This window comes from Corvus moneduloides, chromosome 8, assembly GCF_009650955.1.
Source record: "Corvus moneduloides isolate bCorMon1 chromosome 8, bCorMon1.pri, whole genome shotgun sequence".
Lineage (NCBI taxonomy): Eukaryota > Metazoa > Chordata > Aves > Passeriformes > Corvidae > Corvus > Corvus moneduloides.
The window spans coordinates 15,160,160-15,304,338 of NC_045483.1; the positions used below are offsets into that span (position 1 = coordinate 15,160,160).

General features: G+C 36.4%; 2 protein-coding genes and 4 long non-coding RNA genes across 8 annotated transcripts; 2 read left to right on the forward strand and 4 right to left on the reverse strand.

The window, feature by feature from the left end:
- Positions 1 to 152: 152 nt before the first annotated feature.
- Positions 153 to 1,891, reverse strand: LOC116447632. The gene is made up of 2 exons (XR_004241617.1): positions 1,499 to 1,891; positions 153 to 1,283 (listed from the first exon to the last, which is right to left on the reverse strand). It is a non-coding gene; the product is annotated as an uncharacterized LOC116447632 (long non-coding RNA).
- A 9,733-nt stretch (positions 1,892 to 11,624) lies between these two features.
- Positions 11,625 to 15,944, reverse strand: LOC116447440. Its single transcript, XR_004241572.1, has 2 exons — positions 15,738 to 15,944; positions 11,625 to 12,173 (listed from the first exon to the last, which is right to left on the reverse strand). It is a non-coding gene; the product is annotated as an uncharacterized LOC116447440 (long non-coding RNA).
- On the forward strand, positions 14,629 to 25,279 carry LOC116447439. Its single transcript, XR_004241571.1, has 4 exons — positions 14,629 to 14,936; positions 20,287 to 20,428; positions 23,743 to 23,815; positions 25,094 to 25,279. It is a non-coding gene; the product is annotated as an uncharacterized LOC116447439 (long non-coding RNA).
- Positions 25,280 to 30,569: 5,290 nt separating this feature from the next.
- On the forward strand, positions 30,570 to 42,841 carry LOC116447468 (endogenous retrovirus group K member 10 Gag polyprotein-like). Its single transcript, XM_032116662.1, has 3 exons — positions 30,570 to 31,020; positions 35,322 to 35,420; positions 37,288 to 42,841. The coding sequence occupies exon 3, from the start codon at positions 37,462 to 37,464 to the stop codon at positions 39,199 to 39,201; it is 1,740 nt and encodes a 579-aa protein (XP_031972553.1). The 5' UTR covers positions 30,570 to 31,020; positions 35,322 to 35,420; positions 37,288 to 37,461; the 3' UTR covers positions 39,202 to 42,841.
- A 5,919-nt stretch (positions 42,842 to 48,760) lies between these two features.
- LOC116447540 (heparan sulfate glucosamine 3-O-sulfotransferase 1-like) lies at positions 48,761 to 97,545 on the reverse strand. 3 transcript variants are annotated; one of them, XM_032116820.1, is made up of 3 exons: positions 73,698 to 73,709; positions 67,938 to 67,942; positions 48,761 to 54,152 (listed from the first exon to the last, which is right to left on the reverse strand). In XM_032116820.1, exon 3 carries the CDS (start codon positions 54,031 to 54,033, stop codon positions 53,104 to 53,106), a length of 930 nt encoding a protein of 309 aa, XP_031972711.1. In that variant the 5' UTR covers positions 54,034 to 54,152; positions 67,938 to 67,942; positions 73,698 to 73,709; the 3' UTR covers positions 48,761 to 53,103. The 3 variants fall into 3 exon arrangements, with proteins under 3 accessions (XP_031972711.1, XP_031972709.1, XP_031972708.1); XM_032116818.1 differs by lacking the exons at positions 67,938 to 67,942; positions 73,698 to 73,709 and adding an exon at positions 97,057 to 97,545; XM_032116817.1 differs by lacking the exons at positions 67,938 to 67,942; positions 73,698 to 73,709 and adding an exon at positions 96,440 to 97,043.
- A 29,600-nt stretch (positions 97,546 to 127,145) lies between these two features.
- LOC116447725 lies at positions 127,146 to 139,590 on the reverse strand. Its single transcript, XR_004241672.1, has 3 exons — positions 139,442 to 139,590; positions 132,831 to 132,939; positions 127,146 to 127,615 (listed from the first exon to the last, which is right to left on the reverse strand). It is a non-coding gene; the product is annotated as an uncharacterized LOC116447725 (long non-coding RNA).
- Between the last annotated feature and the right edge of the window lie 4,589 nt (positions 139,591 to 144,179).

Genomic DNA, 144,179 nt, shown 5'->3' on the forward strand with positions numbered 1-144,179 from the left:
TAAAAATAATCCCTGACAAACTCTCTTTACCACAAGCTTTGATATGAAATTAGTGAATAAAGATATAGTTGTGGATGTAATTTTTAAATTGACTTTTAATTTAAGAAAAAAAGTGATATGTAAAAAGAATAGTCCTCCGACACTATTAGAGATAAATTAAAAGTAACTTCTAAAATATTCATTTAATATTGAATGGTAGCATAACAATAACCACCGAGTAAAATGACTTGTAATGCACCTTGTTTTGCTCTTTCTGAGCCCACAGCTTTACAACAATTGTTAAAAACTGAGATGCAGTGTAACACAAACTTTTGATCTGTGACTGAATCACTAGATATTTATTTGACACGCATTATGTACAGTTACATTATTTCATAACAGCAGTATTTTCCCCCCAGAATTGATGTGACACATTGTTATTTAGAGTAAATGAAAGTAATTGAACAGAAACATAAAAATTGTGTTTAATGACTGTTTTTCTACTAAATGAAATGAGCAAAGAGAGCTTGTACTTCCACTTCCAAGATACCTGTGGGTGAAAGAAAGAAAAAGATATTAGTATGTTTTTAATTTGTTTTACTATTAACTGGGTTTTATAAGAGAAGACTTTGCAATTCTACACATGCAGGCATCATGTAAAAGGTACCTAGGATCTTAAAGGATAAAATCCTAAGAATAAGTGATACAGACAACCCACTTAGGTGGCATTTTCATGACTGGGCTTTACACACGTGAGCCAGCATTACCTGGATTCAGTGACAGCTGATTCCCAGCACCTGTGAGACAGGGAGAAAGAGTGGCATTTTTGGCAGTGTGTGTGACTGCATTTCTGTTATTTTCAGTTGGAGGCTTATGGGAATAAGGACTATAGAAGCAACTTATTAGCGATGCATGTGTTTTACATTAGACCAAGGGGGATATGTTTAATAATGTAGTTGGAGAAATGCTTAAAATATTGCTCTTTTAATAAATGGGATTTTAAGAGGAAACCAACATTTAGCTGTTAGATCAGAGTAAATAGTGCTGGTATCTTTTAGTGCAGGTTTTGAGGGTTAATTGGGAGTTTCATAAATTTACCTTTCATTTCTTCACACATCTGTTTTCTCTAAACATTTCTACTGTTGCTTTTGCAATGCTGCTTGAGATGAGTAATGAAGTATCTCAGTTGCCCCATTTTCCCATGCCCTATACCTCTTTAGAAGCAATTCTCAAAGAAGTATATGCATAGGAAAAAGGAACAACGAGCCAGATCGTGATCCACTCCACTTGCGGCAAGAGTAAGCCTGGAATATAAATGTGTATATTAGGGAGAATAAAAATGGTTTCTATTCCTTACACAGTACCATTTCTTTTTAACTATAAGGCTGTTAAAGATTACTGCAGACTAAAACAGAGGTTGAAGTATGAGATAACCAACATTAATGCAAAGGATTCAGCAGAGACTCAACAGTAATTAGTATGTTAAAAATTCATCAGTGAATGTTTTTGAAATACGTACAAGAAAGTGTAGAGTTCTTAGGAAAAATGAAGTGCAGCTCTGTAGACTTGACCTGAAAATTAATTACAAGTTAGTAGCAATATCCCCTTTTACCATATATTGCACTACTGCACAATATTTGAGGCTTTTACATTTAAGACCTGAGAAAATACTTACTTGAATTACTGAACAAATGCAGGAGAGAAGGAAAGAAAAAAGTCTATAAATTACAAAATGTGGCGAAATCATCACTACAAGCAGCAGTAAGTCTTACCTGCTTCGCTGTCTGATTCTTGAAGTGCAATAACTTCGTTTCCATGAGAATTTATGCTTTGCTCAAGACCTTGAAGGAATATGAACTATACAGTGTTACTGTTTTCTTAAGTGATAATCACTTTGCCCCTTGCCAAGGTATTTGCTGCACCTGCACATTGGGTACACAAAAAGTGCTGCTGAAAACATGGGAAGTATCGCTCATGTGTTGGAGGAGTGCAATAGACAACAGAACTGATAGGAATAATTAAAGTGATGTCTTGAAATCTGCGCTGAGAATGAGAATTTATTGTCTGTGTTTTCTTTCACATACGTCAGTGGTGTTTGGAAAGTATAAATCTGTGAGAGGACCTTTTGTTCTCAAAGCCTGTGCTGTGTTTTCAGTCTAACCCACCCCCCTTTTCCCCAGCTCACTATTTTGAGAATCTCTATCAATGTCCTTCACTTGCAAATACGACTTTACTGGGGAGATAGCAAGGTCTGTGTACAAGGCTTTCCTCTGCTTATCCAGGCACCAGTGAGGCTCCGTGCTGGATGCCAAGGCTGGGAAACATCTTTCACCATATTTAGTCCTATTTGCTAACAAATTCATTAACCATTTGCTTTCAAGTTGCTGTCTTTCCTTTAGGACATTAATTATATTATAAAACTGCATCTCCTATGTAAAGATGCTCTGGTTTATATGTTAGAAGTCTGAAGTGATCAGCTAAAATTTTTTTAAGTGGTTCAAAGTAATTCAGAGAACTACAGTGTCACAAGCAGCCACAATACTAATTGTTACATGCTGTTGTTTATTCATAACATTGCACACCCCTGAAACTCATTGTGTGTTCTTTCAGTGTCAGAAGATTTCAGAGTTTCTTTAATTTCCTAATTTCCCTTTTTTAACCTCAGGTTCAGTTTGTTCCTTTCTGTCATTGCATTCTGATATGTATATAGTACCTTGAACTAAAAAACAAAATCTGTTTTTCAGCTTAGGATGAAGGTTTCCCTAGATTTTTACAAAAGTACAATTGATTCTTTCAGTTTTTCTTCAGGTTCTATGTTTGTGAAGCCATCCCAGTTGTGACCTGAAGCAAGTGCTTTGTTTTGTTATTTTTAATATGCAATGCTTGCTTCAACTCTGCTGGGCTTTCTGCCTTCAATCAGACAGCTGTATCACCTGGAAAGAGAAAAATTGCACAAAACCAGAAAGTGTTCAGAGCTGTGAACATTTTCTGTGAACATATTTTAACAGTTTTTCATATAAGAGGTGTGCTAGAGAAATTGTCAGTTTTGGTTTTGCTGTGCGGTGTTCAGAGGGAGAGAGAGAGAAGGTTGTTTGTTTTCTGCTTGTTTGTTTTCCTGGGGAGTTGAACACTAAATTGCTGGATTGGCAGCTGGAATGTAGATGCTGTTTAAGCTCTAGTCCTGAGTTCTAGGTAGGCCATCTAATGCCATTTAGATGGTGTGTGAAGCTCTCGTTAAGGGCTGTATCGACAGAAAACCATAATGAACTCTGGTGTGGGCTCTGAGGGTTCTGATAAGGGTCCTCACTGAGAGTAAGATTGTTCTCTTGTGTGTGAAAGAGCAGTCTCTTGATTTTTCTGGTTTATATTTGTTATTATTTATTTGTGGATTTGGAAAGAACCTGCTACAGGTGATTTGTAATGTATCAATCTTTCTTTAGAACACAGTTAAAGCTGGTTTTCATTTGGATTGCAGAATCAAACCTTTATTAAACTGTGTTTTATTCAGATATACAAATAGAGATGGCAACTTCAAAATGTTAGAAAAAAAATTTAAAAGAACACACTGGTCAACCTTCTGGCTTTGATGTTGAATACAAAGTGGTGACCTAATCCTTTTTAACCTCGAGGCATGTTTTCTGAAATGTACTCCATTCAGGCACTCCTCTGAAAGCCACATAAAGTTGGTAGCTAGTGTAAAACAAATAGCCTGAAATTTTAATGCATTCAAGACTTGATGCTTCCAATATTTTTTGTGTTGTATGTGTAATTTGATATCATAAATATTTAACAACTGCTTCGTATAAAAAGACTCATACAAGCTTCGTGAAGCTAATTTTGAACCATGACCAGAGAGGATAAAACCAAGTTTCTTGAAAAAAATGCAAAACCAACAACTCAGGCCACCCCCCATCCTTCATTATCCCAGTGCACTTGTTATTAATTTACTGATCACTGCCTTGGGGAAGAGAGAGAGTTTGGCATTTTTAAAGGGATATTTAAAATCTAATGGTCTTAGAACATTCTCAATTGCATGTAGCTGCCAACTTTTGAGCACTCTGAACATCCCCTTTCGAATATTAAAAGCTATTCTAGACTACTCCTCTAAAACACTTGTAACCTGTCCTTCCATGAATGATTGCTGCAGAGTAGATACAGCCAGAAGGGAAAGCCAATTGGGCTGTAAGCTCTAGATTTATCTTCCATCAGCTGCATGATTTATAATATTTGAATTGTAGCTTTGAAAGACAATAGTTTGGAATGCAATTCATTGGACCTGTGTGGCAGCATGGAAAAGTATGATTAGGCTGGAGGCATAGTTTGCAGGAAGTTGTAGCAGCAGTTTGAGAGATCACTATTACAAGATGCTACTTACAATGAAACTAAGCTCAAATTTGTAGAATAGTATTTCTCAAAATACTTAGGATATGAAAAAGTCAGGCCTTTTCTATTGAATTTCTCACACATTTAAAATATGTAGAAATGGTGTTTGTTAGCCCTTCTACCATAGCATCTGAATTAAAACTGGAAGACTCATTCATAATTGCACATTCTGTGTAATGACCAAAAAGAGGAAGAGCAGAAATGGAGTTACTGTTTGTGTATTATGAATACACACTGAGGAAAACTGTTAACTGGAAGGGGATCTACCAGCCTACAGTGCTGGCGTTCAAATGGGACATACACATGCACACTCCCGTATAAATGGTTTCTTCTTACCTTTAAGATTCATATTTTCTTTAGAGTTAGTTTCTTGGACCAATGGACCTTTTCTAATCAACAACATTATGACAATCATAGGTGCAATTGCAGACAGTTGACGTGTAAGGATGCTTGGTGTCCACAATGAATCCGACTTTCTTGAAGAGTATATGGTTGGTGTATGTACATTTTTGCAGATATAAGTGTGAGCTCAGTAAGTTTCTGTCTTTTGATTATATTCCTTCATAGTTCTTATCATAGTTAAATGCATATTCTGAAAACAGCTTTAAAAACCTTCTGAAGAATGGATGTTGCTATATTCTAAAAGTGCTTTTGGTTGTAGTGGCCTGAGTTGGGATTTGTCTCAGATCTAAGGCATAAGCACATCGTGGTGTAGGGATGTTTTTTTTGCTTTCAAGGCCTTCCATACATGATCAGTACCTGTATCAATCTCCTTTTAGTCACTACTGAAAAGTTGATTTGTGCCTCTGCTTAACCAAGGATGACAGCATTTGTTGTTACTTTTTCAAACAAGGATCTTTTTCTTTCCACTCTACAACAAGGCTTTGTTCTACATCTACAAAGATTTCTTTATTTGCTTTCTAGAAATCTTTTGTTAAAAATCACCTTTTGCCAGAGTACCTACAAGAACCATCTTGATAGGTTGCATGGGACTGATCATATTGCTCATCATGCTGACTAATTTGTCACTAATTAGTGAGGTTAATTGTCTTGTTGTTTTAACCTCCTCCCATCTTCTGTTTAGTACTTCACTGTGTGGAGCAAGGATTATATTTTTTTCGTTCTGTGATGTATTTTACAGAACCCTTTCAGGGTCCTTCTCTCTAATGAAGAACTGCTCCTAATGAAACTACAGCCCTACATTGCCCTGCGTCATTCACTAAACAAAAATCAACACACAACCTCTTGATAGGTGACCGGGGAAGCTGAAGGGCTTTGCAGACAAAACTGCCGAATTTAAATTAGGTTCTAAGTTTTTAGTTTATTCTGTAATACAACATACTTACCTGGACAAACATATAATTAAATTACTGTTATTTGTAGCATTTGTGGTAAACTCTATAATGGAAAGCATGACTAAAAGATACTGAATACATAATATTTATATATAATGCTTTGGAAGTTTGATATAATAATGTTCTGCTGAGGTTCAGTTTATTTTGGGAATGTAAAGTACTTTACTGTTTGGTGCCTAAAGTCTTCGATGTTTAGCTTAAAAGTATGACCACTGCAAATTCATTTCAGGAAAATGTAGTGCATGAATAAAACCATCAGTGAATGATCCTTGCAAAAAATGTTTATTTGCACAAAATCTGTTTATAGAACATTATATAAGCAGAAGAGAATAAGCATTCTTGTTTGCAAATGCCAAATTATAATTTTGTAACAAGATGCATTATTATATTTTCTTTTTTTTCAATTAAATTGCCTTGAAATGAAGATGCATGAAATGTGAGCAGATAGTTGAAGCATAAATTATAAAAACTATGCTTCTGTCAGGAATGGTAATGGTCAAAGCTGTTGGAAAGCAAGCATGCATATTTTGTCTGGAAGAATGAAGCTGGCAAATAACTGCTAAAAGAACACAAGATATAGTAGTTGGCCTTCAAAAGTGTTTTTTCTAAGTCATGTGAACAAAGTTGTTTGTATGCAAACTGCAGGAAGCAGCTTATGAAAATCAACTGGAATAAACTCATATTCAGAGATCTGATTCAGTGTCCACTGAAGTCAGCAAAAGATTCCCAGCAAAAACACTGGAACCCCAAAATCTTTGGGGTGTTTTTTCTCCTTTTGTTCTGAGGGATATATGAAGTGCCAGTATTTTACACATCAAAGCTGAAACCTTGCTTGACTGTACAGATGCACCAGAATTCCAACACAACTAGTAGAATTATTTGGCTTTTAAATGAAGATGTTTGATCTGATTATATTTAAGTTCAACTTGATAGACATTAACCAATACAAGCATATCTTGAAACTACCCTAAAAAGATTTTCCTATCCTTCAATTGCCTCTTGATCTATTAAAAGAGGAAAGGCTCCTGTTCTTCCCAATATTTGATTTGGGATAAATTTTCTTCTTCCCTACAAGTGTGGCTTTTACTCTCTTTTCTTCATTCAAAGCACTGTTTAGCTATGTGTTTGGAGGGTGATCTACTGGTGGAACTTGAACATACACAGTTATACTTTTCACTTACATGGTACAGAGTTGTCTTAAACCACAGATTGCTCTGGGCTACCAAAAATAATTGGTTTCAATTTTGCACATTAGGGTAGGCTAAATTTGAACCATTTCTGGTGTGCTGATGCTGTCACTCTCTCCCTTGCAAGCGATGCTTCTGAACTAAAATGTGATGCTCCATTATGCATCTATTAAGTGATCCATCTCCAGTATGTGATAAAGGATGCAAGATGCTTTTGCACGGAGGTGTCTTCCCCAGGGTACCAGTGAGGAAACAAGCTGAACAAACGAGTAGCTGACAATTCCCTCCTGTCCTCAGTAGGACAAACAACTTGTTTCACAGTTCCCTGGAAAGGATTGTTGAGCTTATAGTAATGTTATGACTGGGGATAAGCTGCCCCAAGCCTTTTAATCTCTGCCAGATACGTGGAGTATAATGAACACTCCACAAAATGGCTTTGCATTTCTAGCCTCTCATATCTGAACTGTGTATTCCTATATGACCTGAGTGGATCGCTGCAATTAGTTCAGCAGTGTAGTATACTCTAAAATAATTTGCATTTTAAGTCCCTGAAGACTGACTGACTTTAAGGAAAAAAGCTGTGTTTAAAGATGAGCATTGGTAGAAGTATTTGAACCATTGTCACCTTGTTTTTCACTAGAAAGGAGCATGTAGAGCAGTTTCTAAAATTCTTCTCAATTTGTTTTTGCTTGCAGGTGACTGTGCTCTTTTCATTCATTGTGCTTCATTAGTACATTAATTGAAGTACTAATGCATTCAGTATGATACTGGGAATCCAGCATGCTCAAAGATAAACCTCTTGTTCATCTTTGTGGAAGTATAGAGGAGGATGTTGACAGAAGGTAGGGTAATTAAGGTAAATCCTTAATTGAGTCAGTTCTGAATCTCTCTAAAGGTTCTGTTTCTTGACATCAGCAGAGAAAATCTTAATAGAGCACTGCTACCTCTTTGCTTTTCCACCGAGTCCCAGCCACGTGCCTTTGTTGCTTATTCTGTGCTGATTCTGGCTTTTGGTGCTCCTCTTCACAGGCCAGTTCAACTCACCAGTTAGTTTTCAATAGGGGATTAATTAAAAAAAGAAGAAGTGGAAATAGATTCCCCATTTTCATAAAAGCAAGAAAGCAAGATTTGCTGGCCTGACTGCAGCACCATACCTTCAAAGCATAAAAAGCCCGAATTGCAGGAATTTTTCTGTGCCCTGTCTCAGAATGCTGTTACTGCTGTGTGCCATTTCCACAGACCAGGTTTTGTCTCCAATCCAGTTTAAAATCGATACAGTTTTGTAAAAAGAATGCATTTCAGATGTGGAAAAATACCTATGTGTTAATAAAATGTGAGGATTTATTTAACCTGTAAATATATGTATTGGCTCATAAGACTTCAACTACTTGAAGCATTTTCCTGACTGATTAGTAAATGGCTGTAGCACTTCTGAACAATCTGTTAGCCTCAAGTGTAAAATATCTCCTGTAGACAGATTCTCCAGCTGATATGAATGAGTAAAGATTAGTGGGGTGAAATTATGTTGATTCACAGCAGCAGGCCTTAAAGATTTTCTGCTGTTGAACAAAAGTTCATATGTTTATATTTAGGAACTTGTTCTATAGCTTAAATTTGAATCTATTAATTTCGTAAGCAACTAAGCTGACTGTATCCAAAAGCTTCACAGACCCCAAATTAAACAACTCTACATGTTTACACTTAGAAGGATAGTCTTATTTCAGCAGAATTAATAATGTGAGTAATACAAGGAATGGAACACATTTTGAAGGACATGATCTGTAAAGTAAAACTTTAACATTTATACAGCTAATTTAAATCTTCATGTTTGACATTGTGACCAAGAGATTTATATTTTTACCCAATCGATTATACAGCCACAGGAGGAAATACTTTTGACCAGGTTCAAGCAAATCCTCTTCAATTTTAATTACTCTGAAATAGAAATGGAGACAATACAGCAGCTTGCCCTACAATGTTGTCACTGAAGGTATACAACATTCTCAGCAATCTCACTAACAAGAAGCAGACAATGTTTCTTCTACATCCTTTGAAGTATCGGTATTGCCTTTAGAAATATAACAGAGAGACAAATTCAAACAGCGGCCTTGGCAAAATATGAAAACTTCATTTAGCATGAGTACCAGTTACTGATATCAAAGAAGCTGGGAAAAAAATTAGTCAGGAGACAGAATTATCTGCTTACCGTGCCAGAGGGAGTAACAGCAAACTTAACCTTGAAAACTGTTTGGAGAGCATTCTTGTGAAAACAGCATGACACAATGTTGAAGTTATGGACATGAAGAGGTCAACGGTTCTTAACTGATTGTGGGCAGTTACATTTTACTTACTGTGCTTCTGAAACAATGTTCCAGCAGTCCTGTCTGTTCTAAAATTTCTGAGTACAAATACAGTTTGCTCATATTTTCTGTAGTCTGACAGAAAGATTTGTTCAATTACTATATTGTTCACCCATGTTCTAAAAACAAAGTTCCATTCAGGTATTTAATTTGAACGTGACAAAAATACAGCATCCTGATCTTAATCAGGCTTAAAATTCTTGCCTCAGGCTCAGTTTCAGATAGTCAGCAAAATAAAATAATTAAGTGGAGTAAGAATAAAATTCATACTTTTTCCATATATTTGAAGAATTTTTTTCTACTTGTAGCTGAAACCTGCTGCAAAACTGTCAAACACACTTTCCGTTTATGATGATTAGAATTTATATTTCAGGACATGAGATTTTGTTAATATTATATTTAGTTCATTAGGGCATACTAACTTGGACATATTTGCTGTAGACTCCTTGCTAATATTTGGTGGTTATGATAAACAGTCTTCTAGCCTGCTTTTTAAGAACACTATTTTTTTTAATGTCTGTTCTTTCAGAAAGAGTGTGCTCTAGGGCATAATTTTGGTGCCAACATTATATGTTTTCAGATCTTAGTTTAAATATGGTTATGCAATAATTTATATATGCAGTATCATGGGATAATGGTTATACTAAAACTAATAATGATTATACTAAAACAGGCCAGGAAGCATTGCATTTCTGCTTTCAAAACAGAGAATTTTAGCAAGTACTAGCTAAATTGCATCCCAGAATTTCCTCAGTCATCAGTGACAACCTCTCTTCCCACATCTGTGGAGTTGATGGACAGCAGGATGGGGACTGTGGGAGAAAAGTATTCCCCACTGCAAGTAAAGATCAAGGTCTTGATCACCTGAAGAATGAGATGCATCCTGGAGTCCTGAGGGAATCAGTTGGTGTAGTTGTCCATCCCCTTTCCATGATATTTGAAAGGTCATGGCAGTCAAGTGAAATCCCAGGTGACTGGAAAAGGGGAAACATTGTACTCCTATTTAAAAAGGGTAGAAAAGAAGATCCTGGGACCTATTTCTGTGTTAGCATCGCCTCTGTGCCTGGGAAGATCATGGAACAGATCCTCCTAGAAGCTCTGCTAAGGCACATAGAGGACAGGGAGCTGATCTGGGACAGCCAGCACAGCTTCACCAAGGACAACTCCTGCATGACCAACCCAGGGGCCTTCCATGATGGAGAGATACATCAGTGGGCAAAGGAAGGGCTTTGTCTGGACTTCTGTAAAGCCTTTGACACAGTCTCCCACAACATCCTTCTCTCTAAACTGGAGAGAGATGGATTTGATTGTTGGACGGTTCAGTGGATGATGAATTGGCTGGACAGTCACATCCAGAGCGTTGTGGTCAGTCTCAGCCTGCCAGCGGACATCAGTGACAAATGGTGTTCCTCTGGGGTCTGTACTGGGACCAGTGCTATTTAATATCTTCATTAACAACATAGATGAAGGGATCAAGTGCACCCCCAGCAAATTTGCAGCAGACACCAAGCTGAGTGGTGAGGTTGACACTCCTGAAGCATGGGAGGACATCCAGAGGGATCTGAACAAGCTTGAGAAGTGGGCTATGGGAATCTCATGGGGTTTAGTAAGACCAGCTGCAAGGTGCTACACCTGTGTTGGAACAACCCCCTGTATCAATCCAGGCTGGGGGATGAGCAGAATGAGAGCAGCCCTGCCTAGAAGGACTTGGGGGTGCTGGTGGGTGAGAGGCTGAACATGACCCAGCAATGAGCACTGGCAGCCCAGAAAGCCAAATGTGTCCTGGGCTGCATCCAAAGCACCATGGGCAGCAGGTGAGGGAGATTCTGTCCCTCTGCTCTGGTGAGACTCCACCTGCAGTGCTGCATCCAGCTCTGGGGTCCTCAGCACAGGAACGACCTTTTGGATCAAGTCCAGAGGAGGCCACAAAGATTATGAGAGGAATATCTCTCTGGAACAGCTCTCCTGTGAGGAATGACTGAGAAAATTGGAATTGTTCAGCCTGGAGAAGGGAAGGCTCCAGAGAAATCTTGCAGTCTTTTAGTACTTGAAGTGGTGCCCACAAGAAAGATGGGGACAAACTTCTTAGCAGGACCTGTTGTGACAGGACAAGGGGTGGTGGTTTTAAACTGAAGGGGTGTCATTTTAGACGAGATATAAGAAATAAGTATTTAACAATGAAGATGTAAAAACACTGGCCCAGGTTGCTCAGACAGGTGGCAGATGGCCCTGCTCCCTTGCAAGCTCCCTTCCAGTTCAAACTGTTCTATGATTCTATGATTTAAATAGCCTTTACTAGGAAAGAGTCATAGTAAAGAGTGTGCAAGTAGAAAGAGAAAAAAGGGCAACACAAAGCAAAGTGGAAATGTCTGGATCTCATATTTAACCAGGGCAGTATTAGATAAACTAGAAGGTACTTCATGTTGTCATGAAGGGGATTGAGATGTGAAGTTAAAGAAGGGGAATTGTTATTAATAACTGCATGAGAATAAATGCATTTTATACAGATGCTTTGAGACATATATTCTGTCCCTTTTTATCAGCATGACCCCTACAGTGGCATGAGGTCAGATGGAAATGGATGGGCATCAGGAAAAGGTTATGGCTCTCTTGAAGGAAAACATATATATTTCTAGTAGATCTAAAGAGGTCAAGATTTTGCTACAGTCCTCCAAATTCTGATTTTACTGTACTTCATGCACCTGAACCCAGGGCTCTCCTGACCCTTCTGTAGCTATGCACACAGACAAGTTTCAGTTTTGCTTTGAGTGACTCCCCTAAGTACTACTGGCTAATGGCTCATGTGTCCCAAAAGATTCATCCAGTGCAGGATTGCACAATGGTCGATTCTTCTGTCAGAAGATGGATTGTGACAGACTTCTACATCTTTGTAGCAGAATCGTGAGCTCCTAAAAGAAAGAAAACAAGTAATCTATTTCAGATTATGAACTAATGTGATGCATGTCTAGCAGTATCTCTAGCTGAGACTATGTCAAAGCAGCCTCTGTACCATCTGCAGCAACTTTGTTTTGAGAGAGACTGATAAACAACAAAAAGAAAAATATTTTCCTTTTGTGCAGTAAGCATTCACTCTTTAAAAGTGGTTTCAAATCTTAACTCTTTATGCCAAGTTCTGAAGTACGTTGGGTGATGCAAGTGTGTCATAAACATCAGAAAAATATTGAATATTATTTTGGCTAGTGAAAATAAGACAGAGTAACTATTAAAATGGTTTATGGAGGGTTTAAAGGCCTTTCAATATTTTATATTTCCCCCCTTTTTTTTTAAATTTACGTGTATGTTTTCACCAAACTTTGAAAATAGTTTTTTCACAGAAAATTAAATTCTCTTTTTAGTGTGGGTGTGTGTGTAGATATATATATTTTTTCAAATATTCCAATAAAATCAAGAATTTGAAGCTTGTCAGAATGTATATAAAGTGGAACTTTGATAACCCTGACTTTTTCTTTGTGGTGAAAAGTTTTCCTTTTTTTCAGAAAGGATTTATTACATGGAAAGTAATTTCATTCACCTAGGGAATATCAAAAGCTATTTATTTTATGCCCTTCCTTCCCAGCAACTGTAAAACACTTATCAAATCGGGCTCTGAAATCAGGTGAAATACACAAAAATGACCAAAATTACTGTTAAAAAATTGCTCATTTAAATTGGAATATCAACATTTTTCATTTTCAAATCTATAGCCAGAAAATGCATCTTACCAGAAAATGTAGGGAGTAGATTTGTATCTTCTTGTTCAAATGAATTTTCTGTGCAGATGTTAAGCCTTAGAAAAAAATCCCTCTTGGGATTAATTCGCTTTTCTCCCTCAGTTAAGATCTGGCTTAATACAGATTCCTCTCCCCTCTTATGAATACAGTACAAAGTGTTCTGAAACTTATAAAGTATGATTTTTGAAGCAAAATATTGTAAATGAGAAGGAATTCATGGAACTCGAGGCAACAAGAAGCTTTGGAAGGTTTCATAGCAGGTGATCACTTAGCAGGCTCTTACGTTTTACCTCGTTACCTCTGCTGTTGATCCTACTAATTTTGTTTTACTGTAGTTTTTCTTGCAAAAGATTACCTCATTTTGATTTAAAAGTCAAAAGATGGGACCCTTATTTTTCTTGGTAATCCCTGGCCCCTCTCCTCCACTGTGATTAATCACCCTGCATTTCTTTTTCTACTTCTGGTGTTGGTTGTTAGGTTGTTCCTTAGGAATGAGATAATTCGCTGTTATCTAGTATTTTCTCCCCATAAAGATGCTTTGTATCACTCTGTGAGACCGAAGCCCAAACAGCTCCTCTGCAGCTGAGTTACTGCAAAACCATGTGAAACCCTGTTGATCTCTGGTAGCTGCAAAGTTGAAATGCAAACCACTAACAGTATTTACTTTCAAACTTTTCAGTATAAGACTTGTTTTTTCCTTTCACAGTCGATTGCTTTTCATTGAAAACACAAGGATTTCAGTATTTTATCCTATTTCAATAATCAGAAGTTCAATTGTCTACTTCTGACATTGTCCATGTAATGTATTTTTTAATAGAAATGAAATTATGAATTCAGAAATGATGAAGGTATTAATTCTGAATATTAATTTCTTTTAACTATTGCCCAGGAGGGTAGAATGGACACTTATGGAAGGTGATAATGTATAGCTCTTTCTAAGCAGTTATTTAGATAGGAAATTAAATATAGATAGAATATTCTCAAAGTGCTTTGATCTTGATTTTAATTTGGGCCTTAGCCTTGTTTCCAGTGTTGAGGAGTGTTTGTGTGTAACTAATTACAAAGGTAGTGATTTCATCATTCAAGTGAGTGTTCTAAGATTTCAATCCAGCCAGTTCATTTTATATTTTTTTCAGATTCAGTTTGCCAGGTGACCTTGCTCAGAGAAATAATTGCAACCTGCTGTTTTCAGCCTTGTTTCATTTAAATGTACAGCCACCTGAATTTTAAGAGAAAACTGCCTTTATGGATGTTAGCTGAATTACCAGCTGTTCAGAATTTCTCAATGTCTTAGTTCACCTCTCATGAAGAAGTAGTAGATCAGAGAAAAAAAAAAGTAGGCAAGAAAAAATGCCTGGGTTTTGGGTGATTTTGCTCTGAGGAATATAGGCAGAGAAGTGATCAGTATTTCAAAGAGCATTTATAGGTGGTGCTCCTCTTGTATCCCTTATGGCCCTTGTAAGAGAGGAGGAGGCTGCTCTGCTGAATATTTATCCACTGTTTAATTTATTTCACTTTTGCTTTTGCCAGAAGTCAGACTTCAGAATCTTTTTTACACCAAAATTCTTCACAGTCCTTTAGTGGTTTTTGCTGCCCAGTAGTGTCTGACCGTACAAAGGAAATAGAGCACTCATCCTGTTCCAGGACAGGTTTGCATTAACATTGGAGCAGGCTGCACAGAGAACTTGAACAGTCTGTCCTTGGACTTTTTTCAATAACTAAAGGGATAAAACTCCAGGTAATTTCATTTAAGCTCAAAGCTGACCCTGCTTTGAGCAGAAAGACCTGGTTACATCTGTTCCACTGGAAGCTGCATTTTCTGGATCCGGCCGTAACACTGAGCTGTAGCTGGAGGAGTAAAAGGGCCCGTCTCAAGATTGTTCCACCACAGTGATCCCAGCCGAGTTAGCCAAATCCTTTTCAACAGTGCAGTGAGAACTGGTAAGTGTTTGGAGGAGAGTGAGTTATGGACTGACCCAGAGATGGTCACTGCAGAGCTGATGTGTTTGGCCTGGTTCAATATCCGACTGCTGCATGTCCTCAGCTTTGTCAAACTGCAGCTCTAATGTTGCAAGTTCAAAACTTTCTCCTAAGTATAAAATTTAATAAAATGGAAAAAAGAAAACATGACTGTTCCTGTCTTTTAATTTTGAGCATTTTACTTCCAAACTGGAACATAACTCACAACATTTAATCCCTTTTCCTTCTGCAATTGCTATGTAGGTGTTTGCTTAAAAAAATCATATTTATAATAACCAGAAAAAAATTTCCATATACCTTGTGTTACTACTTTTTCAATATATGAAGATACATAGCCCACTGTCATAAGGCAAAATATTTACTGTGTTTTTAATTCATTTTTATGAGATATTATAAAGACTATGATTATAGTGGGTATGTTATTGCTGAATTTTATAATTTCATATGCTGTTATTTTATAATTTCTGGCCTATTGTCTTTATAGGGGCATAGTTATAATAGATATGCCTTTATTACAGCAAATAATGAATCAGTTTAATGAGATTATACTATTTTTAGACTTGACATTTAGCTCAGTCTTGGTTTTTCAATTAATCACAATACGGTAATCTTTTTCAGCTAAGTTTCTTCAATTATCATTACAATGAAATAATTTTACATACTGCTGATACCTACTATTGAAACTTTCAAGCTGTTGGCCTCAGATAATTTCCCGGTTGCAGGAAAGGTTAGGAATAGGGTGGGCTAATATTCTCCACTTACCTTCTAGTTGTCCTTCTGACAAATGATGGCCCAATTCTATCTTCTAGCTGCTCTGTTCTGCTATTCTGCCCATAAATGAAGAAAGAAATAGAATGAAAAGTGAGAATACTGAGAGGAAAACAGGTTTTTCTGATTCTGAGGGAGGCTGCAATTTAGTGTCAAGCTAAACCAGTATGATCGACTAGCCTGGCTTCTTGAAGTGCCTTGGTCAAGCATCTCTGCCACTTCACTAGGTCAGGTTCAGCATGGCTTGTTTGACTTTTTTTTTTAAAGCAATGTAACCCAGTAAAGTATGTCAGTGACAATGGAAAAAATAATGTCTTTTATTCATGACAGTACTCGGGTTGAAGAAGCACCAGAACTGAGACATAGCAGGGTGCAACACTGTATTGATGACATGGAGATGGAGGATTTGGAAGCACAGTTTGAAGATAAAGTTGCACTGTGGAGTGATGAGATGTAAAGGCTCATTCTTGTGAGAATGGGTTAATCACTCCTCAGCTGGGCCCAGCTGCATGATCTCACCTTCTCCCTCACACCAGCTCCAGCACTCCACTGGATAAATTGTTTCAAGTATTTAAATCATAGACAAACTATTCACTTTTCTTTCTTTGTTAAGCTAATTTTCTTCTCTTTCAACAACTTGAATTGACTCAACTCAGGGCATGATGTGTGGGAGAGCCAGAACGGGAAAGAAGGAGAAAGGGCAGTATTTATAGTCTGAAGGAGGAGGAAGGAGGAAGATCTCCCCCTTTTGGTCATGATGAATTTGTAGATTCTTTTCAAGGCCTAATGTCAAACCATCCCATGCTGCTATTTTTTGCAACAGCCTAACAGTTGTTTTCAGAAAAGAAGAATTGTTATTTATTATCTTTATTTCATTTCAAAGTTAAATACTGAGTGTCTGTATTTCCTGGGCTAGTTCTGGGTAACACCCTGATTTAGAAGCAGCTCTTTGATCCATTTCACCGGCTCTGGCAAGTTACAGAATTTTCTGTATGAGCATGGTTTCTGCTTTCCATCCCAACTTGCATTTCTGACAATGGCAGATGACTTCTTAAAAAGATAACTTGGAATGCATACTTTTCCATCACTTGAAGTCATCTCTTGCACTGGATACATTATGACTCATAAAATAGTGTAAGTTAGAATTGTTAGTAGTCCATCAGTTTAGTTAATTTGACAATGATCCCTGAATGCAAGAAGTCATAAATTTTCTAAACAGTATAATCTGTGTATTTAATTGATGATGCTAAGACACATCTGATTACAGAAGAAGCATTTTCTTTCAGTTTACTAAAGTGGCTAGAAATACGTGTTTTGAATATCTGACTGTAATATGGCAGAGTGTATATTTATTAATAGTATTTAAATCTGAAGAGATTCCAGGAAGAATGAAAATCCACTGTACAGAATACATTATCTTGCATTTTCTCCTTTATAATTTGCCTGTTTGTATTGTTACAGTGAGATTTATCCAGGTATCAAAAGCTGAAAATCTAAGAATTAAGCTTTCTGGGATTTTGGAAATGATTTTAATTAAGTTGTCTAGAACTGAGGTTGCTGTAACGTGTGACAATAGGATTACCTTTTTGCTAGATTATCAGTTTTATTTTGTACAGAGAGTTAAGTCTGAAATCAGACTTAAACATACATATTTGTTTCAACACTGAGAATTGAAAAATACAGGAAGACATCTGGTATTTGGAAATATTAAAACAAAATATTCACCAGCTCACTCTGATGATGATAGACAAAGTGTTTTTTATACAATTTTCTGCTAGAATAAAGGACTCAAGGATTACTTAATTTAAAGAATGTCAACATTCTTTAGAGTGTCAAATCTAGGGAAGATACCAAGGAAAGACATCTAAAGGAGTATAAAAACATGCCCTAGAGGCCTGTGGAAGTACTTGGAGGAACATCAAGCTGAGAAGAAGAAGCTAGAAGAGGTCACTGTGACTAAATCCTCAGTGGTCGGTCTGTGAGCCAGACACCTCTGGCAAGCTTGGAAAGTATGAACTGTCCCAGGGTAGAATTGTGTGGGAAGACTTTCTATGTGCAGTTCAATTAACAATCAAAACCAAATCTGAATGTGGCTGATGTGATAATATCAAGCATCAGATTTTGTTGTTAGTATCTTTTTCTTCTATGTGTAACTTGATTTAAACTCAGAAACACTATTAATTGGCTGACCATGCAGGTAAGTGAGATAATCTGACTAAAAAAAAATTAAATGCACATAGCTACAGAAAATCACTAGGTAAAACCAGATGGTAAAAACCCCCATCTTTTCATAGGACTTAAGCTGCCAATTTGAGCCCCAGTGAATTCTTTAGAAAGATTAACCTCGATTTAAAGACCTCAAATAGCAGACAAATAAGAAGTGTTTAAAATAGGCAATTTACCTTCGTGATTAAGATTGTGTGCCTTATTTGCATTTGATCTTCAGCCTCTGGTACTATCCGAGGAGTCAGCTAGGTAGGCAGGAGATTTGGGAAGTGATTACTTTTCAAATAAGATGGGACACTTTCTGGTTTTTGAAAAGAGGGAGAGATTCGCTCTCTTTACTTGATCTGAATTATTTTCAAAACTTATATTGATATAAATAATTATGAATCATTTATTAACAACTACAATTACAGCAATAATAAATTATATGGCCATTTCTAGGGAAATTTGCCAGAAGAGAAGCTGAATACATTATAAACTCCTATGGCTCTGAAAAGTTTTCTGCTTGGGCAAGTATCTGGCTCTTCAAGTACATTCTTATAAAGAAGGCAGAAAAAACATCAACCTTCAAAACTGAATATGTATAAAATTGCATGCCAGCATGGGCCATTACATAACTAAGTAAATGAAGCATAGATTTTTAGAATATATCCTGCACATTTCCAAATATTTTTGATGCAATATAATTTCTAAATGGAAAGTTTTGAATATTGTAAATTATATCACTAGATGGCAGTAATAGCCAAGTGAAATGAAACAACTATGTGAAGAATCTCAGGGTTTTGTTTTGAATTCAATTTCTTAATATCAACTCAAGATATAAATGCTTAGCATAGTCCTGCGTCCAAACCCAGGCCAGACATAAGTTATTATAATTTGTAGATCTGTTAACAGGATACAAGATACTACGAAAAACCATTTTCAATGCTTTCTAGAGCTTTGGGGGTCCTAATAGAGTCTTCAAACTGTTCTATTTTGTTGGTGGTTAAGAAACTACAACAATAAAAATATCCAGGTACCGAATGGCCAGAGTGGCTGTTTCTGAGGCATTAGCACTCAGAGCCTAAAAGACAGAAAATTAACAAGTGAATATAAATTGTTATAAGCAGGAGGTAGATGGAGTTCCAGAATCTTACTGGGAGATATGCTTATCAAAACATCTAAAACAGTGTCCATTTGTAGGCTTTTGAAATTATTTTAGCTGTTCTCAGACAGCCAAGAAGACACTGAATCTAAACCAACCTCCTGATTTGGAACGAATTTTGAGCCTACAGGCTGGAGAGTTTATAAAGCAAATGCTTAATTTCTAGGCTCCCATAGAACAGATCCTCTGTGTGCTTGGTCACACACAACATCTCAGTTTTTGTATTATTCACAATGACTCAGCACTGACACAGCACCCTTTCTTCCCAGGTTCTATGCACACTATCTCTGTGTGTGAGAGATGAAATAATATTACCACTATCCTTTTCATATGTACTTTAATAGCAGTGAAGATTAGATAAGACTTAGCTTTGGCCTTTCTTGCTTGTATCTGAATAGTGCATTCTTCCACAAGCAGCAGCTTGGAAGGAACCAATGAGCCTGAGTATAGATGGTAAGATCAGCCCTTGGATTTCGGAGAACAGCTGTTTTACTGCCTCCAGTGACTGCCCCAGGAGCAGATAAGCAAGAGCTCTTAGAGCAGCCTAGAAGGACAGGGCTGAGACTCAGTCCCAAGTAAACTTGGAGCCAACAAAAACAAATTCTGGGCTTCCCCCTGGGTTTTTTGTTAACAGCATACAGAGCTGAGAGATATTTTTTTTTCCTTCTCCTCCACACCCCCTTAAAAAAGTCAGATATATACACACTAGCTGGTTCTGCAGGAAAGTGTCATACTGACATTAAACTATATTTCAGATTGTTCTACTATTTCTCTTCATTTGAATAAATGTGGTGGGAGGATGCAATTACTGTTTATAATTACATTCATCAGTTTAATTGTTCTCATTCTCCGAATTTTGTAATCAAACCAAGATAGGTCTTTTGTATTTAGTGTCCATATTTAAAGATAATTATAGACATTAAAGTCAAAGAGCATATGCTTCCTGGCATATAGAAGATTCAGTTTATTTAGACCATCTGACTAGCTGTCTTATTCAAATATTGCTATCTTTATTACTCAAAAGGCAGTTTAATTGGATTTTGCTCCAAAGCATATTGTACATTAATGTTATAGTATACAAAGTTTTTCTGCTTATTGTAGGATATTTGGAACGTTAGGCTAATGTTTTAAAATACTCGTATTGTTAGATCTCTGCTTTATGTACATTCCCAGATCCAAGATGAGCTTCTTGAGAAGAGCTGAACTCAACCAAGGGGCCTGCTTTCATAATGACCTTAACAAAACTGAAAATGCAGCACAATAAACTATTGTTGAGTGGACTTTTAATAGCAGGAAGGCATTCTGCCAAGTTGAGGTAAGAAGGCTCTACACAGATATTTCTCCCCTCCCTCTACAAAACCCTGTATGTAATTACCAGCCCTGAATCTAGCAGCAGCAAGTCACATTTCAGTTTCAAACTGCAACTTGATCAGACTTTCAGTGTCAAAATTACAGCTGTGACAGCCCAGGAAGATTTGCCAGCTCAGCAAACTCCTGGTTTGTTTGCTTGAAATAGGGTCTTTGCTACTCCTTTTGCTGTCATTATGCTGAACTTAATTAAACAGTGGAAAAATAAAACAAGTTTAGGTTATCTTGAGGTCCCGATAAATTAAAACAGCAAGAGATAAGCGAGAATAAAAAAGAGACAAGAGAGAGAGGATTGTTTGCTTTTGATATTTAAAATGTATAAATAAAACCCTTTTTACACAAGAAGCTGGATGTTTGAGCCCCAGAACCTGAACTGCAATTATGTTTTGTTTTGACATTGCAATTCACTTTGAAGAAAGGATAATTTTGTCCACATTTAAGTATTACAAATTTAAAATAATATAAACTTGCCGTGCATCTGTTACCATAGGCCCTTAATTTAACTTTTACCATGACCTTTGTTGTAAATTTTGAGGTTTTTACTTAAAGATGAATAGACTGTTTAATGTCTACCCTAATTTGAGTTATATATTGCACTATCTGATGCTTTCCTGTAACAAGAATATGAAGAGTTTAGCATTATTTATTCAATTGTTGAATTCTCCACTCATAGAACTCATACTGCAAACAATAATTACTAAGATGAAGCCAGTTTTGCATTACCTCTTATGTGGAAGTTATTAGTCTGGATGTGTGTTAGTTCCAGAGAAGCTGTTGAAGAGATTATGTAATGGCATATTTTCATGAATATTTTCACCATATTTTCACCATCAACTCTGCATGAGTGATCCTAGTCCCTGACCTTTTCCTATGATTAATTTGGAGCCACCTGAAATGGACAGTGTATGCACTCTCAGTGTATTTTGTCCAGAGAGGAAGAAGTATCTTTTGCAATAACTTTTGTTATCTTTATGCTAGAGGCTACTTATATACCTTATTAATTAGAAAAACTGAAAGGTGTTATTTTTCTCTAAGCACTGACTCTTTAAACTAAAGTAATGGGCAAAACCAGTATCTAGAATATAGTCAAAATAAGTGTTGAGACTTTACTCTTTACAGTCATTGATTACAGAGGGGGTTTTTTTTGCATTACTCAAAGATCAAAAATCTCAAAGGAATGAGCTTCAGGGTTCAAAAGACATGGACTGTTTAAGATTGGCTGCATGCTGAACTTTAGAGCTATTTCCTCCAGAGGAGTTTTCTGGATAGAGTCTTATAAAAGACATACTAAAAATAAAAATAAAGAGAAATGGCCATTCAAAATACGTTTCATTTGCTGTAAATTTAGGCTGTATAATATTTCTCGCTTGGTCCTGTCACAGGCTGTGCATTTTGTGACAAATTATGGGGAAGTAGCAGAGAGTCTAAAATGTCCCCATCCATTGTCACTTAGCTGCAACAATTCACAGGCACACTTACAAACATAACCAAGAAATTAATTGTTGTAATCTTTGCATTTAAATTCCCTTTTTCTCCTCAGTCATTTCTGGTACGTGTTCAATCAATTCTTGCTTATATTTTGGTCCAAACCAGAGAAGTCAGCCTAGAAGACTGATCTCCCCACTTTCACATAAATCCAGCTGTTGCTGGCAAGTGTTGACACAGCACAAGGCAGTGCCATGAACTTGCTCAGATCTCAGAAGCAGAAGAGCTTTGGAAGATCAGTGCTCTTAGTTTGGCTGCTTTGCTGACAAAGCAGGGTAAGTTGCTCAAGGCAGAACAATGCAGTAACTCATCACTATCACATTTGGCACCTGATTTAGCACAGGTATATCAGGACAATCTTGCATTCTTCCACATAAGATGATTCTCCTGATGTGGAAACAACTGACATTTTGCAGGTTATTGTGCCATGAATGAGTGAAATCCTGGCAACAAAGAAACCAATACCAAAAATCCTGGAGCTAATTTCTATCAGGGCGTTGCCACTAGATGCCAATATCATTTTGTTAGTGAGAAAGAACAAAGTGATGTTGAGTGGATGCCTTTTGAACTAGAGATAGCATCAAAGGCAGGGGAGCACAAAGGAGATTAATGCTTGGGTGTTACAGTCCTGGAAACTTCTGTGTTTCTGCATTGAAACTTCTGAGTTTAGGCACGCAAATTAGGTGCTTCATACAATAACTCCTGTTAGTGTGGACACTGAAAATTAGTTTTAAGTCTGTTTAACTTTTCCCTGGCCTGATAGTTACACACACCAGCTATTTGTTATCTATTCTGTTTCTTTACACTGTCTTCTAGACTATGTAAAATGTTCTTTCCCTTTGTGGAAAGACCTTCACTTTTTTCTGAGGCTGAAATGTTTTTAAATCAATCTTGCTGAAGGTCAGCCTCTTAGCTCTGGTTCAGCCTCCTACAGGCTCTTCCTTCCAGCTTTTAAGTTTGCTGTCAAGTCCTTTATCACGCTGTTACCTTGGAATCTGCCTGCTGGGGATTGTACTGTTCCTGCAGCAAATTTGCATGACGACTCTTTTTCCCAGGGACTTTATAATTTCTTCTGGTTCTTTAAGTAAGGCAAAAAATATTGAGAAGCCTTGTGCCAATTTAATCTTCCCACGAGAAATCTTCCTTATTCCCTTCAAATACTGGTGACTCCTGCAACTCAAACCTCTTTTTGATGTTATCTTCATTTATTGGTGGTGTAGCTCATTTTCCTGGCCCAGATTGCAGAAAGAAGCCATTACACACTTGATGCCAAATTTTTGCATTGTCTATCACCTCACTGAGGAAATTAGGATGAACAGAACAGAAGCCGTGGGAGAAATAAAGAAAGTTGAAACTTGCAAGTGGGAGAGGGTATGAGTTTGGCCTGAGCTGAGCCTGAGCAAGGGGGAAGAAAGATATTTCCATAAGTGTTTGTTTAATTACCTATGTTTCCTTTTCCCCAATACTTGAATCAGTCATTGTAAGTTTGTATTAATTGGCAATGAATTAAATTAAGTTAAAATAAATTCCCTGATTGTTAAGACTTGTTTGCCTGTGACAATATTTAATTTCTTCACATCTTGGGTCAAATTCCACAAGGAAGTGTGGGCTCACAAGTTCTGCTATCCTTTGGTTTTGCTGCCTAGTTTGCCTAGGACATCCCAGTAGTACAGAGCTGGAGACAGCTGGGAACAGCTATTTCTGGATGCTCATCTGTGAATAACTCCTCTCTCATTTACATCCTCGGGCTAACTCAAACCTCTGTTCTCTTGCCAGGTTACAGAACTTCAAATAACTTTGTGTGTACTTAGTTGTACTCTAGGAATTGTCTCAGATGACCTTCCATTCTGTAAGTGCATTATGAAATTCTAATCACCAGGAAATAATTTTCTGCCTTGAATCCTAATTCTCCACTGGTTTGCACCTCAGGTATTAATTTGCACATATGCAGAGTTAAATTAGGTGTTAAATGAAACCAGACCAGTTTGGTAACAGATTGCATACCTTCTGAACAGATGTAAATTATTGTGATGAAATTTAAAGAAGTAGGAAATTGAACCCTTTGTGGCAAAATAAAGTGATTTTGTCTGATTGTTTTCACATGATGTGGAAATTATGAAACATTTTTTTACCTGTCTTCAATAAAACATCTATGTATACTATCAGATGAGAGCAGCCAGTAATTTAGGACCTGAAATTGTTGTCTTTCTTAAGATATTAACAACCAGCACAGTATTAGTTCTTCAAAGAAAATACTTGTATTTAAATAATGACAGTTCAGTACAAGCACCAAGGATTTTGTGAAAATAGCTTTTTTTTTTCTTTCTGAGATAATGACCATTGATTACTAAATGGGAGCAGTATTCTGTGGCTCCCAAAATTAATATTGACTGTGTTCTGATGAGTAAATTGCACTAAAAGCTAAATTTTATATGTACTGTTATTGATACAGTGTTTAATATTGCTTTAGAAATCGATAAAAGTGAAAAAAAAGCATTCAGAGAATCATGGACATATTGGTTGGAAAAGATCTTTGAGGGCTAACTACTCCAGCCTCCTGCTACCAGACTATTGTCAACACGAAATAGTCAGCAATGGCTTCTTAATGCAAAAAGAGGGCATATAAGAAGCAAGAATAGGTGTCAAAGGTGCTATAAAAGCATTGCTTAGGGATGACATCTCTAAAGCCAGGCTTAGCTGGAGCTAACACCAGGTAAGGACATAAGGAGAAGCCATAATTGATTCTACCAGTACAGTAGGAACAAAAGGAAACTGTAGCTGTGTTGATGGAAGGGTGCAGTCCTGCATTATGTTATTTCTAAAGCTTTCATTTGCCTGCAGTTGACTAAGCAACAGCATAAGCATTCTTTATGGCTAGATTTACAGTCCATGATTGCATTAATGAATCAAAGAGATCTACATTATCTAATTGTTTTACAGTCTTCTTCTAATTTGCAGTATTGTGTTCTGTCTATGACAGTAGGACTGGAAATGGATTTATAGTTTTCCTTTTCCCTAGTCCTTTTTTGTGACTAATTATACTTCAGGTCATAATAGCACTCTACATCAGAGAGAAAAAAAAATTTGTTTTCTGTTATAAATGCTGCATGTTTTCTGTTGGTTCTAGGCTGTAGATCATGAAACTTCATCTGATTACAGCCAGCTTGAGACTATGTGCATTTCCATCAGGTAAGGATCCGACCCTGAAGAAAACAAACCTGAAACAAGCCTCAAGCTGCTAAGTGATAATGCATTAACAGATTTTTATTAGACTTTCAGATATTTTATCATTAAACAATTAAATCAAAACTAAGTAGTTCTACAAAATACTCAGCATTCATTATGAATCTCTTATCTACTATTGTAGATACTTCCTCTTCCTTAAGAAGGAAGCTATGCAAACATCCTGTTTAGTACTCAGACCACATTGTCCTTCTCAGTGTTTTTTGTGCCAAAAGAAGGTGAAGAGGCAAATTCTCTTGGAGTTTGGAAAGAAAGCCTTTCTCTTTGGCTTTATGCATGCTGCATTACAATTTCTTTGTTCCTTTGCCCCTGTACTTGGAAATACTTGAATTTTCCAGTGGTGGAAACATATTGGCAAGTATGTTGAATTATTGTTAAAACAGAACCCCAGTAGATATTTTTTTTAAACAGCTACAGTTTTCTATTGTGACATTGTTTCCATCGTTAGAGCTCAAGCCTGTGAGAAATGACTTTCGCAGTTTTTGTGTGCACATTTGCTGTCTCTCTGTCCTTGTGCTTGCTCGTGCTCTCTCTCTCTGACACACACACTATTAGCCTTAATTTAGAGAAAAAAAGCCTGAAAGCTTTGAAAAAGAAGTTATGGAAACTGGAACGTGTATAGGACAACAATAAGAACAGGCTTCTTAATTGATGATCAGGGGGCTGGAGCACCTCTCCTATGATGGCTGAGATAATTGGGGCTGTTCACCCTGGAAAACACCAGCACCGGATTTTGCACACTCCACTGCCTAAAGGGGGTCTACAAGAAAGCTGGAGGGGGACTTTTGACAAGAGTGTGTAGTGATAGGACAAGGGGGAGCAGCTTCAAACTGAAAGAAAGTAGGTTTAGATTAGATATTAGGAAGAAATTCTTTGCTGTGAGGTTGGTGAGATGTTGTTACAGGTTTCCCAGAGAAGTTGTGGCTGCCCCATCCCTGGGACCATTCAAGGGCAGATTGGATGGGGCTCTGAGCAACCTGGTTCAGTGGAAGGTGTCCCTGGCCATGGCAGGGGGGTTGGAACTAGACAGTCTTTAGGTTACTTCCAACCTAAACAAGTCTGGTTATATCTGTCCTTTATTAATAGATAAGATGTCCTGTCTACCTTTTAGGTTTTGTGATGTGATTATTGAATGTTTATGGTTATTTATCAAATAACTTGGAATAATGTGCATAAAGTGCTCTAGATGAGTGTCCCATGTTTCCATTCTCTGACAATGTTCTACAGGCAATGACTGAATTATCTAATTGGTTAGCACTTAATTCTGTATTCTTTATTTCAGTTTGTGACTGAAATATGAGCATAATTTCTTATCTGTGCATCATGGTAATCACAGTTCACTTCTAATTTATCCTAAAAATGGAAGGCCAAAACTATTTGGAACAAGGAAAATCGAAGATGTAATGAATTAATGTCCTTTTGATCTTGCAGGGAGGAAAGAAAATTAATTGGTAGAGCTACCAAAGGTGGACATTACAAGGAAACACCACTAGAAAAAGCCATCTGAACTACTTCAGCTAAATATGCAGCTCATTATTTGTAAGACTAAGCTGCTAGCAATAGTTTAAAGTCTTCAAAAGGATAATAGCCCAAATTTAACAGATGCTTGAACTTTCAGGGTGCTACTAAAGGAAAAACTTTAAAAATTCAAAGTATTAAAAATTTTAGGACCACAAGTGTATTTCTGTTAAAATTCATGAATTTTGCTGTGACTTTCAGTGAAAACAGAATCAAGCACTTTTGTTTCTTCTAGTGATTACTAAGTTGCTGGTACTATAACACTGGTTAAAGCAACCCTGATAATGCAACCCTTATGCTTATATTGTTCTAAAACTATTTTCAATATGAATAAATGATTGGAGGAAAAAAATACACAGGTATTTAGAGGGCAAATACTTTTGAAGAAGTGTGTTATACCCAATACCACAAAATCATGGATTCAGTGCAGCAAGTTTTGTCTGTCACCTAAAAGAAGTTTGTTAGTTCCAGAGTCTGCCATGACTAAGAGCTGTCAGTTCTTATCAACTCCAGCTCTGAAACCCAAAGCTCAGAAAAGACAAGGTGACTGTCTTGTTAGAAAAGTCCCTGAGGGCATTTGGGTGAATCAGACTCTGAAGGGCAGCTTAGTTCTTCTAGATGAGTACTTGTTTCAGGCCTGCTTTTCTAGGGGTTAGCATAGATCTGCTTACTGTGGGCTTCATAGCAGATAAAAACATCCTTCCAAGAGTCAATCAGAGATTTTTAAATAAAAACATGACAGCATAACTTAGAGGAACTCTTGGCAGAACTTGGCAGCTTGGTGTCATTTGAGTATTTGAATGAAGATGTCAGTTGATGTGCAAGCAGAGCAGAAACTGCTGCCAAGACAAGGTTTGGACAAATCTTCTGTAGGTATATTCTGCAAGACATCTTCAGAGTGGGTGATCTTTTAAAGTGCATTTAGACTTGGTGAAAATGAAAGAACAAAAGGAATGTGGAAGACTCTTAGCCTACATTAAATTCATATAGGACATTGGGAGAGCAAGAGAAACAATGGAAACAGACACCTTAAAAATTGATATCTGTTCAGGGCAATAGTAGGGGGTTTGAGATTTGTTTTGTTTTGTGGTGGTTGTGGGCTTTTTTGTGTATGTTTTTTGTTTTTACTACCTCCTTGAGGAGACAGGGCTTACTTGGCAATGATGTCTCTCTTTGCTTCTCTCCATCTGGTCACTGCACCCATAATAACTGTTGAAATGACAGCTATTTTCAAACAAATTTGAAATATACTTCAATTCCTATGAGATCTGTGGCATTTACATGCAGCAGATTTATTCAAAATAATGTTGCACTAAATGAAAAGCAGGCAGAATACACCTGGTTCTTTGGAATAAGGGTGAGGTTCTTGAGGTGAGTAAAGCTTGGTAGGGGGAGCGAGTGATACAAATTCATAGGAAGGTTTCATTACTTCTGCTATTGAAAAATTAGTTTCTTTTTCTTTGGAGATTTTCTTAAATTCTGCGCAGCATCTGGGAAGGATACATGTAAACTTGTAAGATCACATCCATTATGTTGTAAAAAGATTGTCAAATACTTGGAAATATTTGATTTTTGGCAAACTCAATTTTGGATTATAATCCTTGCTGCCATGTTTGAAGAAGGACATGGACATTTCTTGAAATAAGTTTTGAGAAATACAAACTGTAGTGAACCATATTATTATTAAAGTCAAAAGGTGCTTGAAATTTTTATCCATTAACTAGTTCTAAACTGGTTATGATATTTTTACGGCCTTAATACAAGTTTGTAGAAGCCACAGCTGGTTTTTTGTCTAAAATATAGAATCACAGAGTAGCCTATGCAAGAAAGAACCTTGAAAGATCATCTGGTCCAGCCTTTCACAGCAAAGGGAAGCATAGATGAGATTATTTCCAACCTGTCCCACCACATCTTGAAAACCTCCTGTGATGGAAGCTCTCCCATGTCTCTGGAGAGGTGGATCAGTGACTGATGGTTCTCACTGGCTTAAAATGTGAGACTAGTTTCAATTATTAATCATGTGTTTTACATACCAAGAAGATCTTTCAAGGATTAATTTCTTCCCTCTAGCTAAAGAATGATTGGCTAAGTCTAATTATTCCAGTTACTGTTTAATAGATCTGTTAAATCCACAGAAGCCTGCATTTATGATTCCCTGAATTCAAAAGTATTAGGTGAAAAGTTATTTATTTAATGAATTGGAAGGTTTATTATTTCTTTAAAAAGGTTTGAGGAAAGCACAGAGGATTTGAAATAAAAACATGTAAAATTTGAATTTAAAATAGAGGCAGTTGTTGGTAATACAATTATGTTTACACAATAGGAATAGCTTATTAAAGAGATGTCATAATGACTGTTTCCAGCAAGTGTAGAGTAATTAGCTTGAGTAGCCACTTGATGTCATCCTGGTGCAACAGAATTTGTCTAAAAACCATTTAAAAACCTTTGATTCAAAGAGAATGATTGTTTTGGTGAACAGTTTTCTTTTGGGGTAACAGATGTTGGAGTAAGGAAAGAGTTAAACAGAAAGCAGCAGCATCTCCCTGGTCAGCGTGTACCTGAGACAGAACTGGATGAACGAATTTCCATGTCAACACAGAGCATTTGTTGTAACCAAAAAAAAAGCTTTAAGGAGTAGAGATGTATATACTGATGCTTCCAAATAAAACCTTAGATTCACCTGCATCTCTGCTGGTGGGTCTTGTCCCTTTGGGTATCACAGTTCTCCGCTAACCGTAGCTTTTCTTCTCTTAAAAATTTATTTATTTTTATTTTTATTTTTCTTGTGGCCATGCAGAATCTGTTTAAGAAGCTTTTTGACAAAATGCTTAGTAACTTCTTTTTTCTTAGGTTTTATATAGCTGTAAATTTTTCAAGAAAATGTGACTTCACTTGTCCCTCGTGTAATTAGGTTGATATCAACAGTCAGGTTAATTTGGCCCAAATACTCTATCAATGTTATGTACACTGAAATGCGTAGGAAATCGTTCAAGATTTTCAGTGATGGTTTTACTTCCAAGATCATTAAGCTGGGTTATGCCACCTCTGTCCTTTTTTTATGAACATCAATAAACTTTACAAATGCAGTTATAATTTTGTCCAGGAAACGTTGCTCTTTAATGCTTCATTCTTGGCATCCAATTTAATTTAAAGGAGCAAAATGTCTCACTTGATCATTATGTATTTTTTTGGTGAGGAGGGAAGAGGGCAGAAGATATAAACTTCAGATAAACTTCATAGGATTCAGAACAAAATTTTATAAGGACTTTGTCAGAATTAATTTCCTCTGATACTTTTACCAGAATAAAATATCCCTGATCTCTCAGTGTCTTTCTCCTACCACTATTTCTCCTTCCACCTAGGCAGGTACCCTAGATCATCTAATTTTCTACTCTTTTTAAAATTTCCTATGACTTCCTTGATGCCTTAGGTTTTTAACTTTCATATTTTTCAAATCCTGTACTGCCTAGTGTGTAACTCTGAAGTTTCTTGTAGCCCGTTAACTTCTGCTCTCTCATGCCAGGTAGACATAACAAAGCCTCTCCAGGCCTGCTCTCCGAGGACACTCAGACTGTCCTAGGCCCAAAACGTGTAAACCAAAAGCCTCTAAAGAGGGGGAAGCTTGGGGAAACGACATCATTAACTGAAGCTTTAATTGGATAATTAACCCTGATATGCAAATGAACCAAACTTATAAAACTGGGAAGAACTGGTGACCTGTGGTCCATCTTGGGGTCCATTTTGGCAGTAGCCTCTAGACTTCCCAGGGTGGACCTTTGAAGGCCCTTCAAATAAATACTTACATTTGTTCCCTTACTCTTGTCTAGTTTCTGGTTTTAGGTGCCCTCTTCAGGCATCACTCAGCTCTTCATGTTCTTTATACTTTCTCTCAGTCCTGTGACTGCTTGGCCTGCATTTTCTATCATACAATTCACAGTATTTTCCCACACTACTCCCCTGGAGTTGTAAAATATTTACTTTGAAAGACTGCCTCTTTGTTCTCGTGACTATATTTTATTTACAAAAGTTTGCAAGTTTGTGTTGTCATTAGAAACTTTCACAGATTCTACAGCCTATTGTGTAATCTAGAAGATTATTTACAGTCCACAAACTGGCACAAGAACAACTCGTTTTTCAAGTCGGAGGAATGAACAATTGCGTGCACGAGCTCATTGGGAATCTGGGAAACTCTACGTAAGAAACTGTTTCTGCAGTTTCTGTACCTGTTTGTGATCCCAGAGCCTTCTCTGGCAGCTGCCTCAGGAAGATAAAGCTGAGACTGAAAGCATCCAGGTAGGTGTAAAGAAGGTGATTAAGGGTATGGTAGAACTTCTATAGGAACAAAGAGTGATTGAAAAGAGCAAGGCTAATTCAGTCTGAATAAGGTGAATAATAGGGATTTGATTGAAGTGAGGAGATTAGTAAGAAATGACTACTGTCTTCCTTTTACCTCTATCTCAATGTATGAAGTAAGGAGATAAAGTGAAATTAAGGACCAAAGCAATTTTTTTTCTTGGAGTATAACCATTCATTAGCATTTGCTGTTTCAGGAGGTCATTGAGGCAAGTCAAGAGCTGATCGTAGCAGCTTTTAAGGGTTCATTAACAGCAGTTAGTAATTTTTTTTTCCTTTGAGTAGTTTGCAGAATGGATAAAAGAGATGCAGGTTTAAAAGCAAGGACCTTGAGCACAATGGCAAATAAAAATAGGCAGTATGTGAATTAAAGAGAATACATTCTACTTGAACTCCCACAATTATTTATGGCCACAACAATGTTTTTGGTTGCCAGAGTGAGACAATATGGTTGTTTTCATCCAAGTTTACATATAAACAATTTTCATTTGCTCTTCTCATTGATAACAATTTGGGTAAGATTCATCTGCTTGAACTTAAACACTTTCAGTGCATATATTTGCAAATGTTAACTCTTATGTATATTTCAGTGAATGGCAGCAGATATCTTTAGGGCATTATTTGTATTCTTTTGCATAGATGTTTAAAATAGGTCAGATGAACTGTGTTCTATAAGTGAATATTTCTTCCCCTTCTGCATATTACTTCTAATTGAATAAAAAAAATCAGGCAATACTTATATGCAGGTAGCTACAATGTAAGCATGAAAATTTAGGTGGAATTAATGTTATAGTGATCATTGCTCACAGTTTCTCACAACTGTATTTCATAGTTGCAGTCTTGCAAAATGTTGAGAGATTATCTACAGCTTCTTCTGCTTTAACTTCATGTCTCCATTCCATAAATTCTTTTCTATTCCCTCCTGAGAAGGTGCTATTACAAAATCATATACTTTTTATTATCCTTGCTGATGGGTTTTATCAGATGTGTATGGAATCATTCCTTTGTTTATATTACAAAGTTTTAAAATGGGACTGGTTTTGGCCTGCTAAGATTGTTAAGACTTGCCTTTTTTGTGTTTTTCAGAATTAGGCAATAGTATGTTTAAATGATGTAAAGTCTCTGTGACTTTCCAGTTTCTGCTAATCCACAAGGAGTTCTTATCTAATGATAGTCTGCATACTCTAAATGAATTCTATAAAATATACTTCTGCTCCCTCAGATAGTATTTGGTATCTTAAGACTTTCATCTATCAAGCACAAAAGTTTAAAAAGTTGGCATATGTAAACTTAGTTAACTTAAACATTTAGATGACTTTAAATAGTCAAAATTTATATGTCCTGGATGAATAGAAATTTCAAATTAGATAAGATTTCTTAGCCATAAAAGAGAATAAAAGCAGAGAATGACAAATGGATGTATGAGAAGCAGTATATGAGATGTGGTTGATAAATTATCTTCTGATCTGTTAATGAATTCCAGATAGAGAAGTTCACAATATGATGATTTATTGAGATTTTAATAAAGTAAATTAAAAATTGAAAGGTGATCTGAATGAAAGAATCTCCATGAATCTTTAAAAAAATAATTAGGAATTTGAGCTTTTAAAAAGGCTTTTTATAGACATAGACCTTTACCCTCACATATGCACATCTTTGCATTTTAAATAGATAGATCTGAAAAATCTACTGATGCTACACTTCTCCTTATACTTACATGGAAATAACAAATTCTAAAATACTTATATAGAAATACGCTCTGCACACTTGCATACACTAAAAAAATCCGTATTTAGTGCCAGATTCTTTATGACCACCTAGAAAATCCTGCAGGTCTGTCTTACAATGATGAGTAAAGATAATACACAGATGCAAAAAATATTTGAACAAATAACATATTTGTAATTAAGACTTAGTTTTAGTAAAAACAAAACAGGCAGGGTTTCTTCAATGAAAACCAATTTTGCAGTGCTCTTTTTTCTGTTTTGCTTTCACAAAAGAAACACAAGCAACTATGTAGAAAAAAAAATAAACTGTTGCTGTGGCAGGAAAAAGTAATTGTATCTGTCAGTTCAGCCTGCTAGTCATTCTAATCAGCTGGGTGAAACTTGTACAGCCAAGATGTATCTTTAAAATCCAAGAACAGCCACCGTGGCTTTATTTTTTCTGGAAAATGTTCTTAATGTCTCAGCATCTGATTCAACATGTTTGGTTGTTAAAGTTCATATTATCATTTTCTATCATTAAAAACATATTTGATAAAAAAAATTCCTTTGAGAGATAATTCCTATAATACAGAATATTTCTGAACCTGTCAGTATTCCAATTAGATTACAGTGAGTATTTAAACACTGATTAATCTTGAGAGGTAAAAATCATCTGCTATACCTACAAACAACAATATAATGAATGAGATTGAACACATTCAAATAATGTATTTACATAAAATACATGAGAAACTGTCCCCCACTAAATTTAATCTAGTAAATGTTCTCATTATGTGATACGTAATTTTTTTCTTTACTGTTTAACTCATTATTTCTTTTCTCTTTTAAAATTAAGATCTATTTAACATTTGTTGATTCAACCCCCAGCATCAAAGTAAATCTGGATAATTTTAACCTTTTCAACATGAAATCTAGGGACCATTTTATATTCCCCATGTATGACAGGAATGCTTTAAATGTTGACTTTTACTGTGGGGATTTGAAATTTCTCCTGGTACAGAAGTTTAGTTGAATGTCTGCTTTTGGAGTAAATAAATGCATGACTTTTTCTCTCTCCTTTCTCAGACCTTCCCAGTAGTGTGATATTCTAGCCCCTGCCCCACAGTATTGAAGGATATGGATCAATTTTGTTTGAGAAATTTGGAAGAGACTTTATTTCCTCTTCTGCTTTTCTTTGTTGTGTGCTAGCAGAAAATCAGATTGATAAACCACCACTGATACACCACTATAGAGAAGAAGCTCCCTGTCCCTGGGGAGGTTTTGCCCACAGCAGAGGTGTTGGCACAGTGTGGCTGTTCTGCCTGCACAGTCCAGGAAGCTGCCTAGGGAATAAGGCTCCTGGTGTCTGCAGCGGTTGGTGCAGAATTCCGTACATAAAGGATGCTAATGGTCATTCACATCAGTAGAGGCATTGCCTGCAAGAGGAGAGTGGCTTTTTAATTTTTTATTTAAAATTCTGTAACATCATGTAAAGAAATTGTTCCAGCAGTACTTGCCTTTGCTTTTTGCAACCTTTTCCCTGGTTAAACGTGCATCCAATTTAAGATCTGCAGAAGGAAGTCACAGTAAATTAACAGGTGGCTGGTAAGCCTAGAGATTTACAGAGAAAACTGCTCCTTCCTCTTTACAAAAAGCTTGGGAAAAAAAATGTAGTTTATTTGGTTGCAGTGATTGAGGTAAGGGTAAACTGAAATAGATGAGAATTGGATGGAGGAGAGATTAGTATCTACAAGCAAACACTACTGGCTTCCAAAGACTGGAAGGAAATTTCACACTGTGATGTTTTACAAAGTGTCAGAGTACAGGTTTTTAGTTGAGGATAAACTAAAGAATTCATGAATTCTTGCTTCTCAGCTCTTTAAAATAATTGATCTCTGATTTGTTGATGGGCTTATAAATACAAGGTCAGTGTCATTTCCATCCATAAGAAAACTGCTAACATCTACATATTATTCATCAAGAAAACACACTCATGATGGCTATCAAATTAAACATTTATTAATTTATGCAATTTATATTTCACTCCTGTATGCAGAATGCCTGACAGTATTGGAGCAATAATACAGCCCTCATCTAGTTTAACTCCTTTATTGCATAAGCATACAACAAAGCTTCATGACTGAGTAATAGCAAAATCCACATGAAATGTGCATAATCTAAAGAGCTCTATAGGGCAGAGTTTGAAAATTTGGAGTTTCTTTTAAATGTGTTTGACATATCTTTTTAAAGAATAACCTGTCTCATTAGAAGGAAAAAAAAAAAGAATGTAAGGAATATGCATCACTGATGATTGTCAACAAAAGAGTATCTTTTCTAGATAATAAAAAATTTTCTGTTCAGAGTTTGATTTCAGTGTTGTAAATTCCTACCATGACCCAAATTCAGATTAAATTATTAGAATTATGGCATATAGCATAAAATAAAATGAGTATCTGATGAGTAGATGATGGCCCCTGTGATTTATAGCTGTGTACCTGACCACCTTTTGCATTCTCTCTCTCTCTGGTGCTGCAGATCCAGATAGCTCTCCAGCTGATAAACTAGAAATAGGAAGAGTGTGATCAATCTCTCTCCCACTTTGCCAGCTTCTACATTTGAAGTTCAAGTGTCAAGGTAATTGCTCTTTTTTCCAGCTATTGAAAAATTTGGAATATACTAGTGTATGTATCTTGCCTTATTCCTTTTTAATTAAAGCATGCATTTATGTTTTCTGGTTATAGAGAGAAAAGCATGGAAATACGACACTAGAACACCCTGAAGGCTTAAACAATAGAGCGTTGTTTCAAACTGATGAGCATAAAGAAACCTATGATTTTTCTTTCAGTCTTGCATTTCTTTGGGATTGGTTTATTTTCCTGAGCTACCTGGGGTGGCAAGTGGTGCCAGAATATTTCCGAACCTAGTTATTTTCTTGCCTGTTTTTGCATTGTGTGTCACAGGGGTCTGGTTTGGTTCCTGCACTTATTTGAAAGCACAATCTGACTTACTGAGAGTTTGAGAGGAAGATGGCCTGAGTTAGTATTAGTGTAATTTATATCCGGTTGCAACTAAACAAGAGTTTTATATGACTGAAGTATGTGATCAAAAGGCAAAATTAGCTGAGCCAAACCCCTGCAGATTTATCTTAATGGTGGATTTGGGCAGGAGCTCTGAAGAAGGTGCTGTTCCCCTGCATGGTGGTGAGGTGCTGTCCCTGAGGGCCAGCAGGTTGTGCAGGCTCTGTGCAGTTACTGACTAGAGGCTGCAGCACACAGACCTGAAGCCAGCTGGTAACTTCACAGCAATGAAAATGAGACCATGCTGCGTTTGAATTCCCTGATCAGAATCACCATGCATATCTTTGTGAAACGGCAGACAGATTAATGGAATACATGTAGCACGTTGGGCACCTTGCATACATGATCTGTTGCCTGCAGCTGGTTCACTGTAATTTTGTGTTGTTGCAAGGAGAGATCGACAGAAGGGGGCGTGACTCCTCACAATGTTTTGCTGTCTGTCTCGGCTGCCTGGTAGCCGAAGGTTTAAGATTCTTCGTATTAATATTTAAAGTCCCAAGAGGATTGCATCCCAAGTGCATTTTTGAGCTTCTGATGCCCTGTATTCCATTTCAATCTTGATGGCTAGGAGGGAGAGATTTGGGGCCTGAGGGCTTTCTGAAATGAGCCTGCTGAGAGTATACAGTATCTTTTCCTCTGGAGTACTGGCTGTGTGGAATTTTTCCCTCCAGAGCTCAGATGTGTGATAAATTTAGTATATTTAAAAATATATTTTCCACCTAAGCTTTGCATGACAATACTATCAGTTGTAATTATTTAACTGTTAGCAGTTATGATTTAAAGTAGCAGACTAAGGAAGAAAGACTGTGGGAATATCCTTGTCTTATTAGAGACATCACTCTTTGCCTTGGACATTGGTTATGAAATATTCCAGTACTTTTAAGAATCTTTAAGAGGCTTTTATGATTGCTTTTTTAAAATCATAAGATATTAAGTACTTCAGACAAATAAGATTTTTATGGTCTTCACTTGTAAAGTGCACAAAGATCAGCTACTAAATACGCTGAGACTCTTTTGCTAGAGGTATCTTTATTACTCCATCTGTATTTCATCTGCCTGTCATAACTACAAGAAGAGTAGGTCCAAATTCATCCCCAGATGTGGGGCAAGAAAACAAAGAATGCTTAGCAATAAGAGAACAAAGACCTCTTGGTTAAGAACACCGACTATTCAGTCAAGGCAGGAGAGATGTAACAAAGTTTCTGAAATGTAACAGGTAGCAGAACCACAGTAGTTTGCAGAAAGAATTGTTATACAAGCACTTGTTTTAAGGAGAAAAAAGCTGATGCGAATATTAGGAACATGATCACTTATATTAGCAGTTAGCAGACACATGAACTGTTACAGTATTGGCTATCCAGGAGCGTGTTATTCTAATCTGCTAGTGAAAATATTAATAAATGTTTTTAATAAATGTTTTCTAGTTGTTCACAGCTGGGGACCATGCATCATTCCTACGCTGGAAACGGCTCCCTGAACAGGGATTTACAATCTCCTAGGTGATCCTGGACCTGCGGCGTATCCCCACTGTACCAACAGTGGCCTTCAGGGATCGCCGAGGACTCCTTTCATCGCTGGCTAAGGAACAGGTTAGCCTTATGAGCGGCCAGGAAAATTTCCCCATAAAAATGGGCAATAATATAAGTAAACTGGAAACTCTCCATAAAGACTGTTTATTGCATATTACAAAGGAACAAGGCTATAATATACAAAAAAGCAAGCTTATACAACTCCTTCTATGGGTGAAAACTTACTGCCCTTTGTATCCCCCTGATGGCTCCTATGACCTCTATCACTGGAAGCAAGTGGGGGAGTCTCTACAGACTCATCAATTAGACAGTCATGAGGCTAACTGCAATGAATTTATTACACGGGGAGTTGTATATTCTGCACTACAAGCTTCTCGCGATTCAGAAGAAATATTACACCCAGCCATAAACTCATCAGCAGACGCTTCCCCTGAACACACAGCACCACTTTCACATCCTGATTTGGTTGTTTTGCGAGTGGAGGAAGGAATGAATGGGGAGGAACTGGAGGGCAATCTCGTAAATCTAAGAGCTATTGATCTAAGACAGGAATGTGATTTATATCCTGCCATAAAGCCACAGCCACTGAAAATTATGGCTGCATCACCATCTACTGATGCAAAGGTGCTAAAACAGCACTTGCATACCCCACCCTCTGAGCCCTTAAGACATATGACTGACAATGAACTTTTGCTGTCCCCTGAGCCAAAACACTTCCTAGACACCTGTCAAAGACAAGCATTAGATCTTGGGGATGTTGAATTTCTCCGTGCTATGCCCACGGTATATCAAGGCAATCAGCCTCGTCATGAGCAAATTTCTTATGAAATGGTTAAGGTATTAAGAAAGTCTGTCAAAGAAAATGGTCTGCAGTCTTCCTATACAATGGGAGTTGTAGAAGTTATAGCAAAAAACTATGTTATGTTACCTGCTAACTGGAAAGCTTTATTTGAATTGATTATGACAGCAAGACAATATTTGATATGGTGGGCAGAGTATGAAGAGCTATGTGAAAATCAAGCATGGGCTAACATGAACACTGGTAATGCTGGAATAACAAAGGATCATTTGGCAGGGACTGGAGCTCAGACAAGCATAAGAGATCAGTTAAGAATGCCCCCAGAGACATATAACCAAGTGAGGGGGCTGGCTATAAGAGCTCTGAAAAGAGTGCCGGACATTAACAAAACTGAACCTGGCTTCTCCGCCATAAGGCAAGGACCCCAAGAACCCTACATTACTTTTATCGATTGCTTGCAAACAGCTGTGAACAGGCAAAGTGATTTACCAGCTGCAGCAGAAATATTACTGAAATCCTTAGCCTATGAAAATGCTAATACTGACTGTCATAAAGCACTTGATCAAATCAAAACCAATCCTAATATTTCCTTAATTGACTTTATCAAAACTTGTGTACATGTTGGTACAGAACAATACAAAGCAGATTTACTAGCAACTGCCTTAGCTCAACAGCTAAAAGTGGCTCTGACAGCAATTAAATGCTTTGACTGTGGAGAGGAAGGTCATGTGAAAAAGCAGTGCTCAAAGAAAAAGCAAGGGAATAGAAATCCTAGTAAACAGTGCCCCAGATGCAAGAAAGGTTACCACTGGAGTAATGAATGCCATTCCAAGTACGACAAAGACGGCAAACCTCTGCCACAATGGGGAAAGTCAAAGCAGGGAGCAGGATCTGGTGCCCCACAACAAAACAGGATCCAGCCACAGCAAACCAACACAGCTCAAGTTACAGCAGGAGAAGCCCAGGCAGTGCCGGCTTGGACTTGGCAGTTTCCACCACAACCACAATAAATAACACATTGGTTCACCTTATACCTACAGGTTTAAATGGACCCCTTCCTTTTACATGCTATGCATTGCTACTTGGGAAGTCTTCATCATCTGAAAGTGGACTTTTTACTTTACCAGGAATCATCGACTCTCCTTCTAGGGGCGAAATAAAAATCATAGCTTGGACTCCTAACCCACCTTGTACTATGCCAGCAGGGTCACGCATTGCTCAACTGATACCACTCCCTATATTGCCAGATATGCAATCAATACCATCTGTCAATGCTGACAGGGGCACTGGAGGTTTTGGAAGTGCAGGCATTCCTAACATTTACTGGTCTAAACTTATTTCAGTACAACAACCTTTTCTAACCTGTGTTATAGATGGCAAGTCTTTTACAGGATTAATAGATACTGGAGCAGACATAACCATCATCAATAGACGTGAATGGGCACCCACATGGCCTTTAACAACTCCAGCAGCGATCGTTGCAGGCATCAGAGGTCAGCGGATGCCACAGGAGTCAGCGAAAGAACTCATGGTACATGAGCCAGAAGGGAAACAAGCACAGCTCAAACCATATGTACTTTCTACTCCATGTACACTGTGGGGAAGAGATCTGTTGTCACAGTGGGGACTGACATTGACAACAAATTTCTAAGAGGGGTCACTGATGTGCAGCTGAGACTTAAACTGACATGGAGCACTAAAACTCCTGTGCGGATTGATCAGTGGCCCCTCAGAGGGGAATGGCTTCAACAAGCACAAAAGCTGGTCAAGGAACAATTGGATCTGGGAAATAGAGCTCCTTCCACTACCCCATTGGACACCCCTATATTTTTGATTCCAAAAAAGACTGGCAAATGGAGACTCTTACAAAATCTGAGAGCTATCAATGCAGTAACAGCCCCAATTGGTGCACAGCAACCTGGAATTCCTAATCTAGCAATGATCCCTGAAACTTGGGAATTGTTAATTATTGACTTAAAAGATTGTTTTTTCACAATTGCATTGCATCCTGATGATGCACCTCGTTTTGCTTATTTATTACCATCCTTGAACAACAGTGAACCCGTGCAAAGGTATCACTGGGTTGTGTTACCACAAGGGATGAAAAACAGTCCTACAGTATGCTAATTTGTGTTAGCATGTGCTTTACAACCGCTGCAGCAACAATTTTCAACAGTTCTATTGTATCATTATATGGGTGATATACTGCTAGTAGCAGATGACTCTTGTTGTATTGCAAAGCCATTTTGCCTTTTTGCATCATTTTCTTGACAAATTTGATCTTTGTATTGCAGCAAAGTTCAAACCGTCCCACCTTGGTAATACCTATGATTCCTATTATTTGAACAGAAAATTGTTCCTCAGCCCATTGTGCTGTGGGCCTCTATTAAAACACTACATGATTTGTAAAAATTATTTGAAACAATTAATTGGCTCAGACCTACCCTTGGTGTCTCCACTGAAGAATTGTCACCCTTATTTAATTTACTTAAGGGACACAGATTTAACATCTCCTCGTGAACTCAATCCAGATGCCTGTGAAGAACTGCAAATTGTGACAGATAAAATTCAGACATCTTTTGTAACCAAACAACAAGCAGGAGTAACTACTGAGACTTTTTGTTATCATAGCTGAATCCCAACCATATGCATTTGCACAGTGGTATGATGATAAACAACAATTGCGGAGGCTAGAGTGGGTATTTTTACCTCACACATTTTCAAAAACAGTAACCACATTATTTGACATGATTGTTAGACTTGTTTCCACAGGATGAAAACAATGCCAAACTCTAACTGGGGAAGATCCTTCTCATATCCACATTCTTTTGCCTGCAGATGCTTCTCAGGATATATTCCAGGAATCATAGTCTTTACAGGCTGCCCTGACAGACTTTTTGGGAAACATTGCTAATTCTTTGCCGAAAAGTAAACTTTTCCAATGTTTAAAAGACCTTTCTCTACAGCCGCGTTTTCTAACATCGTCACAGCCCCTGCCTGGAGCAAAGACAGTCTTCATTGATGGCTCTGGGAAAACTTAGAAAGCTGTTGTTGCCTGGAAAAATTCCACAGGGGATTGGGAAAACTGATTTTTCACCCAGGGTTGACTAGCTAGCAGAATTAGCAGCCACTGTAGAGGCTTTTCGATTGTTTCAAAATGAGGCTTTCAACTTAATATCAGATTCCTTGTATGTAGTTGGCATTTTAAACCATATTGAACATTCCTTTCTAAAGCAAGCGCACAACAAGAATTTGTTTATACTGTTATCTGCTCTGTATGATTATGTTCGATGCCGATCTCATTGTTTTTATGTTATGCATCTTCGGTCTCACTCATCTTTGCCTGGACCTCTGGTGGAAGGCAATGCAGTTGCAGACCCCTAACTATGATGGCAACAGTTCCAAATCAAATTACACAAGCAAAGTTGTCACGAATTCTATCATCAGAATGCAAAAGCTTTGAGTAAACAATTTAATCTTACTTTTTCTCAAGCTAGACAAATTTTCATTCTTGGCCTGATTGTGCATGCTTAACACCTTTAGCTACTGCAGTAGGTCCAAATCCAAGAGGATTCGGTGTCAATGAATTCTGGCAGATGGATGTTACCCACGTTTCTTCTTTTGGCACCTTAAAATATGTGTGTGTATCAGTTGACACATATTCCAAAATTTTTGCTGCCTCTGCTCATAAAGGGGAAAAGGCAAGAGATGTCTTTAAGCACATGCTGTGAGCTCAGGAGTTCCTAAGGCAGTGAAAACTGATAAAGGTTCAGCATATGTCTCACAATCAATGAAAACGCTTTTTTCACTTTTGGGGTATACGTCACTTAACTGGCATACCTCATTCCTCAACAGGTCAAGCTACTGTGGAACACACACATGCCCTTTTAAAGAATATGCTTCTTAAACAAAAGAGCAGCAATAGACTTTTTATTGTTAGCCCAGGGACACGGATGTGAAGTCTTTGATGGAATGTGCTGTATGAACCTGAGTGACCACTATGAATCCATTCACAAAAGCATCCAGGAATTGAAGGAACTGCCTGGAGAGCTGCAGCAAAACCAGGGATGGGATCCTTTCAGTTTATTCTCCTGGTTGGGGAGTTTCAATTTTGGACCTTGGGTTAAACATAGTTGGTTTAGCTATAATAGGACTTAGAGCACTTTTGATGATTATGTTATGTTCACCATGCATCTTTTCTTGTATTCAATGGCTTTTCAATCAAAACATAAAGCAGGTAATGCTTATGCAGACACACACTGTACTCACTTTGCAATGCTTTGTAAATAAAAAAAGGGGAGATGTGGGGCAAGAAAACAAAGAATGCTTAGCAATAAGAGAACAAAGACCTCTTGGTTAAGAAAAACAAGGGCTATTCAGTCAAGGCAGGAGAGATGTAACAAAGTTTCTGAAATGTAACAGGTAGCAGAACCACAGCAGCTTGCAGAAAAAAATTGTTATACAAAACCACTTGTTTTAAGGAAGAATAGCTGATGTGAATATTAGGAACGTGATCACTTATATTACTGGTTAGCAGATGCACGAACAGTTATACTATTGGCTATTCAGGTGTGTGTTATTCTAATCTGATAGTGAACATATTATAAAAGCGATGTACACTTTTAATAAATGTTTCTAGTTATACCGCAACTGGCGACTGTGCATCATTCATACACTGCACCCACATTCACTGAAATTCTGACAGGTTTACTTAACTTGAGCAGAATATAACTGTACCTGAGCTCCTACTGAAGATGCAGGTAGTGTGAATAAAATATCAGAATAGAGGCGCATCCAAATCAGGGGTCCAGATCTGCAACTTCTGCTCAGGTGTTGTGTCTGTAACAGGTAGGATTTTTTTCTGGTCAAAGGCACAGAATCAGGCTCCCATTTGTTTTGTTTATTTTGATCTTCCTATAAATAAGGTAGTGGAAATGCTAAAACATTTATTCGGATTTTTCTGTTGCTCTTACTTTTGGCATTGTATTATACTATATTTAACATAGGTATAGTCTTATAAAATGTTCCAAGCAGTACTTCACTTAAGGCAATTATGTGAAGTTTGGCAGTTGTCCTTGCCCAGCTTATTACCACTAAAAGAACACTGCTGAACTATATTTCCTTGATATTCAAAGATACCTAAATGACCATCAGCGAAGACCAAAGAAATAGTAACTGAACACAACTTTGAATCAAAAGCAATAAAAAAAATCATTTAGTAATTCAGATAAAACATTTTCTAAAGTAAAACAAGACTGTTAAAATAATTTCATTCTGTTATTGTTAGCATTGAAAATACTACATTTATTTTAAGAACTGGTGGTTTAATCAGCACTGAAGGCATGTTGGGAAGTGTTAGAATATATTCTGTCATTTGGCTCAGCTTTAGGCAATTATACATGTAAATATAATTACTATGGTATTCTTTTTTTAAACATTTTGGTCTCAAGTTTGTGGTGAATGAATCTGCAACTTGTTTTCTTGACGCCTTTTTGAAGTGAATTAATCCAATATTAATTTATTTTAGATGTGCCAGAAGCATCATCCTATTACTAATAAGTTGAAATAGACAGCAGGAAATGCAGGTCCCTTCCTAACATTGCCAGAATGCATCTCTGTGTGTTTCCAGCAATCTGGGTGATATGTTGACAGAATGAGGCCAGCGATGCAAATAAAGGAATTCTCCCCCCCTCTTCTCCTTGCAGTTTATTGCTTGTCATTGACTAACTCACTGACTAGAATTTCTGCAGAAAAAATCAAACTAGGAGAGAAACAGCTTCTATATTAGTATTATTACCAAATGTTTAATTTGTGTGTTAGGTGATGAGAGTATGTATGTTTCCAAAAGTACAGCTATTTAATTTAGTTTATCAGCTGCCTAAGACTGAAGTAGTATTCTCCAGGTATATAAATTTCAGGCTGGTTTCTTAACAAAATTAAAGTAGTTTTACTGCAGTTGCTGTAGCGGACTGTCATCAGTGTCACTTTACATTAGTGAAACACATGAATCCAAATGCTTCTGTTAAATAAATACTTTTTTTTTTAAATTGAAGGTGGTCTTTTTTAACCTATCCCCCCAAAGTATCGTTAATTATGCTTGCTGTGTGTGTTAGGATTTGTTATTTTGTCTTAATCGCTTGCAAGTGTGTAATCTGATTCCCTGATGTACTAACACAGCGCAGAGATAAAATGTATTTATTTTTGCAAACCACAGTGTATGTTTCAGCTTTTACCATTCTCAGATCAGGAAAGCTCAATTTAAGATCAAAATTATTTATTCCATAAAAGAGAAAAGCCAGAATTAATTAATAAATGAAAAAAAACCAAACCCAACAACAACAAAATCAAACACAGGGAGAATTTATAGCTAGAGAAAATCAAAGATAGTGGGTGACTGGCAGGAAAGTTGTATTTACGTGAAATAAACATCCTGGGGTTTACTATTAAAGTGAGGTAACATAATCTTGTTCCCTTTGATCACAATACACAGATAATCAGGATAGGGGGTCATACAAGCATATACAACTGTACCCAATTCTTATTTGATTAAAAGGAGTCATGGACAAAGGACTCTAAGACGACAGATAACAAGGTTATGCATTTTCTGGCTCATTGTATCCAGTAGGTACAGAGCCAGATTAGTATATTTTATTCATACTTGAGTAGCTTTATTTATCTAGCATAGTTGCCATCTGTGAAAACCAGTGCTTTGGACAAAAATAATGGAGGATCTAGAATCTAGTAAAAAAAATTAAATGGGTCTTCCAAATTTAGTTTGCTGTTACCAGCGAAATACATACAGCAATTTGGCGAAAATCTGTCTTGTGGGTGACTTGAGGGGTAAAAAGGCACACAAGCACCCTACCAACCAGAAAAAGATTTTTCTCAGATTGAAGCCTGAACCTCTGTTTGATGGAAGGGGAAAACCACTCTTCCCAAGTACTCAAAAACTGTTTCAAGACATTTGACTGCTGAAGGAGCCGTGCTCTCTCTAATCTGGAGCTCGCAGCTCAGTATGATTCTGCAGGTGGCCATTTTAAGTGACCACTGTTACATTTCTTAGGCCATTTTCCCCACTCATCTGGAGTGTAAGACTTGGCCATCTCCATGCCTAATATTTGTAATTTTAATGCAAGTGATGCATATTGTGAACTGTACCCATATAACATTGAAATCAGCTGGCAAAAAAGGTATTTCCTACGAAAATATATTTTCAAGGGAGAGATGAGAGTGAGCAGTGCAAGGCATAAAGGAACTAAATGGGAAGTAAACGGTGTTCTAATGCTGCTAAAGATGTAGTAACTTTTGAATGGTAATACCTTATTTAGGACACTGAAACCAAAGTATTTTTAAATTCTTGGATGCATTTGAATTTTAAAATTCCACAAAATGAAGAGGAGGGTTTTACACTCTCACACACAGACACACACACAATTAAAGTGTCATACATGAAATCCCTATTTGTGCTTGGTCTTTGCATATTAAGTGCTTTAAGTAATTAATTTTGAGTTAATTATTTTTAAATTGAATGTTACAATTAACCCATCAGCCCAGGTACAAAAATCCAGTTCCATTATCAGTGTTTCCATTTGTTTAAAGTTTATTAATAGAGTTGCACCCTTCCCAGTTAAAATTTTCCCAGTTAAAAATCACAAACTTGCCCCTTTTCAAGCTTCAAACCACTGGTACACCATAAGAGTTACCTTTCCTGTGTTTATTGTATACTTTTACAAGTGTTTTCAGGTGTGTTGGATGTATTTTAATACTTTTTGTAGGTGTTTCACTTGCATTTGGATTCCAAGGCCAACACCCCCACCCAGTCTTAATAGCCAGCAGCTATTTTTAGCTACAGAGCCATTACTCTGCAGGCAAGTTCCATGGCAACCTGAACACCTGAATTTTAATGAAGGTATTGTATTCCCCTTATCTCTAACTGATACCACCCCCCTTGACAACGATGAGCCATTGGTGGACGGAGATGATCCATCAAAGGGAAAGCACCAATCGCTTTGGACCGAAGGGGCGGGCTGTGGGCGGGCTGTGGGCGGACTGGGGGCGGAGCAAAAACTATAAAGAGGATGAAGCCGAGAGGCGGGCTCTCTTCTCTCTTCCCCTCTTGCTCTCTGCAGACTAGCTGTGGGAGACATCGGTTCTGGGCATTCAAAGCCTTACCCCTTTTAAGGGGCTTTTAGTAATTTTTTAAGTCAGCCCAGCACTGCAAGTTCTTTTTCTTTACCTGAGGGCTAGTGCTGCCTCAGCCAGAAGATCTCGTATCCCTGCGCTCCTGGGGCATACCATCTACCGAGCCATAGGATCCCAAATTTTTATATTTTTCTGATTTCTGTAATTTTTCAATTTTTCTGTTTTCAATAAATTAATCTTTTTAAGAGTTGTCTCATTTCTCACATAAAGGAAACTAAAACACAGAGAAAGTTTATTTTTTAAAAGTATGAAAGGCAGTTTACTCGAACCCTGTTCTGGTGTGCTTTCTGTGCATAAATAGGCCCTAAGTATATGATCCACTGGCTGGTTTTTCCCCAATCTGTGCATCTGTTTTATTCAGTTGTCCTATGTACACCTGACAGAGAACTTCAGTCACGTAAACACTGGTAGTCTGGCAAACACATAATAAATACGACAAATAATAAGTTACAGATAGCTCATATATAACTGTTACCTCTGGTTTGGTATGCCTTCAACAGCAACACTTTAGTGCACAGCTGTAGATTCTGCCTTTGTTTTAGACTCAGTGTATTTTGTAAGCTGTGTATGATGGACCCGTGTAACTACAGCATATGTTCTTTATGAGCCCTTAATCTTCCTTCACTTGAGGCAGCACTGCTACCCCACAGTTTGCAGTGTTCAATCTGCATCACTTGTCTTGAATCGTAGATTTATATCATGGCAGAGTATAGCAAAGGTATCTTCAATCTTTTCATGACAGCTGCACAGCATTTTTCTAGACTGACAGTCCTTGTCAAATCAACAACAACCCTGCTGCATCTAGTGCTGCTGATTTTCCATAAGGCATTTTAAAATGCCCAACGTTTAGTGAGGACAGTTGTTACTTCCCATCCAATTTACTAGGGTATCACTGCAGAATTTCCCCAAGGATAGGCATAATATACTCAACCTGTCCTACAGCACTGTAGTACTCTCTAATAAGGTGAAATAGAGTATTTTGAAAATGTATATTCATGTATATTTCTAATAGCCTAATGATCATAAAATTCATTCAGATATGGAATACCTAGCTAAATCCCTGAAGTAGCATTTTACTTACTCCTGTGCATTGTCTTGGCAGGCCAATCATAATTTTGATTGTAACTGTGCCATATTGGGTTAACAAATATTTAGCAGAAAAGGGCCTTCAGCTCAGGTTTTATTGTGTTCTAGTTGCCCTTATTTCTTCCTATTGCAAGTTTGGCTGGTACGTCCCTAACAGAAAGTTTATGATGGATCAAAAAGAAAACCTTGTCCAGTCCAAGTAGCAGAGGGAATGGATCCTTAATTACCTGTGCTTCCCTTTAATTACTGCCATTGATTTAAATCTTTAAGGCAGTGGTTTAAAGTGACAATGTGTTTGTGTAACATTTGTCAGAACAAGAAAAATTGGAACATGGTTGTGTTATCTAAAGAAGAGAGAGAAAATACCGAGATTGTTAAACTATTATATGTCCCTGTATAGAAATGTTTTTCACTGAGAACTGTAATAAATTGAGGTAATATTCTTAATTCTGGCATAATAACTTTCATTATTCACATTATTCACAACGCTACTTTCATTGCAGCGTGACTCAAAACACTTTTTTATCTCAGAGGAAACAGTATAAAACTAGGGAAATGGCCTTTGAGAGAAAAACTGTACCCCTGGTTAAGAGTTTACATGAAGGTTATTTTTTTTAAACATTTCCTAAGAGGTTTTTGTAACAGCACTGAAAGAATATACAATGTAAAAGTGTAAAACTATATTGCATCAGAAATAGACCTTGCAGTACTTGTTACATGGGCTAATACAGGAGAGTGTGCATTTTGCATCACATCTATTTTCACAGAAAACTATTATTTTCATTAGTCTGTTTTAACCTGCTGTATTTTCCCTAAGTAGCAGATTCACCTTCAAGGACTAATTTATACAGTTCTGTTAGTGTCTTGGCTTCCAAAATGTTTTCAGGAATTGTGGTAAGCTCTTGTCACTGTTAATTAACCTTAAAGGCAAGACAATACAATTCCTCTGTAATTACAGAATGATACTACAGTCTTTCTAGCACTGCTGGTTGTAACTTTTAAATTAGTTTTAGAAAATAGCAAAACAATTTAGTAAGTCACCATGAAACTTGAAATAATCAAAAAGGAAACTATTTGGCCAATAACTAAATACTGCTCATTAACTATTGCTAATTACTGATTTTATTTCTAATGTGTCTGTTCATAGCTATGAGAAAATTCAAGCTTATGAAGGAAATGAAGATCAAATACACTAGAAAATAATAATCTACAATGGTATATTACTTTAATAATTTAAATACGTCTTTCTCTGCAAGGAAATGTTGTGCAATTCTTACTATGAATCAAAGTATTGAGGGGTAAGTCTCTTTTTTTTTTTTCAGTTAAACTATGTAAGTAAACTGATAAATCATGTTTTTGGTTTTGACCACATAGATTAAACAAGAAATTATAGGGATTATAAAAATATTAAAATTTTTGTCCAATTCATGAAAACATCTGAATTGACAGAGGCAATAAGCAGTCAAATTTGATAGAAAAAACTATTTTTTAAATTTTTTTTCGATGTGCTGGAGACAGAAAACTCCTTATGCAGATATGCTTCCCTACAGTAGTCAATCTGATCAGCTTTCAATAGATAATCTTCATAGGATTATTAACTTTGTATCAAGAGGACAGTGAAGGAGCTGATGTGGAGCAGCATGTAAAGATGTGTGTGCCCTCTGTAAAGTCCTCTACAACAAGAAAATGTCTCTGCTTTAATAGGTATCCTTTAAGAGGACCTCTAAATTTAGCTTTCAAGGCTAAATTGTGAAAGACCAGAGGCCAAAGTCCGAGGCCTTTGAGCATTTGCATACAGGGGATACAATGAAAAAATCCAACCCTTTTCCTGGTAAAATAATGGTTTAGAGTGCAATGCAGGAACTTCTTTGCTTCTTTCCCATTAGTTTAGTACTAGGAGTTTTGGGGGTAAAATCCTAGCTTTTAAGTTTCCCAATACTTTCCTTTATGTACTATAGTAGTATATATAGTACAAATTAAAAAAAAAAAAAAAGAAGAGGTGATATTAGACTCATCTGGATATTAAGTGTGTGCTGCTTATCATGGCTGAACTGATCCAGTTACAGCTGCTTGATATGGTTAATTCTCTGCAACATTAAATCAAAGCAACTATAACTGTGGCATTTTTACTAGAAAAGGAAAGGAACAGTATTTAAAGTTTAGTATTTGTGGAACATCAAAGAGCTGGTCAAATCATCATAAATTCTGCAGTAGTCTTGCACACATAATTGTATCATCTGTTTCAGATGCTCCCAAAAACCTTTGAAACAACTGCATGATTTCTTCAAGTGACCTTCCCACATGAAATTTACTTCTGCAAGCAACTCTTGAGTATCAGAGAATGAGATGAAAATTCTCTGATAAACAATTTAGAGAAAAGTAATTTCTGGTTTACTATCAGTTGTGTAAATTCATGACATGTATGTAATTGCTTAAACTGAGAACTGTCTTGTTAGTAACATCTTTATACTGACTGCAAGCCGACAGGTCTTCCCAAAAAACTGACTACTTTTGAATTCCAAGTGTCAAAAAGTGAGTACTTTTTATTTCAGTATTACCCAAGTATGGCTCAGTGGATTTTCTGTTAAGGTTATCTGATTCCTTTCCTGAGCATGAGGGAAGGAGGGTTTTCTTAAAGACTTTAAGAATGGAAAAGGTCAGGATGGCATGAAAGAGTATTTTTCAGACCAAAAAACGAGAAACTGATTGGAAGCCTGCAATGTAAAATTACAGTCTAACCTCTGTTATACAGAGGTTAAATTGTATGATTTTTGATCATTTATCAAAATAAAATTTCTGATGAGAATCTGATTTACATAAAACCAATTCAAACCAACCACCCCTTCACCCAGATTATATTATGGTTAATATATTTCTCATTATATTAGTAAACTCTAAAATAATCATTAAATTCATTCCATCAATTCTGTTCTTCCCCAAAATGCTGAACAGGAATGAGGAGTGATAACAAATCAAATAGATATAAGCATCACTAATCCATACAGCTCAGCTCTCCTTGAAATGTAAATTCCAGAAAGGGACTTGCATTTTCAAAGATGCATATAGCTTCTGCTAGCTGGTGCTCCTGCATTCAGCTCATTTAAAGATTAGCTGTAAACTTCAGAGAACAAAGAGAAAAGAGAAGAGAAGAGAAGAGAAGAGAAGAGAAGAGAAGAGAAGAGAAGAGAAGAGAAGAGAAGAGAAGAGAAGAGAAGAGAAAGACTTGATGCCTGCAAGCATAAATATAGAAAGACATTAGAATTTTCTCCCTTCCTTTTTCTTGGAAGGCTGTGAAATTTAATGTGGCATATAGACATCTGAATTCTTCAATTACCAGCATCTACCTGAAACTTTTATTAAAGTATACATTGTTTTCAAATTTGCTTCTTGTAAGGAAAAAAAATGAGAAAAGAGGAAAAAGACAAAGAGAGTTTTGGAATGTATAAGAAACAGAAAGTTATATATTTCTGTCTGATACAAGATGCACTTATGTTTCTCCCTTCAATAATGTATTTCTGAAATGAGTGGACTGGAAGGAGTTTTGTTTATCACTGAGATTGGATTGGTCAGAAAGAACCAGCCATGCTAGACAATACTGGGAATCTGGATTTGGGTGTTCTGTTATCAGACAAAAGTGCTGTGCCCACAAAATAGAAAAAGTTATTCTGATATAGAATCACACTATTAATTCAGAGTTCAGAAATATTCTGGTTGAGGTTTTTACTTGACAAAAGACAAAGAAGATACAGTTAGACTGTACAACTGTAATTATTAAAGTTTGCCTATCCAATGTCCTTGTAGAGATGGTAGAAGACCAGCATAAATATCCTGTTCTTTGATTAATTTGAAACAAATACATTTGTATTTCCACAGATTCTTATTGACATTGTACTTTGTAGTGCCTATATTGGATCAATATTAATAATTAAGAAGCCACAATCTCAGAAAAAGTGGCAGAAGTAAAAGAAAATTTGAGCCATTTATAGCAATCAGAGTTGTAGTAAACAAACCTACTTCAGAAAGGTAATTTCAGAGATTAATATATGCTAATGAAAATAATTTTCTCTCATATATACAGTATATTTTCTTTCATACATACATAAGCAAGTCATGGAACAGATAAAGAATAAGAATTATTATATTATTTTTAACATTTTACATTTATTGAGAGAATATTTGATGAAGGCTATTTCCACATAATCTGAGTCCAATTCTATCCAGCTTCAGAGGAATACTGCTATCTGCCTAAGTAGCCCACTCACAAAGTATTAAAAGCCTAAAAGTCAGCCCAGCAATACATACCTTTTAGCCTGGAAGTGGAAGAATCCCATGGTAGGAACATACACTCCTTTAGGATGAGCAGTGACTTAGACAGAAGGACACAGATGCCTGACCCTTGTCAGGGTTCAGTGGGGTTTGATGCTCAGATTTTCTTCTTTGGTATTGATATATAATAAAATGTTTACATGAAAAAGCAGAAAAGATCAGCACAATACTGTTAAAAAAAATTGAAAATAAAATCCTGATGCAAGGCTATAAATGGTTGTGGTTCTTACAGACAACCTGAGTATGTCATACTGAGTGTACTGAACATTGTGTCTGAGTAATGAAATGAGGTTATTTTAATGTTGAGACTATCCCATGGTCTGCATTGGAAATGGCAAAATAAAACTACATCATGCTTCAGGGGGCAAGCAAATAATTTTTTTTTAAACAAGAATCATTGTGCCAATGGAGATATATAAACCAAAGCCAGGAGAACAGAATAACTAGTCACAGAGTACAAACATAATTCATGTGGTAGTACTAAGAGCTTTTCCATTCAAGAGCAAAGTGACATAATTTATATAATCAAATATTTGTACAATTGCTCATATTAGTAATTTTTTGTATTGATTTTTTTTAGTGTATAGAATATCGGTGTTCCTGGGATATTTTAATTTCTTTACATTCAGAACTCTAATTTTAACATTCTTCAAAAAGTTCATATTCTTACTTTGGAGATTTTTTTTGCAAACCCATGATAGTAAGTGTGGTTTAATATTAATGTCATACAGGCAGGTAACTTCTAGTTCACCTATTCAAAATTACAGGTGAAATAGATTCCTTCTATTTTTAATTAATTACTTCAACATATTAAAGAGGATGATTTATTTATTGGAGCTACTATGTATGCCCCTATTTTAACATACAATTTAAACTTATTTTATGCAAAAATCTATAAATCAACACCACTATCGTGGGATATAAAAAATACTAACAACAAAAAATACAGAACATTAGAATAATACCATTTCCAATATTTACATTTTTTACAGTTAAATGCATTTTTCCAAAGCAGCATAAATCTTGTAGAGATATGTCTTTGCTAAGTCTGCTGAAGTTAATGTACTTGCATGATGAGAGAAAGAAGATCAGAATATGACTCCCAGTAATCATACAAATACATAAAACTTATTATTCCCAACATAGAGAGTACCATTTCAATGAGTCAACAGATGTGTTGTTCCAATGAAGCATGTAACCAGGATGTCAATTCTCACAATACAAGTCATTACAGTTTAGAAAGATGAGTCTGAAAGTTTGCCTCAGGCCCTTTTTAAGAAACATTGACTCCAAATACGTTAATGCCAGTCAAAGGAATGATTAACCATCCTGTAAAATTTTGCATTGTGCTCTCTGAAGTAAGAATATAGTTGCTCCAAAACAGTGCTGTTAACAAGAGGGTGGGGACGCCCTTTGGATTCATGTAAACATCTCTCCCTCCCATCACTTCTGATGCAGTAGAATCCCTTGGTCTGGTTAAAATAAAAATTAGAAGACATAATTCGGGAAGGAAGATTTAGAAATCTTTCAACTTTTTGTAATTCAGGAAGAGGGTCCTTGATTAAAGTATTGCCATCCACTATGTGAATCTGATCCAAACTGAAATGCTTAAGCCACTTTTCCATATGAACATCATATAGACTTCTCTGAATAGCTTTGTATTTGGTATTAAGCACTCCATTCTTAATAACAATATCTTCAAAGAGCTGAACAGGCTTGTGGCTTTCTACTCTGTTGTAATATACTTGGGTATAGTCAGATATAACTCTCTCAGTGGGATCTCTTAGAATGAGCAGCAGTTTAATGGAACTATTCATGTCATGAATTCTTCCTGGAGCCTGTGGTGATGTAAAATAGCCTGGTGTTTTCTCAATTGTAATTTGATTTCCATAAGAAAATGGCATCAGATTTCTATACCAGTCTATTCCTTTCACGTAATTTTCATCCCAGTCAAAGAAGTGGACTTCTGTAGCTGCTACCACAATATTAGGATGAATATCCAACATTTCCAGCAAAGCCCTCGTTCCTCCTTTACGAACTCCTATGATGATTGTCTGAGGTATTTGCCGGCTCGTGCCAGGAGGTCTCACCTGTGCTGAATAGTGCTCACTTTTATTGCTGAATAATCCCACTTGTGACTTCAGTGTATCCAACAGTGCCCCATTCTCAACAGGAGCACCCTGAGCATGAGTCAGCAGAAGATAAGCTGACACGAGTACGAAGGCCATGTGGAGAGGAATAATTATTTCAAGATAATGTTTTGCTCGACTAAAGAAAGAATAGGTGAGTCCCCTCTTGAGGTGGTTGGCAGAACCCGTGGTAAGCACACAGCAAGCTTCTGAAGCATCTACGAAATAAAATAAGACAAGTCAGTTTTTCTAAACTCATCATCAGTTGAAAATTCAACTCACAATTCAGTTCGCATATCTGTGATCCCAGTAGAAAATGTATAGGGAAGTTATTTCTTTTTTCCTGACTTTATTTCAGAAGGACAAAAGAGTCCCATGTGTTGGGGTTTTTTCTCCTTACCCTGAGTGACCAGTGATGGATACAGATTTCTTTCAACAGATTTTATTTCCTCTAAGCAAACTAGAATTGTTTACCTGATTTTAAATTCCTGACCATTTGTTGCTTGCTTTGGTTTTTCTAATTATCTTCCATACATACCACATACTTCTCTTGTTATAAATACCGTACCCAGTATGATGACAATAACTCGAAAGAATATTTGAATGTCAACACCTTTCCTCAAATTCCCTGCCAGAATAGTATATTCTTATATAAATAACAGACATGGATGATGGTGCCACCATTTGGGTTCTAGTGAGCTATGAATCATACCAAAAAATTCTGTTTGGTTTGACACAGAAAACAAAACACAGATATAGGCAAAGTTTTGGAATCTGAGACTTTTAGAGCAGAAAACTAACTGTGTCAAAGCAAGAGTAAAGTGGCTAAGTTGGATAGTGGGGGAAAAAAATAAATGATTCAGGGTGGATGGATTCTCTACAACTATCCAAGTGTTGTGATACATAGTCATATAAGTGTTGGAAAAAATCTTGGCAAAATCAGATCTTCAGATAGTATTCTGAAGTTCCTCCAAAGCTCTGTATAAGAGATACCCAGATGTCTTCTGGTCACTCAGAGATTTCTGCAGGAAAGCAAGTCTGCTTGAAGCCAAATAGCTTCTTTTATTTAATCCACATCGCATATGGTTATTTTAAGACGTGGCAAACAATAAATATCTTCAAAATTTGTGAAAACTTTAGGCTCACAGGTATGTGCATGTGCACATGTAAGCGAAAGAAAACGTCTCTGTAAGTGTAATTGTGTTACTAACATTTGAAATCTCTTGGATAACTCTTGTATATAATATTTGAAACAGATTGCTTACAGATCTGCCATCACGACAGCAGTGATAAATTCAGATCAAGGCAACATCTGCTCTAGAACCACTGTGCTTGGGTTTCCTATTGCTGTCTGAAAATCCTACAGGACAAATTCCCATTGAGAGGATTCTTGAGTTTCACTCGATTTCTGAGCAATTATAGAATTTTAAGATTTGTGGGACAGATCTACATTCTTAACTTATTTTGTTTTCAATGTAGCATGCAGAAACAAGCTATTTCATACAGTGAAGCAGCAGTCATTTAAAAAACAATAACCATTTTTGGAATAGATTTAAGTATGGCTAGTATTTTAAAGTAGTCTCAGAAATGTTACTTAGCTCTTTCTTCAGTGTTCACTGTTCCTTTCTTTTTCTGAATATATTGGTCACAGTAATTCATCTCTTAGAAAACACAGCCAATTCCCATTTGTCATGGCCCTGAGGAGCATTCAATATTTCTATTTGAAAATTGTTTACTTTGAGTCTTACTTTACAGGCTTAAAGATTTTAAATTTTTGGTAACAGTCTGGGCAATGCAGCAGACTCATTAGATCTGTTTTCTAAATCTTATTGAAACCTTCTCTATGATACATGAAGGAATGAGACTCACCACCAGCAGAGGTGCAGGTGAATCTAAGGTTTATGCAGAAGCATCAGTATATGTATATATCCATACTTCTAAGAGCTTTTTTGGTTACAGTTTACAGATGTGATCACAGTCCTACAATAAATCTGTCTTCCTGACATTTTCCATTGTTCTCTCCAAGGCCATGGTAAAGGAGCATGAAGAGTGTGTGTAGAGTGTGTGTGTCTTATATTGACATAGAAGTAGGAACTCGTTCCTTCATTTCTATATCAGGTGAACGCTGTGTCAGGGAGACCTTCCGCTGCTTCTGCCAGCACTGCTGCTGTCATTCTCTGTTTAACTCTTACACCAACACCTGTTAACCCAACACTTCTCCAACTTCTTGGATATCTGGGGAATGACTCTTGTCAGCTTCAATGAGCACTAAACTCACAGATAGATAGCAAATATTAACAGGAGGACAGAACAGGTATGTTTATACCAAAACCATTTATAGTTACTATTCCTTTGGATGGCAAGTTTGGTGCTGCTGAGGAATTAAAATGCATTCTGCTATAATGGCAGCTAATGCTGGTTTTGGAAAGCTCTGTAGGGGACAGAGCATGAAATCTGAAGCGTCACAGCCCAGATGATTCCTGGAATGCCAGCTTTCAAAGAAGGGACTCTGCTTTAATAATTTCAAGCCAAATTTTTCATGATTCACAAGGTTCCTGAACAGTTCAGTTTGAGGAAAGGCACAGCTATGCCTAAGATTGTTTCGGAAGTAGCAACGTATGACACTATGGCAGCTTTCCAGACCTGTGATGCCAGCAGGCTGGGATTTGGGAGAGGGGGCCAAGGGAGCAGTTAATCTTCCCTTTAACCTGTTCTGAAATCCCAGTGTTTGTTTACATTCTATTCATCTTCATTGTTAAATTAAAATTCTTTCAGGAAGGCTGAGGAATTGTTTTTGTAAAAATCTTACAATTTTTCTCAACTTACTTCTTTTGTGCTAATACAGCACATTATACATTATAAATACACTTACACATCTATGCATTAGGTTACAAGTACTTTGAACTGAGGCAAGACCAGCATGAATATCTGCCAAGCAAGGGATTACTTATAAATACCAACATGGAGACATACAGTTCATTATTTGATTTAAATTCTGTAACTATCCCATTTTGAAACAGTTTCATTAAATGATTTTTGACATTTCAGGCAACTTTATTTAACCAGAAAGAAAACTATTTTTAGATTTTTTGATAGTAAGTGTTCTTGAGACTAACTAGGTTAGTAGCTTAAATTGAAAAAATAGAAAGGAAGAGGGAAAAAGTAGGAATTTCTCTGAAATAAACTAAAACCAGAGTAAAAAAGAAACAGAAGTAATTGATACTGGGACTCTGCAGTAGTATAGACAGAGATGTGCTCTTCCTAGATCTGGTGACAGGTAAAAAAATTCTCAAATTCACTTTTTAATTTTGTTTAAAAAATTCAAACACACCAACATTATTTCATCCCTAACTAACTGAGTTTTCTAGTTTCATGCACCTAAGAATCAGGTGCAAATACTGAAACCCAAAGAAGACTGTAAGCTGAATGAGAAAGTCATACTTATCACTGAGGAAAGATTGGTCTTCCAAAATATTCTCAGGTTCACTTCTGATGTGAGTGAGAGTCTGCTTAATTTTACCATCTCAGACACACTCAGACACCAAGTAGCAGAAGGGATTCTACATTTTCTATGGACTGAAGTATTGTTTGAAAAAGAATTAAACATAGTTATTAACTAGTTTAACCAGCTTTCAAATTAATTAGTTGTTTTACAAATTTCTTAGAATCATTGCTAGAAAAAAGCCTTACCCAGGAAAAACTACAGATAAAATCAAATTCAGAGTGTGCTGTAAAACTGGTGCCTAAATAGATCAAATATGCCTTTGGGAGCAGTTCTGTCAGAACAACATTCCTGCTTTGGCCTAAGATATTTGATTGATTCCAGCCAAGCTCTAAGATGTTACATCCTGTGGTTAGGTTATAATTGCTAGATAAATGTAAAGGTTTTAAAGAAGATTTATCATATATAATTGGAATGTTATTTGAATAATTTTGTGTTGTTGCTTTTATGCCTTTATGCAATTAAATGTACATTTTTAGAAGATATTAACTGCTTTTTATAATGAAAACAATATATTTTACATTGGTGCACTGCACCAATGAAGAATCTGAAATTATTCTTATGAAATTAACCCCATGACACATGATCAGAATTACAGTGCCTTATTACTGTTTTTCACCATTATTTGGTAGTGTTGGTGCTGTTCAGTAACACAAGGAACATCAACAGATAGGATACTTATTAAGCAGAAATGAACTTCAGAAATAAATTCATGCTGCAGAAAGGACTAATTAAGTAAATAATACCTTGGGCTGTTGTTTGTTTTACTTTCTTAAAACCTTGGACTAGACTGGAGAAGCTTCTATGCTGGCTGAAAAATCATTTTAATATTACAGAAATGTACTAAAGACCCTTAACTGCTGCACTCTACTCTAAAAATCTTCTAAGCAGCTTATGATTTATCTTGCTTTGGGGTAAAGTACAAAATCATAGCGTAAACCTAAATATATTATTATTAATAATTTATAACATTATTAGTTCCTAATAATACTTCCCACTGCCTGTGATGCTTTTAACTGGAGAATTCTGCAGCACTCTGTGTTAATGAATTGCCTCCACCTTATTAAGGCACCATTCTCACCTTACAGGAAATTGCAACTGATCAACCTATAGAGCCAGTTCAGGAGTGCAAATGCTTTGGAAAGTCAGGTTAATCTGATCTGCTCAAGGTCATACAGCAGGTTTATAGTCCAACCAAGAATAAAAACCCCGGGGCTTCTAATTCTCCATCCAATTCCCCTTCCAATTCTAACTTCATGCCATTCCACAGCAGCCTCTCACAACCCTTATGATAACTTATAGCTGGATTATACACTGAACTGAAAAACAAAGAGGTTCCTCAATGTTTCAGCATAACGTACAAGTGTTTTTTGGAGTAAAGCTATTTCTTCCCACTTGCTCCTTGGAAAAAAAAGAAAAGAAAAGGAATCAAGTACAAACTCAGGATTTTGTTGTTTCAAGGTATTTGTGCAGAAATACTTCTGTTGGTGACTGAAAACTGCAACAAGGGGAGGTGGTCAGGGTAAGTATAACAAAACACCAATTTTTGAATTGATTTTTAAGTCTTGATTTTTAAAAATATATTGGGATTCAAAAAAGGGTACCACTTTTCCTGTTAATTCCTATTAGATATGAACTGATCCCAACACAAAGATCAATCACTGTGAAGAGTACAGTTCAAACATGTTAGGGCTTACTGCCACACAAACTTGTAACAGCTCAATTATACCTCTATATTTAAGAACATCTCTAATGCTGACAATACAGAAAAACTATTGCAGCCTAACTGTATTCACAACCAAAGGTCATATAAGGTGAACTGTTTCAGAAATTTTTTGAAGGACAATCATACTGTGATGACAATCAGACCAGTGTAAGGTATCCCTATAAAGACTGGCTTATGTAATAAATAATTCTAAACAACAATATAATTCTTAAAGTTTTGGAATATCTGCAATTAGGCTGGTGATTTTCCTTCAGTAAAACTAGAGTTAGCTGCATAGCATAATAAATGCAAATCTGCACTCAGTATGGGCTATATATTTCTTAAAAACAGGCAAATGAACTATCCAGTGCATATAGGACACATTACTAATAGAATCTAGTATCTATGTATTCAAATCCAATTAAGCAATGACTAATTCTATTAATTCTAAGCGTTGAATATTAGAAGTAATACTATCATCAAAAGTCCTCTTCATAATACCTTAATTCTGATTTATAGTATAATTCATAAAATAATGGACATTTTAAAGTGCTTGGCACATGTCCAATGGTTGAACAGAAAAGTATCCTCTTTAATATTAAATGAAAGCAAATACAGTTCAGCTACTTCTTTCCACACATGTGAGATATGCCTAGGCAGAGCTCAGGAGACAATGAGAGCACATTTCTGAGTGTGAATAATGCTTAAAATTTTGGAAAAGTTTTCCGCATAAAACCAATTGTAAGTCTTAGTTTTATTGCAATTTTATTAAAGCAATTACTTCAGGTTTATGTTAGGCTGAGATCAATCAGGTGCAATGGAATAGTTTTAGAGCTGTGCCCCAGAAGTGAAAATTGATTCAGAAGAATCCCAAATTAACTATTACATGAAACTAAAGACTGTGTGGGAGAGGACAGTTATCCCAGCACAGGATGACCCTTTATAGGGCATGAAACTTTTCTGCTACACTTTTAGTCTATGCTCCATTCCCAGACTAAGTAACAGACTAAATAACTTAGTTCCCAGACTAAATAACATTTGCACTGACATTACTGGGCTTTATCAGAATCAGGTAGGAGAGATCAGTCAGTTCCATGGGTATACAGAGATGGACATGAAGAACATCTGTAGCCATGGAAAATGTCTGCCAACTGGAGAAAGTAAGAAAGGGTAAGAGGTGGTAAAATACAACGCTGGAGTTTTGTAACAGAGCTACAAGTTGAGCTCCAGTGATCTCTTTTCATACAAGGAACAGAGGACTAAGTACAAAAAGGAGCACAGACCCAAAGTCAGATAAATATTGCAGCAGTTCATATTGCTGATAAAGAACCTTAAGAGTCTTGTAGGCACCTAAGAATTCTGTTCACTTTACTCAAACTATGGATGTATTTTCATTAGGGAGATGCACTAAGAATTCCTAAATGACGTATTGCCTAAAAATTCATGATCCCACAAACTGTCCAGAAATGCTGCCTTGCTGTTGTAACACCTCTTTGGGTAATGAAAGAGTTTATAGGTTTCTTTTTAAGCATCAATACAAAAATATATGTTAGCACAAAGAAAGACAAAGTCATTAACATTTTAAAGTCCTAATCTCAGCAGTGAATTTATTTGTGTGAACCTTTTCTAATGAGATTGCAGTTTTATAACAGCCAACAGTTACTACCTTAGAGGAATAAAAAAGAAAATAGCTATTTGGTGAGTAAAGATAGGAGCTGCAAAGTAAGAGCAATTGGCTGCAGGCTTCTACCAGGTACACAGACTATAATGAATAAAAAGGAAAGCTAAGAAATGTTAGCATAAACTATAAACACCATTAAATCATTGGCAGGTGATATTAACAGATAGGAGTTTGGAAAAAAGTTTGCTTCCCTAAGGCTAGCATTACTTTTCCTAATTCCCTTTTCTGATAATTCAAGATAGAAAATTGCCTGATGATAATATGACTGCAAATATGAAGCAGTAGAGTAATATATACAGCATAAATACACTAATAAATTTCTGAGCTAAATAAACCTTCTACTCCTGTAGCTTACACACTTATATTTTATGGTATCTTTGAAAAATATCGTACTCAAACCATCCACATAAAAGTCACTGAATTACAATTTCATAAAGATCTTTAATATGTTTAGTCCATAAAGTGAGGTACATTCTAAGGATACTTCTAAAGAGACATAAATAAAAATTGTGTTCCTATTAAGATGTAAAGAGTGGATAGTGGTCAGATTAGCACAGATGAGAAGGCCAATTTTACTTATCACATTGGCATATTTCAAATGGAATTGCATTACCATTTGGTTGAATTAAACTTACACCTCTAATTGTTAATTAAGCATCTGAATTAATATAAACTGAAGTAACAAAGGTGCCATGCCAGTTCTTCAGCCAAACAAGCAGTAATCATGTAACTATAAAGGTGCAAGATGTAACGATGTGTGGCTGATAAGTAGCTTTTGTGTATATTTCTACAGTACAACAATAAGGTTAAACTTCAGTCTCTCTACCTCTGCTATAATTAATTCAATATTATTAATTTTCCCACACTCATTGTCACAAAGAACAACACCTTAATACTCACTGATGCTTAGGAAATAAAATTGGAATTTGATGAAGAGGATTTATGAGAGACCTGTCATTCAAAGGAAGAGATTCCTCAGAGGGTAAGAGATGGCAAGAGAAGCTTTCAAAAGGGATGAGGACAGGTTAACTCTGTGGTACAAACCAGCAAATTCCTACAGGACATCCATGTCAAATAACTGACCCTAACAGCTTTGATGTTCTTGAAAAGAGCACAGATTCTTGGTATTAAAAAAACAAACCCAAAAAGTCACACACACAAACCCCTCCACCAAATCCTACCCCTGCCAAAAAGCCCCGAACAAAAGCCAAAGAAAAACCACAAGCCCGTGCTGGTTTTAAGGCATTACAACTTCAAAGGCTCCCAAAAGAGCTATCTTGCCTCACAGAGGAGTTCTTCTGGGCAGCACTTGCCAATATTATACCTTTTGTTTGCAGCACTGACCCAGTGCAGGGGAAGAGTACTGTAGGCAGAGCTCATCAGACAGTGGCAGCTGCTCAGGGAGCACCCTCAGACAGCCAGGAGTGACATGTGGGGAACTGGGCAGTAAGAGAAGCCAGGAAGCAAAAGTCCTGCAGGCAGGGAGGCTTCTTTATCCCCACCTTCAAATCTGTCCAACAGTGAAACCTCTCAGATGAGCCTGATGAGCCAAGGTCAGTGTCTTACCCTTTGTTCATGTCTTTTTGAATAACTTTTCCAAGGCTCTGGCACTAGTCCCTGGGAAGTAGTTCTAGGATGTTGTCTGATAAGAAGTGCTCTATTGGGTGTCTATAATTGCTCTATAACTGCTGCATATCCACATTATACAAAGCATGAAACAAACTGATCCTTCCCTTGGTAAGAAGTCTGGCTATCCAACAATCAGCAGGTTGGAGACCTTCTAGTGTCAAATGCAAACAGAAAGAGAAGGATCTGACTTCTTGGCTCAGGGTTACACTGTAAAGCACAGATGTAAAGTGAGCAGGGAATTCACCCAGAATAAAACAAAGCAGCTGAAAGGCCCATCAGAGTTGAAATCTTTTGGCCTTGTAAAGGATGACTGAACAAAATTCAAGAAAAAATAACAGCTCAGGAGCAATTTTTTTTTAAAGAGTGACTACAGAACAGAGGTTGTAAGAGGATATAAAGAAGCTGAAATAATAAAGCAATGATGGATTTAAGATTGAAAATTTAAACTTGAAATTTTGGGTACTGGCATAGGCCCTGATGAGACACAAGATCAAGATAAATATCAGAGAAAAAGTGTGAGTGAGTATGAATGTTTGATAAAATAATGGGATTTACAAACTAAGAAACATGCTAAATCCACACTGAGTTTAGGCATGCTGAGAGATTCTGGGCATCAAAGAATCAAAAATTATACAGAAAAGACCTTATAGTCCATCTTTCCTCAAAGTAAACAAACAAGTACGACTTGAAGTAAGAGACCACGGAAAGCAACTCTTTAGCAATTCTTAACACTGATTAATAAATATATTAGTAAAATATATAAAAATATATTAGTAAAATAAATATATTAGTCAAAACTCTGTCTGACCCTGGTAAACAAATCCTTGCTAATAAAAAAGGTAAATATACTGCAATACAGAACAGGCAAACATATTAGAAAAGAAACAAATAGACAATACTTTTCTTGAATAGAGGCTCAGTGCCTTCAACACATATTCATCATCAAGCTATGTGCATGTTCAGCCCAGTAGATAGCTGTAGAGATGCAGGAATGAAAGCAGCCTAAGAAACATTTGAAAATGCCTGATAACCACAGTACAACACATAAAACAGCCCAGTGTGTGACACTCACGCGGCTCTCGCGCTGCTCCTTGGGCTGACACTGGGAGGCAAAGATGACAGTCTGAAAACATGGAGTAAGTAAAAGGCAGATTATTTTTTGGCTATTATGGGAAGTCAGAAATCAGATCCTTGCTCCTTACCAAACCTTCTTCCACTGCCAAAGTAGCACGTTAAAATATAGTGAAAGAATACTCACCACTCCAAAGAGTTTGAGAACAGATAACTATTACCAAGCAATTCTAATGCTTTTCTCCAGGACTTCTGAGATTTAGTAGGGTCCTATCTGACTGTCTTTTGCACCTTTTAGTTAGGAAAGACAGAACTTAGGAAAGCTTCTATGCAGTCCAAATTTTTCAAACTTTGATGTGCAGCCTGAACCTGTAGGCATGTCAGTATTCCAACCAAAGATATACTTACACATGTTAAAAACCCTTACACTTCAGTGGAAAACAAATCAAATCCCTCTCCTCTTTACCCCCAGTCCAGACATTTATGACAACTTCCCTGTGCGAAAACATTCTCTGCATCTACAGGTTTAAGGTGTCCTCAAAAAAACTTTCTGTTGTTACACCACTGCATTAAATAGCACAGTTAATTCAAGCAGAACATGCTCCTCACCACACAGCATCACTTCTGCCCCACAGCTCAGTGCCATGGTGAACCCAAGCAAGTCTTCTACACTGTTCCTCTAATGCTACTTCACTCCAAATCAGTTACAGCTTCTTAGAAAGGCTCTTTAATGGCTGAGAGTGCCTACAGCAATTTTTTGGCGCCTTTAAGCTCTGTTAATTTTCACCTAAGTCTTTTAGATAGAATCATATTTAGGAGCCATCACATACATTCAGGATGTGGACTTTAAGACTTCAGATTTGTGATACTTGTGACAAATGGTGAGGGTTTGTCACATTAGAAAGTCTGACTAGAAAGAGCTACAATAGATGTGGTTGGAGACAAAATAAGAGCATGGTAAGATTTGCTCTCAGATTCAAATACTGTGTTTGCTATTTATGATAATAAAATATATTAGTAGTAATTTTTTATTTGAAATTGTAGTATCAATTTGGAAAACATCTGTTGCACCTAGGTATCTTATAATGACCTTTTCATATTTTTCTCCTTAAATCTGAATGGTCTTATCAGTATTCAGGGAGTTGTTAAGGTGCTATGAACACCTATAGCAGAGAAAGAGGTAGAGGTAGGGAAGGGCTCTGATATGTTCTCATAACTAACTGCATATTAATTAGAGCAATAAAGAGTTAGAATGTTCAAAGCCATTTCTTAAGACTGGGTAGACTGTACAACACATGCACTTTAATTGATTCTAAATTCCCTGATTTCATCCACTCAAGCTGAAGCCACTCAAAATACAAAGCAGACTGATCTCATAGTGCCACAACAACTGGATATGTCCCCAAGGACCAATACTTCAACATAGCATAAAGGAGAAAGGTACCTCTATTATCTTATATTCTCCCTCTCAGTCTCCTTCCTTCCCAAATAAAAGAGAAAAACCCTCAAAGCACAAAATTTCCTTATTTAGTTCCAAACTGGCAAAAAACCTTTACTTTTTCTGTAGGAGGAGGTGATCATTTTTGTGATCCTAGATCCATGTTCTAGCTCCAGGTAATTTTTTCTTATTAGTATATATAGCTCATGATCCACACATTCCATACTGTTCTAGTCCACTTAATTTTTTTCTCAGGAAGTGCAAAAAAAAGAAAATTTGTTGATCAGTACTCATTTCTCTTTTCCTTATTCTCCACTACCAGTAAAACACTGTTATATAAAGCAAAGATGTAGGTTTTAGTATGCGGTGGTTTTAAACATAAAATACACATCTTGTGCATCCTGATCCTTCTTTCTTTGCCCCATGAACCCCCTCAGCAGTCCCTATGGATGGTGCAATTTTAAAGAAAATAACTATCTCACTGCACTTTTTATATCTGACATTTTTCCTCCTTGTGAATGCATTCTGAGTTTTTGCAGTGTTAACAGTATATTATTAGCAGGTTTTTTTCTGCAGCATCCTTCATCGGTGTCTTAGCAGTTACTTTAAACGTTTTGAACAAATGTCAACATGTGAATACCAGTTAATTTGCAAGTCCAGTGGGATTCATAGAAAAAAAATGGAAAGTGAAGCACTAAACCAACACTTTCAAATCAGACTGCCTAGAAACATGTAAAATCAGAACTACGCTCTGCTGCCATTTTCTGCAGTGACCAGGAGTTTACTCCTTTAATAAAATGGAGATGGAGTTGGATAGTGCTGAAGCTAAGACTGCAATATCTTAATTCACTACATAAATTGCAGTGCAATTTTTAAAGATATTGAGCACATGAGGCTTTTTTTGCATTTTAGGATGGCTGAAAACTCCACTGAAGGTTGCCTGTTTTCAGTCACTGGTACAACAATTTTCCAACTCAGCAACATGGAAGAAACATATGCCAGTATGTGTAAAGATTCTCTGGCAGACATTTGCAGCCTCCCACTTTGCAGCTGATGATGCGTCCAAACTTTGTACCATTTCATAGGAACTTTAATATTTTGAAAAAGCCTCACATAGACACAGTAGTTCAGAAAGATTAATATGAAATTTAATTAGGGAAAGAGGATCGCTGGTGGAATCTCCAAATTACTTCCACAACCTATCCATCCTCCTGCTCTCAGGGTTTAGTACCTCAGTGTTTGGCCACTGCCACATATAGTGGTTTGAAAGCATAGTCATAATACTATTTCCCCTGAGCCCAGTTTGTGAGAAATGTGTACTTCTATTTAAAGCAACATCATGTTTAATTTTGTGACAACAAAGGATTTTTTTTGTGCATTCTGATTATGATTATGTTCATTCCTCTTACCTTAAATATATGCTCACAGGGGAAAATAAATCTGGATTTGAAATTTAATTTGTAACTATAAAATATGGAATAGTTATTTCTGTTTATAGCATACTAAAAAAGGTAGTGCAAATACGCAGTGTAAGGTACTGGTTATTGATGCCAGCTCTGTTTTAAAGCAATGGTAATAGCTTTTCCTCTCAAGGGAGGGCAGTATTTCTTCTACAGACTATAAATTGTATATATTATTTCACATTTTTAATGCTGAATTTTCATCTTAGATTTGTAATTTGACATTTCTTAGCTAAAATGTTTTTACACTCATGTCCCACATAGTCTTAATGGAATCTATCAATTTTAAGCAAAAAGAACAATATTAAGTGAAGGTTAAATTTCTTCTGCAAGGTTTTTTGTCCAGGGAGACAACATGGATGTACTAGGAAAATTGTTACACCTACTGATACCTTAAGAGGAGTTACAGTCAAAAGAAAAAGTCACTTTAAGTTTATAGATAATAAACAGTTCAGAGCAAATTTTGAGATCACAATCAAGATGCTAGGATCAAACAACACTGAAGTGTCAGTGTGTGAGAAGTAAGGGGTTCAATTACTGAATGTGAAAGAGTCTTGATTCCTGTGCTATGGAGCTTACCAAAATTATATAAGAAATTAGAGCTTAGCATGTCAAAAAAAAAAAGTCATAAAATAAAGCTATTTCCTCTGACATTTAAAAAAATATAGCTGATATATCTGTCATTCAGAGTCTGGAAATATTTCAGTCAAGTATAAAAGTACCAGGAGAAATGTCATGAAGTCCAACCTATTTCATAAAACATCATGATCTGCTGTGTATGTGTGAGTATGCAAGAGAAATTGAATGTGAAGTACTTTAAATTATAACACGTAACCATCTTCTACTAAAAGCACTACAAAGCCAGTAGTGAAAGAGGAAAGGAGTGCAGAAATCAAGGGAAGTGATGAAGAGCAAAAAATGAAACATTTGTAGGAAAAAACAGGTTATTAATCATTTTAGTGAGGAGAGTTAGGTTCTATACTTGTGCAAATACGCACGGACACACATATATAGCACACAGAGAAATAAAGAACAGACAGTAATAGAAAACAATATAGGCAGATTAAAGAATTTAAATTACTTGGGTTTATGAGCAATGCAGCCGAGGCTGATAAACATAGATTGTAAAAGTGCATTGTAAATAGATAAATGTGTGTACACTGGAAACATGGTCAGAATCAAATGTTCAAGTGCAGAAGAACTTACATTTGTTACTACATATCAAACCTTAAGAAAATTTAGCTTCTACTATAGTGCAGGTACAAAGGGAGGCAAAAGTGGTTAAGGATGGTACTGTGGTAGATTCAAGTGGAAATTGAATTAATTGGAGTTCAGGTTCCACATGTTCTTGTGGGGACTGGATCAAACATGCCTTGGGAACTTATGCCATAACAAAGTGAGAGGGAGTTTGAATTTACAGTTGATCACATGCTTCCCAGAGAGAGCAACTTACTCAAACTCTGTTTATTCACAGGGGGAGTTAATGCTCAGCAGCTAATATGTTTTAAAATTTACACCTCAGCTTTTTCACAGTATTATCCCCTTGAAGACATGCCTTGAGAGTAACATTTTTCCAAACCATTTAAGCTGGTCTCATTCTAGTCCCACAGAAGTCAGTAATAGAATTATTTACTTAGTAGCAAAGTTATGAACATTTTGAAATGTTCCCCTCTCTTCCTCATCTTGTGCTTTTCAGAATTGTATTTCTCACCTTGTAGTGATATTACAAAGACAAATTCAAACACTTTGAATGTCCAGGTGACAGAAAAGTGGAGGAAACCATAAAATGAATTCTTTAAGATTGAAATGCTGCGTTGCATTGCTACAGCTGAACAATAAAGGAAACATTAAATCACTATGCATGTTTAGAAATACATCCAGGTGTTCTGGAGGGATTTTAAATTACAGAGCTGACAAACTACCAAGCAATATCAGCCCACATGTTGAAAGATATTTTAAACCTGTGAACAGTACCAAAAATGTCATGATCATTGATGTAAATTGAGAGAAATTACATCAAAATTAATGAGAAAATGGAAAGGAGTGATGATATGCTAAAACTAAATCAATTTATTTAGATTATACCTCCCTCCCATATGAACAAACACATCCTATTTTGCTGAGCAAAATTTTTACACTGCTTTTGGATTCCATCGATCATGCAAGCTAAATAGCATGGAGTGAAAAAACAGGTTGGCAAAGTTTATTTGCCCTTCTGACAAAATACTTCACCATTAGTTTCAGGGTAAAAAAGCAAAGACTCAATGTGGATTAAAAAAAATAGCTCAGAAAGCAAAGTACAGGAATACACAGGAAATCCTCAACACCCAGTTAATTCACAACCTTGCACCAGACATCTCTTTAGAAAAAGAGAATGGCTGAGAGCTTCAAAGGAGTCCAAGGAGCTTCAGTTACTGATTCATTTGAAATTTGAATTTCAAATTAGAGATGGACACCAAGATCCCTCAGACTTCCTGGAAAGCCCTACCCCTAGGATTCTTTGCAAAGCACTCAAAAATCTCAATGAAAACTCCAGTTGGATGCACAGCAGTGGTCAAAGGCCAGCACATTATTAGTATGCAAAAGCAGTAAAAGAAAATGACAGTACAATTTTAATGTATTTTGGTAAACTAATGGTTCAGAGTGACTAGCACAGTGTGTTTCATTCTGGTCAATCTCTCTCAAAAGGAAGAGTTCAGGGGTGGCTGTCAACAGAAGATTGCAAGCATAAATAATTTGTTAATATAAGGAGATAGTAAAAAAATGCAGAGTCCGTACTTTGACTGCTGCAGTAGATAAATGAACTAAGATAACCCTTTCTCATTCCCTCACGAGTTCACAAAACCTATTTCAGTGAAACAAAAAGGCAACAAAATTAAAACTGACAAAGTTATGTGCTCTAAACAATGCACCATTAATCTAGGAGTGTCATTGCCACTAAATATTACTGCAGATCTATGTAACATAAACAAAAAGAAAACAATGGCCAACAAAAAAAAAGGACATTTCAAGTTATATTTCAAAGTATTTAATTTCTTATATTAAAAATCTACTATAAAAGAAGATTTTACAAGAGCTCCAGGTGAAACAGAGATCAATTTGAGAAGACTGTATTTCTAGCTTCATAATAACTAGAGGTATATCATACAGAAATATGTAGCAACTTACTAAAGATACTTTTCTAAGAAATTTCATATAAATAAAGTCTAAATAATTTTTAATGCATTTGGATGTGTTTGTTTATTGAGTTCTGTGGAAAGAGGGGGAGAGAAAGATCTCCATTTCTGACTAAATGACCATAGTTTCCACTCTCATCTCTCAAAGCCCAACTTTTGTCTTTCACTAATTTAGTAAAGACTAGGAAATATACAATTAGAGCATACAGTCTGACATTGATATTGAAAGTCCAAGCAAATTTGGATTTACAGAGGACAAGGAAAAACAGAGCAGCATGCCAGACTGAAGTCACATTCCAGAGGAGAAAAGGCTGCAAATATAAAAAGTGAAGCAAGCTAACAGAGAAACTTAGGAATTCAGATGCTTCTATGTTTTATAGATGCCAGGGCACAAAGTAACATGATTAAGTGATTAAACTTAAGAGGACATGTGATAGCAAGCACAGTTCATTTAATTTCAAATCGTGAGTCATGTTTTCTAGATTTTGGCCATTCTCACTGATCTATAAACTTTCTGTTGCTTCATATTTAAACAAGACCCCAAATTCTAGGCCTCTTTCCTCAGATCACACCTCACTAACACAGAGTATAATAAAATTACGGTCCGTGTAAACAATCCTTAAATTCTTCCTGCCTTTTTGCTTGGATGGCATTAATTCTTGGACAGTTTCTAATCCATCAAATCACATGAAATTCTTCAGCGCAGCACTCTTATCTAGCCAACAACTCCACACCTGGGATTTGTACAGTTAAACACGTCTCTTCTACTTGTTTCTATTGAACTGCGGCCTGTTTAATGCAAACCTTTTCTTGGAGATAGCAACAGCATTTTGACACCCCGTCCTGTTCTCCAGTATGCTTGAACCCTTCCTGTCTTAAAGTCGCCCTTGTCTCCTCCAAATCCAAGTAATTAATAAAAGATACCACCTATTGGGTTTCTTATGCTTAAAAATTGTGGAGTCCAATGTGTCTTTTTGCCAATGAACACTGAATTCCTCAGCATAACTTTCAATCAAGATCTATTAAAAAGAAAGTACAGAATTAAATACAAGGCAAGAGTTGATATGTGATTAAATGCAGAAAAAGAGATATGAATATATGCAGTGAGCAAATTAAAATATAATTAGCCATGAAAGGAACATAATTTCATGTGACAAACAACAAACATCTAGAAATCCTATCCCATTCATCTCAATGGAGATGTTAATTTCAGATTAAGTCAAATTAAAACAAACAAAGAAGAAACAAAGCTAGCTCTCCATTTCTGAAGCTACTTGCAAATCGAAGCATGCTTGCATCCTGGCAGTGTTTTTAACTGAAAAATTTGTTAAGCTTCATCTAAGAAAGGCTATACTTGTTTGAACCAAGCATTTACTTGTCTTGTACCACCTCTCTAGCAGTGGCCCATCAGGACACTTAAGGGAGTGTACAAAGCCAAGGCAAACATGCAGCGATTTTTCCAAGCACACTTTCCTAGGCTCCAGCATGTCTGAGCTTCAGTGGCTCTTTGGAACAGAATAATGAGCTTTATAGTCCTTAATGGATAATATTAGTAATTCTGTAAGTCTTACTACTTTTTACTACTTTTTGAGTCACTGTAAATATGGCTTCTGTCAAGGAGTTCCGTGGTGTAACTGTGAAACTGAAAAAATACTTCCTTTGGTTCAACTTAAGCACACCATCTTCTAGTTTCCTCTAATGCCCACTGTCCTTGCAGTAAAGAGCCAGTGAACAATCACTCATAATCTATTTACTCGCCACTCATGGGTTAATAAACTTGTCATAGCCTCCTTCAATTTTCTTCTTCCCAGACTGAAAGCTTGTAGTTCTACTTGTTCCTTGTTTAGAAGATTTATTTAATCATCCTTTACTCATCCTACCCATTCTTCTCTTTACCTATTCAAGATGCAGGTGCAGTGCTGTGACTCTGCTTATAACCATGATGTTCTCTAATTTATTCTATTTCTTTCTAAAAAAGTGTAATATTAAATTTGCTTTTTTTTGCTGCTACTATTTTCATAGCTCACAATGAATGCACCATGAATAGAAAATCTCACAGTGAAGTTCTTAAACAATAATTGTCAGTTTAAAGTCCATTCTTGTGCACAAATCTATATTTTTTTTACCCTTTGAGAACTACTTTTGTATTTATTTACAGTGAATTTCACTTGTCACTTTAGCACTCAGTATCACTGAGGTACTTCTTTGCAGTTGGCTTTCATTTCTCCTATTCTAAATAACTTACTATTAGCTGCAAATTTTCCTATATAAATTTTCCTGTTCTAATGCACTTGAAATAGTGCTGGTCTTATGTCTTTAACAAATAGCTTAGTAAGCTCTTTTTCAGTCTACATTATTGTGGTTTAATATTGTATTTTTGGGCTTTATGTTTCTGTTATTCCTGGATAATGGAGTAACAGGCCTGCCTTAATTTCTTACACATTGATTTGTTGGTGCCTCCTTGTAATACGATTTAGCCAAAACCTAATTTTTAGAACAGACTAAATGAACCTCTAAGAGATGTAGCAAAAGTAGCTGAACAGAGCCATTTAATATATAATCATATGAACTAGAATAATTAAATGGAACCTTTTTGCATTCTAGAAGATCTTAATTTGTTACTGAAGTCCAAGACTAAAACCAACCACAGTTCAAGATGCCAATACACTGCTTTGGAAGTGGCCTAGATGAAAGCATCAGTTCACTTGCTGAGAGTTGCTGATGTTTTTGCAATAAACATCCTCTACAATAAGTATACAATACAAACCCCACCTGCCAGTGGGAATTATTTGTACTCAGTTTAATAGCTTTGGAACAGTTCATAAGAATGGGTTAAATGCCAATAAACCAATAATGTTTTTACACCTGACATTTCATTATTTGGTTAAGGCTACGCAACCTCTCTGAGCAATTATCTCTTGAAGATCTGTTGTCAGTATCTCAGCTAACTTTTAGAACTATATTTTCACTTTTCTCTCTATTCAAGACATGACTGAACAGAAATATTCAATAAATCTCTTAGTCATGTTCTTGAATTTAGGGACACATTAGAATTCCTTGAGGTGAAAAAAGCCATACTTCTGAAGTCTAAAACTGTTTGCTTACATTATTTTGTTACCAAAGAAAACCAGGCTATACATATATTTTCTTTTTTTTCCAATATCATGCTGCAATTTCAACAACATCTCCTTCAGCTGGCAGATCTTCCACATCAAGTCCTGGGATATTTTAACTAGATCGTTGTATCTGGTACTTGAACTTCACTTCAGCAAGGGTGATTCTTAAGGTTCATGTCAATAGCTCCCTTTCAAAATCTGTTGGAATTGCTCACACATCCTTAAATACCTGATTGACTGTGACAAATGAGCAAGCAGAATAAAAAAAAAAAATTAGAAAAAAAGGCTCAAACTAGTAATTTTCTGTAAAAGTTGGATTCTGACACACAACCTTTCAAGACTCCATAGACATGGAAACATAGGGCAACTTTCTCAGAAACTTCCAGTACATTTTAATGCATCCCTGCTAAATTAATATTAAAATGCATTCCTACTAAATGGAGAACCTTTAGTTTACAAGATTTTCAAATGCAAGGCTTCTACAAATATAGCCCATATTAGCAAGAGCAGTCAGGTACACATCACCTGATAATAATGACACAAAACAGCTAAGAATAGAAGCATATATAATTAATAAAAACATGTGTTAAATATTTTTCAAGGCAAGAGAAAATATTTTCTCTCATTGTTTTCTTTGAAAGTGAATATTTGCATATGTGCTTACATTGTCAGTACTTACTATTTTAATATGTCTACTCAGAATAAGAAAATTAACTGTGCATGTACATCTGAGGTAAATAACAGCTTATGTTGCCTTCCTACTACCAGCTTTAAATCTTACTGATGAAAAATTTTTACTATGGCAAATAAAGGCAATGCTTTAGTCCCAGGCTGCAGGGACTTTCACTGACCTCTTAACTATTCCTGTACTAAATTGCTACTTCATTTTTAATGAGTGTTCTATAAATGGAGTAGTTGTTTGTATTCTGAATCTGCAAATGTTGCAAAAATTTCTAAAAATGGGTCAGTTTCAAAACCCTAAAACTTTCAGTCTATTATTTAGGATTATTATTTCAGTCTATTATATAGGAGTATTGAAAGAACATTCTCAAGAGCGGATGTTTAATAGTAGGCATGTATTTTAATGACAAATATTAAATAACAATATCAAATAATGTTGACTTTTAAAAAAATCAGAATTCAGTAATATTAAACCTAAAATAAAACCAATTAAATAAATGAAAACCAGTGTCTTCAACTGAACAACAAACAGCAAACACCGACATGCATGTCTACAGATACAAATTGTTATTAAGCTTGAAAGATGACTAAATCATTAGGCACTGTTCAAGAGTCAAGATACTTCAATTCTGTTCTACCAGTGAAACTACTGCTTTACTTTCATAAGAGATTTCATTTCGGTTAATTCTAGCAATTTTAGCATGGTTTGTAATAAGAAAGCCACATTGTGTTTCTCATACCATCTAAGCTATATTACTTGTACCTACAACATGTACTGGAGATCACTACTGCAAAGCCATTTACATTCCAAAGTTTTCTAATTGATGTTCCTGCTGCAGAACACCAAAACTGGAACACTTAGATACTTAACAAAAGTGGTATGTCATTAGGATGTGTTTGAAGGGCTGCTGTAAGGACACTAGTCTGGACTTTGGGAGAACAGTCAAGCACTTGATTTGTCTGACTGAGAACTAATTTTCCATTATTACACCAGACCACTTCAAGAGCAACACTTGTGTTCTCTCCTCCTTACCCAGCTTTTCTATCCAGTATACTTTTTCAACTCCGATTTAATGAACACCTCCCTTGGGATTTCGGTTTTTGAGACTGTGAAGTTGATAATAAATTGCAGGCATAGCTGCAGAGGCATGAACATGTTTGTCTCCATCTGTTGGCATCTATAGTTTTGAAGAATCCTGAAGGTATCTGTACCCTCGTTCCATCAACAGGACAAGGCAGACAGTGAGAGGCTGCAAATGTATATTTCAAACTGCACAGAGCAGTCTGAATTAGCATGGGATTTGTATCACTAGTTAGTAAAGGCTAAAAACTCTGCTAAACACACTGGCATTTAAATAAGAAAAGTTGCTTTAGCAAATTCCAAGTCTTGATCTGTGCTGCTTTGCTTTTATGTCTTCCTTTCATTTGGTCTCAAGGTAGATCTCGAAATGCATAATCCAATTAAATGGCAAAAATTTCCATAATTAATTAGGAGCCATTCTCCTTTCTCTTCTACTTATTTACATCAATCCCTCAACCTTAAGAAATGGGAGTGGGATAGAACAGTAAAAATAAATGTTTATAAGTGGGTAACTTCTATATACATCTCTACAATACGTGGCATCACAATGCCACAGAGTCACAGAACACTGAAGTGGAAGGGACCTCTAGAGGTCACTAAGTTTGACACTCTGCCCCAAGGCATGATCAACTATACTGAAACCATTCTTGACAGATGTTTGTATAACCTGATCTTATAAAATTTCCAGTGATGGAAAATCCATTGCTTCCTTAGGCAATCTAAAAAAAACATTGTTAGAAATTGCAGCGATTATTTGAGATAGCAAAAAGCCCTTACTGATACTGGTCTACAAGATTAATTCTTTCCAGTTTTAATCCACAATATGGCCCTCTTGAATTCATGCAGATAATGACTATGCACATATATCTCCATGCCTAGGCATACAAAATGTATGTTGGTTTTCAATTACGTAAAAAGAGAAATTCTGCATAACTGATCACAAGTACTCTTAAATTAGTAAATCAAAGAGAACTTCACATCTAATCAAGGTACAGATGCATTGAATTCTCCAATACAGTGTGCTGTATTTTAAATAAATTTAACTTACTTTCATATTGTTTTGATACAGAAGGACAGACATTTTCATGAATATATATATAAATATACACACACATCCCCCGTGGGTAGACTGTTGTTTAATACAAATTTCTAATGCAAAGTATTCCCAAGTGTCTAGGTCTGTTGAAGCCAAAGGTTCTAATGATAAAGAAATTAGCATGTTCACAAATGAGGACTCTATGGTCTAGCCAAGCCAGGTGGTTCTTGTCACCTGTCTGCATCCTGACTTGCACTGAAGGATCAATATTACAGTTTATTCACAAGCAGAAGTTGACAATCCCTGTTGGTTGCAAGAAGGATGAAGAATTAATTCTCTCCTAACAGCAAAAAACCCAGCAGGATTTTACTTGCAAATGCAACAATTCTTTCCAGAATTTAATACACATTAAGTAAGGCTTCTTACTTTTTTCTCCCCAACTTTGTATTTTCTTTTTCCTTTATGAGAATAATTTTACTAGAAAAATTAAAATTTTCATGGTGGTAGAGAGCAAAAGATCTTGCAGTTGTGGGAAAAGGACTGCTTTAAGGCTTTAGTCCTGATATCTGGAAGAAAAAGGGTAACAAAAATAGATCAAAAACTATTTTGAAAAGTGGAAAAATGGACAATCTCTTTTTTGATTTTATATCCCCTAGAAGAGAAGTTTTGAACTTCCTGCGTTAAATATTGACAACATTCTACCAATAAGTGTGTGGGGACCTTTTCAAACAGCTGGAACATTATAGATTTTTGCAAGTTCACAAGCCCTGTGCTCACATTTCCAGTAAAAGCTGCTGTCTAATACAAAGCTAAATGCCCCAGGGACATCGAAGTGAACATATTTTTCTGCTGGTTTAAGCACACCAGCAGTCATTTGTAGAGTTTACATGGCTTTCTTGTCAATACCTGCTGGTCACAGTTGGTGAAGAAGCAGTTTCACTTATGATCTGCTTGCTAATTAAGCATGACAGTAGCTATTCAGAGTGAAATTTTCAACAGCCTGACACACAAAAGGAAAGAATCAGCTGTATTCTCAGAAGACTTCGATCTTTAAATCATTTGGATTCTGTAGTTACTGGAACTGAAAGATAACAGAAATTACTTTGTCAGATTAACATGCAACTTTTCTGATAAACTATAATATACTGTATGTAGGATGAATGCTTTAACCCTGATGTTTTACAACGTAATTCTTTAATAGAAGGAAAGTTAAAAGGATTTGAAGCTATCCCAATATAGGCCAAAAATCTGTATTGTCTTCTGCTTCTCCTCATTTTCTTCAGTGGTTCATAATCTATCCTTTCCTGTTGATATCTTTCATCATCCAGCTGTACTTTATTTCTGTTGTCCATTGCTTTACTTGCATTGTAAAGTTGGTGCTCTTCTGCAAAAAAACATCCTAGAAAGTTATCAGCAAAGCCACTTCATTGCTCTGTTTCAAATTCTTTGCTTCCTTGGCCTTCAAAAGCCAGTTGCTTCTTTGCTGAATGATTATCATCTAACATCTTATTGACGCCTTTTATTACTCCTCCTCCTTGGTTTGTAGCCCTGTGTTGTCCCTTAGTTCATACTTATATTACCAAACTCGTAGGCAAAAGTCTTTGGCATTTGTACAGCCCCACCCCGTGGTCCCAGGCTTGAATTCCAAGACACATTGCAATACAGTAAATAAAATAACCCCTAAAATATTAGTTTCCTTGAGATCTCACTATTTTGCTATGCCCCTTGAGTGCAGGGAGGACAAATCTGGAGTGGCTGGTAACCAAATCTCATAATGAAATAGAACACGCTGGTAAAAGCAAACTTTTTCTGAGAGAAACCTTAAGATGGCAAAGGCTTAGTGTTACTACCAGAGGTGACTGAAAGGCCTCTTCCCACAGAGCAAAAACTCATTCCACAAGGAGCACTATCACATCCAAGCATGTTTGATCATCTACAAGCCATACAGAGATTCTTTAAATAAAACACAAATAATGTTTATTTATATCTGGTTTACAATTGCAACTTTTCAGTTCTTGTCCACCTATGCTTTATATTCATCTCCTCTAAAAATGGACATTTCACATAACTGAAAAAAAAAAAGTTCCTTTTGCAATTTTGGACAAAAAATATAGCAACAAAATTTCATTTTTAAGATATCCTAAGGACAAGAATGCAATAGAAGGTGTTTCCATGCTGCTTGTAAAGGCAACAGACACAGAAAAAGTTTAGAAAGTCTAGTGCTTTAAATATCTGGAAGGTGGAGGCCTTTCCCACACTCCCTGTAAGAGAGATTAGGCCTGAAAAAGTAAGCTGTTATTAGTTACTGAATTGCCTTGTCTGCCTTAGTAAGGCAATAAAGGATTCACAGCTGCTTTTGGCAGCAGTGGGTCGTGTTCCAAAAGGGATGTTCCTGGTGAGGAACCAGGGCAGGCAGAGAAGCCCCCAGGCCGGAGCAGGCAGGTTTTTGGGCGGTGGCTGCGGTGGCCCCATCACTGCAAGCAGGGATGTCCCTGCGGTACTGCAGAGGGGCAGCAGCCCCCCTGCCCGGGCACTTTGCAGTGCCATTCACGTCTGCTCTGCTCTGTCACAATTACAGCCACAACACTTCACTCCTGACAAGACTTTACCGTGTTTCTGTTAGCCCACAGCATGTCTGTGGGACACATGGTTATCAATCTGATAAATCTCAATGTGTTGTGTCAGGTTTAAGCACCACCAACTGCTCAAGCACATAAACATCAGCAACTACCAGACGCTCTGTAGTACTTTATATCCGTGCCCTACGCTCTCCTTCTTGATTTTCATTTTAAGAAATCCATTTTCAGTTTCATTGCTCTGGTACCGATAATCAAATGGCAAAAGGTGTTGCCTGACACTGTGTCCAGTGTCCCAAAAAGATAATCTGAGGAAAAGAGGGCAGAACTAAAACCAATATAAGATATTAAAAAAAATTTTTTTATAATCTATTTGAAACAGAAGGCAATATGGCAAAATTTTACAGTGTCAATAAGAAGGAAGATATATCTGTAATGTGAGTTTATATGTGTATTTTTCTTCCATTTTCCTGAAACTAAATCCTAAAATTTAAAAAAAAACAACAAATGATGACTCCAGGAGAGATTTTAAATACGATTTTTTAAAGTGATAGATGAGATAGAGTTAAAACATTCTTTAGACCTAGTTGCAGGTATAATAATAATTAAGCCAGATGATAATACAGGAAAAACAGAATTAATGATTTTTTCTACTCATTGATTTTTTTCTTTGCTTTTTTTTTTTTTTTGTTGTTGTTGTTTCTAAAAGTATGTTTACAAAGCAAAATTGGAAGAAATGTGTGAACAGTGCTTCTACAGCAGTGACTTTAGGGTGGAGAGAGTATATTTTTCTTGTCTCTTTGAAAAAACAATTACAATAATCACATACCAATAAAAACATTTTAGAAATGCAGAAATTCAAATCTGAGTTAAACACATTTCCTCTAGAAATCTACCTCTACGTAGATCTCTAAAACATCATTTGCCTTTGCAGTTAATATTCTGGTAAATGCATCAAAACAAGCCTCAACAAACTTCATTTCAATTTATATTTAATACCCAGGACAGCAAAGCTTTAAAACTTAGTAAGTGATATGATCAGCAAGGGATTTCCTAGCACAGCTTCTCAATACAGAAAAAAACTTACCTAACACAGTCACCATGGATTGATAATAAGAGAACAAAAATGAAAATTCACTTTCAATGAAAAGAATGCTTTTAAAATCTGAAGGCAATCTTCTATTCAATACAATGTTTACCACTTTCATGGTTGAAAGAGAAAACTTGACAGTACCAGAAATGCTTCTGAGCAGGACTTGTTCTTACTCAAAGATTATTTATACTTTTTTTTAAAAAAAAACCCGCCGTTATCAGATTACTCCACTACAGATACAGATTCTGATGCCACTTCAAGTGTCTAAATCCCAAAAGGTAGACCCTTCTAACCATGAGTTTCATAGCTAAAATATGATCTAGGCTATTGAAATATGTAATGCCTCATTTTCAGAACTTTCAGTAAAACTGAAGAGTATTGTAACAGAGAAAATTTATCTAAGCAGTTGTGAAGACAATGTGAAGTTCATCCAGATATCACTGAGTGCTAGACATACACATACAGGCTGAGAAAACAGGCTGAGAGCCGGGGCTGTTCAACTGGAGAAGAGGAGACTTTGGGCAGACATTATAGTACCTTCCTGTACCTAAAGGGGCCTGCAAGAGAGCTGGAGAGGGACTCTTTACAAGGGCTTGTTTACAAGTTTTTACTTGTTTTACAAGTGATAGGACAAGGGGGAACGGCTTTAAACTGAGAAAGGGTAGATTCATATTGGACATTTGGAAGAAATTCTTCACTACGATGGGCATGAGGCACTGGAAGAGGTTGCCCAGAGAAGCTGTGGATGGCCCATCCCTGGCAGTGTTCAAGGTTGGATGGTGCTTTGAGCAGCTTGGTCTAGTGGAAGGTGTCCCTGCCCATGGCAGGGAGTAAAGTCCCTTTCAACCCAACCCATTCTATTATTACTACTTTGGCAGGGGAAGCATATAGGACAAGCATACCCAATTCTTAGGGTTTTGTTACCCAAGGAGAAAACCAGAACAGAGGTATAAATCTTAATGGTACTATTGGTTTAACTGCCACTTTGGTAGCCAAGTAATGAAGGACTAGAGGTTCAGCTTTTGAAAGAAAATTTTTGTTTCTAGTTTTCACTATTCTCAAAATAACATCCTCATAAAACCCTGCCATCAAAACTACTGGAGACATACCTTCTAAAGTAAAAATAGAAGCCTGAAAATCTTTGCTTGAAGACTTCTATGACAGACATAAAATGATAGGAAAATCTCAGTGTGTGGTTTTCTCTCTACTGCTGGTGCATTTATATTGAATTACTGAGTTTCCCTAAGACTACTTCACAGGTGGGGAAGTGATCTCCAAGCAGAGGAAAGCTGATCTGAAGGAGTATTTCTTAAACAGAGTTTTGCCTTAAGACAAAATTGCTAGTGGCATGCAACATTATTTTCTGTATGTTTTAATTAGCCAGAAAATAATATGGAACAGCTGCAGAAAAAAAAAATTAAAAGATTCACATAGATTCTCTTTTTAGGCTTCGTAGATGACAATAGCTAAGAACACCTCTTTGGGTGGCACAGGGACCAATCTTCAATGAAACAATTTTCAGTCTTACGCTCAGATGTTCTATCTACTAGTACAAGAGGCAGGAACAGCTGATCTGCAAGATACAAAAAAGATCGTGTTTAAAAAAACCCAAACACCAAAAGCAGGAGCACAATGCACTGAAAACTATTTTCCTATTCAAGTTATGTGAGGGAGGAGTCAGGCAAAGATGAGCATGGAATGAACATTCCCTTTCGCCTAAAGTCATTATTTAACTAAAAAGTTGTTCTTTAAGGAGGCATGAAATGAGGAGCCTTTGTGAAAAAAAAGCAGATTGTGTTCCTATCTTAGACAGCTACATTAGTCTCTGAATACACCACTGACTTTGGAGATTCTAGAATTCTAATTTTAGCTTTATTAGGTGCCAAAATTATAGAACATGAAGAGGGATGTTTGAGTAATCACATGATGGAAACAGCTTTGTCTGACTAGCTAGCCTCAACATTCTGAATTATGGATCAGCATTACCTAAATAAAGCCCTTGGCATCATCAGCTCCAAATGATCCTGGAGAGATACATTAGATTGTTGCATGAGACACAACTCCCCTTGTCCTAATAAGCAAGGACTGCTAATATTTCAGTATACATATTTATCTGCAAATAAAGGTCTTAAATACCATCTCAGAACTGTTTGGCAATATACACTATTTTTCAATTTAGATAATAATCTGTAATTCTGAATATCTCCAGTTACAAACCATAAATCTTAAAATGTCTCTACATATTTTCAAGTTTGTCCTCTGGAAAATTTAGTTCAGACTTATATTAAATAGTTATCTTAAAAAACAAACAAACAAAATGTTTGTTCTGGTTTGTGCACCTAGCAGAATAAATTTCTACTAACCTTACTTGCTTTATAAAATCTGAGATAATAAAAACCAAAATAATTTTTTTTGTTATACAATGAGTCAGAATGCTCTGCCTTTTTTTTCTATTGGAACAATAGGAACTGATTGGAGACATAACCCACAACTTTTGCTAAAATACTTAACATTACAGAAGCAAATATACCCAGTGGTTTCAAAGATGGAAAAAAGAACATCAAGATATTTTATTCTCATTTCAGCAGATATGTGCTTCTGAATAAAAGGCAATTAAGAAGACATCGTTCAAAACAATTATTTCTTACAAAAGTATGTTAGCTATTGTTCAGTTGGTTCCCTTTAACTTTCATCTCATCTTTTCATCACCATGTAAAACTTACTTATTTACATGAGATTATTTTTCTTCTTTCCAGATAATAATAAATAAACCAAACCCAAATCCAAACATTTCCACTCCAAACCTCCCTTACAGTAAAAAACTTTTTCTTATGTTCATATGGAATTCATGTGATTCAGTTTATGCCTGTTATCTCTTATTCTGCCACTGGGCACCACTGAGAAGAGTAGGAGTTCATCTTTGCACTCTCCAATTAGATATTTATAAACACTGATAAGGTCTTTCTGAGCCTTCTCTTTAAGCACCCACATCTTTAACAGAGAAGATTAGACACACAGGACAAATTGCCTCCAATACCTTTTTGATATCAGAACAACAAAAAAGGAAGTTAATCTTCTAAGTGAGGCAGAGTACTTTAACATCTATAAAACTACTATTAACAGCAAAGGAACTTGCCTACAAGGAGGTCACCACAAGAGCAGAGTCAGGCTCTTCAGGGTATTGCCTGGTGGGAGGACACAAGACAACAGATGTAAGCTGGGACACAAGATTCCAGTTGTCTATAAAGAAAAGAGTTTTTGCTCCAAGAACAGTCAGGCATGGCAACAGGTTGCCCCAGGAGGTGGTACTGCCTCTGTCCTCAGGTGCTTTCCAGACCAGACTGGGAAAACCCTGAGTAACCTGGCCTGACTTCAACACTGACCTCTTTTTGAGCAGAGGGCTGGACCAAGATACCTCCTGAGGTATCTTCCAACCTGACTTTATTGTATGAGCCTATAATCTATGACAGAAGTATTCACAATTCATTCTAAAGGAACAGAATAAGGTCGGCGCTAGCTCTACCACTGTTAAACCAAAAAAAAAAAAAAAAAAAAAAAAAAAAAAAAAAAAAAAAAAAAATTCCAGTCAAAACACCCCATATCTGTGTTCTAGAAATACACACAATATGATCACAAATAACACACTGTATGGGAATAAGAAAAAGGGTCTTAAAGTAGAGGTAGGTAAGAGAAAGAGATGTTAAATGCTAATTCTGTAACAATTTTTACACACACAGCAAGAGACAAAATGGTGCAGGAAACAACACTTTTCATAGACTCTATTATCTTGAACACTGCATATGCTGCAGATTACAGATTCTTACACTTTTAAGCAAGCCTAGACAAAAAAGCTGTATTACCCACAATATAAAAAATCAACATCCCATTCTGAGAGAATTAATCTCTTCCCACTTTCAATGTGACTAGGTTTGGTTTCCACAATTATACTTCTTGTTGCTCAACAGTTGTTTAACAAGTCAGAGGCAAGAAGTGTGCTCAGACCTCTCCTCGTCCAATACCATGTCTGGCTTCTCAGACATTTCAGTGGAAGCAGGTGCAAGTCTTTCAAAAGTGAGTTAGAGTGCACTGCGCAGATTTAATAGCTGCTTCCCCAACAGATTAAGGTGCTCCTGGTGCTCTAAAAAAATAAATGAGAAAACTGAAGTTCTCTATCAATCCCTTGGGTCAATTACACAGATTAGAGATGGAATGATTCAAAGCATGATGAGCCTGTCTTCTCCATTCTTATCTTGATTATTTTAGCATGAAAAGAGTTGGTTCTTGCTAAAGGTGGAATCAGCTCAACTACAGCTGACCTAGACAGCTACATAAAATTACAGAGTTCTCCAAGTCTTTTCTGATTAAGAAAGGAAACAGAGGATGGACCTTGGCGTCTGGTGCAATCTTGCTTATTTGCAGAGTTAAAACTCTGCTTTTCTTAGCACAACAAATCACAAGCAAGCGATAGTTTTCTGTTCCTTACTATTCCCCTTCATCTACCACTCCATCTAAAAGCTCTCACAAAGCAGTGTCTGAATTCACACTTCAAGTAGTCATTTACACAAGGTCATGAGCATTTGGTTCATTTTTCACTTTTGTGCCGTTTTCTCATTTTTCTAAGAATTATTTCAGCAAACCCTCTCAGCTACATGTATTGCTATTTTACTGAATCACATACCTTTGTTCCGATGCTTCTTAAATGAAAGACAGTAGCTAACCATCTTCAGTTAGCATCGTTACAAATAGAGTTTAAATTATTCTGTCATCCTACCTACGTGTGAAAAATAGTGACCCCATGCTTCTTCAGTGAATATTTAAAACATAACTTCATGTACTAACAGGTATTAGGTAAAAGACAGGTGCTTTGCCTATTTTTCTGTCTGTCCACTTATCCAACTACTCTCTGTGACTGTAGTAGCCAAGAATTGCACTGACTGGATCCATTTCTACTTTTTACTCTGAAGGTGCAAGCAATGAAAACTATGACCACTCTTCTATGACACTTCTGTTACATGAAATTGTTCCTTTGTTAGCTTTCCAAAGAGATAAATTTATCCCCCAATGGGATCCTACTCTCACTGTCAACAAATTCAAACACACTGTACAATAAAGGAATAGAGGTCCTTTCTAGAGTGACAAGAACTAGCTCACACAATCCTGTGCTGTGCTATGTTAATACTCTCACATTAATCTTTCTGACAAATAGAGAGGAAAGACAGCATATACACCAAGATTATATAGAAAAACATAAAACCAAAGGTTTCAATTTAAGAATTAAAATAGCAGGGTGATATTTAAGGCATGCATACTGTCTTCCATGAAAAAAACATTCACAATGCTTGGGGGAAAAAAAATCAAAGCAAAAAGAGAAAGAGAGGAATAAAAGTGAGCTTGTTACTTTATAAAAGCAAATAGCAAGAAACTCAAACTGAACAAACATTATTTCTTACAGTAGGGTCAGAAATGACTGAACACAGAATTCATATCAGATGACCACAAATTAAGTGCAGGGAAAAAGATGAGCATTTGCCACAGTGAAGATGCTCTAGTTTCTAATATTAAAAAACTGAGTATGATGAGCATGCAAGATTAACTTAAAGGTCAATTTTGGGTATCTTATATTTTATAATGGCAGATAGAATTTCTCCTTTGCACCATGGACATTTTTCGATTTCTTTTCTTCACCCTACACTGTTCTCGATATAAGACAGTCAGGGCAGGCAGACAACATCTACTTAAATATTTGGCCAATGTTCCGGGATTAAAACCTTGTCTTAAGGCTCTGCACTTCTCCCTGACTTCTAGTGCTGGTTCAACATCAACACCACAAGATTATCACATTCCTATAGCATCCATGGTTTTCTCCAGGAAATGGCTGTCACTGGTACAGATTGTTAATTTCTAACCTGAGCGATCTGTTAACACATGGCTGTAGATGGATTCCAGACACCAATTATATGGATGATAAAATGCTGGCTTTTCAAAACAAGGCTCTACAGTTGAGCCCTTTCCACACACTGCTGATGGCCAGCTATTGATTATTCACAGCAGAAAGCTCAGCTCTTCCACTGACAGCCAGTCTGAGCCCCATCTATAAAGTCAAGCCCAGTAAATCAAACCAGACTCAGTTCTTGAGTTTTCTGCGCCAAATGAAGATCCAATGAAGGGCAAAGAAGGCCATACTTAGAAATGCAGTGCAATGTACAATCATTTTCTGGTCTGTGAAAGAGATGAGCAGGAAAATAGATGGCACTGGGCTCTGCAGGCAAAGACACTTTTACACTGGTGTCATATGGAGAAATTGGATTACCACACAATAACAAGTCCAATAAGCACAGATTATGAGTGTAGGATAGAAAGTAATTTACCACTAGATTAATCCCAGACATTCCTCTTACCTAGACTGCATTAAAACAGGAACATCTATCTTTCCACCCTATTGCTCAATGTTTCATATTCTTTGCACCCCCCAGAAAGAACAGTACATGAATTTTTTTGTTATATTCTATTTACTCTCTACTAGCCTCTCCAAAATAAGTTTCACATGCAGCTGATTAAACATATTTGGCAAGAAGGTACCACAGTATTTTTAACTTGTCTGCATTTTCACTGGGAGATAATGTGGATCTATGACTTGAGCACATTAAGTAGCTACTCTTAGACAAACACACAGAGTACACCTTACTTTGCCAGATAGGATCTGAGGTCACATCAATACAAGAAAACTCTGGAATATTAGGCCAAATTAAATCTAAAATATTGATCTATGTGTACAGATATTTCTTAAGAAATATGATGGCCATTCAGTGAAATACACGGAAGGGAGAGACGACAGAAGTGTTATATATGTATTGAATTAATAAGATTTAAATAAAAATTATTAGTTCAGTTTAACTTTGAAAGGATTGTCTAGTTACCTTGGAGGAAAACCATTTATAGCTCCTCCCATTTCACTCAGCCTTCCCAAAGTCATTCTCTTGACATTAAATAAGAAGAAACTAATGTATAAAACTTCAAATAGGGAAAATGTTTTCCTTATTACCTTAACAATTAGATGGTAATATTAACTTTTCAGAGCCATTCCACATTAAACAGGAATGTATTAAAGCTAAGTAGGTATTTACTCAGCAGCAAAATTTAAATAAGTTAGATACTAAAAGGTCAAGATGAAATTATTTCATACTTGGATACTTATCTAACTAACTGGAAGGTAGAATTTGTATTCTGAGGAATCCTGAAGCTCCGGTAGTACAATAAATTAGTTCACCTAGGAAGTAAATTCCTCAGATAATTTGTACAAGGGGAAAGAAGTTTTCCCCTAGCCCTTTGTTAAAAAAAAAAAAAAAAAAAAAATTTCCATTATGTTAGGTGAAATAAACTCCACTAATACAGATTTCCTGCTGCCAGCATGGTAAATTCTGCCCTACAACTCAGATTCCTGGAACCTGTAGTTCTCTTAGTTAGGAGTAGGAAGACAGTAATTCTATTAAACATAATCAACATTTTCTCAGGTAATATTATGCTGAAATAGCGTGTGGACAGGTACATTCCCTCCAAAAGTTTCTCACCAATCCTATGCTGATACATAAAATTTCTTCATGCCTTACATAAGTACATTTTAAAGTGCTAAGAACAAGCTCACCTCAATTACACACTACAATACATTTAAACCACTGTACATGAGGCGCATTCTCATACAGAAGATGTCTCATTCAATAGCTACAAACCCAAAACTTAATTCTGAGTCTTACCCAAAGCTCCTGTATAACAATTCACAGTTGGTTGGAGCTTTGGTTGCTCCCTCTGTTTAAAAAGATAAGATTACAATAAGATTGAAAAAATAAATTGAATCATACTATCCACATCAAAATCAACAAAAGAAAAATTATAAAGAACCTCTTGCTATTAATAACTGTGCACAATTAACACATTCCGTGGGACCGGGATGAACAGCACATGACTGAACAGACAACGAATGTGTCAAAATACTAATGCACATGTAATACACCATATGCAGAGACAACTGATATTTTTTGATTCATAATTTTTAAAAATTACTCTATAATCTTAGCATTCTTCTTTTTCTGAACCTTTTTAGCAAGGAATAATTTATAGATAAATGCAAAATCATCTCGATCGAAGCAATACTTGCGATTAAAGACCTATATAATTATTTCCTTCCTCACATATATATAAATGATTATTTCCATTTAATAAATGAGAATACCATAGGATCACAAAAAGTAAATTAGAAACAGCAGAGTAGCCCATATTTTTTATTTATAGTATGAAGTAATATGATCACCTTGTACAGGAATAAACATGTTAAAACATGTTTGGTATTATTACACTATTGGCTGAACAGTTAATTGCCTTAATCCGTAAGTTCGGTATTATCTGATTTTTTTTTTTTTTTTAAGGCAATTTTACACACTGAAAATTAGAGTTTTTACAAAAACAAAACAAAATGTTTTAACAGCATTTCCTTCTAGTGCAAGCTAGCGCAGATTTAAATATCTCCCAGCAGGCAACACAGAGCTCTGTTCGATGCTCGTGTACTTCTATTGGCTTCCATTTGATTAAAGGAAACTGCTTCACTACAGAAGCAAAGTAGAACAATTCCTTGGAGTATTACAGCACCATGTTCTGTGTGTGTGACCACACAAGGATTTAAAAGAAGAATGATACAGTGCTCTTTTCAGAATATCAGATTATCTAACTTCGAGTAATGACTATTTAGTGAAGATTTATATTATTTCCATTTTTTAAAGCTCTATGCATAATTATCATAACAGCTCTCTTTTCAGGACAAATTTAGTTTTGAAACTTTTCTATCACTGGCACTATTTCTACTCTCAGGATACAGGAGATAAAGTACAAACACAAAAAGCCAGCCATCAAACATTTAAATAACTGTCTTAAACTTCCATAATTTTGCAGAGGGGGTATTTAAAAAAAGAGTGAAAGTAACACAAATGTTCAGCTCTCTAACCTGCTAAGGAGGCCTAACCTCTCAGGAATGTTTGCAGTGTACGGGCATGGATCTTACTTTAGGCTCCAGAAACTTGGAGCTAAGATAAGAATGCATCAGAGTATGAAAATAACAAGCTTTTTGTTCTTCTTCATTCTCCAGTGCACATGTCAGATTTTGAATTTAGAAAACCCTAAAAGCACAAAAAAGTCTATGCATTTTGAGGATATTTCATTACTCTACTATAGGACAGGAGGGAAAATACTATAGCCAGAAAATCAATGATACAAAGGTTGCCAAAACTACTAAGAGACTTCACATTCTATAGTACAGAACAAAATCAAAGCCATAAAAAAAATTTCTCTAAATTAAGCAGATAGATTTAAAAATCCCCAAAAAACACCATCTAAGTAAACTGAACTATTTATTTGCAGAATAAACCAAAGGTAGCATGTGATGCAAAGGAAGCAGAGTCGTATCTTTGTGAGACGGAAATAGCCTAATGTTTGGGGATTAGGTCTAAAAGATTTCTGACTGTGGCAACCTAGGAAAAAAACCCCTTGAATGTTTATTTTTATATCACATCTCAAGAATCTAGCACTAGAAAGTGTCAAAGTTGACAATTGAAAATTATTTTCTATCTTAAACTTGACAGTGTTTACCTTTATAAACAGTGCAGTGGAAAACACAGTGCTGTGAGAATTAATGTGAGTCCAGGCTGGAAGATGCTCAAGAATCTGGCTGTTATAAGATATGAACTTCATTCATCCTGAGAATTACCTACATGTCCTTCATATATGACAAGGTCACAAAATAAAATATTTCATTACAATATCTGTGTAAGGCTTAATTGAAAGAATTTGTTTATCTAGAAACAATAAATAGCAAATTCTGAAGTTCCAGTAAAAATCTAATTTTTAAAAATTTTGTGTTACAAACTATTGTTTGCAAGGCTTGATTGCCTTTATTTAATAAGGTCTGCTTACTGTATAAAATGCAGTGAACAGCTCAGCTGAGTAATACGGCATTTTTGTGGCTATGATTTTAACTAGTTAAGCCACGGAAACAGATGACAGCTACTTTATTTTTAATCTTACTGCTGAAGTAAAGCTGTAAACTTTTTCCTTCCAGAAATAATCCGCAAACTGATTGCTGTCAACTGATTGCTGGAGGGAAAGTCTGATAACCACGGAGGGTGGAGACAGGAAAGACAAGCTCCCTCCTTCCATGTGTAAATACCTTTCTACAAAAAAAGGGAGCTAAATCTTATATAATCTTTGTAAATTAAAGATCTATTCCGCGTGAACTTTTAAAAAAATGTTCTTTATAGTATCCAACACTTTTATTCAGGAAAAGCTACATCTGACTAGACTTTGTTATCAAAGAGACATGATGTTATTCAAGTGTTCTGAATGAAACCCTGCTTCTTTGTTCCTTAAAAATGAAAGCATACCTTGTAAGAGCTGATTCTGGATTCTGAGGGATATAGTCTGCCCTTTAAAAACTTCAAACATGTTTATACCAAAATTCAAACTCTTAGCAGATTTCTAGGTCTAAAATATATTATTCCTATACCATTAATTTGCAGAACATCTACCTGCCTTCAGAGAGTGTAATGAAGATCATTAGCAGCTATAAGGAATTTTTTATGTTGTAAACACTATATAAATGCTAAATTATGACAAGGATAGAAGTAGCCCAGTTTATCTTCATCCAGAAACTAAAACGTTATGCTTGTATTTGAATTACCTTATCAATTCATGTCTAAAATCCAGTATCTCTACTAACTGATATTTTGCCATTTATCAAAACAATCCCTGTTTATTTCCCCAATTTCCTATTGTAATCCCCCTAATATCTTGCTTCAATTTTTTTTTTCAGATATCCACTAAGATCCCATTGTAAATAAATACAATCTTAGAACATACATTTCTGTTATCAATTTCTAGGGGGAAAAAAATTTTACCATTTGCAGTTAATAAAGAATTAAATTCAACACCTTTTTTTACCTCTTTAAACAGTTTTTAGGATGACAAAATGTAAGACTTCACTTGCAGAGACTTAAATGTCACAAAATGGTTGGTTAGCAATCTGGAAAATCGTAGTAGGAGAATGTTGCTGTTGTCCGCAGAGACGGTGCAAAGAACGCCGCGGAATTCCAGTCCAGGATAGAGCGGGATCATTTAATTAATTATCACCTCATATATATAACTTGGTTTGCAATAGAGAAATGACATTATTGGGTGCTTGACCATACACCTCCCAGAGTGATTGGCTGAATGCTATGACGCCCATTTCAAAATATTTTCTTCAGTGTGGACAGCAAGGCTATACATAACAAGTTTGCACCTGTGAGATAAAGTCTTGGTTTACAAGATAGCAAACTGTTTCTCAGCTAGTTTGCTTGAGAACAGAGACTTTCACAGGAGGCAAGCAGGAAAATTTCTCTGCTAGCTTTTTTAGCATCCATAGGAAAAAATATTAAACTATTTTCACCATTGTTCTGCAGATAATGTGTAACATTTTACTTAATAACTACATCTGCACCTTTTACAACCTCAGTTGAAAAGGATTTGCTCTACCTTTGCTCTACAAGTTAAACAGATGTACACTGTTAACAGGAAGTTTTACAACAACAAAAAGAAGAAAAAACAAAAGCAATTATTTTCTGAAATTCAGATGATGAGCATATGCATTTATATTGATTTTGGAAATAAAAGTAAATGTTAGAGCTGCATACTTGTACAGGTGCCCATTCACAATTTTTCAATTCCCACCTCTTCACTGCAGCTTAGATGCCAAGAGTCATTTCTTTCCAAATTCTGGAGGCATCCTGAGAGGCCTTAGCATCACACAGAGAAGCAAAATTCTCCCATTTTTCTGATGGAGTTCCTACAGAATGTGAATTCAGAATCAAACTGCAAAGACCAGATTGCTTCTCAAAATCAGTGTCAAGGTATTAAGTTGAAAGTACAGTTAGCTCATCACTGTTCCTAGGATATCATATCCTCATTTCAAGGAGGAAAAAGTAGAGAGTCATCATTTTCAGTATTTTAAGTGCTATCTTAGCAGTATTCTGTAAATGGAAAGCCATTTGAAGAAAAAGTTCCTTTTCATCACTCTTCTATGTGCACACACAAACAAAATATATATTTTTAGCTAAAAGCAAAATATCGGTCACTTGCTAAACCAACAGAAAACTCCTTCCCTTCAAGCGATATTGAATAAATTTTCCTGCAACAAAACATCTTGATTCTAGACCAAACTTAAACAATCTGAGCTTAAACACAGAGCACTGAGTCTCACCCTAGAAATCTTATGTATTGTTTGCAATGAGGGTATTTCAGTCTCTTTTCTCACTGCTGCTGGCAAAGCAGGTGAGTGTGGATAGCAAGAGAAAATATGGAATACAGAAGCAATTTTTCTCAAAAAATATTTCTGCTATTTGAAGAAAGCATAAAAAAGCCCTTGCATTTTTTAACATATGGTAACTCAATTGCTTCATCTGAATGAAAGGCCATTTGGCTTCAAAAACTTCAGCTATAGAGCAATTAATTCACCTCTACTTCGCAATCAATTTCAAGATTACACATTTCAAATTCCCCATAACTATAACAAGCCCTGAGGTTCATTCTCCCTATAAAAATGAGGTGGGGAAATAAATGTAGTGCAAAAAAACTGCGATGCCTGTGTGACATACAAAATAGTATCTTGCCTGTGTCAAACATATGGTATGAGTAATTCACAGTCATACACTCAAACAGACCAAAAGACAACTGTCGATTGGTGCTATTAAACCAGAGCAAGGAAAGATGGTGAAGCAATACTTTTATCTGTTAATTTTCCCAGCCACACAGCAGTAGTAAAATCATTACTGATGTTATGTTACTAACCATTACTACTAACAATTACATTATTACTAATGAAGCATGAAAGTGAGGTGAAATGGAAAGTGGTGGAATTGCTGGGCTCAGAGGATTGTGATCCGTGCCACAAAATTCATCTGGGAATGTTACTAGTTGTGCACTCCTGTTGACACTGGGGCCATTTTCTTTAAAGACCAGAATAATGGGACCAAGGGCACCCTTGACAAGTTGGCAGAGCATGTGAAATAGGGAATAGTTGTGTTAAAGGCCCTCAACAGGCTGGAGAAATAAAGTCCAGCAAAAGGAAATACACATTCCTAACCAAGAGGGGAATAACTGTGTGCACTGGTAAAAGTCTTGGGACCAACCAAGGGGAAAGAACTGGGCATAAAAGGATGGGGGGAGGTCCTGGTGGGCAAGAAGTTGAACATGACTCAGCAAAGTGCCCATGTAGCAATGAAGGTCAACACTCTTCGTGTCAGGAAAAACAGTCCCAGCAAGCTGAGAGGGATGATCCTTCCCCTCAGCACCAGCAAGATCACATCTGGAATATTGCCTCCTGTTCTGGGCTTCCCAGTACAGAAAGTACATGGACATACTGGTGTACATCCAGTATGTACATCCAGGACACAGAGAAGATATGGATCTTGGAGCATCTGTCATATGAAGAAAGGCAGGAAGAGCTGAGTTACTTTATCCTGGAGAAGGCTCAGGAGGGATCTTAATCAGTATTTATAAATACTTGGTGGAAGGGAGAAGCCAATCCTTTTAAAAGCAAATATTATGGGAAAGAAAATTCAGAATCCACTCTCTCCAGATTTCAGTAAAGAATTTGATATGGTATCACCCAGCAATTATTTACTGAATTGGAAATATAAGCATAACACAAAAATAAAGTTGATATAAATGTGACAAATGATAACATAGTGAATGGACTTCTTCAAAATCATTCTTCACTCTCATTATATGTCTGTGAACATGGTGAAAAGCAGAGGTGTTTTGATAAAAACTGGTTACGGGAAGCCCTCTTGATACAGGGGAGGTTCTCACTAACCTACAGAAGAAATTGGAGGAGCATCTGCACAGGCGTATTAGAAATGGCAAAACCTTTAGCAACTCTTCAAAGCCACATGATTACTAATAGCAGAATTTCTGTGATTATTTCTGTGATGTTCTCTTATCATTTGAGAGCAACACAAAAAGAAATCACACACCCATGTTTACTACTAACAGATTAAACCAACCTGGCATATCTGTAAATGAAACTTGATATTCACCAGTGTCTGACAAAATACTTTCAAAAGACCAGGTGGAGAATTAGCATTTTTATTCAAGACTTAGAGCAAACGCTTCAGGTACAAGGTTTGGAAGTCAGGAGAACCAAGTTAACTACCCTCTGTATCTTCCTATTTATTCTGTTTTGCCAGACAGACTAAAAGGTGCTTGCTCTGCTTGTTTGATCCTAGCACAAAAAAGCTGAGGAAGGCATATGATCGATGTTTATAATTTATTGAGGGCTACCCACCAAGGAAGGAGTTGGTTTTAAATAACAGTCTTGAGAGATTAAAAATTAGGAATCAGAGAATATATTTAGGCTGAAAGTTCAAAGAAAGCTCTAAGCATTAGGAGAGAGGTTTTGAAATACCTTTCCAGAAAGAGCAACAGGGCAATGTACTAAAGGTAAGACTGTGATGACTTTATGACTGGAATTAGATAAGATTGTTGTCTAACTCAGAAAGGTCTTTTCTCCAGCCCTGAATTACTATGGTGATCAACTACTCCCTGTTCTGCTCCCCTCCTTCCCAGACTTCTTGTTCACACTATTCCCACTGAAGTTCAGCTGGGGCTATGAGAGGACTTCATGCAACTTTTTATCTCTAAGAAAAAAACAATCTTAAGACTTAAACTCCTACCCCTCTAGTTTAAATGGTTTTATAGAATATTGCATCAAAGCAGATGACTAAAAGCTCTCCTTGAGATCAAAAGATTTAATCAGTAGCTAAACAGAGCAGTGCACTGCAAACATAGTGAAATGAAATTGCCTCATTGGGTCTTCATTAAATATTTGTCCTCCTTGCCAGTTTGATGGATTCCTGCTTACTATATAAACAGCCAAAGAAGGAATTTGATTCTACTCAAAGCATATACACCTCAAACACTGTCACTATTCAGGATCTTGGAATTTAACCTGTTAGGACGTACAACTATCCCCACCCATCACAATGTGGTACTTTTATGTTAATCTTTGAACAACCCATTCAGAACTTTTCTATGGCAGTGCGTAAAGCAAAAACAGCTACAGAAAATAGAGAGGGCATATTCACATGACTACAGCTACTGGCCAGTTGTCACGTAGTTATTTGTATAGCAGTAAGTGAACACTGAGCAATGCTGCAGACAACTAACTCTTCTCCATTCAGCTCCTTTCAAAGCTATGTCCATCAATAAACAAGCATCACTGTGGTTTCCTGACCCAGAGAGCATGCTCAGCCTGCTGCAACTGTTGAAAAGGTAGGCAGGTCTGTCATTCACTGAAGTCACCAAGCCCACAATCCCTTCTATCAAACACAAGTCAAGATTGTAAGGCCAATAAAGTCTGGTGAGTGTAAACACATTTACCCACCTCCCTCTGGCTGACAATTTATTTTTTTTCATTTTATTTCAGAAAAGAAGCAAATGCTTTTCCAATATAAGTTGATCCAACACTTGACAGCCAAACAAAAATGTACACTGGACCGAAATTTAATCAGTGACATATATTCAAACACCAAATCAGAACTTCCATGTTTTACTTACAAAGCCAAAGCACTGGACAGAACAATGACAGTTAAACAGAAAAAAGTATTTCTATTATAATGGTATCTTAGAATGAGAAATGTTCACCAATTAATAAACTTCAGCCACTTTCTGGACTAGTGTCCATGACAGCATTTCCAGTTAGAGACAGAAGATTTGGAAAAGAAAACAAATTTTTTCTCCTGTTCCAAGTTCAAAGATGAACTCCACTTTTATTGACTGTAATTTGACCTCTACCGCCTCTTATTCTGTGACAAACCAAATTCTCAACAGCTGAATCTCTTTTAATCAGTTGGTTATAGTCTAGACCAAGGATCCCACCTTAAATGCAATAAAAATGCTGTATATGTGAGTATGATTTAGTTTAACAATGACCTGCATTCTTGGATTTGACAGAAAGACTTGATTTCAAAATGTTTTTCCCCATCTGACTAGTCTCCTTTTAAATTCTTGTCTTTTTATTTCTGGCTTGGGCTTATTTTTTTCTCCCTTATTTTGTTGCTGTAGAACAGTGATATGAAAACTACTGCATACAGGCTTGCTTTCAAAGTAAGCATATTGAGTGGTTAGCCTGGCTCGTATGTTCTTGCTTACCTCACAGATTTCTGTGTTATTATTAGTTTCTTCTACTAGCATAGCAGTCTTTTGCCACACACATACACACACTTTTACAATAAGCTCACAACTTACGAAACTTGCAAATCACACGTGCTGTCAAAGCACATAAACTCCTTAATTCCTTCATTCTGATGCAATGTACAGGATCCATCTATAACACATAACATCTTTTTAATCAAAAAGCAATATTTTTACATAAGTGGAACAAAAGAACTTAATAATATTTGCCATTTACAGTATTGTCAAAAATATGTTAGGCGACTAAAGCAATTAACCCCAATCTAAATTAGTTCCATTTGCAATGACAAAACCTCAGTCTACTTTTGCCAGCAACAAAAGTAGTGAAATATATGAAAATCCACTAATGTCACAAAACTAAAGTATGAATAATTTCTGCAATATGAAACCATTATCTCATCAGACTAAAGCAAAAATCATTTTGCATTTTATGAAGAGATACCTGGCACAGGAATAACACAAACATCTTACTGAACAGTAGGTCTCCCCAGTTCAGCTCATTTAGCAGGCAAGTGTCATGAACTATTACAGTATTGCCTTAGAGGCAGTAAGTGAAATTCTTGGAAGTAGCTTATGACATTTTTTAAAGCTTTTTTCCAAAGGGTGGAAATAATCAAAGCAGACATCACACAGATTTTAGTTGCTGTAGTTGAGAAAGTCAACATTTTCACTGGAAGTTGTGCTATCCCTTGTCCAAGTTTTCCCCATCCTGTATGACAGAAAATCTGGGTTTGTACATACTAAAAACAGAAGGTAAAACAGCCTAGTTATTCTCAGTTTTTTCACGTGTGGCAAAAATAAGAGGACATATGTGATTCTAAAGCACCATCCTTACACTCAACCACCTCCAACTCTGCAAGAGATTTCAGGCTATAATGTGTAAATCATTACTACATGCTCTAATAGTACTTTCTATTTAATCAGGAAAAATCCCCTCTTGAATTACAATAAATAACTACAGTTTTGTTTTAAATGAAATGACGTATCTGACCTGAGTTTCGGTCTTTTCCTAGTGGGAAATATAAATTCAGCATTTGGATACATAATCCTACAGCTCTCAGAAGAAGCCGACTCCACCGCGAACACTTTACATGATTTATAGCTCTCCTCCAGATTCAGATGGCAAGTCTCGGCGGAGCAGGTGCAACGGGGTATTTTTTCCTTCCTTCAGACATCGTTCCCTCGTATGTAAATTAATTAGCAAGTCTTCTTCACTTTCGTGGGGAAGATGAAGCTAATGGAATATCAGCGTTTGGTTTCTCACGAGGAACGGGTGACCCGGCAGAGGGAGGGAGGGAGGGATGGAGGGAGGAAGGGAGGGGGGCTCGCTGCTGTTACTGCTGGAACCACAGCGATTTTGACAGCGTCAGCGGCGATAAAGTGAGCCTGGCTCCCGCGCACTTGTGCCAAGAGAGAGATTTTTAAACCACGGGCAGGATTTGGGGGGATCTCTGGGACGCGAAGCGAGCACACCCCGCACACCTCCCGCGGCAACACGAGCATTCCTCCCCCCCCTGCCGGCAAGTTGGAGCTGCCCTGCCCGCTCCACCTGCCCTGCCCCTTTCCTGGCTGCCGGGGGAACGGGCAGCGCGTCCCGACTCCCATTACCTCCTCCGGAGCCATGGAGCGCCGCGGCCGCGGCTCGCCCGGCGCGGAGCGGAGCGGAGCGGAGCTGAGCTGAGGGGCCGGCGCTCCCCGCGCTCCCTCACCCGCCGCGCCGCGAGCCACTGGCACAGCCCGCTCCACATAAATGCATTAACAGCAGCCACATCATGATTAATTCATCAGTCCCAGTGACCAGGGGAGGAGGCAGGCGCGGGGGCTGGGGAGAGGCAGGGCGCACGGGACGGTCCCTTCTCCCGAAGTGCGCCCCCGGCACAGGGCTTCGCCAGCGCGGAAGGAGGGAAGGGTGGATGCCGCGCCAGCTCCCGGCTCGCCGCGGGTGCCCGTGCACTGCCCGGTCTGAGGGAGGGCGGGGGGATCCCTGGACAGGTCACCGGGCGGCACCCCGCTCCCGGCCGGCGGGACCGGGGAAGACCGAGGTAACCGTGGGAAGTCGGGAAGGCGCCGCGCCACTAAGCGGGCTGCAGTCACCGCTCCGCTGGACGCGGGAGCATCCTCAGCTCCACGGGAAACGGGCCGCGGGCGGGAGCCGCAGCCCCTCCTTGTCTCCTGGCTGCCAGAGGCCCGCCGGGCGCCTTGGCTGCGGAGCAGAGGCCCGCGACTCCCGAGCTGCCGGCACGGAGGGGCCAGCCGGGCAATACAAGCATCCCGGGCATCCGTGTGGCCGTGATCACGGGAGCAGGACTAAGGTCATTTGCACAAATGCGTCCAAAACCGCCCCTTAGCCTTGTTGAAAACAACTGCTCGGCCACGCGCCAGTTGCTGGAGCCAGGTTTTCCCATGCAACACATCACTGGTGTCCATGTGAGCTTGCCTTGGTCTGCTGAGGCAGCAACACTGGCTCCTTCCTCAGACCCCCGGCACAGAGCTTTGCTGCCCTCTCTTCTGAGGGCGGTGCCGGTTTCTTCAAATACTATTTGTTAAATTAGCAGTACGCTGGACTTTGAGTTTCCTCACAGAAGGGGCAAAAGACCACTCTGACTTGAAGGGTTTCAGAACAGCTGTTAAATGCAGGAGCACCTTTGCATTTCTCTGTCTTCGTTTTCCACTCCAAACCCAGGTAGAAGTCCTCCAACTCCACCATCCCTGTCCAATACTTAGTACAAGATATACTTTACAGCACCAAGTAAGAAGCCACCTTACCTTCTTAGTCAGGTAGCTCCCTAGTCAAGTGATGAAATTTGTGTAGAATAGATGATTTATCACCTACTTATTACTGCCTCACTTCATCTATAAAATCAGGTTTGCCTACCTGGTAGCATTGTCATGCTCCAAGGGACTGTATTTGAATAAGGTATTATCAAGGTTTAACAATTCCTTATTGATCTTGTGCCAGGAGCAAAAATCACGTCTTGTGAATTTTAGATTAGCAAAGAATTTTCAACCTGACACGGCTATATATAGAGATTTCCAAGTATCAGACAGAGTTCATAAGCTTTACATAGAGAGATCCTCCAAACTGTCACGAGCCCTAAGATAGATAATCACAGGCAAAGAGGTTTAAAGCTGTGTAAGGAGGAAGAAGAAAATAAATGAAAAAGTAGAGCAGCTTTGTGGGGAAAATTCATTTACGTGACATGTTAATTTTCCTTTTGCATTATGGCATAGATTTGTGTTACACACAAAAGAGTAATTAACTCCACAGTCAAGGCTGTGTTGTGGTTTGCACTTATAGTGGGACTAAAAATCTGTAGGCTCAATACTGGAATGCTGCATTTAGACTGCACAGCACAATAGCACGTAAGAATTACAGTTGAATTTTCTTTTAAAAAGTAGTATTTACTTGCCTTCTAGAGAGAAAAACCTTAATTGTCCTCTTTTTCCAAATTTTCCCCATCACATCTGTGAATTATGAAGGTTCCCATGTATATTCAAAGCCATTCTTACTGTAGGAAAAGAACACAAGTAAAGCCAATTTTGAACTTTTAAAATTAAGCTTGTGAAGTCATTATTTGTCACAGCCCAATTAAATTTGACAGAGACTTTTCAAAGAAAGCCATTTCTGATTTTGTTTTTAAAATTGTGTCAACTGAATTAATATTTTGATGAAGCAAAATTTTTATTGTGGCATCTGGTTTTCAAGTAAATTTAATTTTCTTCACTGTTTTCTGTCTACTTCTGGCTATATGCACCATATTACTTCATTGCACTTAGTACTGGTGTTCCAACATAATTACATAATAGTAGATTGAATTGTTCTACCTACTTTTTTCGAAAAAAATTAGCATTTTATCAGAATCAAAAGTTTCCTGCAAAAACTGATGTACTCATCTGAAAAAGTAAAGAAGTGGAACTTGATTAAAACCTCTGAATCGCCAATGCAAAACTCTGCTTTTTAGCAGACGTCACCTAATATTTTCTGTGATCCAGTGCTTCATCTTAAAATCAGTTAATTTCAATCTTCCTAGTGAAGGCAGCGCCTGAACATCACTCCTCTGATTAGGAATTGCCCCATTTGTTTCTCTCCCCCTAACATTCTAAGTATTATTCTCTTCTCTTCACCTATTGATATATTTATATATGACACTCACGTTTTTCTCCAATTGAAACAGATCCTCTTTTGATCTCTTTCCATAAATCAAGTTCTGGATTTCCCTGATGATGTCTGTGACCTATTACAGTTCGAATTAGTAATTTTTAAACACTGACAGATGAACAGAGTTTTATACATGGCATTCCAGTAAACTCTTGCTAGTAATGCCCACAATGGTCTCTTCATCCCCATTTAAATACTGATAAAGGTGGGATTTGCCTCACTTTCTTTCATGACTTTCCTGTGGAGGTAGCTTTTGGTTTTTCTTGTGCTCAATACCAACAAGTCTTTCTCATGCCATACAACTTTTGACTCGCAAATTACCAGTTTATACCGAAAGTTTTTACTGGGCTGTGGTGCATAATCTTGAATTTTGTTATCCTATTATACAACACCATTGCTTGGCTCCAATATTTTCTGTGTGCTATTGACAAGTTGCAAGCAAATTACGCATTTTCTTTTTTGCTAAGATTATTAATGAATTCATTAAGGGATACAGAAATAATAAGGATTGAGTCTTAACAAACCTAGCAAATTCCATTTTGCATTGATCTCTTTTCAGCATAAACTCTCTTCCTTTACAGCTCCTTATCCACTTCACAACTTTTATACAGGTTTTCTTGTCTCCCATTTCAACAGTTGCCCATATACAGATGCCTTGCTTCCAGGTTACTAACCTTGAACTCTGGAGAAAGCAAAGGTGTTAAATGAGATGATGTATGAGGCATCAACTGTTACAGAGATTGGGATAAAAATGTAGTATAATTAAAAACATAAAGGAGAAAAGCAGTCATGACCAGCCTGGTGAAAGTCCAGTCTATCTGCTGTGCTAAATTTCCTACTTAAAAATGGTCTAGTACTACAATTCAATGAAAAATCACTGCAGCTAGAGAGGGGGGAGAGTGGACCTATTTTCTATGCTTTTCACTTTTTTCTTCTATTTTTGGAAATTCTCCAGGTTCCTTATTACAGAAGGATTGCCTGGGCAATTTTATTCATATGTCATCTCAGTGACAGTGGTAGAACTATGTAACTGTCAAAGTATGCAAAACTTCAAAGCCGGGATTTCTTATATTATTGTTATTTATTGAAGTACAACTTTATGTTTCTACAAAATGATTAATATCCTTGCTGACACCTTACTGGTATGAAAAGATGGATGCATAGTTTCATTACTGCAACATCTGAAGTCATATGGACACAGATTAATTGGAAATATTTCAAGTAATTTTTTTTTTTAATATTGTGAGTCAAGTTTCAGTGCTGCCACATCTAGATGTTTGGTCTTGGTGTATCTCTAAAACTTTGGATAAAATCTCAATCACACCAAAAAAAAAAAAAATCAAAGAAATGCTGCTAGTTAATTCATTAGAGCTAGGATTGCATTCACTGAATTTTCTCTAAGGGTTCACTACATTTGACATGAAATCTCTAATTACAGTAGCTTATATAAAATATAAACATATATGTTTCTAGGTTTATTTCTAGAAAATAAATTATATTGAAGGAAGAATACTGCATGATAGAATCAATCCTGATTTAGTAAAACTAAAAGAAAATTATAATAGTACATCTGTATGAAATATCCCTGGCCTGAAGGCCATATGACATTTTCTTGATTCAAGGCTTAATATTCAAATCTTTGTCACAGTTACTCATCCGCTAAGGTTCATGAAGTTGATCTGATTTATGACTAATTCTGGCCACTACATGGAAGCTGTGGTTTCAGGTGAATTATTATTTTTTTTTCAGTCTGAGGCACAGACTAAAACTCAAGGCATAAAGAGTGTCTTTTCCTTGATTTTCAATTAATTTTCAGTGCATTAAATATTTGACAAATAAAGGGGCAGATCTACCTTTTGGTACTCAAGGCACTAGTGTTCATTAAGAGTGAGTTTGACTCAACTTTTCCCCATTCTCCAAAGAGCTTTTCTTCTCATCTTTATAAAAGTCAGATTATCTAGACAAATGTGGATTTCAATCTATATAAAACCTATGGGAACTTTGTCATATAAAAGCTCAGGGCTTGACATAGGCAACTTCTGTTATTCAATACAGTAACAACCTCTGAAATATTCCAGAGAAGTGCATCTTCTCTCATGTTTAGCTGGTCATCGAGTATTGTAATTGCTGACATAATTTAATTTTCATTAAATGACTTTTTCTTACTGAAGCCAGAAAGACTGTTAAAAATCCTTCTTAACAGTAAAGCAATAGACACAAATTACTGATAGGACATCAATGATGTTGAAAGACGACAGATTTATTTTCCTAAAGGGGGGCAATTCTGTCATTCCTGAAGGGTTCTGAGGCATTCCAAACAAGTGTAGATAATTTTTGAAGCTGAAATGCTTTGCTATATACATTATTTCTGGTTGTCAAAATTGCCCTCGATTTTAAATACCCTCAGTCATATGCCAATTGCATCACCCTAAATTGTGCCACCAGAGGAAATGAACTGAAGGAGGAGAGAAAATAGGAAGGGTGACTGAAAAATCACAGCTAGAAATAAGATGATCCAAAAAACCACATTACTCCAAATTGCTGGTCCAGCTGAGTTGTACCTTCTGCAGACTCAGAGCAGACTGTAACTAGAGTGCAATTGCTTTTGTAGTTCTCTCACCCTGAAAACAGCCCCAGATGATCTATACAAAGGTAGGGCAAGTTGCAGACAAGGCTGGTGTCTACAGTACACAATCTCTGAGCATCCTCCTGAAGCTGTGCAATTTGCCAAAGAATAAAGCACATTGCGGGCTTGCCCTTCAGAACCTCTTTGCACTTCCTGCTTGTGGAAGAACAGACATGAGATCACTGGAAGGAAAACTCACTACACCACAATACTGAACCAAGACTGTTATTGTTTTGCTAGCCCTGATGTTTCAGCTGAAATGTGGTTTATAATGCTGTAAAATTATGGGTCAGGTAAACCTCATTGCAGCTCTCGGGTATAGCTGTCCCTCTTCATTTAAGATAGATGTAAGAAGTCATTATGCTCCTTTGCTGAAACAAGTAACTGAAATGACTTTAGTCTCTAAACCCCAAACACAATTACACATCTCTGTACAAAACAAAAGCTTGAAAAAGCCAGGTCAGAACATGAATGAAGTGGGTGAAGTGGTTTTGCCGTTTTTTAAGAAGGATACAAATAAAATTGACACAACACATGTAGGCTATGCATGTAGGACATGCATAAACATGGAGAAAGAGGAAATATGTAGAAGCTCATGTTAAATTACTTCCAATGAACAGGTACCGAGGAGTAAACCTAGACAGGTTTTGGGCTGCTGGCACAAACTGACACAGGCTGAATATCTGAAAAATAAAAAGCTTTTTCAATATGTATAATTTCTGCTATGCTCAAAGAAACAACATTTTTTTAATGTTGCTTCTTAGAAATAGGACTGCACTGATAAAAGATCAATCTCTATTAACAGCTTCCCCTTCTAATGGGAATAATCTACAAACCTCCAAATTTTGACCAGCTATTGGGCACAGTAACAAAGCTGTGTGACAGAGTGATAAATCTCAGATGTAAATACACATGTTGTTATTAAAGATATAAATCTCAGCTAGAAACATACATATCATTATTAATTGATTTACAGAATTCCCACCCCATATTTTCAGAAGTGTGCCTTCTCTCAAGTTGTTCCTAAGAATCATTTACGCTTTGAGAGCTGTAACTGCTGTATCTAGCTATCTTTCTAATACCCCAAGGACCTGCTAAATCAAAAAGTCATTCCTATATAGGAGAAAAAGATTTTAATTCTCAACTTTTATATGAAGATTTAGGTGTCCGTAACCTCCCTCTCTAACCTTCCCAACACACCTACATCCCCTCTCCAGCAAGCCTAGGAAAAAATTAGAGACAATGGAGGCAGGTAACTTTTGATGCCCCCAGGTACCCTGAAAGAAGCTTTAAAAAGGAGAGAGCCTTTTGGGGTAGTGGGCTGAAAGTGGCTTGGAGCAAGGAGTGAAGAAATACTCCAGTGCCTTGTTCAAGGAAATAGGATTTTGTAGTTTCCTGTAAGCAAACAGAAGCATCTCAAAGAAACAGCCATACAAGAGGACCTAGTGTTACAAAAACCATCAAGCTTTGACCCACTGTTAAACTCATCAAAGTGTAAGTACATTCCTGACTTATACATACCAGGAAGCAGTTATCTCAATTTGTCTTTCCCAAAGAAAACCCTAAGATTAATCCAGATAGTGCAAATTATTAATTTTCTCAGTGCACATATAACTGCTAACTTCATTATTAACCAGTGTGGTTTTTTCTATACCTGTAAATCAATGAAAAAACTTCTGTGGAGGATGCAACACACTCATGAATGAAGCAAAAATATTTAAAATGTCCACCCCTAAGCTTTCTAAATCTCACAATATCAGTCAGGACTCACAAAATCCTTAAGGTTAACACCCAAGCATGGAATGCATTTTTTCCACTTTGCTAAATAAATGCACAGTGTAAAATGGTCACATAAGGACAGTCTAAAATAAACACACACATGCATACATATCATACGCAACAGCTAAAAGAGACATCTTGCAGAAGACAACAGTGGTTGCTCAAGTGCTCAATACAAAAAAATTGAATAGTTCACATGCTGGAACTGATCAAAAGTCCAGTACTCTGCCTCTGGTGTACAGTTCATCTACTTTCCTATCCACGGCCAGATGGTTAAAGACTGTAAATGAGTGTGTGTACAAAGTGGTCCTTTCAGAACATCCTCCTACCTTCTGGCAGTATTAAAGTATTAAAAGTATTATTTTCCAAAACAGATTTTCTGCACAGACCTGTCATGTTTCATAGCCACTGATGGATTCAATGAAGGAAGAACAACACAAGCAATGATTTACCCTTTCTGAAGAGGAACCATCACAGATACTGAATTTTCTGTTCACCACATATAGCACCCTGGGCTTTCCTCCGAGGTCTCCTATCTAATTACTCACCAAGTTCAACCTGCTTAGCTCATGAGATCTGACAAAATCACAGCCTGATGTGGAGCAGCTGGGATTTAACTTTCATTTATAAAATTTAATTGGGAGATTTTTTTCTTTCTTTCCGTTTTTTCCATCTCTTCACTCTTAAAATCACATAACATCCACATATGCACATACAAACACACAAAACAAAGAGTAAAAGCAAACCACAACAGTCAGTGAAGTTACTTGCTGTAGAAATAGCAGTGCTGGTATTAGCACTTCAAAGGGAAAAGCTATTTTAAAATTTAACTGCCTGGCAGATGCAGCAGATATAGGACAGGAACTGAAGAGATGCAAGGAGGGAGGGAGAATAGGAAGATGAGAAAGTAAGTGGGGAAGGGTAGGAAAACAGATGAATGGTACATTAATTAAAGGTAAAAACAGCCAAATTGCATACTGGCAGTGAAATGTTGGCAACGTGGAATCCAGTAGAAAATTCTAATTGACTTCAGGGAAATCTATTTTTCACTCTGTATCAATAGTATTACTTTCATGTACTACAATGTGTCAACAGAATTCCTCAATATATTTATTTCCTTTTAGTTCGTTCTTGCCAGTAATTTATTCTACAGTAATTGTACAAATGTTGTAAAGACAAGAAGGAAACTAACCCTCACTACTAAGTTTTCAGTACTAGATTGGAAAATCAGGATAGATACCTGTTAGTTTGTATGGCACAAATTGCTATTCACACAGATGGTATTATACAAACCATAAACAGCCATTCATCATATGTTAAACTCCTGTATTTTGAAGCAGCAGCTACAAAGTTTTATACTCCTCATTCTTGGGATTTGTTATCATCTACTACACTGCTGAACTCCAGAGGCCAAAATTATTTCAAAGGGAGGGATTCAAAACCATCTGTTTAGTCTGTAATGCAAGATATATGGGATGGCTAGTCAGTCTACATTGATGCATAACTGATTATTCTTCAGGCTGAAAAATATTCATGGAAAAGTGTTTTATATACAGTCAGTCTGATTGCTGTGGTAACACTGAATAACCTGAGATGGCTCATTAAATCCACCCATGATAGAATATTTTCTGTTTTAATTCCTTGACAATAGTAGTAATAATCACATAGATAAGTCATTAGTCTATTACAACTCTAATTTGCTCTTAGATCTGTTCTGAACAGAGTTCAGGTAGCACAATTAAAAAGTTACTATCCCTGCCACTGTTGTTCCAGGAGATTTTTCTGATAAAGGGCATTACAGCAAATATGAAGAAATATACCCACATCAAAATAATTTACAGGACAACCTTTGCCTTGATACCAGCAGTCCATTGTGTAAGCACTGTGTGACGCCACTTCACAGGAAGCTTTGAAGGAAAGGAGATGGATCCTTTCTCAGGGCTCCTAAAACAACCGAGGCAGATGCAAACACTTCTACAACAGGGAATCAGACTCCATGAATCAATGTAAAGTTTTCTTGGTATATGGGCATATGGGATCAGAAACAAGCTCATAACTCCAAAAGTATGACCTTGTGGAGAAGCTCTGAATACAGGGAATAGCAAAGGTTGACCCATAAACTTATGGGATCATAGTTGAAGGACTGTACTTTGCACTTTATAAGGTCTGTAAAATGATGATGGGCACAATTCCAGGTTAGGCTTTTTTGCAGAGGATTTTGTGTCTTTTTGATAGACAGAAAAATGAGAACAAAGTAGTCTCTTAAGAAATCAGAAATTCCTTACCGATTTTGTTTGTTTGTTTTTCTGAAAGTTGCTTTAAACTCAGCTTTCTTCCTGTAGGTGCACAAAAATAGTTAGATGGGGATTTTATTTGTCCAAACATTATGGAATGGTTATTATCTTCTTATCAGGATAAAAACTGACTATGGCCTAAGACAGTAAAAGATACAGAAGAGACTAATACAAAGAACTGAGTAAATCTACAGTTTTCAAGTGTGTAGTCTTACCAATCAAATGAAACAGAGACTGAGATGATTACATTCAGAATAATACCTTTATCTTATTCACTCCATCTTTTATGTGTTTTCTCTTACTTATTTCTCCATGTTTGTAAAGTTCAGACCATTTAAAGCTCCTTTATCCGTACAGCTGGGTTAACAGTTCTTTAATTAAATTTTTTAAAAATCAGTGGTTTTGCTTCATGGCCTCAAATGTTGAATTCCTTGGCTGAAAAAAAGGCTTTGTAGCAGATAAGTTTCAGGGAAAAAACTTTTAAAATTAAATGTTCATGGTTAAAATAAAGAAATTTCTCTAAAATGCCAATTATTTAATGTATAAAATCATTTGGCCTTCAATTTTCAACTTTTAAAATTAAATGTTCATGGTTAAAATAAAGAAATTTCTCTAAAATGCCAATTATTTAATGTATAAAATCATTTGGCCTATACATTTCATTTAATGTATAAAATCATTTGGCCTTTCAAATTTAATTTAAAATTAAATGTTCATGGTTAAAATAAAGAAATTTCTCTAAAATGCCAATTATTTAAGGTATAAAATCATTTGGCCTTCATTTTCACATACATAGCTGTAATCATTCTGGGTTAAATAAATCTGAATGAATGTAGAAGGTTCTAACCATAAAATTATGAAAAAATAATACTTGTAATACTTCTAAGTGAGGTATACTTCTAATACTTTGTTCAGCTCTCAAACTACTTTATAGGCTTAGTCCATTTTATGATAGCCTAGAGACTGGAGCTGCCACATCTTCTTTAATACACTGTAGATTTCAAAGTTAGGAGTTCTCAACTCTTGAAGTCCTGCTTTCCCATTGAAAACACTTTTATTTGTTTACACATATGTCACATCTCTGTCTACATTTGTAGAAGTCAGCTGAGACTTTGTCCTTGAAACCCTTGGACACTGGAGGTGAATGAGGAAATACACATATTTTATGTTGAGGAAATGACAGTAATTTTAAAAAGCATGACCTTTGACTTCATTTACATTTTGATATTTGGTCTCTTTGAAACAGTTTTTATGTAGTTTTAGATATTTCAGTTAGATTTTTTTCTTGGTAAGTATATACAGTAAGTGGGTAATTTTAACACTTCAGAGCACTATGGAATATTTTTACTAAATAGAATCCACCTCTCAAATGCTAAACCAACAAGGAAGTCTACTCAGTGATGATTTCAGTCTTTAAAAGAACAGGTTAACCTTAAAAGAACAACTTATCATACTTGTCAAAGAAAAAGATATCACCTGAAATGACAAAATAATGGTATCTGTATTCTTCTGATGTTAATTATATGTTTTGTTGTTGATTCTACTCTCAAATAATAAACATAATCCTCTACAGAGCAACCTGGCCTTCAGTTTGGGATACATAACTCATGTCACAGTCAATTCTCTCACAGCTGTGCCTGTAACAGTGGAGACCTTCTTAATTAGACCCCCCCTCCAAAAACTACAAAGAATAATTGCATTCCCAGGTTTTTAGGTACCACATGGTGCTCTGAACACAAAACTAAAGGCATAGGAGCAAATAAACCCTCCACTAGTAAGACATAATATTTCATGGGCAAAGGCTACCATGCAGGTTAACACAGAAAATAATGGATCTGTTTGCCTCAGAATTTTTTTGCAGACCAACTTAATTGCTTATTAACTTTACAGGTAATTACAAAGATTTAAATACATGCCTTCAATTTTGACACGTCCAACCTATGCAAAACTGAGGCCTGATTTTTCAGTGGTTTGTGCTTAAAAACCCAGATGATGTTGAAGTGATAACTGTAGGTACTCATCCCCTAAAAATAATATTCTTATACTAAATATAAATATATAATAAATACATTAACTAAGTATAAGTATATTATTCTTATACTAAGGCATTTTAACTATATTAAGCACACTTAAACCCCACAAATACAAGCAGTAAAGTTTAAATTTTATTTTTGTTTTTTTTTTGTTTGTGTTTATTTTTTTCTCTGGGTGCTTGAGAGTTTTGGATATGCAAGGTTGTCCTCCATATCCAGAGGACCCTATATGAAAAATCTCCAACAAAAGAAGCAGAAATCTTCTGACTGGAACTAACTAATAGACTGAGTCCAGGCCTACTGAATGACACACTAAAATCAGATGATATTAAAAGAGGATATGTCAACACTGTATTTTACCAAGAGATGCAGTGTCAGTCTCCAATGTTTTGAGCTGAATAGAGGAAAGCATCTCCTAAACAGGAGCCGTGGACTGCTGTGATGCAGGGTGTTGGAGCTATGCTTAGTGCTGTACTACTGAAGCTCTACAGCTGCTGGATGGCTCATGTTTGTCTCATGTTGCTCCAGAGAAAGGGCAGCAAAAATCACATTTGCCTTTAAAGGCTCAAATTAATATATCTAACAGTTCTTCTAGTTAGAAGAACTAACCTCAGAATTTTTGCTGAGTATGAATGACCAAAGCTTATTTTTCTTACTATGTTTTTTTTTTTTTTTAATTACTGTTATTATGTACCTTATTTTTCTGTCTGCTGGGGAAGTGGATGTTTTGGTCAAATTGTAATGTGGGTAATTTAGCTGAAGTTATTCACAGAAGTTTATTTCACGATGTCGGTAAAATCATGATCCAAAGCAATACTCAGATACCTAAAATAGAAAATTTTAAAAAGTAGATTCCTCCTCTACCTCAAAATAAGCCAGGTTAGCAAGAATAAACTGTTTATTTCTCTTGGAGATGATATATAATTTATGATGCCAAGTACATATGTCCCCGGGTTGACGATGATTAGTAATACGACATTTTCGGGAATATAACAGCAGTTAGACTGTTACCAAAATGCATTGAATACAATGGGCAATTATGGTAATTATGTAGATAATCACAGAAAACACGGTGAACTGAAGATGTATTGGTTATTTAATTTATGTACGTAGAATCTGAACAATTTAGAAGAACTCTTTTGTCTATTTAGAAAATGTGAAAACATTCCATCACTGTGATTCTCAGTGCATATTTTAGAACAGTATTTCAAATCTGTTTCAATATGAAGGAAAAAGGGAAGTACTTTTAAATATTTGCACCCCAGATCCTACAAATAAAAGTCTCTCAGTTTTCACTGCTTCTTCATAAGTGCAATATCTTTCAATAGCATAGAATATGACGTATGGGACTGCAATTCACATAATAAGACAAAAGGAACCAAGATAGAAGGTGCTGGAGTAAAGCATCTAAGCTAAATACACAAGGCCACTGAAGTCATGACAAAAATTGCTTCTTATGCACAGAAGAACCAAGGCGACTTCTGGACCAAGGGGCCTATCAATAACAAATTAATGCTCTTGAATTTCCACACACAGGTATTCCGTATATTTTTAATAGCACTGTTGCTTTTTAAATTTGTCAAAATCTTGAAATAACTCCTTCTTACGCATATTTGATGTGAAAGAAAACCTCTAATAGAATAGTTGACACAAACTAGTAAGTCTCTTTTAGGAATTTTTTTGATTTTACAAAGTGTCTGGAAGCTGCAAACTACAGATCAGGTGCATTTAGAAGAGAAAGGTTTACATCTTAAAGCAAAATTAACAGTCCTAAAGCTTCAGGGGAAGAAGGAGAGATCTTAAACTTATTTATTTATATTTCTGTGGTCCAGCTAACTAAAGAATTCAAGTTTCAAAGCTGAAGTATTTTTCTGTTGTTTGGGTCATCTGGTTGTGTTTTTGTTTGGTTGGTTTTTTTAAGACCCCTGGGATCTCTGAGACAATCTCCACAAAGAAACCTTGCTGATTTTTCAAGGACACCTTTAAGAAGTCAAAGTTCTCAAATACCAGCAACACTATTCTGTGCTCAAGAAACTCAGGAAAAAGCCCTGTTTGGGAGACAAGTTCCTCTTTCTGATGGTCTAACCCTGTGGCAAGACCTCATTGTCAGCTGCCTTCTCTGTAGCAGTTGGTGCCAGGAAACACTTTCTCTGCCTTCCCTTTTTTCATCTGGCTTGAGTATCTTGTCAAAACTATTACAGCTACATTGTCACGGTAGCACCTTGGGCCTGAGGATGATGAAGGAAGTGAGATAAAAGTTCATGAGGAAGGACAAGAAAATTCCAAATCCCTTTTATGATATACCATGTCAAAACTGTGTTCATATGATGCTTCAGGAATCTGTCATAAAGCACTCCACTTCAGCAGGTTTTGAGGTACCTTCAGATACTGTCTTGGCACAAAAGCTTAGAGTAAAATAAAACTTTTGCAGCAATTATTTTCTGCTTTGTAGAAACAGCACATCAGAAAGATTCCCAGGACAGCTGATGATTGTGTGGCCTCTTCTTGTTAAAGTCAGTCTTAACATTTTAAAGTTTTTAATAAGCATTTTAGCATAGGTTGGTAGCATAGAAGCTGCTCATTATGAGCTAATTGTTTCAAACAGTTGCTGAAAGTGCTTAAATGTTAAATACATGCTACTGTAAGCAAATATTCACAAGTCTTTCAAAACAGATGTTTGAAAAATGGTAGGCTGTCTGCTCATGGTAGCAGTACGCAAAGGACATGAAGAAGTGGGATTTAATAATAAATATGCTCACAGCTACATGGATGCTAATCCACAGTGGGGTTTTTTTAAATATTCAATTAAATGTATAAGCCAGCAGTAACCCAAATACTTTTTGTAAGCAAGTTTACTGCAGACACCAGTAATTCCTGGTTTTCCTCTGTTCTCCCATTCACCTCTCTCCACTGCTTTCCTACCCATCCTGTCTGTGTGTGGCCCTCCCAGTCACAACACCCACTCACAGCCCTTGTTTTGTTCTGTTAGCTAGGGCTCTGCCTGTTTTCAGTCCTTGTACACACACCCTTTGTCTTTCCTTCTTCCTTTCTTTTTCATCCTTCCTTCCTTTTCCTCCTTCCTTTTTGTCTTTCTGTCTCTCCCTCTCTTTCCTCTGTCCCTCTCTTTATCTCTTTAATTCTTTCCTTCTTTTCTTGATAATAATTTTGGTGTCAAGATGTCTTAAAATCTACAACACAGAGTGGCAAGGTCATGTAAGAAGGCATTAAGGGTGCCATTCATTACAAACTACAGAAATGCAAAAGCTGCCAAAACACATATGGCACATTCTGCAAAACACATGGCAAAAGCTCCATTGTCTTCTCTTTTGCCTTTTGTTCTTGTTTTTCCTCATATATCCTCAAATCAATAGCATTCTGTTGACTGATTCTTAGAATATTCCCTCGTATTGACTGGATAGGACATTCAGCAGACACGGCATTACCAAAAAAAAAAAAAAAAAAAGAAGGATGTCATTACGTCGTTAAAGTGGCCTTACAAACTTTAAGAACTGGTATTTCTTAATTTCCTGGTTTTACTTTTTGTTCTTGTGGTTTTCAGTTGTTTTCTTGTTTTACTTTGCTTACAGACAGTTTTATTCAGCAATCTGATATCTGAATATTATATGGTTTTATTTATGGTGGACACATTTGCTGGTATTGAATCAGGTAGCACAGCATAGTACTTGGTGGTCACTAAAGCATCTGGGGGAGAGAGCTCAAAACAATCAACTGCTACATGAGTGTCACATTCTACTCATTAAACAGAGGTGATTTCGGATGTTAAAGGACTAAACACCAGATTGAAACAGAACTAGTTGTTGTACTTCAGATCTGTGACTAATTCATGTCACAAAATTCACATAAAATACATCACTAAATAAATACATGACTACACTTATATACCTATCCTGAACTTATTTTTGTACTTGCTGAACCTGGAGTAGTTTGGTTGGTTGGTTGGTTGACGCTTGTTTTGATTCTTTTGTTTGTTTGCATTTGTGGATTTTTGGAGGGGGTTGTTTTGATTTTATTTTTTTTACAGGTAATTTCTTATTTTTTCTTTCTCTCCCCTCAGAAAGTTTATCAGCCTTTTATTATGTTTAATTGGAGCTAAGATGATCCTTCTGATCTTGTTCCAAGAGTGAATTGGAAGGGCAGATTTGCACAGACAAGCAAAACCTGACCTCCAGTTTCCTTTAGCTACATTTTTCTGTATTTCTACATTTTAACCAGAATCACTCATTTACTATAACCTCCTATAGCTTTTGAAGTACCCAGAGCTCTTTAGCTTGTCTTCACAAATTCTTCATGACTCTTCACTTCTGTTCACCTGCATGCCACTATCATTTTTGTATTATTATATCTCTTCTCACAGTGAACCACCCACAAACTATGTCAGAAGCTCGAAACAAGAAAGGGAACTTGCTGAATCAGCAAGTGCCTTGAAAAATACTATTGAAAAGTACTTTGCTGCTAGGGCAACAAAGGAGAAAAGTTTCTTTCTTGCCCAAATGTCCAAATTATACTCCTTTGATTCCTTTTAATACGAGGACATTCGCACACTAGTTTTCTCTGTTTAACACTTACATCGAAGTACACATTGATCAAATATGCCGTCATTTAACTCTTCCTGGTCTCTTTAGAAGATGGGATTGAACTGTTACAACTTAATCCTATATTCGATGATTTGTCTGCTGTAAGCTGCAGAAAATAAGAGACATCTTTTGCAGGCAGAACTTTATCCATCACCATGGCATAGGGACTCCTTTTATTTTTAAAATCGAAAATACCAGTCTTTAAAGTAGAGTTTGAATAGCAGAGATGAATCAGAAATGCCAGTCATTTTCTCCCTATGGGCCTAGTTCCATTAGGAACTAGGCAAACACTTCTGTGTCTGCAGAGATGAACCCTTAAAACTTTTTATTGTTTTATAGAGATACCACTGAAAAGAAAAGAGACACTGCTGTAGAAAACATCTCTAATCGTTGCTTACTTCATTAACCTGATCTGCCACCAGAGGGCAGAGGCTTATGTCACTCAGCTTCATCTACTGTCACATGAGAATGTCAGAGATCTTTAATGGGAAAATTTATCATGTTTAAGTACCAGGGTGAAAAATGAAATTCCATTAACTAATTTTAAATGGCTTTAGGCCAAAAAGCCAAATGCAGCAACAGAACTCTGTCGTCTCTGTTGCAATGACTACAGCAGCCATAGCTTGTTTATAAGGCATTAATTACTGTGGATTCATTAATTATGCAAAATGCAAAAAAAAAAAAAATTACCCATACACACATGTATAGAAAAATATGTGTATGGAGTAAGGCTTTGCTAGTTTGAAAAATGTGTCAAGCCAAGATACTGAAGCCTTTATGTAATTGCTCACTGTAATAAAAAGGTGGATTTTGAAGTGTGAAGGTGTTAGAAATCCAAAACTAATATGCCAGTCTTAGAATAGTTTAAACTCTCTGTATTTGCTAAGCAAAAATGAGTGAATCTGCTACTAAAGGCATAAACAGGCTTCTTTTAGGAGAGACAGTGAAAGAAACAATGGACACACGGTGCTCTGACCTGCCATCATTACAGCACACTGCTGGCTCGTTGCTGAATGGGTAGCAGAGAAACTCAAAGCAATAATGTGTTATATTCTGCACTGGTACAATGGTTTTTATGGAAAAATAAGGAAATGAAAAAATCCAGCTCACTGTTATCACACTGAGGGAATTTACTGACTTCCACCACCTTAAAATTTCTTATAAATTGAAGTTAATGGAACTACAACTTAAGGATTTGTGGGTTTAAATTCTGACAAAGCCCACCCCTGTTTTCTACTGCTCGTAATTGCTTATACTTATATTAATACTTTAAAAAAAAGTTTCCATGACTTATCAGATGATTCAACTACTGAAATTAAACCCTCAATACTACTCATTGATGCATTTGTCATTAATAGACACTGCCTAAAAAGCACAGGAATTTCTTTTTCTTCTTGCTGATATTGCAGCTGTAAAGTAAGAGCAGTTCTTGCCCTTGTCATTCTTTTATCCTGAGCATCAGCTTAGGAAAAGACTACATTACAGAAGCAAGAGAGGAAAAGATAATTCACTTTTCAATTTTTGTTAAAGCATATTTTAACAAAATACAGATTTCTGTATAGTGAGACAGCTATCACGCTCTTTGTTCAATGCATTCTTAAAGATACTGTTAGACACAATCAGTGAGAGAAGATACAGCAAAAATCCCTGCACATTTTCAAGCTCACGAAACTGATGGTGATGATTATAATTATCAAGGACAGCATGAAGCAGGTAGTTACAAAATTCTGGTAACTTGCTCAGTGCTCAGTCTAAAATGAAAACCTATATATTACAGGAGTAAAAAACTCCAACAACCTTTTCTCCACCTTCAAGGATTTTGGGAAAAAAACCCCAAAAAATCCCACAATTCTTCTCTAGGTAAAGAGATTTCATATTCCAGAATCTGGAATATATCCATTTAAAAAAATTTTAGGTTGCAAAATACTCCCCTTTAAAACTGCTGGGGACTTAAAATAAAAAAAAAAAAAAGGAAATTATGTTTTTATGATTGGAAAACTAAATATAGTCCATTATCTGGGAATCCAGATAACCCACAGTCCCTGGCTCCCCCACAGTCCCTGGGTCTGTAATTTCCCATGGGCTACCACGGAGACAATGAGATCAGGTGAATTGTTGGGAAACTAGATTTTACCAGAAACTTGTCTGGTTTCATTAAAAAACTGAACACAATTACTACATTTCCAATTTTTCCTGACAAACTAATACAGTCTGATAGAAATGTTCTGTTAGAATTTTTCCAACCAGGCCCAGTCTTTGTTATAAATTAACTTGTTACAGCACTAACACAGTTAATACAACAGGGACAAAAATCGAAGGACTGATTCCAGCTTATTCTCCTAATTTCAGATCAAGCCTTGGACAGCTGTTACTACCACATCAGTTTTGATTATCAAGTTAATCTGACTTACTTCCCTGCAAGAATATTAGTATATAAAAATTCTTCTCCCCTTTTTTTTTTTTTTTTTTTTTGGAACAACAAATGTAGCAATAGACAGTGAGAAAACAATTTCCTGAAAATCAAGTGTATTAATTTAGGATGAAAAGAAATGGGCAAAGTATTTTCAGTTTAGGCAGCAGCAAAAACTTAGGTGGCTGTTTCTACCAGGTTGATCCAAGGAGTCACAAGATGATCCAGGGAAGTTAGACACCCAGGTTTCCCTCAGAAGTAAATACAGACAGAAAAACCTCAGAAGAATAGCAGACAAAGAAACATTCTGTGAGGGGAGGTCATGGGGTTGAAGATAACCAGTTCTAGCCACTAAACCACTGTGAGCATAGCAATGAGCCAAAAATGCCGCCAAATGTACCAGTAGCATATCAAGGACCTTCACACATGCATCCTCTGCAGACTGGAATAATTACCCGAAGACAGATACTTAATTAGTTGGGACTCCCTTTTTTCTGAAGATTAGCTGGCTGATGATACCTTCCTTTTTCAAATCAACTCATAAATTAGGCTAATCTGTTCAAAAGCATAAAAACTGTTTGTTCTCCTTAGCTTCTGCAAATTCAAATCTATGCCTCCCACTTTCCAAGCATACATCCTTGGAAGGTGAGTGTGGGAAAGCTGCTTACAGCAGTAACAAAAATCAGGCCCAGTAAACATTAGTTTTGGTAGAATACATGAGGAAGTCTATTTGCATAGTTTCCAAAAATAAAACTGTACAACAGACACCTTAAGCTCTTCAGTCAGTCTTTTTCCCATGTCAGAAGATGGCACATTTTGCTGAGTTAAAATCAACTGTAAATTCCCACAGATTTCAACTGAGACAGGTTATCACTGCAAAATAGTAATACCAAAGACAAAGAAATGATATGATGTGTTTTCCTTTTATAACTGGATTAATCTGTACTTTTTAATATTTTTAAATGTCATTTCTATATCCAGAAGGTCAGCTCTCATTCTCATACCCTTTAGAATAAGACAGCTGTGAAGGGGACTGATTAAAAAAAGCTGTCATTTTAATGAAGTTTCCATTCTCAATTGGTTTTCTTAAAGAAACTTGCACGTGCATAAAACCTTAGAGCCAGTCCTGACTCATAGCCATTAGTTCTGCCAAGTATAAAAGACATCCATAATCCTTCACAACAATGTATCAGACATATTTCTGCCGAATAAACTTTGCCAGTGTTATTAATCTTTTTGCTACTTAACATGCCTTTATGTTAGACATCTACTTCTCATGCTAATCTCTTCAGAATTTCTAATTTCTCTGGACAATTTTCAAAAATCTAAATTGGAATATTCTTCCCCAAATATTTAGTATCAGTGAAGCTGTAAACACAGAGAGGGATCTGAAAGGGCTCACCTGATGCAAATTTAGGACAGGACTACTATGATAGCAACTAGATCATTATAGTGAATTATGAAAGAAAGTGCTGAAAAAAAAAGATTAAATTGTTAGAAAGCAGTGATTTAAATGAAAGTCAAGTGAAATTCACAAAAGGAGCTTGGCCTTGTTGGGAAAGGAGAAAAATGTGATTAGTAAAGGGATATCTGTGATTAGCCTACCTCCACATTTTCAAAAATTTATGTGACATTGCCAGTTACTGGTTTGATAAGAAAATCACAAGTCACTTGGTGAAAGAAACTAAGAAAATTACCTTTCACAAGTAATCCAGGACTTGTGAGAGGAACAGTGTGACTGATCTTCATTGGTTTCAATACAAAGTGATACAGGTTCACTGGAACTTAGGCAAAGAAAGGACGTGGAAAACACACACTTCATTGGTGAATCTCAGCTGAGCCACCAATAATTCCCAGCAAAGTGAGTGAGAGGTAGTAAAATTGCAACACTCTTACCATTCCCATTCATCAAGCAATCCCCTAAACTCACGTTTAAAAAAAAAAAAGACCTGACGATATCTGTATCACACAGTGAAAAATTATGTAAAGTCATCTGAAACAGCCCTTAACAGCCTGCTTTGACTGGAAGCTGCATGTTACTGCAGTGGCCTGATGGCTACAGACATATGTTTGCATTGATCTCCCCCAACATGTAAACCCTGAAATCTCACAGGTAACCTGGGTCTGCAGTAGCTGTGCTCTTCCTTTTGCAGGGGGGGTCTACAGGTGACCAATATGAGTGTCTTGGGGTGACTGGCCAAACTGGAACTATGAGCTAAAGACTGGCCAGAGTTGACTGAAGCTAGAAATGTCAGAGAACATTCTCCTAGACTACTTCTGGATGTCACTCTCCATTTGCTGCTTCTTCTGCGGTCCCGGACTGCAATACAAAAACCTTCCCATTTAAGATATGACCCAAAACCCAAAAGCATGCTGATACCAGTTACACCTTGTATAAGTGTTCCATGGGGTTTGCACCTGGCAGGTGGCATTCCTTCAGTCTTAGAACTATCTGATTCCAAACTGATACCAAAGATGTACAATTAACAAATTTTGCTGTGAGAAAACATATCATGTCATGGCTGTCTCTGTGCAGTATTACAGTTTAGCTCATTTGAAAATATGTTGCTTAAGTAGGTTTGAGAACTCAAATTTGATACATATAAATGTAAATATTTTCAAGTAATAAACTGAATTCATAAAGTGTCTAATATTATCCAATACAGAACCTAGCTTTAAGGGAAATGATGATTTTACACAGTGTTTGCTATTGCACAGTAAACCAAAGCAGCTGAAATAATTTAAGTTTGAGGAGTTCCTTTCAAAGCTGCTAGGGCTGTGCACTTGCAAGTTCTGACCTGATATTATTGCCATCTTCTTTTGTCATGCTTTTAGTTGCACTGAGAGGATCATACTTTTATGCTTCTGTGTTGGATGAATTTTAAAAATTATTTTCAGAGTTGTTGTCTTAACACTTCCATAGCTTCAAAACAAAATATTTCAACCTGTTGTACTAAACTTTTTTATCTTATACACTGATTTCAGTATTTGCTTATGTATGAGGTGCTATGAAAACTATACATTAATTAGCACAGCTCATACATTTAATCAAGGACATTGGTTTTTTTTCCATTTGTGGAAGAAAGTCCTCAAGTAAAAAATATTTAATTGCAAAATAAAATTAAAACAAAATAAACTACTTTAATCTCTAGTTTCATGTAGTAGCATAGAAATCTATACAACTAGAACAATAATTGAGAAATGTTTTTAATATTTTTCAGACTTGATCTGACCTAAATTGTGGGAACAGTTTCAAAGGAAAGTTTATCCAGTGTGTTAATTTAAGTTCAATAAGGCAAAAGAATTTAATTTTTGTAGGCAGAATTATTTAATTTCAAAAGATATAATGAGAAACAACACAAGTATGAGGTATTAATGAACAGCACACTGAACATTTTAGAGAGCATTGAGAGGATTCCAAGTATCTTCCCCTTTTAATAATTTTACAACTAAGAATTAACCAGAAATGTAATTTAATCAATATTCTTCAAACCTACATGAACAAAGGTTCTTGCCTAAGAATAAGAAATCATTGACGTTCAGACTACTACCCTTTTAAACCATCTGATGAAGGGAGAAAACTGAGATTGCAATACAACTCCAGTTATAAATCCTTAATTTAAAAGACTTTCTCTTGGAAACCTGGGAAATGCTCACCTATTACAGCCCTGAGTTTTGGGCATTGGGAGTCTGTGCTACAATACTGTGATTTAATTTTTTGAAAGAATCGATCATAATGCTATAGAGCAACAGTGAAAAGAATTTTACCAAGAACAAAAGATAGTTGGGAGATCCTGTGAAACACTAAAAGATTGTAATTATACGGAAAATATCACAAAGACACAATAAAAGCAAGACACAAGAGATTTCACCTATCACTGAATGAATTAAAAACCTCCACAAATCCTATGAATTGTTACAACAACTTCTATGCAGTACAGTTCAGAGGGTTATGTTTCAGGAGCATGTGTACTTGTCACCCTCATTATAAATCTCCTTGTAAGGATATGACCTTCATTTAAGGTTACTTTGCTCGTATTCCTAATTATAGAAATTCCCATTTCCATTCACACTGAGCTTTTAGCTTTCTAGCTGTTATTTCAAGCAAAGACACAAATTTGATTATATTGCCTGAACACTGATGCTAGTTGAAGCCACAGTATCTATGATACTACAAATAAAGATATACCAGAGTGATTTTATCAAAGCAAAATTCACCATGAAAGAATAAACTGGGACCAAATCTACATTGTTCTGCAAGATTTAAGAATATTTTACCTCCGTATGCAGTGTAATACATCATCAAAAGACAAGTTGAAATATTTCACGGAGCATCTCTGAATGCCTGACAATAGAGATTTAGGCCCAGTGCACTGTGTTACTGCATTTAGAATATACTTAAGCATACAGACAGGAGCCTGTGTTTTAAGAACAGCATAATCACAATTGTGTGCTGAGGCTGAGGACAGTATATTATACTGCTGCTTTCTTCCTGGAATAGAAATTATATTTAAGGGACTTCTGTCACCCATGATTACTGGTTCAGAACAAGCACAGACATATAACGAGCCTTGCATTGTGCTGTGGGACTCATCCAGAATTACTCGGTCACCTGTATATTGCCAAGAAGGAAGCTTTCAACTGACCACCAGAAATCCCAATGTAGGGTGCTTCTTTATGAATGAAAATACAATTGAATAGAAATGGAAAGAACTCACAGGGAAAAACCTCCACCACAACAACAAAACCCAAAACACAACAGAATATCGTATCTTAGAGGAGAAAGTGATAGGAAAACAAAAGCTGGTTAGTATATTACCTTACACCTGGGCTTTCAGCACATCCTCCTAACTGTGACTTCTGCTATATTCTTATAGACGTTATAGGACTTGTAATATCCTGAAAACTCAATATTTATTTAAAATTCTCTATGCCTTGCTTTAAGAATTGTAGCCCATTTTTTGAACAAAGTTCAGTTCTCTTACAGAAAAGAAAAGTTACTTATTTATCCCAGCTACTTAGGCAGTAATTTGTCAGCCCAGCCTCGTTATCCAAAATCCATAGAACTGGTGCAGAAGCCCAGGAGGGATCTGGGGCGAGGACCCTAGGTCTGCCCTAAGCTCCAAATAGGAAAAGACACTTAGTAATCTCAGTCATCCATTCTTCTGATCTTCTACTATGCCAGCCTCTAGCACAAAGTTGCTTCAAAATTTGTTCTTAATCTCACCACAAGCTGGGGAATGCCAGAAGAGTTGTATCTGCAACACCTCTTGGCAAAGCTTTGGTTAGCTAAGGATATGGCCAGTTAGTTCAGCTCTCCATTTGTTTTCTGCTGCCAGAAGAATGAAAAAGGTACAGAATCAATGCTGTTCTCTTCTTATTTCTTCTAGGAATGCTTCCAGGAATGATCAGGAAACTGATAATTCAGGAGATTGCCCCAATGGGAGATAAAAATGCACATGGTCAGTCCTGTAACCTCCGTATTACCTGTAGCTCTGACTTTTGGAACAGAGTGTCTCCATCATCTCAACTTCCTATTTCATCTTCTTTGATTCAGTTAAAAGTGATGAGGATAGAAAGCCCAAGTGAACCCTGCTCCAACATCTTTTTTCTCCTTTCACAGGAAAAAAGACACAGTTCCAGCAGATAAAGTGGAATTTATTATTGTTTTGCTGTCTAAAATGCTTCCCAATGAAAGTGCAAGTGTGATTAAAAAAAGTAGTTCAGATTAAAGATAACATTCACAAAAAATCTAAACCCAGCTCTATATGAAATATTAAGTCACAATCCTTTTACCACTCATATAACAATTGTCACTGTTTAAATCAGAAAAGATTAACAGCATTTGCAAGATGAGATTTAATTCTCAAATGAATGGTCATGATTGTAAATGAATACAGTAGACAATATTGAGATAAGAGTGCTCATCTCTGCATTTCTCCACTTCAACCAAAGCATTTACAATCACAAATTCTACTCTTCCGCTCATCTTGTTTAGGCTTCTTCTATAATTATAGCTGCATAGATAAAGGTAAATTTTCAGTGTGAAACCATTTTTACAGCAGTTACAGGATGGAAATTATTAGAAACATGGGCTCATATTAGAAAATACAAACAAAATTAATTTATTTGCATTTTCCTTATGGAAAAGCAAATGTTCTATCAGTTTCTATAACAGAATTCTTGGGGTTTTCTTGGTTGTGTTAGATACCTAAGTGCAATTCCTACCTTTGAAACTCTTCCTGTAAATCCTTAAGGATACCAGATATCATATGTAAACAGGTGGAGGAAGTGATTTAGTTATCATCTCTCCATCTCTGTATGAAAAACATAGCACATTGACATCTCTGGAGAAAGAAAGAGACTAAGGATATTGGAATTAAATTTGGCTTAGTTTACAAAATTATAGCACACTTCATGAAATACAAACAGGTGTACTAAATGCGTAAATCCTAATATTTTATTACAAATATTTATACTCGGCCTTTAACTAAACAGGCAACAATAATTTACAAAATCTTGAATCTCATTCTGTGTAGTTTTCAAACACAGATATGAACTTAGATGAAAAAAGAGTAATCATCTTAACAGACACTTTTTGAGGTTGTGTGCAGCAGTTAGCCTTCTGCAAATGCATATGAAAATCCAAACCTGTCTGAATCAAACAGACAGAAAGTCACATCTCTCTTACCTTATCACAGGGTTCCCTCATGTCTTTTCTCAGAACTTGGAAGGAAAGAGCAAAGAAGGGAAAAGGATCAGCATTCAGAAGTGCTCCCCAGGACAGAATGACAGAATATTTTGCTCTGTATAAGTTTGAACTGCTGCTATGCGAGAGAAGAGAACCATTCTCCTAAAGAAACTCCTAATGAAGTTACTTCCTTCCAGCTTCCTGACTTACAAACCCCCAACACTTCAGATATTTGCCTAGTGGTGGGGAAAAATCTTCACTGATTTCAATGGTTTATTAGACATAAAAAATTCAGAATATGAAACATAGTACCACTTAATTACCTAAATACTGTCCCCCTTATACCAGTGTCTAGGGCCAAACTAATGAAATAATATAAGCATGACTATTGTTCTATTAACAATTTAAATTTTAAAATTGCTTTTTCTCCAATTTATTATTGTAGACTAGAGCTCTTTATCCTTGATGTATCGTTAAGGAATCTTGAGACTGATGTTAAATTTCTTCTAGCTATATCAATTGTCCATATGGATCTTTGATTGATAATACAAAGAAAAGAAAAATTAAAAGTTGTCAGGACAGGCATTGTTTATGTAGCTATAAAAAGGTGTCAGTCAGTGATTATTTATTAGACATTTCTTGTTTACTACTACCGAACAAAGGAAATGCAGACCATTATTTCTCACATTTCATACAAATCTATATATATGCACAGAGAAGATACATCCATCTATCATCTATCTATCTATCTATCTATCCATCTATCTATCCATCTATCTATCCATCCATCATAAAGAAAATCTTGGTAATGGAATAACCAATATTATGTGCATCGTGTGGTCCAGTACCTCAGTTCCTCTTCGGAAAGGGAAAAGGGAGGCTTGGTTTCTCTTTGTTTCCTGTTGCTGTAAGGTCTAACAGCCAGTGCTGTGGATGGGAGAGAGTGCTGCAGGGTGCTTCATTCTTTATGATGCTTATGCTTATTCATAATTTTAAGGCTGCCTAGGGCTCAGCATAAGCACTTCTTCATCTATTTGTATGAATCTAAATGATACATAGGTCTCACAAGTCTGTGTTTTTGCTCTGTCCCAAGACTTTCTCCCTGTTGTCCTTTATGAAATGTGAATTCTTGTAAGCGTAACTCAGGATTATTTTGCCTGTGTGCATTTGTTTGCATTCTGCACCAGTATGTCAGCTTAACTTAGTTCTGAAGACGTCTCCATTTAAGACAACATGGGATATAATAAAGAGTATTATTTACACAATGTCTCCATGGCTTATTTTGGCTTATACCCTCTGAGGTAAGGCAAGAATCTGTGAGGAACATAAAGAGAATGGAATAAGAAAATAGTGTCTCTGATTTTCACATGTCATTTCCTGTGGCGAAAGTACTGAAAACAGGTTACTCCAGAGCTTCTTACGCCTCTACAGAAATGCAGAAAAACTAAAAACATGTTATTTTCCTGACCAAAACCAGTATTTTTTTTTGTTTCAATTGATTTTAAAATAATCATCAAGATGTTCAAATTATAAAACAGATCCTGACAACATGCTGCATGGTGCTCAGAGAAGCAAAGTCCTGTTGCAAAGCATAATTGATCGCAGCCCAGAAGAGAGTCCTCTATCCTGTGAAACTACCCCATATGACAAAGTAAAAAACCTTCTTGAAATGAACATTGTGGAAGGAGCATTTCAATGTTGAAACTGAGAGTGGTGGGGAAATTTGCACACATTTCTTTTTTTTCACTGATACTTCATTTCTATTCAACTGTGAGTTACTACATTTACTGGTTCCAAAGTTTCACACCAGTTGAGTGCAATGAATTCATTGCACACCTAACATGTTTATGGAAAAGGAGAACAGTAGAGAGGAGACCTCTACTGAGAGTGTAAACAATGAATGAAGAATCAGATCACTCTCTGTAGAATTATACCACAATAAGAAGAGCTTAAATAGAAGTATAAAAAATAAAAATATAAGTATAAAATCTTAGGACATCACTCAATCAAAATTAAAATCTATTAGTAGCTTAGATGATGAAATTTTGTTTCTGTTTAATTTTAATATAGGTCATTTAAATGAGTTGTAAAAGATAATTAAATAGTGTGTCAGTTAATTTTAAAAAAATATTCCCCACAAAAATTAAAATTCACAAAGGCTGTTGTTTTGAAGCTGGGTATTTCATAACGATTGCCTTTCTTTTGGGGGCATATGCCCATGAGTATCACCTAAGAGTTCTGCAGTAAGGCCTAGAGCAATAAATGAAAAGAAAAATCAGTGTAGGAAGAGACTGCAACTAATAAATATTTGATCAGATACACAAATTCACACAGTTTGATAATGCCTTGAGGAATTTGCCATGATTTATTAGCTCCTGCAATGTAAACGTATGGTATTGTGTTCCTTAAGAAACAGCAAGCCAATAAAGAGCTATTAATTTTTTCAATTAATTTTTTCCAGAAGTACATACATCTGAAATACTATAGGCTTATATTTGTGTGAATAAAAAATGAAAACAATAAAATATAAAGAGAGGTGTCTTTCAAGCATAGAAACTGTAGAATCATTCCCACTTTTCTGAAGAACGATACAATTTGAATATGGGAATTAAAGGTGATTTAACAATTAAATTACTTTGGAAAAAAAAATCAGTCTGAAAGTAAAAAAATGTCAGGAACAGAAACACCTCTGGACACTTATCTTGACTATTTAAATGCCAAATGCTATTTCAACAAAATGCACTTGGGGTAGGTTTTACATTTAATTCAGGAATAGCTGCCAGAGTCACATGACAGAATCAGATTGTACAGCACAAAATATGGCTTTCATAGTTACTTTCACAATGCTAAGGTATTCCTGTAGTGAAAGAATCTTTGTACAGTTTCTGTTACTGAGGGTCAGGTAGTGCTCCTGCTAAAGAGGCAAAAGTGCTCCTTACCACTCTAAAGAGAAAGAACAACTCGGTGTTTGTGATACAGACACATCACTGCAGTGCTACCAACAGATGGTGAAAAGAAAAAGATGGTTAGGCAGCAGGGTGAGCTTAAAGAAAGCATTTTCCATTACTGTTTCATTGGAAGTGGAAGGAAAAGACTTCAGTTGTTCTCAGGACGGATTAGAACTTCAGACTTCTCATTACCAAATACAGCAACTGGGAGAATCTAGGTAGACTTGATCTTTAATGTGGATTTTTCTGTGTGCCTTTGAAGATGTTCAGTATTCACACATACAGGGATATTTATTAACCATATCATGTCACCCTTTGCCCTTGCAGTTATTCTTTTGGCAGGGGGCCTTAAAAAGGAAAGATCTTTCTTTTTCATCACTCTAAAATGAAATCATGAACTGAAAAGCATTTCAGTCTGAATAAATTAATCTTAAACCAAGCATGAACAGCACATAAAAAACATTCATCATCTTCACATTTCTGCACAGTACAATTTCCTGCCTATGAACTCTGTTCATGTCTGCAGGATACAACATGGAAAATACTCTGCTTCTGCAAAACTAAAAATGCTGTACATAGAAGGACTTTTTACAAATCAGATACCACTGGGAAATCCTAAATGCTGTTAGGAAGAACTGACTATGAAGTGGTGTATGTACTAGATAGTTTTCATACATTTCAAATTAAAGTTTGTCCTAACTGATCCTAGTGAATTACATAACATTTTTTAGGAAAAAGAATAGGTAACATTTTTTCCACAATGTCTCAGTCACTGAAGGAGTCAGGAAGAGCAATGCAGTCTGTTAGTCTATAGTCTATGTATTTACATAAACACATTGAGTCCCACAATGAATTACATGCAGGTTTTTTCTCCAAATTGTACCTTTATGAAAACAAATATTAGCACAGGAAACCTTAAAGTTATTCTGTTTCATTTAATGGAGGGTAAGTATTTAGGGATTAATAATAACAAAAGCAAATTGCAAACACTTGAAATATTTCTATTCCTGTTAAATACAGAATTTTAAAAAAAAATCTGTCTATCCATGATGGACAAAAACCCCAAAAAATCTGGTTTGACTGATTGTCATGCACAAAGCTAAGGAAACATTAATGTAGATAAAACATTCTTATTTGAGCCATGCAAGTTTCTTAGATGCTAATTCTGGCAGATGTTTCTGTTGAGTTGTTTGGGGTACGAGTAACCCAAATGATACATCCATCTTTCCTTTGTTTTAAATACAAAGTCTTCATATTGTGGCTGGGATCAGTTTTTTCAATCATATTCCATGTAAACTTTTCTTGATTTCATGAATTTGGAGGAGTCTATAATTTTTGATAGGCAAGTTTTAGGTTAAGGAATCTGTCTCAAGCACTGACCTCTAGTATAAAGAGGAATGATTCAATGCTTGAAATCTACAGTAATTTCAGTTTTGCAGAAACTGGGCAAAAAGGAAGCCAGTTTAAACAAGTTGGAAAATGTAGTAGTTTATCAACTCCTTGTTATTATTTTATACAAATAAAATGTATATGCATGTTCAATTTTCCTAAAAGTATAAATTGCAGTAATAAGACCTTGTCACATTTTGAAGTTCAATTCCTGAATTTATCAAAAGCACAGGAAAGATACTGGCAGAGACCTTTACATATAATTCTGTGAATGAAGAACTCAGTTGCCACTGAATTTCAATATCTACTGTGTACTCCTTTTAGTCCCAGTGAAGATTCTTCAGAACTAAATGTATATTTCAGCACTTTATACACAGAGACAAAATCAATATGATAGCTTGAATCTTCATATAAAATTTGGTCCTACAAGTTAATATTCAGCACTAGAAGAGGCCATGCAAGAGGTTTCTAAAGAAATACTACATGAAGGGGCTAATATCTTTGAAATTCACGTAAAAGATGGCATTGCAATTAAGCCAGAGATGTGCCTTGTATGAGCCATAAAACATGATTGTTTAGAGAGGAGATATTCTCCTCAATATTCACCTGAATATGGGTGGTGCAGATTTTTCTGACCACACAAAGGAATTAGTCAAGCAGGGGGGTTGTGTTGGTGGTTTTTTTGTTTGTTTGGTGTTTTGGTGTTTGTTGGTTGTTTCTTTTTTTATATGTATTTTCTAACTTAACAATCATACACGACCAAAATTAAACAGGTGATAGGCAGTGACACAACAAATGGATTGAGTACTTTTTAAAGGTTAATAGCAGTCTTGAAGCTCTAAAAACACTTCTTAAAAGTCACTGTACATGATGTGCAATTAGATGGCTGAGATTCTGCAAAATTTGGCATATGTCAGAGATAAGATTCCCTGCAGAGTTGCTCTGACTGCAAAATAGATGTGACCTTTGAGGGTCTTAAAAAACAATAGTAGAGTTAAAAATCATGCATTCCCAAGTATCTAAAAAAAGTTCTAAATGCTTTAAAATACAAAAATATGTTGCCTCAAGAGCCAATCAAGTTTAGTCCAGAGAAAAATGCCACAGAACTAAACTCACCTTGGTGAACTTGGTGTTGCAAGATCTCCAGGGCCCTTTACCTGCCTGGACAGGGCAAGGCAATCCAATGCTTTCTTCTGATTGAGCTTTATTTCAATAACGTCTTTTACTTTGGCTTACTAGAACTCTAAAGAGAAACAGATAATATAAGAAACTAATCATTATTCTTCAAAACTTTTTATTTCTCCTCTGAACTTGAGCAAAAGGCACCAATAAAGTGGATTTAAATTAGCATAAACCATTGTACGAATAATAAATTAATCCACTGCCTTCATTTGCTTGTCTGGTAAACTGGTAGGTCTTCAGAGTGAAAACAGTTTTTTGATTGAGAATATGCAGTACTGGTCAAATAAGCTTTTGTAGTATTTGACCACAGATATTTCTCTGTTTTGTTTCCAAGGTATTTCTTTGTATTAGAATAACTCAGTTTTTCTAATACAGGCCCATAGCGAGAGGAGAGACTGGCTGTGGACAATGAAAACCCACCAAAGACGATTACAACCCTTCCACTGACTTCAGTGGGTTTTGTATAGGACAGCTAGGGAAAGAAAAACATGATGGCACTGGCTGAAAATATGATAGCAGACATGGACTATCTTAGAACTGGACACTGCAGACAACACCAGAGCAATTGCAGCTGAAACTCTAAACTGTACCTGAGGATACCCTTTAAAACTTGATGCATAGGGCTGGAGGATTGATAGGAAGATAGTGAAGTTTTCAGAACAATGAAATAATTATGAGTGAGGAATATCAAGTGCTGTTTGAGATCAGTTTCCCTTTGCCATCCTGTATGGTCTTAATTGCACAACAAAGTAAACAGAACATATCAAGTATTTTTTTTTATGGTTCTTGTCAGAATATGAGAGTTCCTTTTGCAGAGTTGGCCTCTTCTCCCAGGCAACTAATGATAGGATGAGGAAAAATGGCCTCAAGCTGCGCCAGGGGAGATTTAGGTGGACAGCAGGAGGAATTTAGGAATTTCATCACAGAAAGGGTGATTAAACATTGGTATGGACAGCGGGGAGGTGCGGAGTCACTGCCCCTGGAGGTGTTTGAGACCGGACATGTCACATAATGCCATGGTCTAATTGACAAGATGACGTTCAGTCATAGGTGTGACTTGATGATCTCAGAAGTCTTCTGCAACATAATTGATTCTGAATTGCTTCACTTATTTTTGGCATCAGAGTAGGTTGATAATTATTTCAACTACACTGAGAAAACAAATTCACTGCCTTTCCTACCCTACTAATGAGATGTGAATGAAAAGTGAAAGAGATCGCCATGAAGTGGGCACATTGACCATCAGTCTACCCATAAAGATAGTGAAAAGCAAAGGGTAAATTACAGGAACTGAGGGGCTTTGAAAAATGCATTAATGTCTTTGCTGCTGCTTTGAAAAAGGTATCATTCTCTTAAAAGGCACATTAAAACCAAAGAAGTGACAAGACATAGAAGGTATGTTTGGCCTCAGGGCAAGTACCATCTGTCCCTCTTGTTTAAAATGAGAATGAAGCCGTTAGAGAGCTTTGGAAGTGAATGTTGTAACAGGAAAAATGTGATATACATTTCAAGAGAAGGTCTAAGTGTGAGAGACTTTAGATTTTTTGCTTGTTTTGTTTTAAGCCCTGTGTACATTTTTTAAAAGGTTAGTGCATGATTTCCAAATATCACTGCACATCAATGCATTGTTGCATTGTTTCATAAACCCTGGTCCCTTTCACTGTTTTAGTGACCTATCAGTGCTGGGAATCCCCATCTTCAGAGGTTTCTGAACTGATCTGAACTATAAGTAATTGAAATGTCTTTGAAAATTACATCATGAAGGGGAGAGGATATGTATCCCACATTGGGAAAGATTTTCTAGCAGTGAAAGTATGGAAATTTTACTGTTAATTGGGAAACTAGTGTGAAGCACAAAGAACAAGTTTGTGGGTCACATTCTTGTGAGATGATTCAACCAGATGAGAAGGAACTAAATAAGCAATGTTATGAAGTAAGGAGGCAAACAGAATACAATCCCAATTTCAGGTGAGCTCAGACAATATCTGAGTATACTAGCCTAAGCTGAATTTTATGCTGCAGCAACTTAGTAGCTGTTGACACCCAAGATAGCTCGTTTACAGCTAGCTTGGTTATCACTGTACTAGATTTAAATCTGCACCCTCATCAATAAACTGAACTGATGTGAAAAAATCCCAAAACCCACAAAGTAAAAGACCACCTTTTTCAGTCACTTATATACAAATCCTAAGAGAATTCACAATAACTCCATAATAAAAGGAATGAGAAATTCTCATTGTGGAAAAGAAATTGAACATAACTGGCATTCCTGAGACTTGATGTGATGATTCATGGCTTCAACACTAATATAGCTGGTTATTGCATATTGAAAAAAGATAGACCACTTAAAAGATGTTGTATGTATTCAGCGTTCTACATCTCTCTCTTTTAGAAGTCCTGGTAAATCAGAAGTACAGGCTTTGCATGCATCTAGATGAAAATGTTAACAATGCCAAAGTAGGAATCTGTTACAGACTATCAGATCAGAAAGTCAGATGAGTTTCTTTCGAAATGCATGTCAATAATGTGTTCCAATACGGAAGAAAAACTGTTTTTACATAACATAGAAGCTATACATTTGAAGTTTTGTGTATGTGGTGATAAAGAAATATTTAAAACAAAATATTTAAAACAAACAAACAACAACAAACACCACAAACAAACAAACAAAAACCAACAAAACTTTACCCAACACGTAACCATTTTGGCCCTCAAAATCATGGATTAAAATGGATTACTCTCAAGATAGTAATCAAATGGTTGCCTGGGGAATAATTATCATCATCTGGTTTTATTAAAAACAAGACAAAGAACAGGATGCAGCTTCTCCCCTGCCATGTGACAGAGAAACCACGCTGTGTTGGGCAGGGTTGATGTGGGAAAGAAGGCTGTCTAATCCATGCTTTTACATCCTTGGTGGCAACTTTCCTAAGATGCTGGAAATTATTCATGAAGCGACTACACAGAACAAGTCAGTGAAAATTTATTAAATTACAAGATCCGTAACATAAGATAGTGGAAGGCCAAAATAATCAACACAGAAATAGTTCCTTTAACTATGGCTTCAGTTTTGATGAAAGTTCATGGTACCTGAAAGCAGCAATTTTTAATGTAAGTCAATATATCAGAAATAGGAAAAGAAAATGTTTACTAGCAGTAGAAACCAACTTGGAGTTTACTGATAAGACATTAGGAAAATGTATGGCTGAACAAAGGAAAATAGGGATGGTATTTTAATTGTATTACATTATATATTAGATTGTATCATATTAGGAGGGAAAAGAAGACATTTTCACATAAAAAATGTGGAATTGCTAGAGATGAGGTAGCAAATGTACAATATATTCTGTCTTGTCAAAGTGATTTCATTCTTCAACAGAATTTGATAAAAATAACTGAACAGATGCACTTACACTAAATAGAAAAAAGTTACTAATTGAAGGACTAGAAAAACACCTTTCTGATGACATTCTTGATGTCAGTATAAATCCTGAAGCTACTCAGTACTTCTACCAATGAACTAAAAAGGAATAAAAAATCTTCTGATAAAAATCTGTATATGGTGGAAGGAGTAGAAAAGGTATCTGATGATAAAGTCATGGCAGTTATATATATTGGTGCTCAAGTATTCTGTGTGTGTATATATATTCTGACAACATTATAACCTCCAAAGCTGATCTGGTCACATAAACACATAAGACTGGAATAAGACTGTGTCTATGCAGACATAAAAAATACATTTTCTCTCAATTCTGGGAAAAACTGATGAAAATATTTGCATTTTTATCCTTCCCCAAATGTGCTCTTTTCAGAGACAAAAATGCGTTTTGATTTTGATATACATAATGTTTAAAATACTTGGCTGTTTTGATATTACTTGGTTTTGTTGAATTGAAATTTCAAAATATAAAATGTAAAAGTGTGGATATAAAATCTGAAGCATTTTGTGTAAGAAGAATCCAACGTTATAATTTTTTTTAAAAGATCAGTTATGGAACACCTCTATTGCTTTCCACAAAATGCTCTAAAGTTTTCTAATATTGTACAGCTAAAAAACCTCAAAGTTCAAAATTCTAACTTACAGTGTTTCTGCTTCACACAAGATTATTTGAGGACCATTAGTGCAGCCTGGGATTTTTTACCCTTCTCCTGCTATTCATTTCCTGTCAGCAAACTCTCTTCTCACTCTGGCTGCTTCTCAGCAGTATATCTGTATTGTTAGACATGTGACTTCATTTAGCTGCCTTCAGAGTGAAGGATGGCAGCTCCAGTAACTGCAGCTCCAAAGTTTCCAAAGTCTTTTCCACGTAGGGGAGAAGCATCATTTATCTTTAAATTTATGTGCGTAAGATACAAATCAGCTTCTACATGCAATACATCTTTCGAAACCTACAGATATCTTGTATTTTGATAGTGCTCATGGATAACTGCAATAAACCTTATCCTAGATGTGTTATTCAGACACCAGATTTCCCCTTCTAGGAACTGTCAAACAGAAAAGGCACTGGGGAGAAGCAAGTGCCTTTCTGCTTCTAGCTACATAATGACTTCCTAGTAAACTGTGAGGATACCTGAGGAAATTATGGACAGTATCTACTTGTGACTCCAGTTTCTGTGGCCTGTACCCTTGTTCTTGGTATGCATCACATCTGTCTCTGTGGCATTATAAAAAAGCATAACTGGTAAGGAAATGCTTCCTTTTGAGATTTGTCATCTGAGTTAGCATGATTTGCAGTATTGTACCATCTGGAGCTGAAGAATCAATAGCATAATACAGATCTTCCTCATTCTTTTTTCTCCTTCTAAACATTATTTTCTTTGCTAATGCATGTTAAGGCATAGAGGTAAAAATCATCACTCTTAAGTGAAGAGAATTCTGCCCTTCCTGTCATGAAAATAAACATTAAGTCTTGCACTTGTATTTATATGGAGCAGAGAGGTCAGAAGGGCTAAGATTAACTATTAAAAAGAAAAATCACAAAAACCTTAAGCAGAGAGGATTATCTGTGCAAAAAAGACTGACGTGAAAATAAATTAGACGGACAGTTTTCTCTCCTGTTTACAAAAAACTATCAGAAGTGAGTTCTTAAAGATACTGGCAAGCCCTACAAAATTGCTTTAATATCCTGGGCCCTGATATGTGATCACAAAAATGCAATGAAGGTGCTGGTTCTCTGCCTAATGCCAAAAGCTGACTGAGAGCTTTGGAAACAAATTCACAGAAACCTCTCACATTAGCGAATAAATTCTTACATATAAGTTTAATCATATGAGACCTTATAATTTTACCAGCCTGTACAGAATTCTAGCCCATGTTGCATCTTCCTTGATCTTCTCATATATTTCTGTCTTCTGCCCTTCTGTTATCCAGCAGTATGGAAAACACTGTGAATAAAAACAAAAATACAGATTTTTTTTTTAATAAAAATCCAGACTATTTCTTATGTATTTGCATATAAAGGACTGTCCATGGCTGACCATGACAATATTGTCAAGCTTCACTTGCATACTTAAAAGTAGTTTTATGGGGAATAATAACTGGTCTGACAGCAGAGGGTGGTATCTGTGAGTTGTATCACACTAACAGCTACTATGGCCATTGTTACCCCTTGTCACCAAAGTGAGCTATGCAGGATGGAAAACCTACTAAAGCACAACCAACTTGAAATCCAAATAATAAGAGTGAAATTTGTATCACAACATGATCTCCTTTAATTTTCATCCATTGAGCTACATTATGCATTCACTTAATACCAGGGCAGCCTAAATTGACCAGGATTAAATGACAGGAGAACTTGGCTGATTAAATTGCTTTAAGGTGATTCACACGGTGCTAACAGTGTAGATATCAACAAAAAATGGTGGTGAATAATGAAATAGAGACAGACAAATAACATACAGTTAGCTGAGGCTAATTTTACCAGCAAGTGCTGAATACAGTCCATAGCTATTACAGTGCTGAAAAAAATCATACAGTAAATGTCTCTAATGTTGTAAGTTACAGTCTGCATGCTATTTAAATTATACGCAGTCATCTTGTATTCTGACGTGTCAGCAACAACCTAATTGCTAGCCATTTGTTCTTTTAATGTTTACTTTGAGAGCTGTTTCTGGGGAAAAAAGTAAAAACATTAAAAAAAGTAAAAAAAAGTAGAAGGAATTATGCTTGGATGCACAACAGAGAGGTCACAGGTACTTGGGAGTATTTACCATCTGTTGACTTTAGTTTCCATCTGTGTGTCTTATTAGCATTAAAATCCTTGAATCCATAATAAAATTGATGAAACAAATACAGTTATAAAATCATTATATCATCTGATGGTAGCAAAATTCTATATGTGGGAGAGTGGTATTTTGACTCTGGATGTAGGCAGGACCAGCTCAGTCTCTGAGAATACTGGGCTTGAATCCCCTCAGGCAGCAGAGAACCTCAGTTTTAGGTCTTAAATATTTTTGAGTAGGGTTCTGACTTCTAGGCATCATATTTACAGAGGAATTTAGATTCTCCTGGGTTTCAGTGGGAGTTAAGATAAATAAGATTAAGATAAATGAGTTAAAATAAAAGATAACTGAAGAATTGAACCAAAGCTTGTTATATGAAAGGGACATTGTCACTACCATGTTGTCTTCTTTTTGTTCTACTCCAGCAGTTAAATTTTGAACAAAGATTAAACCTACGTGAAATATTCAAAGAAATATTAAAATGCTATCTACTGGAGAGGCATACTGGTTGTTCACAGAATCACAGAATATTCTCCACATTCTGTATATTTTCTGATGCCATTAGTGTTTTGTAAGATTTTGTGTAATAATATCAAGTTCACTATTGATGGTGGCAACAAAGTTTATCAGTTATGAATTCACCATTTCAGTTGTCATGGGTAATCCAGTGGAAAAAAAATCACTGCTTTAAAGGCATTTTTTTATTCTCACTGCAATTAATTGAAAACTAGGTCAACAGCCACTCCAGACAGACAGTAATATTAAATGTGGGGAAATGTTACACAGAAATAATTAAGCACTTGCTATATTAAATCGTGATATCGTTCTTTCAACAGTAAGCACTGACATGTAAATTTGAGAGCAGGTTCTTTTGCTTCATGTTGCATGCAGTTTCAGGACTGAGGCACAATGAAAACGTCACTTTTCTTTTGTGCCTCAGTAATTGCTACGTGATAAACACGCACGAGACAAACATGCACCCATCCCACATGACAATGAGTGGACTTATGTATAGAAACTAGTAATTACATTTTTCTTTTCTTTTTTTTTTTTTTTTATTACCTTAATTGGTAGTTAATTTATGTGCCTGATTTTTCAGGTACTTGTACATAGTCATTAAAAATGACCTCCAAGATAAGCAGGAATGCTGAAAAATGAGGCAGGGTAACAGGCTGGCTCTTACTAAGTATAGCCCTTCTCTGTGTTGGGAAATGCTCTTGCAAATACAGTAATTACATATGATGGAAAATTCAACACTATTAAAATGTTAGTAACAGACCTCTCAGTACTTCTCTTCCAAATCCCTGTTTACCACTTTGTTACAGAATTAACTATAGGCTGAAATCTGATGTTTACCACATTAATCTGAAATATTAAAAATTTGTGTTGTTCTGTTATACAAAATCTGCCCTTTTCTCTCAGAATCCTAAGAAATTGTTTATTATGTTCCAGTTTGAAGAATGAAGCAGGAAAATGAAAAATAATTTTGGTTTAGTCAATGCCGAACAAGTGGACTAAAAATTTAGTCTTAACATACAACTGTGAGGTTGCATAAAAGTAATCACAGGACATGAACAAAGACATCAACTTTAACACAAATGTCCTGAAAGCTGGCAAGTTTTGAAGCATTGGCTGCTTCCTATTAAAAAACACCTTACAGTGGGGAGCAGTGCATAAATATAGGTATTCATTTTCTGGAATAAATTTATCGATAATATTTGAGATTCAGGAATGCCAGTGTACATTTTATCCACAATGGCTTTATAGATGTAGGAATCCAAAGGCTACATGTATTGTCTTATGGGAATAAGTCTACCTCCCAGTACTTTCACAGAAGCTTTAACATTTTCATGTGCTTCTGGCGTCAGGGAAAACCACTTTCCTCACTAATAGCCCCACTAAAGTTACATAAATACACTAAAAGAACTTTCACCTGCAGCCTTCGGTCAACCCAGAGTGTGTTCAGGATTTTTAAAGTCTTAAATGACCTTCTCCTATCATTGATTCACTGTTGCTTTACCTCTGATACACTTTGGAATACACTTGTCATGTCAAGGATGTCTGTGGAGATAGATTGTGTGCTTGATAGAAAACTCAGAAACAGTTTTTCAGTCTTCTTCTCACCATGACTGAATTCCTCGCTGCTAAAGGGAAGGCCTGAACTCTGCAGTGTTAGGAAGAAAATCCTTCAAAGCTGTGTAATGTCCAGTACTCTACTGTGTAGTGTCAAAGGTCTTTAGAATCACTTAAAAAAACCCCACTAATTGCAACAGGATGATTTCTTAGGTATCCTAAGGTTTGGCATCCTGTTACATGAACTGATACAAGAATGCGAAGATGGTGGACTGATCAATCTCTGAATGTTCAGGATAATATATGAGGAACAAATAATAACCAGTCCTCTCTATTGTGTTTTACCTGTCTCTTTCTAATCTTACCAAAGCTTCATAATTCAAACAGAAATGCTGAACTTTAGATTGGGGGCCACATTTTCCTCAGTACTTGTATGGTAGCTAATACAATGGACTATAGTCAACACTTTATTGAAAACTAAATATTAAATAGCAATAGCAACTCATATAATACCACCATCTCTCTAGAGCACAGCACATTGATTGCCTTATATATTTCATAGGAGAATTTTAAAAGCAAAATAAAACTTGGATTGATTTTACTTCAAATACAGAATGGCATTAGGTATGGTACAAGCACGGCAAAATTTTTTCTAAAAGAAAATGCACACTAATACCCAAAGCCCACTCTGTTCTGCTTCCTTTTTCATTATAGCTGATGTTTCATTTTAACATATACATTTGAAACTCACTTTTAATGGAATGCTCTGGGCCAAATAGTTCCCTGGTGTAACATTGCTTGTGCATGTCAGACAACTATTACAATTTTTAATGGCATGGATTTGGGATGGCTGCATTATTCATATGGGGTATGTTGATAAAAAGGTCATACAGGTCACTGCATGAATTTAAAATACTTCTGCAGTTCAGAAATGTATTCTTTACATACATTTGAAATGTGTGCTGATAGGTTTTGCTTTTTTAATTGATGAGTACTGATATTATTTATTTTACTCTCTCTCTGTGAGGTCAAATTTCATTAGCTACCATTTGCAGGCTCCAAATGAAATGAAGACTACAATAAGCTTTAAATTAGAAAGTACCAAAACAAAATTCCAATGCTGTAGCAGATTCTCATTTTCTTAAAAGATTAATGGAGAAGACTTGTAGAACAATTTCTGTATCCTGTGGCTATTCATTTAGCATACTCATTACGCTGGACATCATGTCCTGTTTGCAAGAACTTGCTCTATTTTTTAGCAATAAAGCTCCTGAATTTTCTTCATTATGAAAATAACATTAGGTTCTACAGGGCTGCCTATAAGAAATACTTGAAAGAGTTCATTATATTTCTACATCATTATAACAATATCCTGGGGTTCCATTTTATGTGTTCTGGTGACTCTATACCCTTTCTTCTTGCAGTTCCTGCAACAGGAGATGCAGCCAAGGAAAAATTACATCCCCTCTATATTGCTCATACGTTATTCCTGTTCCCCCTGGAGCTCTGGTTTCAGATGTGAACTGGAGGAACCCAAATAGGTCTTGTAATTTACATCATGGACTAGACCATCCACAGGCAGCTCTTAGATTTAGTATGCAGAAACATGAAGAAGAAAACCATCCCAGAATTTCACAAACTACCATCTGACAGGAATAAATGCTTACTTTGAGTGGAGGGCTATAGAAAATGTCCTTCATTTCACATGGCAACATCATGGCTTTGCCTTAACCAAGGCCTGAATGACTCACTATAATGAGCCATGGTCAAGAGGACACTGCAAACAAGGCCTGAGAATAATGAGCCACATCTGACACACAAAGAGGATCTGAGCCTTGGTGTGGACCATGGATCAAAACTGACAGAGAATGGTACCTGAAACTGATGGAAGGGCATGCTGAGAGCTGATTGCATCAATATTTGGCTATAAAGACTCTTAGTACTAGAGGCTAGGGTTGAGGAGAATGTTACTATGTGGACAGCCAAGTGTAGAAGCAGAGTGCCTGAGATAGAACTGCTTATGAATTGGTGCTGAGCCTCTGCCCAAGGGCTTGGCACAGAGACTGATCAGAGTGTCACATAACCCTGGACTTCACCGTGCTGACTCACTGAGCTGGTTATTAGGGTCGGTTAGTAGTGTGTATGTGTGTGAAATTTTTCTGACACAGCCTATTTGTTGCTCTGTCTACTTACACTGAACTCAGCAAAGTCATAATATTTAGTGTGACATCATTCCATAACTTTTTGCAGTGTTTAAGGATAAAATGGACAATTTAGGTTCCGATCACTTTTTAGAAGCCATTGACCAGCACTTGCCTTCAATTGCTCCAATCATATTTATGAAAAACACCATACCCTACTGAACTGGAGAAACCTGAGCTATTTCCATGTGTTAGGAGCATCTTGCGACATTTACATACAAAAGTATTTGGAAAATAGAACATCAGTGAGAAAATGAAGTTTTAAAAGATTCTATTGACAGATACACAGCTACAGTTTAGAGAACTGGAGCAGCTGGTGGTAAAGGTGTATTGCCAAAGAGCAAATGTCACTTAGATACTACTTTGAAAATTCTCCTTGTTTTGAGCATATCCAAAAAAAATAGCTAACCAAAATTCTTTGTAATCCGGATAAAAAAACCCTGCTGATCTTGTTTTTCAAGAAATTATCCTGTGTTAATTATTGAAAAGATGACTCACTATTTCCACAATTTCCTGTAAACATACACATATTTCATGAGATCCTGTGGGAGAGGAATATTTTAGAAGCAGAAAGTCATAAACTTATACCTCTGCACTTTGGAAATGTCTGACACACGTGGGCCAAACATTATTTTTTTAAATGAAGATTTACACACTAGCAAGATCAACTCTTTTTTTTTTTTCATAGCATTGTGTTTTATCCATAACTTCTTTAGCTGTGCTTCATGTCATCCAATTAGTGTATGTTTGCAAACAGAATAGGGGATACAGAAAGCAATTTGCTAATCAAATTTCTTCTCACTCTTTTACTCTTTCCTCTAATGATCCCTACATGTTCTTGGTATTAATCACAAAAAACTTAAGGGTTGTCCTTGTTAAAAATTCAGCTCAAGAATTCAGTATGACTTTTTACATCTAGACCCTGATTTAAGAGCCAACACAGCTAAAATCATAAGATAGTATGCTGCTGTAGCACATTAAAAGGTCAAACTTAAATGAGTTCAGGTTGACATACTGTTCTTTGTCTCAGGGAGCAATCAATTATGAACTTCAGTTAAATATATAACTCGCAACTTTTTCTCAAATGGCATATATTGATAAGTTTAGGCTGTAATTATGCAAGTATTAAGAAATACTTAACATCTAAGTCCTCATCAGTCATATCAGAATCAAGAGGTATTTAATATTTGCAAAATTAAATATATGCATTGGTGTTTGGGGGACTGATGTCTTCTACAGCCAAGACCTGATTTGCGTGCAACAGTTTTTTCCAGACTACCTAGTTCAAAGGGAGATTCCTGTCCTCAGCAGAGAGTAACATTTACCTTACACTGATTGCTTATGGTAGCTCTAACAGCTAAGAGACTGAAGGAAGAATGACTAGTAATTACCTTCAATGAGTCTGTCATGGACAAGGGCTGACTCCGAATGTTGAGTTCAAAAACTGTTTCCTTCATCTCCATTTCTTTGTATGAGGTATCTGTGTCACCTGTGAGTGGTCCAGAGAGCAGGCATCTATGGAGACTTCTTAATATTGTCCTACCCCTGTTATAAAAGAATACATCTTTTGTGTTCAGATGTTGCAATGAGATCCATTTTGCCCATGGAAGTTCACAGCAAGGTCAGTGTGTCCCTCTAAAAATTTCTTTTCATGAAGAAATTAGTCCCACATGCTTAAAGTCCCAAATTAAAAACATATCTCATTTGCCCACAATCCGCTGTGTGTCCATATACCTACCTATGCACATGTGAGTGTATATGTGTATCTATACATACACATATATACACACTAAGACAAAGTGTAAATATGGATACAGGCTCTAACCATAGTTTCAACTTGTTTATTCTGAACAGCTACATTATGCTCTAGTGGACTTTTTTTCAGTGTTGGACTTTTTCCATTGACTTCAAAAGAATCAGATTCAGGCCACTGGAAAAAACCCCCAAATTTTGAAACCAATAAGATTTAAAACGCCTGGCTTTGAAAGTCATGATATGGAGCTCAGAGTTTACTCTCCCCTATGTAGAAATAACCTGTAGGGGGGAGAATGGGACCTTTAGATAATTAACTATTCAGTAAGTCTTAAGCAGCTCAATAGTGCTTTTTATCTTCAAAGTGCTTTTTAAACATTAACTAAGTAATCCTCTCAATCCTCTGAAGTAAATAATTTGGTATTTATTATCCTGGTGAAGAATTGCTATAAATGAAAAGAAAATGCTGAAAATAGTACTTTTCATGTATGTTTTTTTAAATTAAAAAAGAAAAAAAAATGCAGAATCTCAGGCTCTGCATCTGCATTCCTGTGGTACTTACTCCATTTCAAGTGTTACTGCTCCAAAGTAAATATAAAATCTGTATGACTGCCCATTGGCAGAGATGGAAAACCTACTGCAGAAAGTAGCTGCCTCTGAACTCTACTACTCTCCCAGACAATTGTACTCCTAAGCAAACTCTTCTAGCACATGCTTCAAATATTGAGCCTTCACAGTCATGAACTGCTCAGATTTGTGGAAGAATGAGTTGACTGCAAACTCCTACAGTGGAAAAAAATTTGTATAGATAAATGCAAAGTAGTGCACCTGGGAAAAAAAGCCAAGAGATAGCTGGAAGAAAAATGTTACCAAAAAGGAGTAAGATCCCGTGGTTGTGACACACAATTCTGTAAAAATATCATCTTGATAGCCAGTATAACTAAGAAAATAAAACAAATGCTAAGAATTATTAGTAAATGTTCAGTGGAGTTTCCTTTTAAGCATATATTTCACTGCATAATTTCACCATTGCTTTATGTTTACAATTACATACACAAATGACTGGAGAATAAGCACCTTATATAGGATTTCAGGTTTTGGTGTTATTTCTTATCAACGGAATTAGCACATTTCCCACATTGTTTTCCAAGCAAATGGTGTTTAACAACCGGAGTATCATGCATACCTGAGCCTCTCAGATTTACAGTTGTATCAAAAACACTGAGAAAGAAGATAAGCTTAGATTGCATCATCCAACAAATATGTTTGTCTAGGTGAACTTTGAAGGTTTGTAACTTTTTTTCTGTCTCTATGGCCGCTATATATGTAAGGATTTTCAGGGTTTTCCCTCTAATACTACCCCCTTACCCTCCCAAATTAAATCAATTAAAACTGTCCATGTTGCCAGTGTTTTCTGAGAGGTATACAGTTTTCCTTAACATTGTAATTTTTAATTCAACATTTATTTCTATTTCCACAAAAACATTTCCACCAAGACCTATTTCCCCCAGCATTTTAGTATACGACCTTATTTTGGTTAAAATGTCAAAACCGGTAGACATTTTAGTAAAAATTAAAAGAAGCCCACTATCTAAAATCCTGCACAGGGAAAGCAGTTTCAATATTAGAGGCAGGAAAATGATGTCTTCTTCCCCCCCAGGTTCTAGTGTTAGCCATTTAACTGATAACAAGCAAGATACTGATGAAGTGTTAGCCGTTAAAAGGAAACCACAATGGTCCAGCTCACATCTAAAGTTTATCTACAGTTTACTTTCTACTCGACAGTCAGTTTACAAGGTAAAATTTTCTTCAATTCCAAACATTCTAAAAGAAGGACCAGAACAAATAATTTCTTAGAAATGTCATTTCTCTAAGTCAGCTCGTCCAAATTCTACCCCAGAGCCAAGCTGCCATGCTGTTAAAGGTTTTACTATTTGAAAGCCTTAGCTACTAAATTTTTCATCCCTAATACACATTTACAAGTAAGTTTGCCAATTGATAGAGATGTTAAAAGTACATATAACCTAAAACCTCAGAGAACCAAGGTTTTGAAATTATTCAGCTGTAGAGAAGAGTAGAAGTAGAATTAAATCTGCTACAATTTTAAATAATTGAGTTTTCAGTAAGGAAAAATCAGTAAAAAATCATAAAAAATTCCTCATGTCATATAGAATAAATAGATTTTGGGGGAGTGGTATACCTGCTAAACTCTTGGAGACAGGAAATAATTTTAATATACTTGGGCTTGAGATATGTATGTCAGTTCTTACATTCTACATAAACTTCAAAGATGAATACAATTAATGGAATATCCTTTTTCTAAAAGGCATTAGGAGAAGTTAGAGAATGACTCAAAAAGAGAAACATTACTTTATAAATAGTAGATAAGCTTCATGTTGAAAAGTAAGTCAGTGCTTCACAAGTTTTAAAAAAAATTCCCTTTTGAACAACTGTTTCACTCTTCAACCAAACTTCTGACACTGCCCGCTATTAAAGTTATGATACTGAATTAAAAGGACTCATTAGTTCTGTGACTCATGGAAAATTCATCTACTCATAACTAGAATTCCCACTGTACTTCATAAAGTTCAGATCTTGACCAGAATAGTCACAACAAGTCCCCCTTTTTTAGATATACTATCATACAAAGAAAAAGACTGCGTAATTACTTAAGCTGTAGCATTAAGACTTGAGGCTTAGAACTAATAGAACCAACCATATTTATAAAGGACTTCCTTAGCAATGGGACAGCTGATTCAACATGTAACTAATCTATAAAAGACATTTTAGTATAATCTTCCATGAGCAGAGTTATGAAATATTCTTGGGGTGCCTCTACATCCAGTGTGTAACCAGGATACTGTTTCTGGAGATGCCATTACAGAAATATGATATTCAAAATATGAACATCTGGTAATCAAATGCATGGCATTGTGGTACTTACATGAGAAACATGATTTATTCCCAAGAAAGTATATTAATTCCAAACACAGGGCTTCCAGACTTTCTGGAAGACAAAAACATGAAAGAGACTGAGGGGAAAGTAGAGCTGTGTGAATCAAGAGAAAAATCAGATCTGAAAAATTGCTATAGTGAGCCTCAGAGAAATGACTGGAGAATAACCATAATATAATGAATCAATCTGGGATTAAGCTACTAGATAGAAAAAATAATAAGGACAGCACTAGGGATGTTGTAGAGACCTCTAGGGCAAGAAGAGAGGTGAGAATAAAATTCTGCTTAAAGATGAGGCAAGAAAAAGAAGGTAAAAAAACCCCAAAAGACTATCTGAATTCATAATTCCAACCCTCTAATTACCAAAAACCTCAGAGATGCAGAGAAGGAGAAATATGGGAATGAAGATGTAGTGAATGATTAGATCTGAATTAATTAGAGACACAAAAACATGTTGAGAGCAAAGACCCTACTGCCGAGCGTATTTGTTTGGCATTAGATAGTGATGAGGGTGGTACTAATACTTTCAGAAAATTGAAATATTCTTGAAAAATAAATTCAATGTGAGGAGATAGCCATCTGTGTTTCAGTACAGTAATAAATGGAATAAGATCTTCAAAGGAAAACCATTTCTACAATCTACTTATGCAAACCAGTTGAAAAAAATAGGAAAAAACGTGCTGAGTAATGGACATGAAAGACGGATTCTTCATCTCTGTAAAACAGTTCAGCTCCATTAACTTTTTCATACAGCTCAAGACAGGAAGGATCCATTAGATCATCTATTCTGACCCTGTATGTCATAGGCCATTAGATTTCATTTTCAATTCTACTCGGCTTAGTAGTTTATGTTTAACATCTTACAGAAAAATATCTACTCTTGATTTGAAGGCAGAGAGATGAAGAGTCACGCTGCCCTTGGCTTTTTGATCTGAAGGTTAAATACTACTTCTGCAGTGAAATTGTGCTTTATTTCTCATTTGAATTTGTTTGGTTTCAGCTTCGAGCCAGAAGTTTTAATTTTTTTTTCTGCTAGCTAGCTTAAATAATCTTTTGACATTTAGCTTTTATTTGCTTTTTTTTTTTTTTTTTTTTTTTTGGTACTTCTAGATCATAATTAAGTCACTTCTTCTTTGGGAGGCCATGCAGAACAAGTTCATTTTTGTCATGCCTCTCTATAAGTCAACTTTCTCCAGCTTTAATAAATTTTCCTTTTTTTTTAACCCTTCTGTTTTTAGCAATCCATGCCCCCAGTTCTTGAACTGGTTAAAATAAAGCTAACCTCTCTACCCACGTTCACTCACCCCTTGTGCATAGTTTGCAGTAGCAATTTTCACAGAGCATTGTACTGAAGTCCAGTTTGAGCTGCACTTCTGTTGCATCTCTTGAGACTCTGAAACTCAATTGTCTATAGTTCCTATA

Bases quoted from the DNA above. Each gene is read 5' to 3' on its own strand.
- LOC116447468 (XM_032116662.1), top strand. From the start codon at position 37,462: ATGAGCGGCCAGGAAAATTTCCCCATAAAAATGGGCAATAATATAAGT.
- LOC116447540 (XM_032116817.1), bottom strand. From the start codon at position 96,482: ATGCTGAATTTATATTTCCCACTAGGAAAAGACCGAAACTCAG. The intron at 54,153-96,439 runs GTCAGATACGTC...TTTATTTCGTAG, and splicing joins AGGAAAAGACCGAAACTCAG to ATGCTTCAGAAGCTTGCTGT.